General features: G+C 34.7%; 1 protein-coding gene and 1 non-coding gene across 2 annotated transcripts; both read right to left on the bottom strand.

Annotated features, from left to right (window-relative positions):
- Window positions 1-26,791: 26,791 nt before the first annotated feature.
- Window positions 26,792-126,966, bottom strand: SYCP1 (synaptonemal complex protein 1). Its single transcript, XM_045546887.1, has 32 exons — window positions 126,880-126,966; window positions 126,280-126,414; window positions 125,215-125,299; window positions 124,997-125,040; window positions 124,763-124,819; window positions 122,875-123,039; window positions 121,919-121,986; window positions 120,928-121,001; window positions 109,787-109,845; window positions 108,474-108,543; window positions 107,787-107,860; window positions 105,661-105,769; window positions 102,537-102,631; window positions 101,859-102,043; window positions 99,810-99,877; window positions 89,393-89,454; window positions 79,877-79,981; window positions 78,804-78,907; window positions 77,264-77,381; window positions 76,372-76,442; window positions 73,695-73,776; window positions 69,582-69,644; window positions 69,357-69,419; window positions 64,144-64,260; window positions 63,273-63,383; window positions 62,027-62,119; window positions 61,448-61,522; window positions 44,175-44,234; window positions 40,751-40,924; window positions 34,657-34,800; window positions 27,223-27,312; window positions 26,792-27,125 (listed from the first exon to the last, which is right to left on the bottom strand). Exons 2-32 carry the CDS (start codon window positions 126,385-126,387, stop codon window positions 26,988-26,990), a joined length of 2,931 nt encoding a protein of 976 aa, XP_045402843.1. The 5' UTR covers window positions 126,388-126,414; window positions 126,880-126,966; the 3' UTR covers window positions 26,792-26,987.
- Window positions 81,087-81,190, bottom strand: LOC123636315. The gene has a single exon (XR_006734501.1). It is a non-coding gene; the product is annotated as a small nucleolar RNA U13 (small nucleolar RNA).
- Window positions 126,967-128,496: the final 1,530 nt, after the last annotated feature.

Genomic DNA, 128,496 nt, shown 5'->3' with positions numbered 1-128,496 from the left:
ATATAATCAAAGATGTCAGCTCCATTATGGGTTAGCCAGGAACATTAAATAATTTTTGGCTACATAGAAGACAACAGAGAGTCCACAGTGTCTCAGACAGAAGTAGAACATCCATCTCAACAGAGCCTGTGTGATGAAGAACTTGTTCAATATCAATTGGACATCATAATGATCTGGGTAATGTTATGACATAATTATTTTAGTTCTACTACTGAGGGGGGGTAATCAAATTTCAGACTTTTTGCATGTAAGCTGATCATATCAAAGATTAAGAAGATTTTTTTGTCTTACAAATATTGTACAGCTAGTTAGGTATGTTTGGGTTTTTTTTCCTTCTCAAGTATCATTGTCAGTAAAGAAAATATATGCCTTAATGAAGTGGTATTGTTATCTATGAACGTAAACTTATTTGCTTATTTTATTAAATAAATTATAATTCACTAAACATTTTTATTCAATCACCAAAAAAGTATCAAGATTTTTTCAAATTATGTCCCGACAGCATCTTTAAGCTGCATACTCTAAAACCTCTGTTAACTGAAACCTCATAGACTTAGCCTCAGTTAACCAAAGTTTGTTTTCAATCAACTTATAAGAAACCATGAAAACCACATTACACAGGTTGCCAGTGATTTATTTTAAATGTAAAATTCCAGGGATTAGTGGTCATTTCACCAATCTCCTATTCCTGGAATGAGAATTGCAGGTAAATTAGACGAACATATATTGAGCACCCAAGCCAGGCACGGAGAGACACAAATGGTTAAGATATGATCCTTTATCCAGAGGGCTGACAGTCTAGTGGAGGAACTAAGTATAAATATAAATAATAAAAATATAGATTGTTCTATGTGCTCTGAAATAATCCAAATTATGATTCTGAGACCCACAATTATCAAAGATTTCCATATGTTTAACTTCACTTACTTCTGGATAGATGAGGAAATGAACTAACCCATTTTAGGAAGACTTTTTGGTATTAAAGGTTAAAATAAGAAGGGTTTTCTGGTGAACTCTTTTAAATAAAATGTTGTGTATTCATTCATTCTTTGGAGTTTTTTTGTATTTGACTTAAGAAGCAAAAACATAAGAATTTCTTACTCATAGAGTAAGTGCTCTGATACTCTCAAGTGCTTCTCAAATGTGAGCTCCTTCTATGGTATAGAGTTGGTTCCATTATTTTAGAGCCACAGACCTAGAAGATCCTCTACAGGATCTTAAAAATACCTACCAGGTAAATGATGGAAAATACTCATTCATCATGATCATTGTGCCTCTTACCCACCTAGACAGCCAGCTACTGAGTTTTCATCATAGGAAAAAATTATCTTCACATATTTTAACGTCTAGCTCTATGATTCTATATAAACTAGATTTGTGTTGACCAGGTAATGAGAATATTGGTCTAGAAACTGAGGAACAAAATTCTTACATGGATCTATGAGAAATTGACTAAAATATATAATCTGTCTGGGCCTTATTTTCCCATCTGCAAAACAGAAAAGAGACAAGCACAACTGACCTATTTTAAAATGTAGGATGAAAAATTGTTTTGGAACTGTTTTCCATTGTTACCATATCCACTATGGACACTTTGTATATTTTTTGAAGTTTCCTTTATAAATGTAGAACTCTAAACTAACAAAAGCAAAAAATAAAAGTGAATTATCAGCCACAGTAGCTGTACAACTTTGTGGGCTGTAAAGAAAGAACTATTCTTTCTCCTCTACTTCTTTGTTATAAATAGTAAAACTTCACCCACAAAATCTTTCTGGACCTCAATTTCCTCATCTATACAGAGGAAGACTTAGAACCAGAAGATAATCATGAAGGTCTGTGCAGTACAAATAGTCTGTGATTCTATATGATAAATTAGTGTCAGATCCCTGCCATTAAGATTGCTATGAATTAGTGATCTAGAATTCTGCTTCCAGATTTAATTGCAGTTGTACGTAACTGAACAGTATCTTTGTGCTTTCATTTTTCCAGATGCCCCTTCCTAAAATCATATAAAGAATAAGTCAATGCATGTGAAGCACTTGGCATTCTATGTAAGAAAGATTATATAACTATATAACACTATCTAAATCAGTGTTAATCAATTCCTTCCTATATGATCTGTCACAATTTCTTCTTTATTGTCACCTGGGTTCTCATCTCCGCAACTTAAGTGCTTGTTCTGAAATCACCATAAATAATTTGTTGAGCACTTAAACACAGAAGGCATGATTTTAAGCAGTCCCTAAATAATGAGATGCCTTCTTTAGATGCACGACCACATATATCCCCATTTTCAACATACCTTCTTGTTCCAAGATATGTTCTTTCCTTTGTCCCTTCCTCCACCCTTTCTCTCTTCTTTTTGCTTTACTTTCATTCTTAATAAACACATTCCTCTCTGCTAATTTACTTCATCAATCTTTTCTCTCCAAATTTCTTACTGTACCATAAAAAGAGTCAATTGCCCATCCTATGAACAATCCTGGACTGTCACTAAAGCAGCATATTTCTCTAGAGAGTAAAAGGCACTATACAGCAGGTGTGTGTATTGGATACTATCCAAGGGGGGTTAGCTGTTAAATACCTAAAAAGACTTTGTAATACAGAGTATATTACCCCTGCAGGTACTCAAAACTGAATTTACTAAGATTTCCCAGAAGTATATTTTCATCAAAGATGACCATTTAGTATAGTAATTGAGAGGATTTAATACACAGATTATTCAATTGATAAAATATTTCAATCAAAATGTAAATGGGAGAAAGCCATGCACATCAGTTGTTCTTCATTACGGAACTGACCAGTTGTTTTTCTTCCTTTAAGTCAATGGATTTTTTTTTTTCATATCCTTGTGTATGTAGTTCACTCGCCTTCACCCATTACTAAACAATTTGGAGCAATAATTAAAATTTTTAGAGCCTATTGAAGTAAATTATCTCTCAGCATTTGCCATTTTAAAATAAATGATAAAATGGTGAAAATTAAAGAAAATTAGCATAAGAACATTTTATTTCACAGAGCCTTCTCAGTATAGACACCTACCTTATCTTGCATTGGTGAGCGGATGCTGTGATGACCCAGACTGAAAGCTCTTGGTTCATTTTATACCCTTCAGGATAATTCCCCTCTGATCTTCTTGTTTATATAATTGCATTTGAATTACTGCTTTCTTATCTGAAAAACATCTTTTGAAAATTCATACTGAACCCCAAATAAAATGTGTTTAGGCGAACAAGCTCACAATATTTTCCCCTGGAAACTCTGACATTATTGAAGCATGCATTTTCCTCTCCCCTATTTCAAAATAAAATTACTCTTTTAAATATATCCCTTATTAGTATTAACAAAGGATAGACACAAAATGGGAAAAATCGAATTCAAAAAACCCTCTAGTATCTAAGTCAGTCTTGGGAATGAAAATTTATTTGGGGCTTGAGTGCTCATGTAGAGATATATAAAATTATTCCTCATATATAAAGCAAAGGTAACTTCTTTTTTTGGAAATCCAGAGCAATTAGCACATATGTTGCTGATAAAAACAAAATTTTTAATTAGTTCAAAATATTTTATTGTTTTCTTTGGATTTTACAAGATGTTAAGTAAAATTTACATGTGTAAAACAGTCACTGTTTAAATAACATGGCCAAATCTGGCAGGATGTCAAACTGGCTTGAGACCAAATTCTGGCTCTGCCATTTACTAGCTATATGACACCCACATTCTTGACCTCTCTTTATCAGTTTCTTCACCTATTAAAAGATATTAGCAATGTTTCTAAAAAGCACTTAACACAGTGCCTGGCACATAATAAGCACTTAATAAATGATAGCTAATTTATGATAATTCAGTATATTTATTTAACAAACGTAGAATGCCTACTATGTAGTAGACAGTCAATATTATTTGTTGAATGCATAAATGGCTAAGGGAATATATGAATAACTATTGAATTTTTGGAACCAGTGAATACTTTTCTTCATCACCATGGCTATAATTCAGTTTTACTCCTTTCAACCCATTTCCCTCACTGTAACTAAAGTAATACACCAAAAATGCAATAGGAATTTCTCATGCCCACAAAAAATGTCCAAAATCCCTAGTATCCTTTATAAAACACTTCACAATCTGTTTTAGCAAACCAGTTTCATGTTTCCCTCCTCTCCAATCCCTCCTCCTATTTTCTCACACCATTTCTCTACTTTCTGTTTTTCAGGCAAACTGAAATAAGTTCCTCAAATCAGTCACATTTTTTCTTGCCTCCAAGCCCTTTCATATGCCACTCTTTCTGTATGGAACACATGCCTGATCCCCCACTCCATGCCTCATGTCACCTAACTCCTACTCATCTTTCATGGCTTACCTGAGAAAGCAACTCTTTTGCATAGCCTTCTCTGATTCCCCAAGGCCCTCATGGTTAGTGGTTTTAAGAGAACTAGAGAAAATATTTAGAACACTTGGCATATGATGGATGCTCAATAAATTACAAATATTGTTATAGGTTTTTGACAACTTTATTTGTCTTCACTTATCCTAGCCTTTATTGCTAATGAAAATAAAATAAAAAAATGAGGCCTGATTTAGGTGAATCTCCCTGGAGGATGATGAAAAGATCAAGGACGAGTTTAGGATATGTTAAAAGAATAACTTTAGAAAAATTAAATGTAATGGGGTTTAATTGAGCAAAGAATGATTGCTGAATGCTGAACTGGGCAGTCCTCAGAACCAGAGAGCTGTGCTCCACAAGGTGGGCAGGAAGCATTTATAGACAGAAATGGAAGTGAGGTACAGAAACAGTTTGATTCATTACAGCTTAGTGGGCCTGATCAGTTGTCTGCCGGTGATTGACTGAAGTTCAGCTGCTGTGATGAGCTGGAACTCAGCCATTTGATATAAAAGTACACAGTAAGTTAGGCTTTCAGTTAGTTTACATACTAAGTCAGGTTGCAATTCATTACGTAGGAACTCGCAGCACAGAGGCATCCTCAGGCCATTTAGTTTAATTTAACAGATATATACCAGAAATGGCCATTCCAGGAACCTCCAAGTCTTGGGAATATGATCTATTATGCAGTAAGAGAACTTTGAAAGTGGAGAAAGTGAAAATGAAGGTGCCAAGCTTAACCTGCTTCAAGTGATTCCAGGCAAGCTACTAAAACAAGAGTATGGTAACCGGGGAATGTTAGATGTGTGTTTCTAGTGGAACTAGTGCCTATTTTGTATAAAGCATTGATTCAATAACTCAGTTTTTAGTGGATTTATATACATATTTCTGAGATATATATATTAGATAATATATATATAATGGGTAACTGATATACACTTGGCCTGTTACTATAATAGAAGAATTATAATAAATATCATACATCTGGGTAGTGATTTTCTTTCTAAATAGGCCCTCATGTACATGATCTAATACTATTAAAAGAATCTGGGCAGATTGAACTTGCACTTCTGACCCAGATTTGCTCTTTCACCTAAAATAACTATAAAACAGGGAAAAATATATGAAATAATGCTTCTATACACCTGAGACATCAGATAACAACAACAAAAAAAAAAGTGATCCCAGAGAGATGGGAAACAAACAAGGAGAAACTGTCTGGAGAAAGTTCCTGGGCCATGGTACAGGGAGGGGTACCAAGGCAGAAGCCAGAAGTATTGCCAAACTGAGGAACAGGACCTGGGGATCCATGGAGCCCAAGGCACCTAGAGTTCATAGAGAAGACATTACAAGAAAAGAAAGCTACAGACCAATAACCCTCATGAAATGAACATAGATGTAAAAATTCTCAAAAAATTTATCAAACTGAATAAAACAATGTATGAAAAGGATAATACAAAAGATACTAGATCACCTTTTTTATGGCTGAATAGCACTCCCTTGTATACAAAGACCACATTTTATTAATCCAATCATGTATTGTCGGGTGCTTGGGTTATTTCCACATCTTTGTGATTATGAATTGTGCTGCTGTAAACATTTGAATACAAGTGTCTTTTTTATGAAATGTCTTTTTTCCTTTGGATAAACAAAGCAAATTATGTAACCAAAATGTGCGTACCCCCATAATATTCTGAAATTTAAAAAAAAAGGATAATACATCATGATCAACTGGACTTTATTCCAGGAATGCAAGGTTTATTTGCATTCAATCAATGGAATCCATCATACTACCAGAACAAAAAAAGAAAGATCATCTCAGTGAAAACACACACACTCCCACACATAAAAGCATTTAACAAAATCCAACATACATTCCTGACAAAATTCTCAGCAAACAAAAGATAGATGAAAACTTCCAAATTTAATAAAAGATGTCAACAAAAAATCCCTATGGTTCACATCATACTTAATATTAAAAGGGCCAGGCATGGTGGCTCACATCTGTAATCCTAGAACTTTGGGAGGTTAAGGCAGGAGGATCACATGAACCCCAGAACTGGAGGCTGCAGTGAGCTATAATGATGCCACTTGATTCTAGCCCAGGCAACAGAGAAAGACCCAGTCTCAATATATATATATACATATAGATAGATAGATAGATATAGATATAGATATGTAGATATGTAGAAAGACAGAAGAATGCTTTTCCCCTAAGATCAGGAAAAAGGCAAAAACATCTGCTTTCACACCTTCTATTCAACTTTGTACTGGAGATGCAATGTTAGTGCAACAAGGCAAGGGGAAAATGGCATTCAGACTGGAAAGGAAGGAGTAAAATTTTATTCACAAATAACATGATCATCTATGTAGAAAATTTCATTGACTCTACAAAAATCTACTAGAACTAATAAATGAGTTAGCAAGGTTGCAAGACACAAAATTACTATACAAAAGTCAATTGTATTTCTTCCTATAGATATCAGAGTTTAAAATAATCAGATATTGAAATAAAAACAATACTATTTACAATAGCGTTAATAAATATGAAATACATAGGGATATATTTGGCAAAACATGTATAAGACCTATTCACTGAAAACTGCAAAACTGAGAGAAATTAAAGAACATTTAAATCAATGCAGATATATACCATGTTCATGAATCCAAACACTCAATACTGTTAAGATTTCAACTCTTCCCAAGTTTATCTATGGATGCAACACAGTCCCAATCAAAGTTCCAGCAGACTTTTTTAGAGTGGTTGACAAGCTGACTCCAAATTCATATTTGTATGCAAAGTATATAGAATAGTCAAAAAAAGCTTGAGAAAAGAAGTATAAGTTAGATGACTTTGTACTTGCTGATTTCAAGGCATTGCTAAACTATGGTAATTAAGACAGTGTCAAGACAGTGGTGTTAAGACAGACAGATCAATGGAACAGAATAGAGTCCAGAAATAAACTCATACACATATGTTGAAATGACTTTCAACAAAGGCACAAATGCAATTAAGTAGAGAATGAATAGTATTTTCAACAAATGGTGCTGGAAAAATTAGTTATCCATATATAAAAATAAACAAATAAAAAGAACTTCAATCCATACCTTGCATCATATACAAATGTTAACATGAAATGTAAAAACTAAAATTCTCAAACTTACAGAAGAAAGAATAGGATAAAAATTTTGTTAAGCAAAACTTGGATTAAGCAAAAATTGCTTAGATATGACCCATTTTTTAAAAATGATAAATTGGACTTTATCAGAATTAAGAACTTCTCTCTTCAAAAGACATTCTAGGAGAGGAAAAAGACATACCACAGACTGGAAGAAAAAACTTGCAAATCACATATTAGATAAAGAACTTGTATACAGACTATATAAAGAATTTGGAAAACAATAATAAGAAAAAATTACCCCATTTTAAAAATAAGAAAAATATTTGAATAGACATTTCACCAAAGTATACAGATGGGAAGTAAACAGATAAAATGTTCATCATTAGTCTCAGGGATATGCAAATTAAGACTTCAATGATATAACACTGCACACTTCTTAGACTGCCTAAAATTCAAAGATTTACAATACCAAGTGTCAAGTCGTGGAACAACTGGAATTCTCATATACAGCTGATGGAAATATAAAATGGTACAACCATTTTGTCAGTTAGGCAGTCTCTTAAATAGTTGAACATATCCCTACCATAAGACCCAGCCATTCCCTCCTAAGTATTTATTCAAGAGAAATAAAAGGATATATCAATACATGGACTTATACATAAACATTGATAGCATCTTTTTTTAAGAGATGGGGTCTTGCTCTATTGCCCAGGCTGGAGTGCTGTGGCACGGTCATAGCTCACTGTAGCCTCAAACTCCTAAATTCAAGGGATCCTCCCGCCTCAGCCTCCTGAGTAACTGGCACTACAGGAGCATACCACCACATAGCATCTTTATTTCTAACAGCCCCAAACTGGAAACAACCCAAATTGCCATCCATAAGTGATTTTAAAAAATTATGGCATATACATACAATAGAATACTTGTCAGCAATAAATAGGAATAAACTATTGATACAGCAATGACATGGATGAGTCTAAAAAAATAATTATGCTATTATTTTAATATTAAGCCAGACCAAAAATAAGAGTACATGCCATACAAATGTTTATATAAAATTCTAGAAAATACAAATTAATCATAAGACAGAAAGCAGATTAGTGATTACTGGGGATGGATAAAGGCAAGGAGAAAAGGATTACCAAGGGGCAGAGGAAACTTTTGGAAGTGAAGAGTACATTCATTACCTTGATTGTGATGGTAGTTTCACAGGATATACATATATTAAAACCTATCAAATAGTATATTTTAAATACATGCAGAGTTAGGGGTTGAATGTACCCTCAAAATTCATATGTTGAAGTCCTAACCCTTAGTATCTCAGAATGTGAACTTATTTGGAAATAGGGTCATTGAAGATGAAATTAATTAAGATGAAATCACACTAGAGTAGAGTAGGCCCCTATCCAACACAATTGGATACATCCTCTTACAAAAAGGGGAACTTTGGACACAAATACATGAACAAGGAGAATGCCATGTGAAAACTGGAGTTATGCTACCACAAACCAAGGACTACTAGAAGCTAGGAGAGAGGCCTGGAACAGATCCTTCCCTGGCACCTTCAGAGGGAGCATGACCCTGAAGACACCTTCATCTTGGAATTCTGGCCTCTAGAGCTGTGAGATAATAAATATCTTTTGTTTTAAGCCACTTAGTTTGTGGTACTTTGTTATGGCAGCCCTAGGAAACTAATACATGCACTTTATTGTGTGTCAATTATACCTCAACAAAGCTGTAGGTGAAAATGATCTTCGCCTACTTCTCTGACTTTGTGTCAGACCTCTCTCTCTCTCTTTTTCTCACTATATTCCTTTGAACACTAAACGATCTTAGAACAGGGCTTTCACATTTGCTATTTGTTCATTATGAAAAGCTCTTTCACCAAATCTTTGAATGGCTTCCTCCTTATCATCTCAGCTTAAGCCTTCCTTGGCCAACAAGTCTAATGTAGCATATTGCCTCTGTCACTTTTTGTCCCCGTTATCTCATATTTTCATCATAGCACTTATCATTTTTTGATATGACATTATTTGTTTATGGGTTTATTCTCTGTCTTTCCGAACTAGAATGTAAGCACTTTAAAGGGAGGGCCTTATCTGCCTTGCTCATCACGGTACCCTCAGAGTCAAACCAGCCTATGCCATATATTAGGTATTCAACAGATATTTATTGATTGCATAAATAAATATAAATATATATATCATTCTGAGAGTTTATAATTAGATACATTAGTTTTATTAAACTCTCTGGTATTCTATAGATAGTTACAGGCAAAGCTAGGTAAAATCCAAGTTTCATGACATCCTTTTCATTGCATTAAAATTTTAACTCATTTTCAAAGAAAAAGAAAGCTACCCATACTCTTTAATGACATTCATTAACTAAATGTCACTGGAATATGAATCAGACTTATTGACTTTCTCCCCTCCACAAGGAATACTTTTCGAGCTCCTAATATGCTTTAATTTCCATAAAATTCTAAAATCCTGGGCAACATATTTTTTTAAATCAATTTATCTATCTGAAGTGTGAATTATCTGTGAGTGTCACATTAGAGTGGTCTGTCATTGGGAAAAAAGAACTTTGTTTACTTAACTGGTTCAATGCTTTTTTCATAAATATAGATAATTGATAGCAAATAGAGTAGGCCATAATGTGTATATTGATCATTTTCTTTTTTTAAAGCTGCCAAGTGAGGAAACAATTGGTTTAATATGTATAAAAATTATGTCAATTTGCTTCTCTCTTCCAGTAACAGATTAAAGCCCCTTACATACCAGATTTATGTGAATGTATGCAAGCTCTTTTCTATTTCAAAACATTTTTTGAAAATAAGGTCACATATAAATGTTAATAGAAATTGCTAACATCTTCTGTAATAAAATTTGTAGTGTTATATAGTCTAATCAGTATCAAATTTTCCTTTCCTGTATATCAAAACTAGTTCCTCTATCCCTTAGCGTAATATCTTTTATGCTACTTATGTTAATTTATATAACCTATTGGTAATTAGGTATTATTTCTCTGACTGAATAATATGAGCAATATGAATTGTACTCACAATAACAGGTGTAACCACTTCTTAGCAACTAGCCAACAATATGCTATTACTCTCACCAAAAATTATTTTAACTTTTTTCATTTTTGTTTAGCACATCTTTTATTTTAAATAAAAGTTCACAGTATTGTTAAATGTAAAAATCAATACAAGATTCAGTAAGCAAATTAATCAGTGATAGTCGAGGAATTATAAACTCATAATGCAGTTAACTTCCCTTACTACACGTGCATTAGTTTGTCCTAGTGTTTAGAATTTTCTTCCATTCAGAATGATGGAGATTCACAAATCCATTAATTCATTTGTTCAGTAAATCTTTATGGGATCTCTACCTCATGCAAGACACTGCCCTCAAGGAACTCATTCTTACCAGTCACCCTCCCTTACATAGCTATAAAATAGCAGTCCAAACCTCTCCTTGAGCTTCAAATTCATATATCCAACTGTCTACAAGACATCTCTAATCTCTAACTGGATGTTCCACAGGCACTTCAAATTCAGTAAGCACTCTGACTCCCTAGGACTGGGTTATGTGCTTTCTTATAATACCAGCCTATTATCCTCTGGGCTTGCTCCCAAAAGAAGGCAAGAGAACTGAAGTAAGCCAGGTATTCCTGCCCAAAATATCAATCAGTTTTGATGAACCTCCTCACAGGTAAAGTAAGTAAAAGAAGAGAGAGAGGTCCAAAATGTGTTTAGGAAAAAAATCTTCTTTGAGGAAATCAAGAGCAGAGAAAAGGTCTTCCCTGCCTGGCACAAGAGGAGGCCTCCCAGTCTCTGCTCCAGCACTGCTAACAACTGTTTTCATTGGTTAGTGCTCAGAGTATTCGGCCTCTCCTCTAAGCCCCATATCATTTCTACTTGCACCCATTGTAGGATTAATTGCTATAGGAATTTCCCTTATGCTACAATTAGAAAATAGAACAAAATATATATGAAACAACTGTTCATAAACATTGAACAACAGGAAGCACAAGATTGATATTAAAAGGAAAACTACAGACCTCCATTCCTCAAGAACATAGATGCAAAAATTCCTCATGAAATTTTTAGCAAATCAAATCCAATAATATATAAAAAGGATATTATGTCATGACCAAGTGCAGTTTATCCCAGAAATGCAAGGTTGATTTAATGTTCAAAACCAATCAATGTAATTCACCGTATTAAGACTAAAAAAGAAATACCATATGATCATCTCAAAATATGAAAAAACAGCATGACAAAACTCAACATTCATTCATGATAAAATTTTCAGCAAACTAGTAATAAAAAGAAACTTCCTCAACCTGATAAAGGATATCTAACATCATACTTAAAAGTAAAATAATTGAGATAAAGATAAGGATGTCCACTCTCACCATTTGTATATGACATTGTACTGGTGTTACTAGCCTATACAGAAAGGCAAGATAGATAGATAGAAGAGAAAGAAGTAAAAATGTCTTTATCCACAGATGACATGATCATCACAGATGACATTAATTTCCTGGCAAATCCTAAAAAAATCTATAAAAATGCTACTAAACTAATAAATGAATATATCAAGGTTGTAGAATACAAATTCACTGGACAAAAATCTCATTGCTGACTTCCCCTTGCCACAGGATATCTGAAGGGCCCAACCATGCTACACTCACACCCCTTTTTGGATCCTGAGAGCCATACATAGGTATTGCCCAGGCCCATCTACTTTCTGGCCTGCCGGCTAACCTGCCTTGGCTCCCATGCACAGACACTGTCCCCTGAGTCCTTCAAAGCAGATGCAGACCTTAGTAAGGCAGAGACAACCCCATCAGTGGAGCTCGCACCAGTAGACCCAGTGCTCCATGCTCATGTGACCCTTCATACACTGTGGCTACCTATCCCTGGCCAGAGCTGCCCTGTGGTAGTCCTTATGTGTCAATTTGTAGGAACTACAGCCTCCAAGATACAGTTGATCCTTGAACAACATGGTCTTAAACTTCACAGGTCCACTTATATATGGATTTTTTTTTCAGCCAAACACAAATGAAAATACAGTATCTGAGGGATGCAAATCCCACATAAACAGAGGGCCAACTTTCCTATAAACAGGTTCCACAGGGTTGACTGCAGGTGTTGATTTTGGTATACAAGGATGGAGAGGAAGTCCTGGAAGCAATTCTCTGCATATACCAAGCACAACTGTACTTCAATTTTTGTTTTGTTTTGCTTTGTTTTAGAGACAGTGGTCTTGCTTCATTTATATTGCCCAGGCTGGTCTCAAACTCCTGGTCTCAAGCAGTCCTCCTGCCTCAGCCTCCCAAGTAGCTGGTACTACAGATACACACCACTGTGCTTGTCTCTGTACTTCAATCTTTTTTGTTGTTGTTGGGACATGAATTTATTTATTTTTCTTTTTTAATTTCAGCACATTATGGGGGTACAAATATTTAGGTTATGTATATTTCCCTTGCCCCCCACCCAAATCAGAGCTTCAAGCATGTCCATCCCCCAGATGGTGCACATTGCCCTCATTATGTATGTATATACCCATTCCCTCCTACCCCCCTCCCATCTGCCCAACACCCAATGAATGCTATTTCTATATGTGCACTTAGGTGTTGATCAGTTAAAACCAATTTGATGGTAAGTACATGTGGTGCTTATTTTTCTGTTCTTGGGATACTTCACTTAGTAGAATGGGTTCCAGCTCTATCCAGGATAATACAAGAGGTGCTAGATCACCATTGTTTCTTGTAGCTGAATAGTACTCCATGGTATACATATACCATATTTTATTAATCCACTCATGTATTGATGGGCATTTGGGTTGTTTCCACATCTTTGCAATTGTTAATTGTGCTGCTATAAACATTTAAGTGCAGATGTCTTTTTTATAGAATGTCTTTTGTTCTTTTGGGTAGATGCCCAATAATGGGATTGCTGGATCAAATGGTAGATCTACTTGTACCTCTTTGAGGTATCTCCATATTGCTTTCCACAGAGGTTGCACTAGTTTGTGGTCCCACCAGCAGTATATGAGTGTTCCTGTCTCTCCGCATCCACACCAACATTTATTGTTTTGGGACTTTTTGATAAAGGACATTCTCACTGGGGATAAGTGGTGTCTCACTGTGGTTTTGATTTGCATTTCCCTGATGGTTAGAGATGCTGAGAATTTTTTCATATGTGTGTTGGCCATTACTCTGTCTTCTTTGAAAAATTTCTGGTCATGTCCTTTGCCCATTTTTTGATAGGTTTGTTTGATTTTTTCTTTCTGATTTTCCTGAGTTCTAAATAGATTCTAGTTATTAGCCCTTTATCGGATGTGTAGCATGCAAATATTTTCTCCCATTCTGTAGGTTGTGTGTTTGCTCTCGTGACAGTTTCTTCGTCTGTGCAGAAGCTTTTTAATTTGATCAGGTCCCATTTATTTATTTTGTTTTTTCTGTGATTGCCTTTGGGGTTTTCTTCATAAATTCTTTGCCTAGGCCAATGTCTAGAAGAGTATTTTCAACGTTTTCTCCTAGAATTCTTATAGTTTCATGCCTTAGGTTTAAGTCTGTTATACACTGTGAGTTGATTTTTGTGAGAGGTGAAAGGTGGGAAGGACTCAGCAAAAGAACTCTGAAAGTATGAAGACTGTACTTCAATTTTTAAAGAACCTGGGAGAAACAGGTGGGTGATAATAATGGCTACTTGCAGGAACTAGCCTGGTAATATGTGTTCTACTAACATTTCAGTTATTTCCAGAATAGGAAGGAGGTTTCTGAGAATAGAGGAGAGCCAATAGGACCAATTTGTAGCTAGGGAACTTCTGGAGCCCTGGTCCTCCTATTTCACTGTCTCTGGTAAATTTTCACTTTTATAATGTGAATAAAATTCATTAATACCCACTTAAGGCCCACCTTTCATGGGCATTCACAACATTGATTTTATTAATAAAAATGAAAGATAACACTTATGAGTACTTACTTGCTTTCTGCTAGGCTCCTTTCACTATGTGTATTAACTCATTTCCTCTAGTTGTTATAATCATACCATTTTACAGAAAAGAAATCTGAGCTACAGCAAAGTTCTTCAGAACTTAAATGGCAGAGCTAGGATTACAAACTAAGGCAGCCAAATAAACTCCTTACGGTTAATTGACACATCATATCATATGCAGCCTGGCCTGAAGAATTAGTTTTGGCTTAAATATGATAATCCAATAAACTATATTTGTGATTTAGCTGACAAAAAGATTATATAAAAATATCAGATACTATGATAAGAGCTAAAACAATTTAATATAATATTTGTTAATTTAGTAAAAGCTGAGAGAAGATTCCACACTATGAACAATACTATTAGTGAAAGATATTCTCTACTTATTGAGATTATAGGTCATTCAAATACTGGATTTACAAAAAGTCATTGGAAAAAATTTATCCATTTTTGTTTGACAAATCATAAGTCTCTGAAGACAGAGACTTCTTTTAATTACAGACAGCCATATCAAAAAATAACAGCAACAATTTTTAAAAATTAAAAAATAAATTGGAAATTATTGGATTAGACAATTTGCACTATAGTTCCTATTACTTTGTTAGTAGTTTTATAAGAACATAATGTTTGTAGAATATATTTTGTTACAGAACACATTTTCAACTTTTGTTTACATAGTGAAATCATACATTTAACATCTATTTCCATACCAGTGGTTTCATATTTACCATCACTCCTAGGCAACATCTATTAGAATTTTAAAAATATATATCCATAGACCTATGAATTCCAAAATTAGCTATTTATCCTCTAGAAATAAAAGTACTAACATTAGCATTGTTCATAGTGCAAAAAACTGGAAACAAAAAGAGTTCCCATTATATTAGATAGGATAGAGTAGGTTATGCCAACAATAACAACCCAAACTCTCATGAACTTAACACATCAAAGTCTTATTACTTACTCATACTATATGACCTTGATGGGTTAATAAGGGAGCTTTGTACCATGTAATTTTCATTCAGGGACTGAGAATAACAGAGCTTTGTCATTTGTAATGTCATAAATTTCTGCAGCAAAAAAAAGAGTGTTATGGAAGGTCCCACACCACAGAGTTAATTAATGTGCCTTACTTCCAGCTAAAATTCCTTGGCCAAAACTTACCATACAGCATCACCAAGGGGTGAGGGCGGTATAATCTTCTCACATGTCTTGGAGAAGACTAGATATAAGTGATCATAAAAGTCTCCATCACACCCTTTAATAGAGAAATACCTGAATCATGGTACATCCTTGAAATATTATACTATATAGCCATTAAAAAGAATAAATTGGAACTATGCCATGTTTTAGAGAGATTTCCATGAGATATTAAGTAAAGCAAGACTCTGAAAAGTATACATATTATTCCATTTTTATAGTTTAACCATGACCAGAAAACCCTGTGTATATGCATGTATATGTAAAAATATAACAAACTAACTAAATATATTATATCTATGTCTATCTGTCATGGAGAAAAATAGGAAAAGATATATCCTAGGTTCTTGTTAAAGGTTACCTAAGACAGGGGGATTTAGTAGAGGGGGATTCTAATGTGCATGGAGAGGGAAAGAGACAGGGTGAGAGAGAAAGCAAAAGGAAAAAAAGAGGGCACTAAGATTTTATAAGATCATATTGATGCATTAGTGTAAACTGTGTATATGCATACGGAAGTTAAAAGTTGTTTTTAAAAACTATCTTTTCCTTTTATTTTTGATTGCTTTCATAGGCCTCAAATGATTGATCTGTTGAAATTAAATGATCTTTTTGGCTCCTTTGAGCTGTAGACTATGATTTCATGACTTAAATAATATTAAGTATTATATGTCTCTTGTTTGTCATTTTCTATTGCTGACCCATGATTGACCTGTCACTGATTAAAGTTCTGGATGTACTACTACAGCCTGTGGACTATTAATTATACTGAATTCAGGTTGCCTGAATTATGAATAATTTATTTCTAACCTTTATATCAACCAAAGCAACTTGCTCTTTGACATCATTAATTTACATTTACATGAAGGAGGAGATATTTTGTTACTGCTAGAGTGATAAAGTTATGAATATTTTTCTTAGGACACGCATTAGATTGAATCCAAAAGTTTGGAACTTAAACTTTCAATCTAAGAAATTTTCTCATCTCTTACCTGGACTATTTCAATAACCACAATAGCCTTACCCTGTTCCAACAGCCCTTAGTGATCTTCCTAAAACAAAAGTCTTTTTCTCAAGCTGGGGGGGGATGGATGACAGAGTTAGGAGACTTTATACTGTATAACCTTTTGTAAAATTTAAATTATAAAATACTATATTTTCAATAATAAAGTCTGATTTTCTTTGCTTAAACTTGATTCCATTTTCCACACCAAAAAAATCCAAATTTTGCAACATAACATACAAAGTCCTATATGAAGAGACCATGGCTTGGTTCTCCTAACTATTCTTCACTTCATCCTTCATATTGCTATTTCTTCAGGCTTCGTTTTCTCTTGTCCTTCTTGTATACCTGTAGCACTCCTATTTATGTCCAAAATCCATCTCTCCCAGGCCTTCTCTGATGCCTGAATAAATGACATGAAATTATCATTTACTTCTCTGTAGCTCTTACATGTGTATACTGTCAAATTAATTATAAGTGATTCATTTACACATAAAATATTTGCTTCTTGACTATGGTCACTGAGAGCAGTGATTGTGGGTATCATACAGATAACCCCAAATCCAATATCATTTCCAGTTGTCAGGTATTGTCACTCAGCAGGATTTGACACAAGGGAATACTCCCTTCTTCTTGAATCACTTTGTTCTCTAGGCTTCCATGATCCCTTATGCTCTTAGGGTTTTCCCTCCTCCAACAGTTCCTCCCTCTTAGTCTCTTTATGGCTCTTCCTCTATTGCTTCACTTTATTTTTTTTTTTAATTTCAGCTTATTATGGGGGTATAAAAGTTCAGGTTATATATATTGCCCATCCTTATTGCTTCACTTAAAAATGTTCTATTGTCCCAAGGCTCAGTACTAACTCCTTTCTCTTCTATAATTAACATTTATTCCTGTAAAGAAAGTACATTCAGTCCCATATTTTAAATGGCACTTATATACCAATGATTACTAAATACCGACCCTTCTGGTGAACTCTAGATTCATTTGTCCAATGGGCTACTCAACATCTCCACTTGCATATCTAAATTCTCTCGAATACTACATATGCCCAAAACAATACTTCAAAACCAAATCTTGCACCTTTTCTTTCCCTCACTGCATCTTTATCTCCAGAAAATCTTTTTGGTTCCATTACCAAAATATATACAAAATACAATCTCTGACTGAGTCTCACATTTTTTGCCCAGTCTAACATGGTTAATATTTGCTTTTGTAACACCCAGTAATTTGGCTAAGGCCCTCTCAGCACATACTTCTTCTGAAGTCTATGGCCTGCGTTTTTTGCTTCAGACAAAGCTTATGCACTATTCACTTAGGACCTAGAACCTATAACCTGTTTCTATAAAAACAAGAATTCAGGTAAAGATAAGGCTACGATAGGCTACAATGACCCACCAAGTGAAAACTCCTATGAAGCTATTGTCCAGATAGTGCCACCAAAGCCATATAAGAGGTTCAATATTGGTATGTTATTTAGTTTCCCTGAATGCCACTTTATTTTCTTCTCAAAGTATCTAGCCTATCTATCAAAATACTGGGATTTGCAAATATTCTCTGAATTAAACTTTATACCCTCACAACAAGACCACCCTTCTACCTTCCCTGTAAACTTACAGCATGGAGCAGATCATGTGACCACTGCAGGAAGCTCCACACCCAAGAGAAGGACAGAGAAGAGTCTGCATACATATTCTCAGTTTATCCTAAACTCATCAATCAGATTAAGACAATCCTACAAACAGTGACTAAAAGGCAAGAAGAGTATCCTACCAACCTAAAAATAGGCTACTGCAAAGAGCTTGTTCCTATAATAACCTCTAAAATACACTCAATTTTTAAAGGCATTAATTAATAATTGTGTAATTAGCTTACAAAATTTTCATAATTAAATAATCAAATTATCAATTTACCAATTGTTCATTAATAGTAGTGCTTTTTTTAAGGAGTTGTTTAAACATATGCAAATCTATAAATGTAATTCACCACGTAAATAGAAGTAAAAACAAGGAACATATGATCCTCTCAATAGATGTAGAAAAAGCATTCAACAAAATTCAGCACCATTTTATGATAAGAAAGCTTAACAAAATAGGCATAGATGGGAATTACCTAAAAATGATAAAAGCCATATATGAAAAGCCCACAGACAACATCATACTGAACAGGGAAAAATTGAAAGCATTACTGCTTAGAACTGGAACCAGACAAGATTGCCTTCTATCACTGCTTCTATTCAACATAGTGCTAGAAGTCCTAGCCAGAGCAATCAGAGAAGGAAATCAAGGGCATCCAAACGGAGGCAGAAGAGGTCAAACTATCACTCTTTGCTGATGGTATGATCTTATCTCTAGAAAACCCCAAAGATTCTGCCAAAAGACTACTGGAATTGATAAAAAAATTCAGCAGAGTCTCAGGTTACAAAATCAACATACATAATCAGTAGCATTCCTATACGCCAACAACAGTCAAACTGAGAACCAAATCAAAGACTTAATACCCTTCACAATAGCAACAAAGAAAATAAAATAACTAGGACTATATTTAACTAAGGAGGTAAAAGACCTCTACAGGGAGAACTACGAAACACTGAGGAAGGAAATCGCAGAGCACGTAAACAGGTGGAAAACTATACCATGCTCATGGATCAGAAGAATCAACATTGTTAAAATGTCTATACTACCCAAAGTGATCTACAGATTCAATGCAATCCCTATTAAATTAACAACATCATTTTTCACAGATATAGAAAAAATAATTTTACGCTTTGTATGGAACCAGAGAAGACCCCATTTAGCAAAAGCAAAGTTAGGCAATAAGAACAAAATGGGAGGTATTGATTTACCAGACTTCAAATTATACTACAAGGCTGTGGTTATTAAAACAGCTTGGTATTGGCACAAGAACAGGGACACAGAACAATGGAACAGAACTGAGAACCCAGATGTAAAACCATCCTCATATAGCCATCTAATCTTTGACAAAACAGACAAAAACATACACTGGGGAAAAGAGTCCTTATTCAATAAGTGGTGCTGGGAAAATTGGATAGCCACATGTAGAAGACTGAAGCAGGATCTGCATCTCTCACCTCTCATAAAAATCAACTCATGATGGATAACAGATTTAAACCTAAGGCATGAAACTATAAGAATCCTAGAAGAAAATGTTGGAAATACTCCTATAGACATCGGCCTAGGGACAGAATTTATGAAGAAGACCCCAAAGGCAATCATAGCAATAACAAAAATAAATAAATGGGACCTGATCAAATTAAAAAGCTTCTTCACAGCCAAGGAGACTATCACAATAGCAAACAGACAACCTACAGAATGGAAGAAAATATTCATATGCTACACATCCAATAAAGGGATGGTAACTAGAATCTATATAGAACTCATGAAAATAAGCAAGAAAAAAATCAAACAACCCCATTAAAAAGTGGGCAAATGACATGAACAGAAACTTCTCAAAAGAAGATAGACTAATGGCCAAAAAACATGAAAAAATTCTCAACGTCTCTAATCATCAGGGAAATGCAAATCAAAACCACTTATCCCCAGTGAGAATGGCCTTTATCAAAAAGTCTCAAAACAATAAATGTTGCCATGAATGCAGAGAGATAGGAACACTCATACACTGCTGGTAGGACTGCAAACTAGTACATCCTCTATGGAAAGTAATATGGAGATACCTCAAAGAGCTAAAAGTAGAACTACCATTTGATCCAGCAATCACATTACTGGGTATCTACCCAAAGGAAAAAAAGACATTCTATAAAAAAGACATCTGCATTCAAATGTTTATAGCAGCACAATTCACAATTGCAAAGATATGGAAACAACCCAAGCGCCCATCAATACATGAGTGGATTAATAAAAATACCATGGAGTTCTACTCAGCCATAAAAATCAATGGTGATCTAGCACCTCTTGTATTATCCTGGATAGAACTGGAGCCCATTCTACTAAGCAAAGCATCACAAAAATGGAAAAATAAGCACCACATGTACCCACCATCAAATTGGTATTAACTGATCAATACTTACGTGCACATATAGTAGTAACATTCATCGGGTGTCAGGCAGATCAGAGGGAGTAGGAGGGGTTGGGTAGATTCACACCTAATGGGTGTGGTGCATACCATCTGGGGGATGGACATGCTTGAAGCTGACTTGGGTGAGGCAAAGGCAATATACGTAACCTAAACATTTGTACCCCCAAAATATGCTGAAGTTAAAAAAAAGGAGTTGTTTAAAAGTAAAAATAGTTTTTATCTTCTTTCAAGATGGTGGATTGGAGGCTTTGCTAGCATGCCTCACGCACCTAGAAAGAGTAAAATAAGTGTGTAGAGATTTACAATGTAAAATTTTATTCAAGAAGGAACATGGGTGCTCAACAGAAAGAGTAAGAGAAACATGGGATACTTTGAAAGCAGCAGTGAGCAGCAGCCTGCACCATGAGCCATGTGGAAAACTGTGAGTCTTCAGAGAAAGAGGGAGAGACTTTCTCCATGGTATACATTCCCACTGAGGAGCTGGAAAATCCAGGCTACCAGGAGTTCCTTAACCTTATCCAGTGCTGGATCTGATTTGTTGAGTGGAGGGGAGTATATGAGAAGCAGCAGCATTGGAATGTGCTTTGCATGCACTCCCAGACTCCAGAGGAGACAGAAGTCATTCCTGATCCTAACTCATAGGGGACCTCACAGAAATCTGCCCACTAACTCAGGCAGTGGTCACAGGTTGGGAGAAGCTCCCAACTGAGATTTGAAATCTTATCTCAAGCAGGGATGAACCCCCAAGGCTAGAACTGAGAAGTGAGTGAGAAGTGGGCTCTTGCCACAGGCATGGGAGCTGGGTGCCTTCCCTTCACTGTCTGAACCTGGAGGGGTTTGTCCTTAGTAGGAAGTCTTGTGGCCTGGGGCATTTTTCCCATATGAACATAGTCTATCTGGGACCCAGCTGGCTGTTTTGGCTTTCTGCCGACAGCAGGCCACAGGTGTGAGACCTGCCTTGTCAAGGGCATGGTAGCTGGACAGGTTTCACTGCTGTCTGCTGGGATGTGGAGCCCAGACTGTCCCTCTCTCCTCACGCAGACTCCTGTGTGCAGCAGAGGTGTTTCCACTCCTCCTCCCAAGCACATTATCCCAGCAGCCAAGGAGCTTCCCTCATACCCCATCTGGGGCCACTAGTTGTGCCCACACTTGGGGAACCAGAGCACCGACTTACATGACCCAGCCTCCACCTGGCTTTGCCCTTCCATCCACCTTGGTAGCAGACCACAGGCAGGGACTCCTGGGAGTTCCAAGGCCCCACCCATCACCTGGGGCATCTGAGTACTTCCTCTGGTTAACATAGGCCAAGTATAAACCCCATGGCCACCACCATAGCTGGCTCCTTCCTGCAAGCACTACCTCCCGGCCAGAGGTCAACCAGCACAGTCCAACATCTGTTGGCACAATAATACAGTGCTTGGGAAGGAGAAAACTTTTGCATGACCTCAGCTATTACCATTGCCCCCACCACCCCCGCTCCTCAGGAGGCCCTGAGCCTGTTCACTTGCCTGGTATATTACTACTACAGCTAATAATTGACAAAGCCACCACACTAAGGCTATTTATAACCAAGGAAATCTCATAGAATCTATGCCACTCCCCAACCACCCCCATAAGGGTAGGGGCTTGCATTTACCACTGGGAGACCTGAGGGCAAGTCAGTTCAGTCCAGCTTCACCCAACATTGCCCCAATCTGGGGCTGAGAATGAAGCCCAAGCCACTGCATGTCCCACAGACCAGTCTATCAGAGAGGCATCAGAGAGCTACTTCAAATGGCTCACTAGACACCAGTGACAAATTCTCTTCAGAAGGAAGAACCAAAACTACAGGCAAATAATGATAGCCCAAAACAGTGTTAAGGAGAGGCTGCTGGAACGTATCAAAGAGTTCACTGAAAGAATCTATGATACAGAAAAAGAAAGAAAGAAGACAATAGGAGAGATCAAACCCCAGGAGATTTAGTATTCCATGGCAGGGGTAGATGGGAATGCTTTTGGCTCCTCTAGCCCCTGTGGCAGACTGTCAGTATCTGAACTTAAGGAGAGCTTCTTTTCCCTCATCATCCAAGCACTAGAGTGGGCTGCAACTTGGCGATTTCTCAAGGTCATTATCACCTCACATAGGGTCCCTTCCTTCTCCCCTATACCCAAGTTATGGTAGTGGGCACCATATTCAATGTATACCCATTGTGGGACTTTGTTCTGCTTAGGGACCTCCAACCCACATGTCTTCACATCACTGGATTCCTTGTAGGCATTTCCCAGTACCCACCTGGATTGTGGCAACTCCACAAGACAGCTAGAGTCAGAGGAGCAGTAGGATCCCTCAGGGATTGTCATTGCCACTCATGGGAGAAAGGGGAGCATACCACACCAAAGGAGCACCTTGTTGGACAAAAGAAACCAGAATGTGGGCCCTTCTGTGTTCCAGAACTTCCTACCTGTGGGCAGCGAGTGGCTGCACCTCTTTCAGCAGAGGCACAGGTGCTATGCTGGACTCAGCTGGGGAAAACTGTGGTTCTGCCCCAGCAGTCAAGCAGCCCTGGTACTCATGAGGGGCCTTGAAGGAGGGACTTCTCCTCGCCCTTGTTGAGCACTGCAGACACAGCTGGGGTTTCTCCTAGAGGAGCCTGGTGCAGGCAAACCTGTGGACAGCCTATCTGAGAAATTTTGAGGTGACTTCATCCTCATGGGAGGTGCACCCTCCATGCTCAGCTCTGCATGAGGGGCAGAGTCCCTCCTTCTCGACATGGAACACCAACATTCTGCAGATGGACAGAGGTGCCTGTCTGAATATCCAGAACATCGGGACAGGGGCATGACAGGGAGGCAGTTCGCTTTCCTGCTGGCCTGGTAGTGAAGCTGAGGTAGCTCCCTCCCTCCACCCTCACTAAGACATCAGTGCATTTCACTGGGAGCTCCCCCAGCCACCTCTGTCAGGGCTGAGGCTTTTGCCCACCATTATGGAATTACATATACCCATCTACTTCAGCTACAACCAGTTTTTACCCGTGGGTGCCACCTACTGTCCTGAAGGCTGAACTGTCCAACCCAGTGCAAAAAGTACTGGGGGAAAAGGTGCACAGGACTGGGGAATGAGATAAGCTTCAGGAGACCTCTGCCATTCTGGTTCTGCAGGAGACAGCAAGCCTGCTCACATATCCAGTACACATTGCTACTACAAGTATGTGAGAAAGCCACACAAAGATTTTCAATAACCAAGGAACTCATACAGATTCTTTGCCAATGAAAAGACCCAGAGCCAAAGCTAGTATCAACTTGATACCAAAGCCAGGAAAGGACATAACAAAAAAAAAAAAAAAAAAAAGGAAGAAGAAGAAGAAGAAGAAGAAAACTATAGACCATATCCCTTTTGAACATAGATGCAAAAATTCTCAACAAAATACTAGCAAACTGAATTCAACAGTACATCAAGAAGATGATTCAGCATGATCAAGTGGGTTTTAACCCAGGGATGAAAGGATGGTTCAACATATGCAAGTCAATAAATGTAACTCACCACATAAACAGAAACAAAAACAAAGACCAACTGAGAGAGAGGCCGAAAAAGTATTTGACAAAATCTAACACCCTTTCATGATAAAAACACTCAACAAACTAGGCATAAAAAGAACATATCTCAAAATTGTAAAAGCCATATATGACAAACCCACAGTCAACATCATACTGAATTCCAACATCATACTAAATGGGGAAAAGTTGAAAGCATCCCCCCTAAGAACTGGAACAAGACAAGGATGCCCACTGTCACCACGTCTATTCAATATACTACTAGAAGTCCTAGCCAGAGCAATCAGGCAAGAGAGAGAAATAAAGGTCATCCAAATCAGGAAAGAGGAGGTCAAACTATCCCCATTTTCTGACAAAATGATCTTGTATCTAGAAAACCCTAAAGACTCCACCAACAAACTCCTAGAATTAATAAATTCAGCAAAGTTTCAGGTTACAAAATCATACACAAATCTGTAGCATTTCTGTACACTAATAGCAGTCAAGCTGAGAGTCAAATCAAGGACTCAATACCATTTACAATAGCTATTGAAAAAAACACCTAGGAATATACTTAACCAAGAAGAGCTATAAAACACTGATGAAAGAAATCATAGATAAAACACAAACAAATTGGAAAACATGCCATGCCATGGATTGGTAGAATAAACATCATTAAAATTTGCATACTTCCCAAAGTGATTTACAGATTCAATGCAATTCCCATCAAAATACCAATGTCATATTTCATAGATCTAGGGGGAAAAAAACCCTCTAAGCTTCATTTGGAACCAAAGAAGAGCCTGAATAGCCAAGATAATCTTAAGCAAAAAGAACAACCCAGGAGGCATCACATTACCTGACTTCAAATTACACTATTAATACAAGGCTACATTAACTAAAATAGCATGGTATTGGTGTAAGAGTAGACGTATAGACCAATGAAATAGAATGGAGAAACCAGAAATAAAACCATTTATCTACAACCAACCAATTTTGGATAAAGCAGACAACAGCACACACTGGGAAAAAGAAGCCCTTTTCAATAAATGGTTTGGGGAAAACTGGATAGCCACAAGCAGAAGAATGAAACAGGACCCCTGTCTCTTGCCATATACAAAAATTAATGCAAGATGGATAAAGGACTTAAATGTAAGGCATGAAACCATAAAAATTATAGAAGAAAATAGAGGAAAAACCCGTCTAGACATTGGTCTGGGCAAAGAATTTATGACTAAGATCCCAAAGTCAAATATAGCAACAACAAAAATAAATAAATGACACTTAATTAAAGTCTTCTGCACAGCAAAGGAAACAACCAATGGAGTTAACAGACAACCTACAGAATGGAAGAAAATATTTGCAAGCTATACATCCAATAAAGGGCTAATATCCAGAATTTACAAAGAGCTCAAACAAATCCACAAGAAAAAAATAAATAATCCCATTAAAAAGTGGGAAAATGATAAGAACAGAAGTTTTTCAAAAGAAAATAGACATTTAAATGGCCAAAAAGATATGAAAAATGCTCAACATGTACTAATAATTGGGAGCTAAATGATAAGCAAACATGGGCACAAGGAGAGATAAAGGATATTGGAAACCAAAAAGTGGGGAGAGTGGGAGAGCAGTGAGGGGTGAAAACTTACCTGTTGGGTAGCCAGAACTCTATTCCGGTAATGAGCACACTAAAAGCCCCAACTGAAGCAATATACAAGGTATCCATGTAACAAAAACATTTGTATCCCTTGATAATTTTGAAATAAGAAAAATAAATGTTGTATAAATGAAGTATTTCAGTAAGTCATACTTATATATCCTTTTTTTCCTGCTATTAAAGGCCACTTGTCAATTTTGTAAATAGAGATCAAAGCTGCTTCAAAAGTGTAAAACTCTATTACAATGCTCTCAAGATTTTATTTATTTATTTTTTTGGAGATAGAGTCTCCCTTTGTTGCCCAGGCTAGAGTGAGTGCTGTGGTGTCAGCCTAGCTCACAGCAACCTCAAACTCCTGGGCTTAAGCGATCCTCCTGCCTCAGCCTCCCGGGTAGCTGGGACTACAGGCATGAGCCACCATGCCTGGCTAATTTTTTTTTCTATATATATTTTAGTTGGCCAGATAATTTCTTTCTATTTTTTAGTAGAGACGGGGTCTCGCTCTTGCTCAGGCTGGTCTCGAACTCCTGACCTTGAGCAATCCACCCGCCTCGGCTTCCCAGAGTGCTAGGATTACAAGCATGAACCACCGAGCCCAGCCAAGATTTTAAAAATGAATAATATTCTCAAAGTTATAACAATTAGCTGTTCAGATGACCTCACAGAATCAATGAGAAGCATTTATTTACATCCAAAATATTTTAATAGCAAAGAATAAAGAATACATCTCTACAGTGCATTCCTAGCAACCAAAGGCTAACTTTACAAATTTGAAAACTTAGTAAAAACAGTTTTCACAAATACAAGAAAAGGTAACAACAAAATATAATCATCTGATTATCTGAATATAATGACAAGTTTTCAAATAATATGTAGTTATTTTAAATTTAGGCCAAAAATATAAAAATATAAAGAAATAAATTATTTTTGCTAATATTTTTCCAAAATCTCAATTTCCACATAAAGTTTGGCTCTTTGGAAAATAAGAATAAAAAATTAACGATACATTTGATGTTATTAGGCTCCTTAATCACACCGATTTTCTGAAACTAAACAAACAGCTTTTCTGCTTCCTTTACTTTTTTTTTCCTATCCATTTTAGAAATTATAGACCAATAGTCCTCCCGTATTGTTCTCACAGATCCAGTCTTCACTGAAGATCCAGCGGCTATTAGAGATGAAGGAGTCTAAATACAAAATAAAATACAATCATAACATTTAATTATTTTTTTAAAGATATCTAGCTTTTAAAATTTCCTTTCTGAAATAAAATTTAAGTGCTACCTTTTTTGGTGTTCTGACACAAAGATGAGAAGTTGGTGGATTATTATTCTTGCCTAGTTTTTTCACTGTCTCTTCCTCTGAAACCAGGCTCTTGAAGAAAAATACAAAAATATATAATGTTGGGCTATTATCATTATTATATTATTAAAATTATGCTAATATACACATATGAGAAGAATTAAGAGTAGAAAGAGGGAAAAGGGAGAAAAGAGAAGGGAGGAGGTAGGAGAGAGTAAAAAAAGAATGACCAATGAAAGAAGACAACAACAAAATAAATTCTCAATTGGCCAGACAAGGACCTAGATTTTTATTCTATTAAGTATAATCCTGAAATACTATGTGAGATACAAGATGTGTATAATGAGTAGCATTTTACTACTGATTTCTATTTCAGTTCCAGAGTTTTTATGCTATCATTTTTTTCTCCTCCTCCTACCCCTGCTAAGGTCCAAAAATAAGTTTCTAGAAATGTTTATAACAAACATTTATAATCCTATAAAAATTACAATATTATCCATGATCCAGCAACTCCATTTCTGGGTATATACCACAAAAAACTGAAAGCAGAATCCGAAAAGATCATGTACCCCGTGTTAATAGCAGCATTACTCAAACAGCTAAAACATGGAAGCAACCGAAGTATCCACCAACAGATTAATGAATAATCAAAATTTAGTATATACATACAATAAAATATTATTCAATCTTAAAAAGGAAGAAAATTCTGACACATGCTACAATATGGATGAAGCTCAAGACATTATGCTAAGTGAAAAAAGCTAGTCACAAAAGGACAAATAGTGTATGTATGATTCCACTTATATAAGATACATAGAGTAGTCAAAAGCATAGAGACAGAAAGTAGAATGATGGTTGCCAGAGGCTGGAGGGAGGGTGGAATGAGGAGTTACTGTTTAATGGGTATAAGGTTTTAATTTTACAAAATGAAGAGTTATGGAGATAGATGATGGTGATGGTTATACAACATTATGAATATATTTAATAACACTGAACTGTACAGTTAAAAATAGTTAAGATGTAAATTTTACATTATGTGTATTTTACCAAAATAAAAATTATAATTATAAATTTAAGAATATTGTAATTCTCTAAAATAACAATAGGTAACACATATATACTATTTTCTATATATCAGACACTGTTTTAAGTACTTTTCATATTTTAATTAGTTTTAATCTTCAAATAGTTTTATGAATTAAGTATACTATTATCCTGATTTTACAGGTGAGGAAACTCAGGCACACAAATATTAAGTAACATGTCCTAGATTACAGAGCTAGTAAGAGGTGGAAGGAAATTCAAATCCAGTTAGTTTGGCTCTAAAATCCATTCTCTTAAAGAATATGCTACACAAATTTAGTCAGGTAAGCAGTCACTTCACATGATCTTTTCATGCTCTTCCCTAAAGCCATATTTAACAAAAACTTAAGAGCCTTCATGGATAAGAAATTTCAAACAGATATTCGTAAATCTAAGATTTCAACAGAATTCAATAAATAACTCATATAGCTATCTTTATGGATACACTCAGAGTATGCACTAATTGACCAGCTTAAAAAAAGAGAAATGAAATTATTTTAAAAATCATGTTGTAAACTATCAACAAAATTTTACTTAATGCACAGTAACTGAATATTCATGAATGACTGCCCATATAAAAATAATGACTAATAAGTGAATCCAATTTAAAACAACAAAACCTCATCTGTCCTTATGACTCTTTGTAACATTCTTTTCATGTGCTTATTGGCCATTTATATATCATAGTTGGAGAAATGTCTATTCAAGTCCTTTGCCCATTTTCTAATTGGGTTGATTTGTTGTTGAGTTGTGGGAGTTGGTCATGTATTCTAGACATTAATCTTTTCTCAGATATATGATCTGCAAATATTTCCTCCCACTCTGTAACTTGTCTTTTTCACTTTCTTGATAATGTCCTTTGATACATAACAGTTCATAACTTTGATGAAGTCCAATTTATTTTTTCTTTTATTATCCATGTTTTTGGTGTCATATCCACAAAGGAGCTGCCAAAGTTAATGTTATGAAGATTTCTCCAATGTTTTCTTCTAGAGTTTTATAGTTTTAGCTCTTAAGTTTAGGTCTTTAACCCATTTTGAGTCAATTTTTTATAGGGCATAAGGTAAGTGATATATTTTGGATATTTATCCCCTCCAAACATCATGTTGAAATTTGATCCCCAGTGTTGGATGTGGGACATGATAGGAGGTATTTGGGTCATTGGAGCAGGTCCCCCATGAATGGCTTGATTCTGTCCTCACAGTAATGAGTGAGTTTTCACTCTATTAGTTTCTGAGAAACCTTATTGTTTAAAAAAAAAAAAAAAAAAAGCCTGACAACTCCCTCCACTTTCTCTTCCTCCCTTTCTCACATGTAATATGCTGGCTTCCCTTCACCTTCTGCCATGAGTAGAAGTAATCTGAGGCCCTCACCAGAAGCAGCTGCTGGCACCATGCTTCTTGTACATCTGCGGAACTGTGAGTCAAATAAAACTCTTTTCTTTATAAATTACCCAGTCTCTGCTATTCCTTTATAGCAACACAAACAGACTAAGAAAGTAAGGGTCTAACTTCATTCTTTTACAGTTTTCCTAGTACTATGTGTTGAAAAAATTGTCCTATTGACCCATTGACTGGTCTTGGCACTCTTGTCAAAAATCAATTGACTATATATGTGAGAGTTTATTTCTGGGCTCTATTGTATTCCATTGGTCTATATATCTGTCCTTATACCAATAGTATAGTGTTTTAATTACTACCTTTGCAGTGAGTTTCAAAGTTGGAAACTGAGTCCTCCAAATTTATCCTTATTTTCCAAGACTGTTTTAGCCTTTCGGACTCTGCCATTCCATATGAGTATTGGCTTTTTCATTTCTATAATAAATGCTACTGGAATTTTCATAGAGATTGCATTGAACCTGGGTATTGCCTTGGGTAGTACTGACATCTTAACAATGTTAAGTCTTCCTGTCCATGAATATATGATGACTTTTTTTAGGTCTTCTTTAATTTTTTTCACCAATGTTTTATAATTTTAGATGTACAAGTCTTTCAGTTCCTTAGTTAGATTTGTTACAAAGTATTTAATTATTTGTAAATAGAATGGCTTTCTTAATTTCGTTTTGGGACTGTTCATTGTCGGTGTACAGAGACATAATCAAATTTTGTTTGTTGATCTTGTACCCTGCAATTTTACTGAATTCATTTATTAGCTCTAGTAGCTTTCTTATAGAGTCTTAGAAATTTTCTATGCATAAGATTGTGTCATCTGTGAAGAAAATTAGTTTTCTCTTTTCCTTTCCTTCTGCATGCCTTTTAAATATTTCTTTTTCTCGTCTAATATCTTTAGATGTTAAAGATATATAACTTTAGCTAGATATCTTCACTATCTATACACAATTTAGTCAGGTAAGCAGTCAGTTCCGGTATAATGTATAATGTTGAATATCAGCAGTGAAAGTGGGCATATTGGCTCATACTTAATCTTAAAGGGTAAGCTTTCAGTCTTTCACCATTGAGTATGATGGTAGCTAGGGGTTTCCATAAATACGCTTTATCAGGTTGAGGAATTTTCCCTCTATTCCTAGTTTTCTCAGAGTTTCTATCATGAAAGGGTGTTGGATTTTGTCAAATGCCTTTTCTGCACTAAGATGATCATATAGCTTTTGTCCTTTCATTCTATTAATGTGATTTATTACACTGATTCATTTCCTTATGTTGAATCACCCTGGCATTCCTGGGCTAAATCCCACCTGGTCATGGTGAATAATTTTTAATATGCTATATGATTTGATTTGCTAATATTTTGTTGAGTATTTTTATATCTAATTCATAAGGGATACTGGTCTGTAATTTTTTTGTGTGTGATGTCTTTATCTGCCTTTGGTATCAAGGTATTTCTGGAGGCCTCATGAAATGAGGTAGAGAGTGTTCCATCTTCAATTTTTTGGAAGAATTTAAGAAGGGTTGGTGTCATTTCTTTAAATGTTTGGTAGAATTCACTGATGAAGCCACCTAGTCCAGGACTGCTCTTTCTTGGGAAGTTTTTGTTTACTAATTTAAACTCTTTACTTGTTATAGGTCAGTTGAGGTTTTCTTTCATTTTGAGTTAGTTTAGGGAATTTGGTTTATGGTGTTGTTCAAGTCCTCCATTTCTTTACTTACATTCTCTCTGGTTGTTTCTATCCATTTTTGAAAGTCGGTTATTGAAGTGTCCACTAGTTCTTCCTTTGATTCTAGGAGGTTTTGCTTCATGTATTTTGAGGGTCTGTTATTAGCGGAATTTTTTTGTTCCTCATATCCTCAATTACCAATTGTTTAGGTACCAATTTTTTTGTAATTAAACATTCTAATTCCCTTCTCATTTCCTTTCATGTATATCATGTAAATAATTTCATTGTAATTACCATGGGGGTTACATTTAACATCCTAATAACAATCTAATTCAAATTTGTATCAACTTAACTTCAATAGCCTACAAAACTCTGCTCCCACACAACTCATCCTCCCTTTCCATTAATTGATGTCACAAACTACAACTTCATAGTGTGCCTACTAACATAGTTTAAAAACTTTCATGCATTTGTCTTTAAAATTATGTAGAAAAAGAGTGAAGTTATAAACCAAAATTAAAATACTAGCTTTTATAAATTGCTCATGGATTTATCTTTATCAGAGGTCATTACTTATTCATACAGCTTTGAGTTACTAACATCCTTTCAATCTGAAGGACTCCCTTAGCACTTTTTGAAAAACATAGTGGTAACAGACTCTATCAGCTTTTGTTTATCTGGGAATTCCTTAATTTCTATCTTATTTTTGAAGGACAGTTTTTCCAGATATAGAATTCTCAACTGGTAAGTTTTATTCTTTCAGAACTTTGAATATATAAATGCACTGCCTTCTGACCTCTAAGGTTTCTGATGAGAAATAAGCCAATAATCTTGATGAAGATAATTTGTATGTAATGAGTTACCTCTCTTTTGCTGCTTTCAGGATTTTCTTTAAACAGTTTGATTATAATGTCTCCATGTGGGTCTGCCTGAGTTTATCCTACTTAGGAGTTTTCTGAGCTTTGGGGAGCTGTTGACTCATGTCTTTCATCAAAATTTGGGAAGTTCTCAGTCATGTATTTCTTCAAATACTCTTTTTACCTATTTCCTCTCTTTTCCTTCTGCAACTCCTACAATGCATATATTGATCCACTTGATGGTGTCCTACAAGTCTATGAGGCTCTGTTTACTTTTCTTTGTTCCTTTTTCTCTCCCTTTCTTAGACTCAGTAACTTCAATTGTCATCTTCAAGTTCACCAATTCTTCTACTTACTCAAATCTTCCTTTGAACCCTTCTAGTGGGCTTTTCATTTCAATTATACTTTTCAACTCCAGAATTTTTTTGTGGTCATTTTTACAATTACTATCTCTTTATCAGCATTCTCATTTTATTCTTACATAGTTTTTTGTCTTTATCTATGTCTTTCTTTATCTCTTTGAGCTACTTTAAGTTGTTTTAAAGTCTTTGTTTACTTGGGCCAATGTCTGGGCTTCCTCAATAGTTCTGTCAATTTGTTTTGTTCCCCTGAATGGGCTATACTTTCCTGTTTCTTTGTATGTCTTATGTTTGTTTGTTGTTATTGTTGTTGCTGAAACTGAACATTTGAATCTTATAATTTGGTAACTTTGGAAATCAGATTTTCCCTCTTCCCTAGGGTTTGCTGCTTTTTTTGTTTGTTTGTTTGTTTTACTGTTGAAAGTGTCTCCGTGCCAAGCAGCAGCCTAAGGTAAAAGCTTAAGGTCTCCTCAGGTCTTCTCTGAGCCTGTGTCTTTCCCCAGGCATGTGCGGTGGCTTTCTAAATTCCTTTTAGCTTTTGTTTTTGAATGCCCTACTGCTTAAATGCCTGTCTCCCCAAAGAATTAAAATGGAAAAAGAGAAAAGGGGTGGGGGGAGCCAAACAGGTGTAGTACATGTAAATTTCTAGAAGTCAGTTCAGCCAGTGGGAGTTGGAACACTGAACCCTGATATTTGGAACATAAGGTCTTTATTGCTCACCCTGGCTCCAGCAAGCCACACAAGGAACATGAACACAGCTGCCTATCATGGGGCTGTGCATAAGGAGACCGGTAGCCGCTACCACACTTAAGCCTGAAATTGACCAAAATTAACTGCAATTTACCAGCCAAGCTTGCCTCTGGAAGCTATAAGCATTCAAATGAAACTCCAGAGTTTCAAAATAGTTACTTCAGACAGTTTATGCCAGTACACTTGTTGTCTAGATGGAGAGATGGATTACTGGCACTTCCTATTCCATCTTCCTGGGGTCATGTTCAACAATCCATTTTTAAATCTTAATTTTTATAATAATTTGAATGTTTACCAAAATTGAACTATATAAGCTAGGAAAACTACAAAAATGACTAATAGATTCATGCAATAATTATAATCAAGGAAACTCACTGTGAAATGTCTTTTTAGACTAGTTTAAAGATTGTGTGCAATTCCATGACTGTAATATTTTTATTGTATTGCAAAATCGATTGATGCTCCTTTAAAAAACAAAATGAAGTAATTTTGAATAATTCTAAATTTTTTATCAGCTAAGAAAGTGGCCTAAATTCACACTGCTGTAAAAATAGTAGGGGTTACAACCCTAGAATGTTTAATTCCAAAGCCCATGCTCTTTCTACTAATTCTCATACATTTTTATATATCTGAACTGCAGTTTAAATTGGCAGTTACTATATACAATGAGTTACATAGGATACAGAACCAGACTTTTTGTGTTCAAATTTTGGCTCCATGCCTTACAGCTATGTGATTTTGAAAAAGGTATTCATTTGACTCCATTTCCTCATCTGTAAACTAGAAATAACAACACTTCTATACAGTTGTCTTTCAGTGTCCATGGGACATTCGTTCTAGGACCTCCCTGTGGATACCAAAATGTGTGTATGCTCAAGTCCCTTATATAAAATGGCATAGTATTTGCATATAACCTACGTATATCCTCTTGTATACTTTAAATCTGCAGTTCCCATCCCTGGGCCACAGCTCAGTACCAGTCCATGGCCTGTTAGGAACCCGGACACACAACTTCAGCCTCCAAACCCCCAACCACCTCCCCTCATCCCCCCATCCATGGAAAAATTGTCTTCCATGAAACTTAAGAACTGGGCCACATAGCAAGAGGTGAGCTGCAAGTGAGCAAGCGAAGCTTCATCTGTATTTACAGCCGCTCCCCATCTCTTGAGTTACTGCCTAAGCGCCACTGCTCCCTTCCCCCAATATTGCAATGGTAGGTACTATGTACATATATTATACATATACATCAATAAATAATACATGCAAATAATAATATAAACAAATAATAAATACTGATTATTTGTAATATTTTTACCAAAAGATCATTAGGTTCTGAGCTATCTGAATGAATATCGAATTCAAAGACCGTTTTTCTCTTTTTGTTATTCTCTTCAGTGGGTATATTCTTGTTTTCTCTTTGATGTATTTTCATTTTTGTTGGTGTCCTCACTGTAAATGCCTATCCAAAAATAAAAAGTAATAAATTATCACATCAAATAAAGCACATACTATTAAAAATGATTTAACAAATAATTTCAAGATAATTTGTCTTTATCAATTATAAATCTCATTATTATTGGCAAGTATATGAAGCAAAAATTTTAAATAAAAATTTAATTCAAATTTTGGATACCAGAAATTTTCTAATGTTTTTCAAAAAATTTACAATGGTGGACTTTCTTTGTCCTTCCCTTCGACTTGCTAAAGAAATGAGAGAGAGAAAGAAAGAGCTACTCCAGCTTCAGTAATCAACAATCTTAAGAGGGACTTTAACTTTTCTAATCATGATTAAAAACAAAGAACTGAGTGAGCTTTGCTCTCTTCACAAAATTCCTTATTGCTTTGTAAGAAAATATATTGGCTTATTTTTTTGTTGGTAAATTTATTTACATTAGTCAATGTTTAGGATTCCATAATACCCTGTAATTTTTATAATTTAAAAAAGTATCTTTAAAAGTTAAGTCAATGACAACAGCAAAAATGGTAGAGTAAGGAGCTCTAAAAATTCACTCTTCTATAAAAGCTATCAAAATATTGGTACAATTTGGCACAGTCAGGTTTTTTTCAAAATTCTGGAAATTAACCAAAGGCTTGCAGCAACTTGAAGAGTTATTTATTCTGCCCTCCCAAAAAAATGGTTGAACCTGTGTAAGAACAGCAAGCTTTGTGACATCTTAACATTTCCAGATCCCATCCCCTGCTCTCCAGCTCTATGTTATCCTTAAAAAATAACAGCCCACATTCCTGATGCAACCTGGCAATCACCAGATAGAACAGAACAGAACTGAAGCTCTTTCAAAGCTTTACTCCTGAAGATTTGTCATGTTTTGATCTGTTTGATGGGTCTCTGAAAGATCCCACTTACAAGGCTGATTATATTCAACCTGAGAACTCAGTGAAAAAGGCCTTCTCTTTAGTGTGTGTGTGAGATAGAGGGAAGCATTTGTGAAAAACAATTACAAGAATGTGTTTTAACTTTGCAGCAACCTGAAGCAGGGAATACAAAGGATTAACCAAAAACCTTAAAAGGAAAGCTACGAAATGAGATATCCATAGGGGCTAAGAAAATCTCTGAAATATTACTGGAAATACAGAAGCCCACACATATGTGTAGGGCTGTATACAGGTTCAGGAAAGACCCGAAAAGGCCATAAGCTCTCACCACTGGCTTATACTGAGGTTCTGGTACAAGCAGGAATTTGAAAGCTAAGGTAGATTTGCCAACTGTGTGGCTAAATATTGAAGGTATGCCCTCATACACACAAAAAGACCCTTAGCAAGGATTGGGAAATTTATTGATTTAAGGAAATTTCTGTCCAAACATTAACTGAACACTAAGCTAATCAAGTAGAGACCAGTTTCAATCACAAGAGTATAAACTTTTCAGAATTAGTTTAGAAAAATTACTAAACAAACAATAACTAAAGAAGAAAAAACAATAAACCATGGAGTTAGGGGAGAATCTAATTTCCAGAATTGTCACTATATTTTTTTAAATGTCAGTTTTCAACAAAAAAATTATGAGACATGAAATAAAACAAGAAAGTATAGCCTATAGAGACAAGGAAAAGCAAACAATAGAAACTTTTCCTAAGGAAGCCCAGACATTGGACTTACTAGAAAAAGATTTAAAGTCAGTCATTTTTAATATATCCAGAGAACTAAAGAAAATCATGTCTAAAGAACTAAAGGAAAACATGAAAGTAATGTCTCCCCATATGGAATATCAATAAAGAGATACAAATTATCAAAAGAACCAAATACAAATTCTGAAATTAAAAAGTATAATAACTGAAATGAAAAATTCAGTAGAGGGGCTCAACAGTAGATGTGGGCAAGCAAAAGAAAGGATCCATGAAGCTAAAGATAGTTCTTTGATATTATTCAGTCTTAGGAATAGGAAAAGAGTGAAGAAAAACAAACAGCCTCAGAGACTTGTGTATACCGCCAAACACATGAACATTCACACAATGAAAGTTATTGAACAAGAGCAGAGAGAGAAAGGACAAAAGGAATATTTGAAAAAAATAATAGCTGAAACCTCCCAAATTTGATGAAAACATCAATCTATACATTTAAGAAGCTCAACAAACTTCAAGTAGGATAAACTCTAAAAGAACCATTCCTAGACATATTATAATCAAACTGTCCAAAGCCAAAGGTAATCTTGAAAGCAGCAAGATAGAAGCAAATCCTCATGTACAAGGGATCCTTAATAATATTAACAGCTAACTTCTCATCAGATACCATACAGTCCAGAAGGTCATGGGCTGACATATTCAAAGTGCTTAAAGAAAAGGAATTGTCAAGAAAGAATTCTATATTCAGTGAAACTATCTTTCAAAAAATGAAGGAGAAATTAAGACATGCCTAGATACACAAAAACTGAGAAAATTTGTCACTAGTAGACCTTCCCTACAAGAAATACTAAAGGGAGTCCTTCAGTACTAGAATACTAGTCTTGAGAATACTAGTCTTGAGTCCACATGAAGAAATAAAGAGCACTGGTAAAGATAACTGCATAGGTATCTATAAAAGATAATATAAACATATTTTTGTTCATAACTCTTTTCCTATGTGGTTTAAAACATAAACACATAAAGCAATAATTATAATACTTTGTCAGGCTTACAATATATGAATGTGTTATTTTTATGACAATGACAGCATGAAAGAGGGGGCTGGAATTAAGCTATATTAGAGCTAAGTTTTTGTATACTATTGAAATTACATTAATATGAATTCACACTAGGTCATTTTAAGTTAAGGTATTAATTAAAATCCTCAAGGCCATCACTAAGAAAATAAGTCCAAAATACAGCAAAAAACAAAAGAATTAAAATATCACAGTAGATAGTATCTACATAAAAAAAGATATTAATGGAGAAACAAAGGAACAAAAAGACATGAGACACATAGAAAACAAATAACAAATGGTAGAAGTAAATCCTACCTTATCAGTAATTATATTAAATACAAATTAGACACTCCAATCAAAAGGCAGAGATTGACAGAACAAATGCTGAAAAAAAGTCTGATCCAACTATATGATGTCAATAAAAGATACATTTTAAATTAAATGACACATGCTGCTGTTTATCAGTTTGTTTAGATCCAGGCACACCTGTGTTAGATGCATAGATATTTAGGACTGTTATGTCTTCTTGTTGAATTGTTCACCATTATATAATGACTGTCTTTGTCTTTACTTTTGTTGCTTTGAAGTCTATGTTATCTTATGCAAGAATGGCAACACCAGCTGTCTTGTGTTTTCCATTTCCATGGAATATTGTTTTCCATTTCCATGGAATATTGTTTTCCATCCCTTTACCTTGAGTCTGAATGAGGCCATGTGGGTTAGATGTGTTTACTGAAGACAGTAAATACTTGATTTGTATCTTTTTAGCCATTCAGCCAGTCTATGTCTCTTCAGTGCCCCCCCTTTTTTAATCACCAGAGAATTCACAAAAGAGAGAGTACAAGGGCAACAAATGTGGGAAAGCCTCTACCCACAGCTCCTAGAATCCTAGGCAGCATTATATCACTGCTGTTTGCTGTTGCAGAATCCATTTTTATTAGTTACCTACTGCAGTGTAACAAATTACCCAAAACTTAGTAGCTTAAAACAACAGTATTCATTATCTCACCATCTCTATAGGTCAGAAATCTGGGTGCAGCCTAGCTGTGTCCTTTATTTCAGGTTTTCTCAGAAGGCTGACATCAAGGTGTCAGCTGAGGGTGTAATCACCTAAAGGTTCAACTGGGGAAGGATCTGCTTCCAAGCTCATTCACATAGTTGTTGGCAGTATTCAGTTCTTTAGGCTGTTGGACTCAGGGCCTCTCTGTTCTGTTGGTCAGAGGCCATCTGTACTTCCCTGCCACATGGGCCTTTCTAAAATGGTAGCTTGCTTCATCAAAGCTTTAGAGAATACCAACAAGACAAATCAGTCATTTGTAACCTGATCACAGAAGTGAGATCCCAACACCTTTGCTATATTCTATTTGTTAGAAGCAAGTCACTGGGTCCAGCCTACAGTCAAGGGGAAAGGATTACACAAGGGCATGAGTACCAAAGGGCGTGGGTCACTGGAGCCATATCAGATGCTGGGTACCACAACATCTATTCTCTTTTTTTCTTTTTCTGTGAGACAGAGTCGCTCGCGCGCTCTCTCTCTCTCTCTCTCTCTCTCTCTCTCTCTCTCTCTCACACACACACACACACACACACACACACACACACACACGACAGTGTGTACTAAAATGAAACATATGTATAACCCAAAAACTCAGCAACTTCACTCCTAGGCACATACTCAACCAAAATGTGTATGTGTCAGGTACTAGAATTTTTGTAACAACACTATTCATAAAAGTCGAATCTAGAAACTGCCCAAATTTCCATTAATAATACAATAGATCAATAAAATGTGGTATAGTCACACAATGGAATACTATACAAAAATAAAAATAGCCCACAACTTCAAGCAACAATATGGACAAGTCCCACAAACATAAAATTAAATGAAAGAAGGCCAGGCAAAAATACATACTGTATGATTCCATTTGTAGAAAATGCAAAAACAGGTACATCTAGTATTAGAAGTTGAGATGGCAATTGGCCTTGGTAGAGGGACTAGTGATTGGAAGGTGGAACAAGAGGTGATAGATAGCAATGTTCTGTATTTGAATCTGGGTGCTGGTTATAAGGTTACGTTTTGTTTGTGAAAATTCAAGTTGAATATTTAAGATCCGTGCATTTTTCTTAGAAACATTCCAATTAAAAGTTGTTTAAGGTTATTCTTTAATAGAGAATCATAGAAATCATTTCATATTTTAAATATAAAATAAAACTGTAATAAATAACATGGAATAATTTTATATAAAAGCTTCTCTAAGCTCTATAATATACTAATTTTCATAATTTTCACAAGATACAGAATACTGTGTGTATACTTACCAGGATATGAGTGGGACTCCTCCTTTTGCTCTGGAATTTGCAACTGGGACACAAAGCTGCGGGGAAAGTGCTAATAATCCATATTTTAAAGAAAGTGACCTATGATTGAGGCCAGATCCTTCTCCAGGACTTATTAAAAAGTGATAGAACAACCCCTATAATCAACAAACACTTCTCTCCTTCCCAGTTATTTTTAAAAAATTGTGAGGGAAAAGGCATAAAATATTAGTTTAGAGGGATGGAGACAGGTTGAGATACTTTTTCCTGCAACTCCCAAAACAAGTGAGGCAGGAACTCCAAGAGTATACTTATAAAAACGACTAGGGGTGCCTATAAGAAGGGAAGACTGACATTGCATTCCCTAGTTAGATATTGAACCTGGACAGCCAATTTGTTTATCTGTCTTTATATTTAGCCGACCAGATGAAAAGGAAATTTAAGAGAGACAAATAGCAGAGAGGAGAAAGGGGTCAACATAGACCATTCTGCACTGCCATTTAGCATGGCAAAGTTGTATGACTTCCCCATGGATTAAGTGGATATGTGTAAGATAGAATTGAGCCACCTTGCTAGTGGCAACTGCTCCAAGATGACTGTTAAGTAAAGGACTCTAGCAGCAAGATGATGTGGGGGTAAACAGCAAAGGGAGAAAACTGGGGTGATACTGTAAAATGTCAAGTCAGAACCAGATTTCCCATACCAGGGACTTATGCATTGGCAAATGACCAGCAAGTTATAGCATCTGCCCAAGATGCCATTAATTTGTGGACAGTGATAGAAAAAAGTAAAACCATTTCATGCTGATACCACAAAAAGTTGAAATTTTCAACAAACTAGTTTTGGGGGTGTGTGTGTATGCATGTGTGTATGTGTGAGATACCAGATATATGCTGACACCAGAACCTTCTTTTTTTATTAAAAAACTACTATATTGGAAATTTTAGACACCAACCTTTGGTGCAGATAAAGTACTTTTGGCAGATGTCCACAGATAGTCTCTTCTATCTTTGGATTTGTTGTGATCAACTGATGTGAAATTTCGAGATATATTTTGTGAAGTAGCTGCTTTAGAATCAATTTTCCGATAACTAGTTTCAGGTGTTTCCAACAAAGATGTCTGTGTTTTCTGCATTGAATAACAAAAGTGAATAAAACCATCATTAAATGTCATTTTAATTATTTATTTCTTTAAAACACAGCAACTAGTAGAATTAACACTGAAATAAACTAGAATTTACTCCCAAATTCATTACTGATTAGATAAGTCTGAATAAATTGTATTAATTCTCTTTATCACTTTACTTGCCCATTTAAGATGAAAATGGTATCTGCCCCTCTCTGTCTTCACAGAGCTGCTATGAAAAGAAATAAGATATCTTAACTCTCTATTTGACCAACAGTTAAAGATTCTCTAAAACACAAATCTCTATTCCTAGTGGCAAAAAGCCTTAATCTGTGGTTCGCTCCAATAGCCTAAAAAAGCCAGAGGGCAATTTATTTTCATTTTCATTCATTCTCTTTCATGCATTGATACTTCCTCTCTCTTACGTATAAAAATATTAGCCTTTCTCTATCTACCAGCCTTACTTGCCTCCAAAAACAGGGAGAAAAAATTATGAACATAAAGAATGAGAGAAATTTTCAGGAAAAAACTCATAAAATAGCTATTTGCTTCAATTCTAAAAGTAAACAAATTGCAAATTTACTCTAAATATTTAGACATTATTTCCACTCAATTTCCTCAGCTCTCTTTCACTCTACCATTGTATTCAGCTTCTTTAAGCAACCAGTCTACCTTTCTAATAGAAGCTAATAATAGTAGCTTTAGTGGGATCCTATATGAAACCCATGTTCATCATTTTCTATTTTACCACCTCCTTTGGTGACCACTATTCTCTCCATGAATACAATCAAGGCAATCACTCACATGAAAGAACAGAGCATCAAATAAAGGGGGCTTCAAGGACAATACTTCAAAAGCATGGAGGTTGAACTTGCAGTAAGTTTAAATTAGGAAGGTATAAGGTATAAGAGGCAATTGTGTGTACTCTAAAAAAAAAACAAAACATTAAACTAGAAGCCAAGTACAGAATATGTTCTTTTCTCCTGAATCTTTTACTATCTTTCCAGGTGATTTTGAGTAAATCTCTAAGTATGTCCAGGCTTAAATTTATCCATCTATAAAGTCAAGGAGCTAATGAGATGATCTGCAGCTAATGAGATGATCTGAAGCTAATGAGATGATCTGGAGCTAATGACATGATCAGTCATTTCATAATCCTTTTTTCAACAGGTATTTTTGGTAGCATTTTTTCAGAGTTGAATTTCTGTCTCCTTTTTCCTACATATTTCTCCATCATAGCTGATGACACAATTTTGATTAAAGCGAACTTTTTTCTGCTCCCTGGATTCATCAGGGGTCACCCCTTGAAACCTCCAAAATGTAACTGCTTTCATGGACAAATTTTTCCTCCCAATAGTCCTGAGAATGGCAATTTAAATTCACTGCACCACCTTGTGGCCATATCTGAGAATGGACATTTCCAAGGTAGCCTAAAAGAAAATGTTCAATACTGAACTATCCCTCTTCAGAATACACGATGGAAACATATGTACTTCCTTACAAGGTATATTTTTTTCTGAATGTTACTTTTCCAGTGATGCATATATACAGAAAATTCACAATTTTCTCGGTTGTATTTTTAAACAAACACTTACATGGTATTTACTATGTGCCACACACTATTTTAAATATTTTACAAATATCATCTCATTTAATCCTCAAAACAACTTTAGGAGGTAGCTACTATTATTTATCCCTTTATAGATAAGGTAACTAAGGTATGAAGAAGTTAAGTAACTTGCTCAAACTCAGAAATATATGGTAAATTTAATGATTATTACTTATAAGGCTTGCATTTCAGTAGTTAGAATAAGGTATAGCAAGACAAAAGAAAAGCCTAGTTAAATTTCTTTATTTCATTTTTTTACTTTGTAACATATATATCCAGACCCCCAGATAAAATATATGAAATTTACTAATCTACTTGATAACAGTCATAAATAATGAGAATTGTATATGAATCAAAATATCTCTATAAGAATATATAATACATACTTTCATAATATGAACACATTCCATATTTAGAAAAGAATATTAGAGATTAACCAGCCTGCTTATTCATCAGGTACTTCCTTAAGACTATATCTAACCCTGCTGGCTAATTTTATTATGACGATGATAATTTCTCCAAATATAATGTTTTCAAGTGTGTAGCACAGTATCTAGAACATACGAAACACTCAATATTCACTCACAGGTTCAATATTTCTTTCCTTATTCTCTTTCTTCGAACTTAAATTTAACAAAATTGTAGTACTGTCTATATCTAACAAGTAAACTTTTTCCAGACTATTCTGATTATCATTTTCAGTTTAACTATAATCAGAGCAAACTCTGTGGGGGCTTAGGAGACTATAATACTGTGTATAAAGAAAATGCTTAATCATTTTAACCAAAAATTGGTTAAATCAAATTCTTCCTGCAATAATCCTGTATTATCAAATAGGTTAGAGGCTGAGGAGTACTCTTCCCTGTAACTAGTGTTTCCTTCCACATGTAGGGAGCAACCTAAGGTAACATTCCTAACCTCTCTCTGCTTCCTTAGGGGAGGAACAATGACTTAATGTGATTGGTGAATTTGGAAGGAAAGGAGAAATGACACATATAGTTTAGCCCCTTCCTTACTCCTCTTCTTGAGAACCAGCACACATTCATTCTGCTCTACTCCTTTATGCCATAAGTTTTACAAGAGCAGGCCATCAAATGGGTAAACCTGTCCCAGTCAAGCTCTACCTGTGAAAGAGTAAGTAAGTCTGTCTAATTGGGAATTTCAGGAATAAGAGATCCTCTTGCTTTTAAATATAAGCCAATATTAGTTATCAACAATAAAGATATTATTTTGGTTCTCCTTTGTCTTTCTCAATTGGTTCAGAACTTAGGTGACGAAAACAGTATGTCATTTATTAAGCCCCTTCAAAACCCCAAATTAGTCATAAACAAAATTTAAGCTTTAGAATTTTTATGAAAATATTTTGTCTCCAATATTGTAAATTTTTCAAGAGAGAAACACAGAAGTGCCTAATTTAATACTGCAGTAAAAATTATAAAGAAAGACTGAAATCATCTCCAATTCTCTAAATGACAAGTGTTTTAAATTTTTAGTTAATTCTTTTAAATTAATAGCAAGAAACAATTTAGGAAATGAAATTATATGATATATTTAAAATGTTACTTTCCTACTTATAAAAAATTATCTCTAAGATGTTAAAAAATAAATCGGTTGTAAAGAAAACTGTAAGAATTATATTCTTACCTTGTCTTTTTTTTCTTTGAGAGTAACTATGTTTTCTTTTGCCTCTGTTTTGAGTTTTTCCTATTAAAAATAAATATCAAGTACATACAACATAATCATTACTATTATTCTAAATGAATGTTCTTATTATCAAAATCTTTCCTAATAAGTATTAACAAAGAAAGATGACTAACCTCTCAATCTTATAAAATAATGAAAAAAGAAAAATAAATTAATTCCTTTCTACAGAGGTGCTATTTGGTTTCAATTATCTTTTCTTTTCATTCTAATATATCTCTAGTGGGTACTTGTGGAATCTTGAATAAGTCTCTTAAAACTGAATCTCAACTTTCTTATTTATAAAATGAAGTGGACGGACCAGATTTTAGAGAGAGAGACACATAAGTAACTAAAGTGGGAAGTGTTATAAAGAGATCTAAAACACTATGAGCCTGGAAAGGTAGAATCAACTTTTTCTCTGTATGTTAAGAAAAGGTACATTTCAGTTGGATTTCTGAATAATGAATAAGCCTTCAACATGAGATAGAGATAAGGAATAAAAAGAAAGAAAAAGCTGAGAAGCCAAAATAATCACATAAATATAGAAAAGCATACAATACTTAAGAAGTAATACATAATTTTGCTGAAGAATAGGGTTTATGTATAGAAGTAGTCAAGATAAAAATAGAAAAGAGAGTTGTGGCCAGAGTAGAAAGTGTAATATGCTAATCTATAAAATTTTTCAGTAGGAAAAAAGAAAACTTAAGCCTGGCCTACAGAAACGAATATGTAGCAGGCCTATAATATGACAGTCATCTGAAGAACAGAACTGTTTACAGCCCCAGGAAGCTTTAAAGGTCTCAGAGAAGGGAAAGTTTCCCAGTGTGCAGAACTTTCGGCAATAAAACTTGCTTTGTCTGCCCATGATACCTTTGCTAATATCTATTGTCACTGAATGCCTTGTGCACACCCTGTTATCTCTCCCACACTATTGCTCCTAACCAGAGTACTCACTTCACCATGAAAGAAGTTGGTGGTAAGCTGATGTAATAGTATTAATATCATTATTATGCATCTTATCACCCCCGCCAATGCTCGCTCTTCAGTTATAGTGACAGTTGGGATCTACTTTAAGGGGCTATAATGCTGTCTTCTAGGAAAAAGTATATTCTATAAACTAGCAATACGGCACTGACTCTCATATTCAATATTCAGTTAGAATACATATCTTGGCTTCTAGAGGACAGAAGAAAGAAAGCACCTCCCACAAATGCAGTCTCTATAATCCTGACTTTGCTGGTCTGGGGATCTTAGTACAATCTGTTCTGTACTAGGTATACAGTACGAATTTTCAAGGTATGAATTAGCTTATACACAAACATGTACCTTTGATAGTGGCTAAATGACCATGGATTCTCTAAGACCAAAGAGATGGGCAGACTACTAAGGTCGCTATTTAATCTGAATAAGTAAAATGTGCATATCATATGGCCTGGCAAATAGAGGATTGACTTGAGCCACCAGAGTAGAGAATGACAGCCTTGTGAATAAATTTCAGACCTAGACAAATTTACCAGCCTAGAGCCCTCTGAATAAAAAGGAAACCTGGTACTCTTGTGGAAAGTTTCTGCAATAATATCACAAATACATGCTGTGTCCTTCCTACTATTTTATCCACTAAGGATGAAAATACTAAGACTTATGGGTAACTGGGCATTGACTAATACCAACTTTTGAGGATCCATAATGTCACTATCTTCTCATTAGTCAGAGTGCAAGCATATCAGGGTTGGGTGATCAATGGAATTTAATCTGAGTCCACTTCATGGTAAGCCCATGGAACCATAAAACTATCTTGTGGTCATTTGTTTAGTTCCTGAGTATATAGTTTGAATAGATAAATTCAGTAAGCAGCATAATCTCCATATTGGTTCTGACGGGAGTGAGAGATTTTAATGTTGGAAGGACCAACTGGAAGACTTTGAAACTCTCCCTCCGCACCAAGATAGTAAAGAAACAAACTTAAAATCACCAGGCAGAGATTAAGGCCCCCCAAAACTAAAAAAGATGTAAAGAAGGTGATTTATCATAATCCTACAAAGTGAATCTATTTTAATTGGAAGTTAGGACTGACATCTAGTAACAGTTTCCTCATGCCAGTGGACTTATAGGTAAAAATGGGGATTGTCATAATTGGATCTGATTGACATCTATAGAACACTCTACCCAATAATAACATAATATACTTTTGTTTCAAGTACCCATGGATCATTCAAAAAGACAGCACATCTTGGGCCATAAAACAAACCTCAACTAATTTGAAACAATAAAATCATACAGAATGTACTCTCTGACCATAATGGAATCAAATTAGAAATCAGTAACAAAATACTAGAAAAAAAAAATCTCTGAATATAAGAAAATTTTAAAAACACTTCTAAATAATCCATTAGTCAAAGAAAAAGTCTCAAAAGAAAATTAAAATTACATAGAAATAAATGAAAACAACACAACATATCAAAACACGTGTAATGCAACTAAAGTAGTGCTCAGGGAGAAATTTCTAGTTCCTTCACTCTAGAGAATGCAGCAAGTAGGCCTTCACCAGATGCCAAAGCCTTTATATTGGATTTCCCAGCCTCCAGAACTATTAGAAAAATAAATTTTTGTTCTTTATAAATTACTCCATCTCAGGTATCTGTTATGGCAACACAAATGGACTAAGACCTCTGACAAAGGACTAGTAACTAGAATATATAAAGAATTCTCAAAATTCAATGGTAAAAAAAATCTAATTAGAAAATGGGTAAAAGATATGAACAGACATTTTATAGAATAGGATATGCAGATGACAAATAAGCACTTGAAAATATGTTAACATCACAGAAATGCAAATTAAAGCCACAATGAAATATCACTACAAACTTATCAGAATAACTAAAATAAAAAATAGCAAGTTGTGGCTGGCAAGAATGTAGAGAAATTGGATCACTTAGATTAATACATTGCCATTGGGAATATATTAATAAAATGGTACCACCACTTTAGAAAAGTTATAAAATTAAAACACAACAATCATATAATTTAGCAATTATACTATTAGGCAGGTATTCGGAGAAATGAAAACTTATGTTCACACCAAAACCTGTACACAGATGTTCACAGCACCTTTATTCAAAATAACTCAAAACTGGAAACAGAGACTCGAGCAAGATGGCAGACCAGAGATACCACTAGCCAGAGTGTCTCAGTAAGGAGAAGTTTTAGATAAAAGAGAAAAAACAGACAGACAAACATAGATCAAATGAGGGTCGGAAGGAAGGATGCCAGAACCTATAAGAGACTCTACAGGAATAGGTTACAAAGCAGAACTGGGAGGAGAAAGGCATTGGTGGAGATTATCCCCAAGAGGCTAGGGATCAGTGAGAAGGGTAGGTAGAGTGGTTAGTTTCTTCCTCTCTCACATCTTGGACTGTTTGTGGGCTCCCAAGCTGCTGGACAGACCTTCTTCCCACATGAACCCAGAGACTGCTGCCACCTGTGAGCTGGTACCTCCACGTGGATAGGGCACCAGGATCTCAGCCCCTCAGGGAGCCTGCAATCACACAGATCCAAGCCAGACAACAGGCACCATATTGCTTCTCTACATGGCTTGCTTATTCCCCCACAGACATTTCCCAACTCCAGCCCAGACTGCAGGAGCCATGGGGGTCCAGTGGGTCCTGGGTGATCTGTGTGACTCCAGACCCCAGTCATTCTGGGATGACTGCCTACCAAAGAGAGGGTCAGGAATGACCAGAGTGTGGACTTTCTTCCACCTAGTCTATTTCTCTCCCCTACCTTTCCTCCACCCACAGCTGCCAAGAAAGATAATTGAGCCACCACATGGAGGCTTCCACAGGGAGTGGGGCTCAGACCTTTCCTTCTGGGGTCCTGCAGCAGACTGAGGGGTGCTCAAGACTGTGAGCTCCCTTCCTGACAGTTCTCCCTGGTGCTGCTTGCCTGATGGGCCCCATCAGAGTAGGGCACAGCCAGAGGTGGAGGGACATTGAACCAGCTTCGGCACCCCATGAGTAGCTCAGGACAAGCATGCTTCTCCCTGACATGATCAGGGATTGATCTCTTGGGCCCTGGGAATGGGCTGGCAGGTCAGATCTCATACTCCCAGGTCTCAATCACATTGCCCAGGGGCACAGAGGAGGTATCTGTGAATTAGTCTCAGGATGTATGGGTGTCCACAGGATCAGATTGGGGGTAGAGTGCACTGTGGGTCATAGCTGCCATGTACTCATGGGGTGTGCCTCCTCCCAGAGGAGGGCCACCTTCCCACCTCAGGCCATGATCCGTACCAGGGAACCTCCTGGCCTGTATAACAGTTGTAGGGGAACTCAGCTAGCTTGAGGTCCTGCCTTCCAGCCAAGGCCCAGGGAAAACTACAGAATAGGGGAGGGTGGAAAGGAGTGAGGCCTGCTCCAGACTGCCAGAATGTGGGTCTCAGATAGCCCCGACTCCATATGCAGACTTTCTGGTTGAGTAGGTCTACCTCAGCCCCTCCCTGGCAGCTCTGCCCAGAGGCAGGGAATGGGCCTTTGACCCCGGCTGAAACAGATCCCTTGCTAGCATTTGTGGAACTTGAGGGCAGGCTCACCCAACCCAGCCCCACGCAGTCTCACTCTCCAACTGGCCTCTGCTGTAGTGGAGAATAAGGACTCACCTGGAAGTTCCAGGGCCCCACCCACCTGGGGCATTCGAGTGCTTTTGCTGAGGGACTAGAGCATAGTCACAGGACCCAAAAACAACATTGCAGCTTGTTCGTTCCAGTAAGCACCACCTACTGACAGAGAGGTCAATTTGCATGCCTTTTACAGCATTTACTGACTCAATCATTGAGGGTGTGGTTGATTCTCATGCACAAGCGCCATCTACTGGCTAAGAGATTAAACTGGTCATGTCATTACCCAAACAAAAGAAAATTCCAAAGTAAGAAGCAATAGCTGCTCCAGATGAGAAAGAAACAGCAAAAGAATTCTGGAAGTATAAAGAATCAGAGCAAAAGGACACCCATAAAAGGGAACACCAGCTCTCTAGCAATATATTACCAACCAAAATCAGAATATTGAAATGTCAGATAAAGAATTTCAAACATAGATTATAAGAAAGCTCGATGAAATACAAAAGAAAATAAAAACCCAGGCCGGGCGCAGTGATTCATGCCTGTAATCCTAGCACTCTGGGAGGCCGAGCCGGGTGGATTGCTCGAGGTCAGGAGTTCGAGACCAGCCTCAGCAAGAGCGAGACCTAGTCTCTACCAAAAATAGAAAGAAATTATCTGGCCAACTAAAATATATATAGAAAAAATTAGCCAGGCATGGTGGCGCATGCCTGTAGTCCCAGCTACTCGGGAGGCTGAGGCAGGAGGATCACTTAAGCCCAGGAGTTTGAGGTTGCTGTGAGCTAGGCTGACGCCATGGCACTCACTCTAGCCAGGGCAACAAAGCGACACTCTGTCTCAAAATAAATAAATAAATAAATAAAAATAAAATAAAATAAAAACCCAACATGAAACCACAAAAACAATATAGGAAGTAAATGAAAAATTCACTAAAGAAATTGAATTATTAAAGAAAAATCAAACAGAACTTCTGGAAATGAAAAATTCATTCAAGGAATTACAAAACACAGTGGAAAGCCTTGAGAATAGGTTAGATGAGGCAGAAGAAAGAATCTTAGAGCTTGAAGACAATACCTCTGAATTAAACATGACTGTAGGGACCGTCCCTGGGCAAGAACTGGCTTGAGCCCAGAGTCAGCGAAGCTGGACGTGCTTCTTGGGTCCAAAGGTCAATAGGTCCAGAACGCTCCTTGAAGCCAGAAGTCAATAGGTCCGGACACGGCCTATTGACTGCTGAATGCTTCCTGGAGCTAGAGGTCAATGGCCTATTGAACAGACAAACTGTTCCCTATGGAAAATAGCCAAGGGCCTTAGGTCCTGCACACAAGCCAAGGCATGTCTCATTGTCCTGCACTTGGTAATGAGGTCCAAAGGTTAAGATGCAAACATCTACCTTCCTTGAGCAATTTCCATAAGAAATGGAACATGTCACCTCAGGGCTCTAAAGATAGTTACGTACCAGCAAGTAGCTGCTGGACAAAAGAAGTATAAAAATAAAGCGACTGGTGCTTTTCGGCACTGCAGTCTTGTACTGTCTTTCTGTGTCTGTGTGTTTCTTTCTGTGTTCATCCCCCGTTCTGCAATCGGGCCGCTACAATGACAGTAAAAGAGAGAAAGGAGAGAAATAAGAGGAATGAGCAAAGCCTACAAAAAACATGGGATTATGTAAACAGGCCTAACATAAGAATCACAGGCATGCCTGAGGGTCAAGAAGAAAATACATGAGTGTTAGAAAATCTATTTGAGAGAATAATTGAGGAAAATTTCCCTGGCGTTGCCAGAAATCTAGATATCCAGGTGCAAGAAGCTCAAAAGACTCCTGGGAGATTCATTGCAAAGAGGCAAACACCATGACACATAGTCATCAGACTGGCCAAAATAAACATGAAAGAGGCACTCCTAGGAGCCCTAAGGTGAAAGCATCAGGTAACTTACAAAGTAAAATCCATCAGACTAACTGCAGACTTCTCAACTGAGACTTTACAAGCCAGAAAGGACTGGGGCACCATTCTCAGTCTTCTTGAACAGAATAATGGCCAGCCTAGAATTTTGTATCCTGCAAAACTAAGTTTCTTATATGAGGGAGAAATAAAGACTTTCTCTGACAAAGCAAACACTGAGGGAATTTGCCAAGACCAGACCTGTCCTGCAGAAAGTACTCAGATCAGCATTATACACTGATCAGCACAACAGACACCCACCAGTGTAAAACCATCCAATGCTAAAGTTCAGAGCCCAGTTATCACAATGGCTCAAGAGGTAAAACAAAGCAATAAAGTTCTATGCAACAGAATGAACAGAAATCCACCCCACTTACCAATTAATTCAATAAATGTGAATGGCTTGAACTCTCCACTAAAGAGACACAGGCTGGCTGAATGGATAAAAAATATATAAGCCAAATATCTCCTGTCTCCAGGAAATACATCTAACCAGCAAAGACTCATTCATACTCAAGGTGAAGGGATGGAAAACAATATTCCATGCAAAAGAAACCAAAAAAGATGGTGTAGCCATTCTCATATCAGATAACTTAGACGACAAAGACAGTAATTATATATCGGTGAATGGAACAATTCAACAAGAAGACATAACAGTCCTAAATATCTGTGCACCTAACACAGGTGCACCCAGATTCATAGAACAAATCCTACTTGATGTAAACAAAATGCTAAATAGCAGCACTGTAATAGCCAGGACTGCAACACCCCTCTGACATAACATGACAGACCTTCCAAGCAGAAAATAAACAGACAATGGATTTAAACAGAACCCTATAACAAATGGCCCTAACAGACATTTACAAAACATTCTACTCCAAAACCACTGAATATACATTCTTCTCATCAGCTCATGGGACATTCTCTAAGATTGACCACATCCTAGGCCACAAAATGTGTCTCAACAAATTTTTAAAAAAATAAAAATTATACCATGCATCTTCTCAGACCACAGTGACATAAAATTAGAGATCAACCCCAACAGAAAGACTCATCTCTACAAAAAGCGATGAAAACTAAACAACCTACTACTGAATGATAGTCAGGTCAAGGAGGATATTAAGATGGAAATCAAAAGATTCTTTTAGCTAAATGATAAAGGGAACAGAAGTTATCAAAATCTGTGAGATATAGCCAAAGAAGTCCTGAGAGGAAAATTCATGGCCATGAATGTCTATATCCAAAAGACAGAAAGATCACAAATCAACAATCTAATGAATTGTCTCAAGGAATTGGAAAGGGATGAACAAGTTAATCCCACCCAGAAAAAGAAAAGTAATAACCAAGATCAGAGAACTAAATGAAATCAATAACAAAATAACTATATAGAAGAGTAATGAAACAAAAAGTCGGTTCTTTGAAAAGATAAACAAAATTGACAGGCTTCTCTCTAGATTAATCAGAAGCAGAAACGAAAGGACTCTAATAAGCTCAATCAGGAATGAAAAAGGAAAAATTACAACTGATACTATGGAAAAACAAAATATCATCTCTGAATACTATAAAACTTTCTATGCCCATAAACATAAAAACATGGAGGACATGGAAAAATTCTTAGGAACACACAGCCTCCCTAGGCTCAATCAGGAGGAAATAGAATTCCTGAACAGACCAATACCAAGTACCAAAATTGAAGCAGTAATAAAAAATCTTCCAAAAAAAAAAAAAAAGCCCCAGACCAAATGGCTTCACATCTGAATTTTACCAGACATACAAAGAAGAACTAATTCCTAGCCTGCAGAAATTATTCCATAACATCAAGAAGGAAGGATTGCTCCTCAACACATTTTGTGAAGCCAACTCACCTTGATACCAAAGCCAGGAAAAGATACAACAAAAAAAGAAAACTACAGACAAATATCCCTTATGAACATAGATGCAAAAATTCTTAATAAAATCCTAGAAAACTGAATTCAGCTGCTGATCAGAAAAATGATCCATCATGACCAAGTAGGCTTCATCCCAGAGATGCAGGGATGGTTCAACATATGCAAATCTATAAATGTAACTCACCACATAAATATAAGTAAAAACAAAGATGATATGATCCTCTCAATAGATGCAGAAAAAGCATTTGACAAAATTCAGCACACTTTTATGATAATAACTCTTAATAAGATAGGCATAGATGGGACTTAAATAAAAATGATAAAAGCCATATAAGACAAACCCATAGCCAACACCATAGTGAACAGGGAAAAACTGAAAGCGTTCTTGCTTAGAACTGGAACCATACAAAGTTGCCCTCTATCACCACTTCGATTCAACAAAGTGCCATAAGTCCTAGCCAGAGCAATTAGACAAGAGAAGGAAATCAAGGGTATCCAAATCAGGGCAGAAGAGGCCAAACTATCTCTCTTTGCTGACGACATATTCTTATATCTAGAAAGCCCCAAAGAATCTGCCAAGAGACTACTGGAACCAATAAATTCAGCAAAGTCTAAGGTTACAAAATCAATGTACACAAATCAGTAGCATTCGTATATGCCAACAACAGTCAACCTGGGAACCAAATCAAAGACTTAATACCCTTCAAAATAGCAACAAAGAAAATAAAATAACTAGGACTATATTTAACTAAGGAGGTAAAAGACCTCTACAGGGAGAACTATGAAACACTGAGGAAGGAAATCGCAGAGCACATAAACAGGTGGAAAACCATATCATGCTCATGGATCAGAAGAGTCAACACTGTTAAAATGTCTATACTGCCCAAAGTGATCTACAGATTCAATGCAATCCCTATTAAATTTCCAACATCATTTTTCCCAGATCTAGAAAAAATAATTCTATACTTTATATTGAACCAGAGAAGACCCTGTATAGCCAAAGCAACCCTAAGCAAAAAGAACAAATTGGGAGGCATCAATTTACCAGAATTCCACAATTGCAAACATGTGGAAACAACCCAAATGCCCATCAATACATGAGTGGATTAGTAAAATGTGGTATAGGTATACCATGGAGTATTACTCAGCTATAAGAAATAACGGTGATATAGAATCTCTTATGTTCTCCTGGATAGAGGTGGAACCCATTCTACTAAGTGAAGTATCCCAAGAATAGAAAAATAAGCACCACATGTACTCACCATCAAATTGGTTTCCTTGATCATCACCTAAGTGCACATTTGGGAATAACACTAATTGGGTGTCGGGCAGAGGTGGGGGGGAAGGGGATGGGTATATACCCACATAATGAGTGCGATATGCACTGTCTGGGGAATGGACACGCTTGAAGCTCTGACTTGGGGGGGTGGCAGGGCATGGGCAATACACATAATCTAAAATTTTGTACCCCCATAATATGCTGAAATTAAAAAAAAAATTACCACAATTCAAGCTATACTACAAGGCCACAGTGACCAAAACAGCATAGTACTGGCATAAGAACAGAGACATAGACCAATGGAACAGAACAGAGAATCCACATATAAACCATCCTCATATTGCCATCTGATCTTTGACAAAGCAGACAAAAACATACACTGAGGAAAAGAACCCCTATTCAATATATGGTGCAGGGAAAACTGGATAGCAACATACAAAAGATTAAAACTGGATCCCCACCTGTCACCTCTGACAAAATCAACTCACGATGGATAACAGACTGACACGTAAGGTGTGAAACCTTAAGAATTCTGGAAGAAAATGTTGGGAAGACTCTTTTAGACATCGGCCTAGGTAAAGAATTTATGAAGAAGACTCCCAAAGCAATCACAGCAGCAACAAAAATAAACAAATGAGATCTGATCAAATTAAAAAGTTTCTGCACAGTCAAGGAAACTGTCCTTAGAGCGAATAGACAATACACAGAATGGGAGAAAAATATTTGTTTTCTACACATACGATAAAGGGCTGATAACAAGAATTTATATAGAACTTAAGAAAATCAACAAGCAAAAATCAAACAACCCCATCAATAAATGGGCAAAGGACATGAACAGAAACTTTTCAAAAGAAGACAGAATAATGGCCAGCAAACATAAAAAAGTGCTCAACATCTCTAATCATTAGGGAAATGCAAATCAAAACTACAACGAGATATCACCTAACTCTAGGGAGAATGGCCTTTATCAAAAAGTCCCAAAACAATACATGCTGGCATGGATGCGGAGAGACAAGAACACTCATACACTGCTGGTGGGACTGCAAACTAGTGCAACCTCTTTGGAAAGCAATATGGAGATACCTTAAACAGATACAAGTAGACCTACCATTTGATCCAGCAATCCCATTATTGGGCATCTACCCAAAAGAACAAAAGATATTCTATAACAAACACATCTGCACCCGAATGTTTATAACAGCACAATTCACAATCACAAATATGTGGAAACAACCCAAGTGCCCATCAATACATGAGTGGTTAGTAAAATGTGGTATATGTACACCATGGAGTATTACGCAGCTATAAGAAATAACAGTGATATAGAATCTCTTATGTTCTCCTGGAAAGAGTTGGAACCCATTCTACTAAATGAAGTACACCAAGAATGGAAAAATAAGCACCACATGTACTCATGAGCAAATTGGTTTCCCTGATCATCACCTAAGTGCACATTTGGGAATAACACCAATTGGGTGTCGGGCAGATGTCGGGGGTGGGGAGGGGATAGGTGTATACCTACATAATAAGTGCAATGTGCACTGTCTGGGGAATGGACACGCTTGAAGCTCTGATTTGGGGGGGTGGGGATATGGGCAATATACAGAACCTAAACTTTTGTACCCCCATAATAAGCTGAAATTAAGAAAAAAACCACAATGAGATATCACTTAATTTCAGTGAGAATGACTTTTATCAAAAAGTCCCAAAACAACAAATGTTGATGTGGATGTGGAGAGACAGGAACACTCATACACTGCTGGTAGGACTGCAGACCAATACAACCTCTATGGATAGTATGGAGATACCTCAAAGAACTAAAAGTAGAACTACCATTTGATCCAGAAATCCCACTACTAGGTATCTACCCAAAATAAAAAAGACATTCTATAAAAAAGACATCTGCACTCGAACGTTTATAGCAGCACAATTCACAATTGTAAAGATACGGAAACAATCCAAGTGCCCATGATTACATGAGTGGATTAATAAAATGTGGTATATGTAAACCATGGAATACTACTCAGCCATAAAAAAATGATGAACTAATACCTCTTGTATTAACCTAGATGGAACTGGAGCCCATTGTTCTAAGTGAAGTATCACAAGAATGGAAAAACAAATACCACACATACTGATCATTAAATTGGGACTAATCGATCAATACTTACGTGCATATATGGAAGTAACATTTATCTGGGACTGGGCATGTGGGAGGGCAGTGGAGAGGATGGGTAAATTCACACCTAATGGGTGTGGTGCATGCTGTCTGGGAGATGGGCATGCTTGTAGCTTTGACATGGGCAGTGCAAAGGCAATTTATGTGACCAAAACATTTGGACCCCTGTAATATTCTGAAATTTAAAAAAAAGAAGAAAAAAAAACTGGAAACAACCAGATGTCCTTCAGTGGGAGAATGTTTAAACTGTGGTACACCCATACCATAGAATACTACTTGGCAATACAAAGTAGCAAATATAGATAGACACAACAACTTGGATAAATCTCCAAGGAATTATGTTGAGCGAAAAAAGCCAATCACGAAAGATTACATAATGTTTGACTCCATCTACGTCACATTCTTGAGATGGCAAAATTTTAGAAATGGATAACACATTAGTGGTTTCCAGAAGTCCAGGATCAGGAGAGGGAGGGAGGTTTGGCTAGAAAAGGGTAATACTATGTGGAGGTGGAACTCTTCTGTATCTTGACTGTATCAATCTCAATATCCAGGTTGTGATACTGTCCTACATTTTGTAAGATGTTACCATGGGGGGAAACTTGATAAAGGGTACATGGGATTTCTCTGTATTATTTCTTACAACTATATATGAATCTATAATTATTTCAAAATATAATAAAAAGCTTAATTAAAACAAACTATGCTGGCACCTATAACTTTCCTCCTTCCTCATAATGTTTTTCATAATCTATTTTCTGTTTTCTTCACCTTAGAATTTAAGCTCCTTCAGGAGCAAATACTTTGGCAAAAAAAAAATCTATCTTAAGTTTAATAATTTCTGCAATTCCAATTTCAAATTATTTTTCTGATAAATTCAAATATAAATATATATGTTTAAGCTTAAAATAACTAATATAATATGGCCTTTTTTCAAAGGTACTTTTTCTTTATCTCTCTTGATACGTGTGAATGTGTCTGTTTAGGTTTTTTTTTTTGTTTTTATTTTTTCATAGAGGAGCCATCTGAAGTGATATATATCCAAAATTGACAAAAGTTGTTCTGGAATGTGGGCTCTGGAATTTTATTAACATTTACCTTTACATTTATATGTATTACTTACATTCTTATAATGTGTATAAAAGTATAATTTAACATTATAATTCATATAATTGGCATTCATCATTGGCTAGATAAATCAGTCTATAGATTATATCTTCATTTTATATCCTCATAGACATTTGCAAACACTGACTATATTTTATAGCACAAAGAAAATGCCAAAAAAATTCCAAAAAGTAACAATAGTATAGATGATACAACAAGAGTGGAAATTTAAAACAAAAAATAGAAACTACAACCCCAAGTGGCTATAATATGTTAAAATTCTTCCTTAGACTTTGTTGGGCCAAGAGAAAACCAACCTAAAAAATATTTGGAAAATAAAAATAATATAAACCAAGGAAAACGCCTAGCATGATACACATAGTATTAAAAAAGAAAAACTAAATATAAATTGAGCATTTATGGAAATTTCAATATATGCTAAAAAAGGCATTTAATATAATTTTTCATCCATTCAGAACAGAAAGTCTTAATACACTAGACAAGTACTGGCTCCTTATGATGAAAAATACCTTTCATGTAATCCTAGCACTCCGGGAGGCTGAGGCAGGTGGATTGTTTGAGCTCAGTAGTTTGAGACCAGCCTGAGCAACAGTGAGACCCTGTCTCTACCAAAAATAGACAGAAATGATTTGGACAGCTAAAAAATCTATATAGAAAAAATTAGCCTGGCATGGTGGCGCATGCCTGTAGTCCCAGCTACTCGGGAGGCTGAGGCAGTAGGATCGCTTAAGCCCAGGAGTTTGAGGTTGCTGTGAGCTAGGCTGATGCCACGGCACTACTCTAGCTCAGGCAACAAAGCGAGATTCTGTCTCAAAAAAAAATACCTTTCAAACCAAAAAAAAAAGCATCACATGTAATAGTGAGGACCAGAAACATTTCCAATGAAGTTAGAAATAAGACTAGCGTGTCTTCTATAACCAATATTATTTAACATTGTTCTGGAAATAAAAGCCAGTGCAAGGTAAAAACAGAAGGAAATAGATAGTAGAAAGAAATGAGAACATTATCATTATTAGGAAATTACTAGGAAAACCTAAGACATGACCTCTATAACTATTACCAGTCTGAAGATTTGGAAAATTGGATGGAAAAATGGCAAATTCAGAGGGATGGGTTTGTGGACTGTACTTACTCTTTTTGTACTTTTCTGTATTAATTTTTATAACATATAAATATAATGTATTTTTATAAAACAATATAAATTTGCATATACAATATGATCCCTATATCAATGAGTTTAGACTAAATTATGTTGTGGTAACAAACACGAAGTCTTAGTGGATTACAACAAAAGTGTATTTCTCACTCACATTACGTATCAATTATAGGTTGGTTTCTGCTCTCCTCCTTACTATCTTCAGGAATCTAGGCTGAAGGAGCAACTTCTATGTCAGCCTTTAGGCCAAAGAAAAAGAGAGGCCTGGAGCACCATGTGGTGGCTCTTAAAGCTGCCTCTCAAAAATGCCACTTTTGCTAACAATCCATTGGTTAAAACAAATCATTTGGCCAAATCTGAAGTCAATGAGGTGGAAATACATAACCCTCCCTTTGGGAGGGACCCCACAGAAACGGAGCATATATTTTTTGAATGATATAACCTGCAGCAAGCCAAAGTTTTTGACTATATCTACATACAGGCATATTTGTATGTGTGCATGTGTGCATGTGCATGTGTATATATAATATATATATTCATAGATAAATGATAACAAAGGAACACATATAATGTAAACAGTGACCCTGAATTATTCTTGATAAACAAATAAAAAAGAAGCCATTAAATTTGTCAATAAGAGTTCAATCTAATACAAGTTAAAAAGTAGTTAGGGCAATAGTTAAATTCTAATAGGTGAGGAGATGAGAGTTGAAAAAGTAGATAGTATTATAGGTTGTGCTTTCTAAAAATTTGATGCTTAAGAAAAGAACAGAGATAGTATAGTTTAGGGAGCAGGTAAATGTTTTAAGACATTTTAAAGATGATACAAGTCTTATTCGTGTTTATTGGCTAAAGAGTACAAATTAAAGATTGCTGAGGGTTTACTAATATGACATGTTAAGCCATAGAAGAATTCCTCTTCTACTGAAACAGTAGGATAAGCATGAATGCTACCACTGCAGGTGAAGGGAAAACAATTTAGTCATTCCTTTAACAAATATTTATTGAAAATATAAAAATTTCAAAGCCCTGTACTCCAATAGAGAAAACAAAGAAAAATAAGATATAATCCTAGCCCATGAAGAGCTTGCACTATAATAGGGGACATGGTGTGAAATAACTACTTTAATGTAAGAACACAGTGCTATGAGAATACACATACACGGTAAGCTCACATCTGCAAGATGAAAGATGTGTGAGATTTTCCACAGATGGAGAAGAATTAAATGCAGGAAACAAATTAAACAAATGATCAGAGACTTGAAATTAAAAATGTATGTTATGTAGGCTATTATAGAGTGATTAAGAGAACAGGTTTTGAAGCCATGCAAAATAGACCTAGATTTGAATTCCAGCCATTCTACTTTCTGTGTGATCTTTTTTTTTTTTTTTAACTTTATTTTTTTTTTTAAACAGAGTCTCACTCTGTTGCCCAGGCTAGAGTGCCGTGGCATCAGCCTAGCTCACAGCAACCTCAAACTCCTGGGCTCAAGCAGTCCTTCTGGCTCAGCCTCCCTAGTAACTGGGACTACAGGCATGTGCCACCATGCCCGGCTAATTTTTTCTATATGTTTTTAGCTGTCCAGATCATTTCTTTCTATTTTTAGTAGAAACAGGGTCTCGCTCTTGCTCAGGCTGGTCTCGAACTCCTGACCTAGAGTGATCCTCCCCTCTCGGCCTCCCAGAGTGCTAGGATACCAGGCGTGAGCCACCGGGCCTGATCGTTTTTTTTTGTTTTTTGTTTTTTGTTTTGAGACAGAGTCTCACTTTGTTGCCCAGGCTAGAGTCCCGTGGCATCAGCTTAGCTCACAGCAACCTCAAACTCCTGGGCTCAAGCAATCCTCCTGCCTCAGCCTCCCGAGTAGCTGGGACTACAGGCGTGCACCACCATGCCTGGCTAATTTCTTCTATATTTTTAGTTGTGCAGGTATTTTCTTTCTATTTTTTTAGTAGAGATGGGGTCTTGCTCTGGCTCAGGCTGGTCTTGAACTCCTGAGCTCAAACGATCCGCCCGCCTCATCCTCCCAGAGTGCTAGGATTACAGGCGTGAGCCATTGCTCCCAGCCTTTCTGTGTGATCTTGAATAAATAACCTAACCTCTGTAAAAATAAAGATAATAATAAATAACATTGTCTTGTAACTGCAGAACCAGCCCAATCTGGTTCAACTTTGTGTAATAAAATGGTGAGTTGTTTTTCAGATGCCAAGTTACATAACCTGAATATGTCCAGATGAACCAAGCATGCAATCATGGGTAGAACCTAAGTGCTCACACCAAGGAACGGGGATGAATTAAGAAGTAGACACCATATGGCATGATCCATGATCCAATTAAATTAAGTCTTGGCATTACCCCATGGCATTATCCAGTCAGGTTATACCTCTTAGCATTACCTCATTGCAAGATCCAACGAGATCACACCTCATTACATTCTCCCTATAAAACCTGCCCCAGTCCCCAGCTCGGAAAGACAGATTTGAGCATTGTCTCCTGTCTCCTTGCCAGTAGACTCACAATAACCTCTTTCTTTTTTCAAAAGCTGGTGCCATGGGGTTGACTTCTACACACATCAGGCAGTGAGCCCATTGATTGCTTGGTAACATAAGAATTAAATTAGATGTAGGTAGGGTATTTAACACAATGCCTATCATATAGAAAGCCAAAAAATTGTATTTGTCATTTTAAATTGTGAATCAATTCACTTTGTAAACTGCAAAACACTACACAGATAGCCATTTTTCCTGAAACATGATGAAAAGCTTTAAAAAAGCTAAATATATAACAATTTTTAACATGAGATAATATTCCTCAAATATAGTATATTTAAAAGCATTCATATTCTTAAAAGTATGCTTATATTTACATATGTTTAACACTTAAATGAGAGAATATTCTAAATACTTCTGGAAAAAAGCTAACAGGGAAAAACTATATTTTCTCACTCCTAGATACTAAAATTTGTCAAATTATTTTCTAATATAATATTCATAAAAATGCAAAGTTGCACCTAAACATTACAATCATTTTATCTGTAATGCCACAAAACATACTTTTTCTTCTCTTTCTATTTCAAGTTGCTTCTTAACAGACAAAAGTTCATTTTCAAGATTAGATAGTTCAATTTCCTAAAGAAAAAGAAACATGAAGTTTATAAATGCTATCAAGACAATGAAAATGTAAATTATTGCTTCAAGTAAATTCAGTGTTGTAGAGAAATAAATTCACTGTACTTTAAAAGTCTACTGAGATAAAGGCTGCCAGTTGAACATAACTAAAGACTTCATTTAAACAAGTATTTATTGTTTCCTCTAAAGAAAGACTTAACACTATGTGTATCTTTCCTACTCTCCCAATTTATGCCACCCTCCTCTCCCAATCTCCATCAGAGCGCCAAACTTGTTAACTAGAGGTTATAACATTTCATGTGAAAAAAGAGTTTGTTCCACTATTTCAAAAAATAACTTGGAAAAACACTTAACTATTAATAGAAGATCTATAAGATCCCTTTCAGATTTAAGACTCTGATTCTATAGCTCTAAAATTACAGTTTTCCTTAATGTTATTTTTTACCACCAGCCATGCAGACAATATGAAAATTGGCTTTTACTGCTGTTTGTTCTGTATCTTACCAGAGATGCTTTCATTGATAACTGTTCTTGTTCTTTGCTCTTATAAATTCCTAATTCTGAGTCTCTCTCTTCAACAATCTTATCATATTGGTGCTATATTAAACAAAGAAAACATTTTATGTACATTAAAACTGAACAGATGTTTTAATAAGATTGGTATTCTAACATATTAACATAGTTACAGAAAATGATGTTTATAAATTCAGTAATATATATCTTTGAGTATATATATTTTAAAATTTTTCCAATTATATTCTTTTCATTCAAACAACCTAAACAGCAAAACACTTGTTCCAAGACAACAGTCTTAGAAATAAGAATATATAACACTAGAGCAAGAAATTACTCTTTTTAATTGGAAACACTGAATTTTATCATTTAAAAAAAAGTGCTAGTAACACCAGGACTTATAGAAAAGTGGCTAATTCCAAATCTGCCACACAAAATACAAGATAAGCCTGGAATATTCTGTCTAACAAAAAGAAAGTTATTCTCTTAGTCTATTTAATTGGAGACTATTAGTGTCAAGTCAAAATCCCACTAGCCAAAGGTGGGAAAATTTGAGTTATCAATAATGATAAAAGCTACACTGGATTGAAACATACCTAATTTATTTAAATCTATGAGTTCACAATGTTATTTAAATTATTTTTTAAAATCCTCACTGGTTACCTCATAATGATGTTATATTCTAGCAGCAATTTTTAAAAATGAATAGGTAGATATATCCTACCTCCTCTCCAAATCTTAAGGGGAATGAGGCTTAATTCCCTAACAGAAGGATTACTTTAGAATAACAATTAAAAAATAAAAGACACTCACACATACAACAAACATTAAGCTTTTCATCAATTTATTCCTTTGATAAAAAATGGTTTAGCATATGTTAGATACATGTAGACAATAACACATATTAATGAGATACATATCCTACATATGTACTTAAATAAAGGTAAGGTGGAAAATGTTATAAGAGACTACTAGGAGAATCCAGAAAAAGTGATTACTTCCATCCAACACAGATGATTAGGAGTGATTTCCTCAGGGAAATGACACTCAGGCTCAGCTTTGTATGGTTAAGATCTGAACTTGGAGAAATGGTGGATCAAGAGTATTCCAGCTATAGTCATTGTTACACAGACAATAATTTTCTCTTACAATTCACAACATTATCATGATTTGACCAATTCTTAACAAAAATATGGCTCCAATTAATAATTTTTATTATATAAAAAGAAAAAATTACCTTATGTTTTTCCATAAGTGCTACCATTTCAGCTATTTTATGTTGACATCGTATATCGATTTCTTTCTGTAATTTTACTGCTTCATCAGCTATTATTTTTGCTTTCTCAGCCTATCAAAATGTTTAAAATTAATGCACAAAAAACAAATTTAACTTCAATTCAAAGAGCGTATGCTCTGCTCATATAAAATGCAAAGCTCGAACACCAAGAAATTATAAAAACCAAGTACAAAAATGTAATATTATTCTGATTTCCTTTAGCGTGTTCTATCAAGTGAGATGACAGTATAATACTGTGACAATCACTTAATCCTTTCAAAATAATTGTATATTACTCATAACTCAAATACTTAAAATACAAGGATATTTTTTACTTCTATAGAAATTGATGACTATCCCTAATATAAATTTACTAAACCTTCTTAAAAATCATAAATGAAAAATTAAGATTACTTTTGGGCTGGGCGCAGTGGCTCATGCCTGTAATCCTAGCACGTTGGGAGGCCGAGGTGGGTGGATCGCTCGAGGTCGGAAGTTCGAGACCAGCCTGAGCAAGAGCGAGACCCCATCTCTACTAAAAATAGAAAGAAATTATCTGGCCAACTAAAATATATATAGAAAAAATTAGCCGGGCATGGTGGCGCATGCCTGTAGTCCCAGCTACTTGGGAAGCTGAGCCAGTAGGATCGCTTAAGCCCAGGAGTTTGAGGTTGCTGTGAGCTAGGCTGACGCCATGGCACTCACTCTAGCCAGGGCAACAAAGTGACACTCTGTCTCAAAAAAAAAAAAAAAAAAAATTAAGATTACTTTTTTCTTAAAATGCTAATAAATACATTTTAGTATAATTCTAAAAACATTTAGCTTTTCCCACCTCTCTCAAAAGATTTTCTTCTGATATCTTTCTGTTCTCAATTTCTTTTTGATAGCTCTCAGTCATTTCCTCAAAGTGTTGTTTGGCATTTTCTAGTTCTAATTCTAATTTACTGACCTTTAAGTAAAGAAAATAGCATGAATATTAGTAAAGGCCATAGATTACTTGAAAATATTCCATATTCATTTTGTGGTTTTGTGAATCTTAAAGGATTACTTATTCATGGAAATTATGGTTGGATCATTTTCCTTACCTTTTTCATATACTGAGATGTGCTTTATTTTTCAAAAAATCTACCTTATCCCCTAAAATACATATTTTGACTTGACAAGTAATATAAAATAAGTAGCTATATACTTATTTTTAAAGAATTTCTCAATATTTACATTGGTTAGTTTCAGCTCAGTATATTTTATTACAATAACTATTCCAGTTGGAGAGAAAACCCATGTAATTCAAATATAAAAAAGCATATTCTTAATGAGATTTTCTATAAAGAAGTAACATCTTCAATTTCTATCATATATGTTGTATAAATATTTACTGTAATATAGATATGCCTCAAATATAGCAATTATCAAGAGAGAAGGAGTGCCCTGAATTAACATCCACCCTCCAGATTCACTTTTACCTTAGAGCTAAAATAGAATTGAGGAGGGGTATATATGGCAGGGATAGGAATTGGGAAGGAAGGGGTGGGTAATTTAACAATGAATCAGGCTGTACTCTGTATCCATGAGTTAACTAACAACTTTAAAATATAATATAGACTATTACCAATATTGATAAAGGGCTTTTGAGTATCCCTCTTCGTTTTCCCCTATTGCCACTTCAAATGTAACAAATATTCTTAATTTAATATTATTCTCTTGCTCTTCTTGACAGCTTTATTACATAATTATGTATCCCTAAACAATATTTCAGAGATTCTTTTTGAACTTCTTATAAATGTTTTCACAGTACATGTATTGTTCTGTTTTTCTTTTTTCATTCCACAGTGTTCTAGATATTTATGCATGTAAATATAGCTCATTCATTTTCTCTGTTGAGTACTATTCTATTATACAAATATATCATGGTTTATTTATGTATTCAGTTTTTCACAGACAATTATTTCTGGTTTGGGGTTAATAAACACAATATTTCTGTGAATGTTCTTGTAAACATCTCCTGGTGCAAATGTATAGAATTTCTTTATAGTATATACCTAGGATTGGAAATGCTGGGTCACAGTACATGTACCAATTTAAATTCCCAGCAACAGTGTTATGACTTTAGCCTGCTTCACAAGCTCACCAAGAGCTAGCTGATAATGTCAGACAAAACTATTTGAAGTTTTGTCATTTAATTTGCATTTTTCATAAAACTTTATATTTGGTGTTGGCACTTTAACTAAGATACCCTGCCTGGCTATGGTTTTCTGTCTATTTATGTTGCTTTGGATTTGCTGAGAGCCATAGGCATGCAAGTTTGTGTTTTTTATTAAATTTGAGATATTTTTGAGAAATTCCTCAGATAATTTTCTTTTCCCCTAGTCTCTCTGTCTCTTGTTCTTCAGGGACTCCAATTACACATTAAAACCACTTGGTATGGGCGTGAAACCTTAAGAATTCTGGAAGAAAATGTAAGGAAGACTCTTTTAGACATCGGCCTAGGTAAAGAATTTATGAAGAAGACTCCCAAAGCAATCACAGCAGCAACAAAAATAAACAAATGGGATCTGATCAAATTAAAAAGCTTCTGCATAGCCAAGGAAACTGTACTTAGAGTGAATAGACAACCTACAGAATGGGAGAAAAATATTTGTTTTCTACACATACGATAAAGGGCTGATAACAAGAATTTATATAGAACTTAAGAAAATCAACAAGAAAAAATCAAACAACCCCATCAATAAATGGGCAAAGGACATGAACAGAAACTTTTCAAAAGAAGACAGAATAATGACCAGCAAACACATAAAGAAGTGCTCAATATCTCTAATCATTAGGGAAATGCAAATCAAAACTACAATGAGATATCACCTAACTCCAGTGAGAATGGCCTTTATCAAAAAGTCCCAAAATAACAAATGCTGGCATGGATGTGGAGAGATTAGAACACTCTTACACTGCTGGTGGGACTGCAAATTAGTACAACCCCCATGAAAAGTAATTTGGAGATTCCTGAAAGAGCTAAAAATAGAAATGCCATTTGATCCAGCAATCCCACTACTAGGCATCTATCCAAAGGAAAAAAAGACGTTCTACAATAAAGACATCTGCACATGAATGTTTACAGCAGCACAATTCACAATTGCAAAGATGTGGAAATAACTCAAGTGCCCATCAATACATGAGTGGATTAATAAAATGTGGTATATGTATACCATGGAATACTACTCAACTACAAAAAACAATGGTGATCTAGCACCTCTTGTATTATCCTGGATAAAGATTGAGCCCATCCTTGGAAGTGAGGTATCACAAGGATGGAAAAACATGTACCACATGTGCTCACCATCAAATTGGTACTAACTGATCAACACTAAGGTGTCCACATGGTAGTAATGTTCACTGGATGCCAGTCAGGTAGAGGGGGTGGGGGATGAGGGCTACAGTGGTGCGGTGAGTAAACCCACACCTAATGGAGAGGGGGTCCACTGTATGGGGTAAGGACATGCTTGTGGCCCTGGCTTGAACGAGGCAAATGTATTTCATGTAATCAAAATGTTTATACCCCCATAATATCCTGAATTAGAAAATAAATAAAACCATAATGAGATATCATCTTAAAATAAATAAATAAAACCACTTCATATTATCCTACAGGCCACAGAGGTACTATTCCTTTTTTTTTCTTTTAATCTTCTGTGTTTCTCTAACTAGATCATTTCTATCAATCTAGCCTCAAGTTCACTGACACTTAATTCATTTGTCTTCAATCTACTATTAAGACCATGTGAAGTTTTTTTGTTTGTTTTTATAAATATTTTACTTTTCAGTTTTAGAACTTCCATTTGTTTCTTTTCATGGTTTATATTTCTTTATCAGATCCTCCATCTGGTCTTTCATTATGACCATATTTCCCTTTCTGTCTTTGAACATGCTTATAATGACTGCATAAGTGACTTAATCTGCTAATTCTAACATTTAAGTTATCTTGGTGTCAACTTTTTTCTTTCCCCCATCTTTTTTTCTAGAAAAGGTATCTCACCTTGTTGCCCAGGCTGGTCTTGAACTCCTGAGCTCAAGTAATCCTCCCACCTCAGACTCCCATGCAGTTGTGGGGAACCTGTGGCCTTAAGTCCACATGTGGCCCTCCAGATCCCCAAGTGCAGTCCCTTAACCGAATCCAAATTTCAAAGAACCAACCCCTTCTAATAAACATTTAGTTTATTACAATATAGGGATTGGTTCTGTGAAATCTGGATTAAGTCAAGAGGCAGCACTCAAGGATCCAGAAGGCCACACACGGCCCCAAGGCCACAGGTTCCCCATCCCTCTGTGATCAACTTGGTGTTATTTTTTATTGACTGATTTTTATACTATTGATGGAAATCTGAGTTGTCTTCAATTTGGGACTACTACAAATAATGCTGGTAAGAATAATTTTTTACATTTCTCCTGACTCTACCCAGGATTGCCGAATTATAGGATGTATGTATCAGCTACTCTTTTTTTATTATTGTCTTTATTTATTTTATTTCAGAGTATTACAGGGGTACAAGTGCTTTGGTTACATAAATTGCCTTTGTACCGCCCAAGTCAGAGCTACAAGCATGCCCATCCCCCAGAGAACATACACCACATCCATTAGGTGTGAATTTATCCATCCTCTCCTCCCCCACTCCGACCTGCCTAATACCCTATGAATATTACTTCTAATATGTGCACATTAGTGTTGATGGACTAGTACCAATTTAATGGTGAGTACATGTGGTGTTTGTTTTTCCATTCTTGTGATACTTCACTTAGAAGAATGAGCTCCAGCTCCATTCAGGATAATACAATAGGTAGCTCACCATTTTTAATGGCAGAGTAGTACTCTATGGTATACATAGACCATGTTTTATTAATCCACTCATATAATTGATGGGCACTTTGGTTGTTTCCACATCTTTGCAATTGTCAATTGTGCTGCTATAAACATTCAAGTGCAGATGTCTTTTTTATAGAAAAGGAAAGGAAAGACTTTTTTCCTTTGAGTAGACACCCAATAGTGGGATTTCTGGATCAAATGGTGGTTCTATTTTTAGTTCTTTGTGGTATCTTCATACTATTTTCCATACAGGTTGCACTGGTTTGCAGTCCCACCAGCAGTGTATGAGCACTCCTATCTCTCTGCATCCACACCAACATTTGTTGTTTTGGGACTTTTGATGTTAATAAAAGCCATTCTCACTGGAAATAAGTGATATCTCATTGTAGTTTTGATTTGTATTTCCCTGATTAGAGATATTGAGCATTTTTTTCATATATTTGTTGGCCATTAGTCTATTTTCTTTTGAAAAATTTCTGTTCATGTCCTTTGCCCACTTTTTAATGAGGTTGCTTTTTTTTTCTTGCTGATCTTCTATGTAATGTCAGCAGTTCATAAGAATTCTTACCTGTCTTAACTTTTAATCACAACATTTGCATATTTTTAATTTCAAATAGCATTAAGTAAGGGAAGGTATAAGATTTTTATGTTTCCCCCCAGGAAAGCACATACTTAATACACTGAGAACCACTCCTTTCCATTCAGGATTCAAAAACTATCTATTGAGTACCTACAAAGTATCAGTCATTGTTCAAAGACTTAGTAATGAGATGACCAAATGTAGCTCTGACATCATGAGCTTACATTCTAAGGCTTTAATTTGTTTTCTACAAATGGATAGTTCTCAATACCTGTGTGCAGCAGGATAATCATATATAGAGCTTTTAAAAAATGTAGATTCCAAGGCCCCACCTCAAACTTACTTAATCTCACTTTTCAATATGGGGGGTAAGGAATATGAGCACACACAAAGCATATGCATACACATATATTTTTAAGCTACTCAGGTGATCTAATCCAGCTAACCCACACGTTAGCATTCTATTACAATTAACAGGATTGATCTTCTCAATCTAAAAAGATAATAATCTTTGAAATTTGTTTAAACAAATGGTATAAAATTTCTAAATTCTCCTCTATTTGCTAGTATTTAAAAAACAAACAAAAAAAAACAAACCAAAGATGCCAAATACCTTTATCTCATAAACATTCAGCTGCTTGCTTTCTGCTGTACCTTTTTTTTTCAAGGCCTTATTCTGTTAAAAGTTAAAATAAAGAATTACATTTAGTAACAAAGTGAATCAAACTTACACTGCCACTGACTTAGACCTAAATTACTAATGGAATGGAAAGAATTATTCTCTAAAACTATCATGAAAACATGATTGATTTTGAGAATATTTACAAACAGTACATACCTCCTGCTGAAGTTCTTCAATACACTTGCTTTTATTTTCAACTTGTTTCTTTAAATTGTTACACTAAAAAATTGTTAGAAATTATAATTATTTTATTCAGTATTACAGTCAAAATAAGCAATTTCAGATTAATAAAAAAGTATTGATAATGATCACTTTGAAAATCATGTTATTAAGTTATTCTATTAATATAAAATTAGGTAAATATTACAAATTTTAATAAAGTGAAGTTCTTAACATTTCTTAATCTACTTACAGGACATATGAATTTAACTACTTTAAGTAAAATGTGCCTCTTGGTCAACCCTATACAGAAAGCTGAATCATATTACTAATTAGATTGTGAAAGGCAGAAACCAGTCATAAGAAAAACTATTTGTCTTCTTCCTTATTCATTATTACCCATTTCTCATTTCTGAGATTTCTTTTACTTATTATACTTTGGAAAAGGAATAATATGATACTTCATTCCAATCTCTCTTATTGAAATAGCAGCTAAACCACTTTTTTTTTTATTTCAACATATTATGGGGGCACAAAAGTTTAGGTTATGTATATTGTCCTTGCCCCCACCCCCGAATCAGAGCTGCAAGAGTGTCCATCCCTTAGACTAAACCACTTTTTGACATCTCATTTTACAGCACTATTTCATCTGGGTACACATGCAGAACTGGATTAAGAGATACTAGCCCAAGAAATATTTGGAATACCATAAAAGTACAGATTTCCAAAGGGCCTTAAAACATCACAGATATGTATATTGTTTTAATTTCCATCAATGTAGAAAGAAACCTCAATGGAAAAATGTTTAAATCTCCCTCATTAGCACAAAATATTCTTAAATATGTTTCTTGAAACAATCACATGCAGTTATAGTCAGTTAACATTCTGAAACTGAATAATATATTACACTGCTGTTTAGAAGTAATTTATTTTATCTAAAGTTTTATATGCCCCATGCCCACAAATCGTCTTCCTTTAAAAAATTCAAAAGAAAACTAAGGAAAAAAAGCTGTAGAAAAGTGAGAAACATTGCACTAATTTTCACACCAATTCGATTGGTATAAACATATTAGCAGTTGAAATTTTTTATATATAATTTTTATGTATTTAAAAAACATTTGCCAGAAAAGCCACCTAGATCCTCAGAATGACCTTCCTGATAAAAATTTTAAAATAAATGTCTAGAAGTTAAGAAATCTGATTATTTTAAATTATTACTTTAAAGTGATCATAGGTTTCAGGCTAGCACCAAAGCCAGCATTTGCCTTAAGGGTAATATGTTATACCCACCAGATAAGAAAGACATGAGACAAAACTTAGGGCACACTGAAAGTAGGAAATCCAGTAAGACAACCCTGCATTAAGCCAAGAATTTACAGAACTACTTACTTAGTGAAAGAATAAACAAGAAATAAATCTGCCACATGGAAAGGTACAGTAAGAAAACTTGTCTCTCTTTACCTCGGCACTGAGTAAAAAGGAAAAAAATCTTCCCTAAAAATTTGTAACCACGAGGTGGTCTTATATGGGTTCATACTGAATTCATGCTATGTGAATGGTCCACAAAAACTTCAAATGGAAAATATAATTTAAAATGGTCTCTGGTTAGTAGTGCTCCCAAGAAAATCTTTTTGGGAGGATACCATCTTCAACACAAGTCTCAAAGAATTCCCACAGACAAAGTTCCAATGAATCATAAATCCCCAAAAATAAGGCTCAATGAGTAAAAGCCAGAAGAAAAAAGAGAGCAGAATCAGATCTGAAAAGATTTTAGATACTGGAACTATCAGATACAGAATATAAAATAAATATATTTACTATATTTAAAATAATTAAAGACTTGAAACTATGAACAAGAAATAGGAGACCATAAAAGACATTGGGCAGATTTTTAAAAGAAAAAATTAGAACTTCTAGCAATAAAAAATGTAATTGAATTTTAAAACTCAATAGACAGGAGAATTAGTTACTTCTTGGTCTCACCAAATAAATCGTGGAAAAATTTAAAGAATATCAGTTTAAAGCATCATCACATTATTACTTTTCTGGATGAAGCACATGTTGCATGTATTTCTTAGTCCTCCATTCTTCAGGCCATCAAAACCTATTCCCGTCAGAGTTAATGTTGATGCCCATACTTCTCACCTGCTCAGATTTTCCTAAAAATTCATCTTTATAACTGGCATTACCATACATTCCAAAAGAAGTGAATATTTATACTAAAATCATAATGATATGAGAGCTACCAACTGTGGATGTTGTTTTGACTGCCCAACTCAACCCAATGATTCCACTCTCCCTTCTTTCTGTATAAGCTAATGAAAATTAAAGTTCAGTTTTCACCCCTTTTAAATTTAAATAATCTTCACACCTGCAGCTACTTAAGATTATACAGTCTTTATAAAAACAGTTCTTTCCTTTTAAATATTTAAAGACATTTAAAATATATTTTAGAATGTGTACAAATTCTTGAAAATATTTTCAACTATTACAATTAATATTTAAGCCAAATTCATGTGTACAGAAATGAAGATTTTTATTTACCAGAATTCTCAGGTAGAAGAAAATGATGCGGATTATTAGATGTCAGAATTTCAGAAAGCGAACTACTCTTTCCAGAAGACTGTTTAGTATAGGGAAGGTCAAGTTTAGGATAAGTGTGTAGTGAGGTGAAAAGAAGGCACACAGAAGAAAGCAGTGAATTGGGATGGGTAGCCAGGCAATAAAAACACTTCCCTCAAAGAGCAGAAATTTTTCTGTAGTTCTGTTGATCATAGCAATGGGAGAGATGTCAAGGATGATTTCTAAAAGTATCTTACCACTGTAAGTATCTCCACAATAAATATAAGAAGAGTTTAATGAAACTTTACTCTTTGAGGCACTACGTATTAATAGAACCCATGAATCGAGAGCCTCTTCAAGGAAATCTGCAATACAAATCCTACTGCAGGTTATCCCTGAAAACTTCCAAAAAAGAATTGAGATTTCTTTGTACAGGACAAAATAAAGGCTGGCCCTAAAGAATGCTGTCACGCACATATTGTTACAAAGTCTCTATTTGCAAATATTTTTTGCAATTTGATAGTACCTTGTTTTCTAATATCTTCATTTGCTTATCTTTTTTTAGAACTTCACATTCAATGCTTCGAGCCTAAAAAATATTATTTAATACAGATTGAAAATGTTAAAAGAATTTCTATTTTCTTGTGTATCTTTTAGAAATGGAATTATAAAACTTAGTCTTGTATTTATACAAAAAAAGTTATCAGTTTTTCCAGTTCATTTCAGTATCCTTTTTAAAAAAGAAATCACTTTTGTATGCAAGGTGATGAATCTGTTAACTAGTTTGATTAATCATTTCATAATTTATATTAATACATGTATCAAACATCACTTTGTACACCAAAAATATATATAATTTTTGTCAATTAATAAGTCATTTTTGTGATAATGCTTATATGCTAATGTTCATCATTCTTATCTTTGTAATATTTTATCAGCTTTCCAGCTTATCTTGAATTTTTTTTAATTGTCTTATATATAAATGTTTATAATCTTTCAACTATAACTTCAATAAACATGTGTTAATCTGAACTATGCAACAACCCAATGAGATACAAAGGACAGGTATTATTATCTCCATTTCAGAAAGGAGAAAACTAAGGCTTAGATAGGTAAAGTATGTATAAAATAATAAATGTCTGAACGAAGGCAGTGGATTGGGAAAAAAGAGTGTAATGAAATTCAGTGTCAGACAACACATCTGAGAGATATTTGCCACTTGGATTCTTTGTGGGAGACTGTTTCAATAGGTAAGCAGAAATCTAACCACGGAAAGTTGATATATGCTAACAATTTGTCATGCATTTCATTTTTTTTCTTAACTTATCACTAATATTTTTTTCATTAGCAAAATAAATTATACTTTAAATTCTTAATGGAGGGTTTTGATTTTATATTAAACATCAAATTTATGTTTTTTCCCCATCACGAACAACAGGGTTAGTGCTTTGAAGTAGCCTGTGACACAAATTTTAAAGTAGCGAATTATATACCACATATTTAGTAGACTAAATTCATAATATGAATGGTAAAATAAATATAACATACATTTTCTTCACTCTTGTCCAATTTACATTTAACTTCATCTCCTTTCTGTTTTAGCTCTTCTCTCACAGATTCTAGCTCCTTCCTAAAAGGAAATAGAAAAGCTGACATTACATTTTCATTTTATTTCCTTTCTGGAATTTATAAAAGGGTTGATTTTTTTAGTTGATTTATTTTTTCATTTTGTTTGGAAATCTTTTATGCATTTGATAATACTTCCACTTCTACATTTAAATTAATTTATACATTTATTTTGAAATTAATTATCTGGATCCTTATAGTCATTTTTCTATTTCAAAAAACCCTAGAAAGAAACACTTATTTCTTAAGATTTCATTTTAATGTTTTCTTAGTCATAAACTAGTCATTATTCTAAAACACATTCATAATTTTATATAAATAAATTAGGATATAAATACAAGTGATTCTAATGAAGAACTACATGACTGAGATATTTGCATACACACATATCATTGTATATGCATAGACTATCTATGGAAACATACACAAGAAACAGTGATACCTCTGGAGAGGGAAAGTGGATATAGCAGGAAGATAAAATGTAAGAAAGATACTTTTCTTTCCCTATGTGCTCCTTTGTCCCTTTCAATCTTGTGCCATGTGCATGTATTACCCTTTCAAAACTATTTAATTCAAAACCTGTCTGTTGCACGTGAAAATAATGGTGGCTTTTCTCTTATGGATACTTGAAACTATTTTTCTAATTGTAGTCTCCCTTGTTACCACTAATATGTTGCTTGCTGGATATAGCCTATGACCATGGAATAGTGCTCAACTGTGTAGAATAACTGGCCTTGCAAAAACCGAATCCAGGATATTTACTCCCATAAAGGTATTATCCAAATAATTTGAATTCTCTTAAATAAAAAGCAGCTTCTCTCTTAAATGTATTTTCACATTTTATGCCCAAACTATACAGTTGCTTAATTACAGAGATTCAATCTGTAAATAACAGCTACTTCTGAAGAAGAAAATTGAGGAAAAAAGACAAAAACAATCATTAGAAGTACAAAAATGATGGTTTTCAAAAATCTGGAAAATAGTAACAGCTAACAATTATTAAACACTGTGTGCAAGGCATAATGCTCAACATTTTATTCACATTACTTCCTATAATCCTCAAACAATCCTGTGAAGAAGATACATTAGCTCTAAAGAAGATCTCATATAATTTAAAATAAAAAGAAGTTTTAAAGACAATATTCTTTAACCAACTGTAGAAAACCAAAACTGAATACTTCAGACTATATCTACAAATAAGAATGCCCAAATATTTGGAAATCATCTAAGTTATGAATGGATTTAAAAGAAACTTAAAATATAAAAACAGGTTATTTAGAAAATAAGGAACATGGAAACACTGCATATCAGATACCATGTCATAAATTCATAGCTGTGTTCAGAAAACTGATGGCTTGAAATTTTGTGTAATTTAAAAAAGAAAGATAAACTAAATATCAATATATAAATTTTTAAAAGAACTAAAGAAAATATTAATATTTCATTTCAGGCAGGCAAGAAATTTCTAAGCATAAAAGCAATAGTGTAATCACAAAAGAAAAAATAATCAAATGTGATACAAAATTTAAAACTTCCATATAATAAAAAATTCTCTAAAGCTAAAGGAAAACAACAGATTAGGGAAAATATACATATAAATTAAACAGATAAAAGATTCACACATCTTTTTAAAGCTTAAACAAATCAATAAGGAAACAATAAAAACCTCAAAAGATTAGAGAGCAACAGCTATAAGCAGATAATTTTAAAAAGAAATTCTAATAAGCAAATATAAAAAATTCCAAAGCTTATCCAAAAAATAAAAATTACAAATCATGAGTTATTTATCTTTTAAATTATCAATAATTTCATAATACCTAATATCAATTAAAACATTTCAGAACTAGCATTTTCATATAATGTTGGTTGTATTGCATGGTTTACCACAGACACAACCTACTGGAAACTATTTGACTGTCAAGTCATTGAAATCATTATCCTATGACTTAATAATTCTATTGCTTGAAATTTATCCTACCAAATTCAAAATTTAAAAAGTTTATATATGACAAGATATTTACTACAGCATTATCTATGATAGTGAAAAACTGGAAAATATAAACATTTAAAAATAAAAATGGTTAAAATAAATAATGTTATATCACTTGATTGGTTGATACATAGGCATTAAAATAGATGATTATCAAAACACCTAGAAATATGAATAATGCTAAAAATAATATTAAGTAGTAGAGACACATATAAAATTATATATCTATAATTACAAGCAAGGCTCAAATATATCCTTTAAAATATAGTGGCTATAAACACTCAATATTATAATAGCCAATGTGATTAGAAGTAATTTTTTAAAATTTCTCTTCTAAATTTTCTGAAATATGATTAGTGTACTAAATTAAATAAATGTTAAAGAATTAGAAGTTTTATGATGCTTTAAAATTACTTTGTCTAATCTCAGTGTTTCAACACTAAGTATAAAGTAAACATTATTACAATTTTATTTCTAAGCAGGATTCCAAAACAGTAATTTAAGTCTAATTTTTCACTTTATACAATATTCCACTTGTTTAATCTAAATTAACAGAAAACAAATATAAAAATTTTTTCCAGACAAAAAAGGCCAACTGATTAGTCTTGCCTTAATTGTGTTTCTGCTTCTTCCAGATTTTCTATTTGTTTCAACATCCTTTCTTCTTGCTTTTTTCTATTCTAAAGAAATAATCAATGTTGTTTATATTAATTATTTTGTTTCAACAAAAATAAAATTGAAACTAATATTTAAGACCTTTATCTTTCAGCATGAATTTAGTTACATGTAAAGCAAAAGAATGAGCTATTTAACTTGGATAGTTCCACACTACTTTTCCAGTGTTACTTTAAATATTTTCCTAACAATCTCTATAAAACAGCTAATACCACAAGTCTTATTTGCTGTTCCCTGGTGCTACTTTGAGTCTTGTAGCTTTTGTTCACATTGTTGTGGCTTCAAGGAATGTTTTCCACTCACTGTTACCTACTGAACTCATAATTCATCTCTTAAGGCCAAAATCAATGCTATGTTCTCTCTGAATATAGCATTGATTTCTTTTCAACCAAGGCAAAAGTGACCCTGTGAACTCTGATAACACTGTCCCGCTAATAACACAACATACTATTTTATGTATTGGTTATTTTTTTCTATGAAGTCATAAGTTCTTAAAAAGAAAGGCTATCTTATTCATCATTGCATACTCCACAGTCTTATATGTTTTAATAAATACTTCTTGGCTAAGTATTTTTTTAAATCTTAATGCTTAAAATTAGATTAAATTTATTAATATCTCTGAGTAGCCTCTATCATCAAAGGGTAGCCTTTCTTGCCCATTATCACCATCTAAGACCAGCATACATAGTTTTCTTCTAAAACAAAGTTTCAGCTCTAAAACAATCAGAATTTTAAAGCTTAAAGGATATTTAGAAGTTATCAATTCTAATACCCTAAGTCTACAGGTTAGAAAACTAAGTCACCAGTTCTTTCTTTGTCAACTCACATTAATATCTTCTTGCTGTTTCTTGATTTCTAGGACCATATCACTTGTTTCTTGTGCTAGTTCTTTGTTTTCAAGTGAAAGCTTGTTGCAGCTTGCAGTTAATTCAGTATTCTTAAGCCTATTTAAAAAAATACATCATGCCAAAATATTTACATATGAAATTATATGATATGGAATTTAATTCGAAATAATCTTAGGGGAAAGGGAAGAAGGGCTGGGGGGATAAACGAAACAGGATTGGCCATTGGTTAATAATTCCTAAAGCTGGGTGATAGGTTCATGATGGTAGTTCATTACATTATTCCCTCTACTTTGTAATGTTTAATGTTTTTCTATAGTAAGTTTTCAAAATGTTATAAAATAAATTTTCTTGCATATTCCCCATACTTTCATCCCTCCTATACTTTCCTACAAATTTTAAAGGCTACATTATTTCCTTCACATATATTTTTCTCTCTAGTAGACTGTCTCTTGAAAATTGTTTCAAACTTCTGGTAATTTGATGAACGTAGTACATGAGCATGAGCTATTTTTAATTTTAAAAATTTTCATTAAAATAAATAAAACTGGGTTTAACTTTTCATGCACAATACCAAACCTGCTCTTAGAAGGTCCCAAATGTTCTGCATCAGAAGAGAGATTATTGCTGCTTTTGGATGCAGGTAGGATCAATTTTAAATGAATGCAGAGGAGTATGTGGCTTCTATGGAGTGATTTCAGGAGCACCTATTATCTCCTCCTACTTAATAATATCAAAAATTCATAAAAGAGGACATAAAGCTTTTCCCTAAGCAACAAAAGGCTGAAAAGCAAATATACCCAGGATAACATAAATTTACACTAAAGTACAAATAACTAACCAATCCACTCATTAAAAGAGATTTTGGTTAATAGATGAATTTTAGCCAGGGGTCCTAAAAAATACTGTTAATAGGGTACCAGAAACAGACAATGGGAGCTAAAAGGGAAGGAAGAGGAGGCTGCATAAACTGTGTACTTTTCATTTTTATCTAGTGCTGAGAAGCAACCAAAAGGGAAAAACCATGCTCACCGCTAGACTGGCTACTTGAATTTACTTCTGAATAATAATGCAATAATTATTTCTCTTGCTTTCTCTCCAAATTAAACTTACTGAGTAGGTGAAATCATTCGATTAAATATTTTATTTGGATAATGTAAGAAATGAATTAGTATTTTGACATTTTATAAATATAAACCTATATAATAAGATAGCAAAACAGCCAAAATAACTACTTAGAATTGCAAATTATCATTTTTATAGGGAATTAAATACCTCCAAGAAAAGTAATACATTGATCTTCTAAAGTGGTTCTCAACTTTGTGGTATATTCTTTTTACATCAGTGATATGTACTTCCCTTAGCAATGAAATTGTTAAATTATTTCATATTTAAGAAGGAATAAAATACAATTTCAAATTCAAATAAATTTTGAACATAATTTACTAATATATTCATATTATTACCAGAAAGTGTAGGAATTGAATACATAAGCTATTTATAGATAGATGGAAAACATACTTCTCATTTTCAAGCTCAGTTTTCAGATCTTTAACCTGTTTTGAATAATGCTGTTCACTTGTTGCAGTGGCAGTTAATTTTATTTCCAAATCATGTACTTCTTTCTGCAAAATAAACATGTATAACTATGGCAAGTGTTTTCCCAATTTTCTCACTTAAAAGGTATAGTTATGGTGTAATCAAGTAATATTTTTGGCAAAAATTTGGCAGGTTATATCAAACATTTTAAATTTAAGTAGATTTAAGGTGATAATCATTATAATTTTAAAACAATGAGCAATGACAAATTCAGTATAAGTAAATTCTATCCTGATATTCCTAAGCTCAACCGGTAGAATTATATTTACATATGATAAAATATTTTTATCAATTTTACTCTACCAAGTAATTAATTTCAATTAAAATGTTATACTGTTAAGGAGAAATATATTAATTAATGAATTCAGGTAGTATCTCTAAAACTAACATGTTCTTATAAAAAGATAAGTTATAATAACCGTACTATACTTTAAAATAAAAGACAAATTCTAAAATTATAACATGAGTACTATAAAAAGTATCACACTAAGAATCTAACTTAATGAAAACTAAACTTTAAATGTACCAATTAAGAAATACTTGGCCAGGCACAGTGGCATGCACCTGTAGTCACAGCCACTTAGGAGGCTGAGGCAGGAGGATCGCTTGAGCCCAGGAGTTCAAGGCTGTAGTACAACATGATCATGCCTGTGAATAGCCACTACACTCCAGCCTGGGCAACATAGCGAGACTCCATCTCAAAAAATAAAAATAAATACTTTAGACAGCAAGAAATGTATTTGTTATAAACCACAGCATTATGCATTGTATTGATATCTTAAATATTGACCTTTCTCTCCCACATTATAATAACGAAGTTTCTATAGATGTGCTTTAATTCAATTAGCATATAAAGTGTAACATGAACACATGCTTTTCAAAGGAATTTTGTGAAGAAATCTTTCACAAAGCAAACAGCTATACCACAATTCTATTTTGTAAATCTATATTCTATTCAAGAAATATTTTAAATAAAAATTTATCCTTAAACAAACCTCTCTGGTTTGGAGAAGACCAGTCAGTTCTTGTTCTGTTCCTTTTAATTCTGCGGCAATCTTCTCAAATTGTTTCTTTTCATCTAAAAGCTTTTGGTTTTCTGCCTAATTAAAAACATTAACAAATCAGGAGAGCCAAAACATACACATATTAAAAATAATCAAACTGCCCAAATAGAGTTATGAAGAGAACTATGACCTTTTCCTTGGCTAACATTCTTTTAAAGGAGAAAATAAGTCAATATTAAGGAAACCCAAAAACTAAATATGATCACAGAGAATTTAATAGGCAGAGCCCTGAGACAAAAGCCATAAAATTTTAATTTACAAAGTCATACAGTTCATTGAATTCAAACCTTATCTTATGCATAAATCACTCCAAATTATTAGCAAGCAGGTAGTCACTCACTATTCTATCAATCTTCTTTGTCCCTGTATTGCACTAAAATGTGCTTTCCTATAATTTTTATGCAATGGTCATTATTCTTCCTTCCATAATCATGTAGGAGAAGTCTAATTCTTCTTTTACATGATAGCTGACAAATTTTTGAGGACAGTATGATCACTCCCTAAGTTTTCTCTTAACTATTCTAAAATCTCTAGTACTTCTTAGTATCATTCTTCTAAAGAAATGATTTTGAATTACCTCATTCCCTCAGGATGGGCTCACTTTGTCAATACACTGTTTTAAACAAGGAGTCAAGAATTTAACTCAATGTTCTAGACCAAGGATCAGCAAACTAAGCCTACAGGCCATATCTAGCTCACTGTCTGTTTTTATAAATAAAGTTTTACTGTAATAAAGCCACACCTATTTGTTTACATATTGTCTGTGCCTGTTTTGTACTGTAACAGCAAAGTTGAATAGCTGTAACAGAGACCATGTGGCCCACAAAGGCTATAAGATTTAATACGGACCTTTTACAGAAAAATTCTGTCAATGTCTGCTCTAGATAAGTCCTGTATAAATACAACTCTCTGCAACAATAGAATCATCTTCTATGTTGTCCAATATGATAGCTATTGAGCACTTCAAATATGGCTACAGCAACTGAGAAACTGATAAATTTCATTTATTTTTGATTAATTTAAATTTTAATAGCCACATTTGGCTAATGACTATCCACTGGACAGCACAGCTCCAGAAACTGAGCAAGTATAACACAACCATTAATTCTTCTGTTATGCGTGCTTAATTTCTTTTTATCCGTGTCAGACAGGTAATGTGCCAATGTTGTAGCAAAGCTTGAGGGAGGTATATCTCACATATGAGTGTGAAAACCCCACCATCAAACTTATGAACTACAAAAGGATCTGGTGCTTAATTTCTAATCATTCCCCCTACTATCCAACACAATATATATTTATATTTATGAACTCACTTTTTACTTTGTTTATTCAAGCATAAGGTCACAACAATTTTATGAAAAGCCTAACAATAAAAGGTCCTATATTATTAACTATAAAAACTACTAATTGTAGTTAAAGATTTTGAGTTTTATCTGTAGACAATGTGGAGCCATTAAAAGTTTTAATACAGCAATATAACATTATCATATTTGTGACTGAAAAAGATAATACTAGCAATAGGGCAGAAGAAAGCTTAAGTAGTGTGGACTTAATGAGAAAATCAGTTATGAGACTACTATGCCAAAACAAATAGGAGATGACAAGAGTTTAAATTATGTCAAAGACTGTGGAGATAGAATGATGACAATAATCACACTTTTGAGTAATTTCTACATACCTAGCCCTAACTAGATGCTTTAAATATATTTTTATTTCTTATACTACTCTGTGCAAGTTAGATGTTAGCATCTCCATTTGACAGATTAAAAAATAGAAGCGGTTTTCCAGCTTCTAGTATGTAATTATAACCTCATACTTACAGACTAACGCTCCTACTGAAAACCACTATAAACTGTGGACAAAATACATACACACAAAAAAAGTATATGTATATGTACGTTTGTATGTGTGATATATGTTTGTATATTGTGTGTATACATATATATAATAACTAAGAATTCTAAAGAATAAAAAAATATTAGCACAAGTGACTCAGAGAGGAGTGAGTTTCTCAAGTTTTTGGCAGCTTTGTCCCAATGGTGGAATGTCACTGCTCAGCAGCTTGGTATAATCAACTAAAACTACAACAGAATCTCCACCATCTTTCCTGCTGAAGGAACCAGGGAAAGAAGCACTGGGAACCATGACTATCTGTCAGAATATGAAGGGGAAATCATACAGAGCAGAGAACCAGAGAAAGTAATCTCCTAATTCTACATATGAACACTAAATAAATCTAAAACCAACCCGGGAAGCATGTGTTCATACACAGACTCAAAGGCAGCTCACTCAGAGAAGTAAACTGAGATCTGAAATGTCATTCACAGAAGGTGAGATAGAACTTATTTTTGAAACTAGCTAACTAATTTTTTAATAAAAACATTTACATTATTCAGAAGAATATAATAGAACCCATAGTCTACATACCATAACCTTCACAAAGTCCTCAATATAATCCAAAATTATTCAACATACAAAGAACTGGTAAAATATCAACATTCTTAAGGATGTTATATGCTAACCCCAGTACAACCAAAATGTGAGAGCTTTACAAGATGAGAACTTTAATGCAGCTATTATAACTATGCTCAATCAGGTACAGGAAATCCTCTTGAAATGAATAAAAAGAAAGGAACTCTAAGGAAAAAATAGAAAATAATACCAAACAAAAATTTAAAAACTGGTAAAAAAAAAACATTTATGGATGGACTTAAGAGCACAATGGAGATTACAAGGCAAGTGCCAGTGAATTTGAATATCAGAACAATAGAAGTGATCCAATATGAATAACGGAGAGGAAAAAAATTTGAAATAAAAATAAATAGCACCTCAGGAACCTAAAGAATAATATAAAAAGACAAATATATATATAATCATAATCTCAAATGTTGGCCAAAACTTCCCATATTTGAAGAGAGTTAAAGATTTATGAAGTGCAGTGAATCCCAAAAAGAATAATACAACTTCACTTACATACTGCTGAAAAACCAAAGTTAAGTAGAAAATCCTGACAGTATATTTGCGGCCTTCTCATTATAAAATACGGACAATAGAATATCATCTTTAAAGCACTGAAAGAAAAATTGTCGACTCACAATTCTATTTCCAGCAAAAATATCCTTTAGGAATTAAGATTAAATAAATGACATATTCAGAAAAAAAAAATTAAGAGAATTTGTTGCCAGCAGAACTGCACTACAAGAAATGCTAAAGGAAATGCTTCAGTCAGGCTGAAGGAGATATTAGAGGTAAACTAGGATCTTCAGGAAAAAATTAAGAACATCAAAACTAGTATTAATAAATGTCATGGTAAATGTAAAAGACTATTTTTTCTTATTACGTCCTTTAAAAAAACATATGACTGCTTAAGGCAAAAATTAGAACACTGTCTTGTGAGGATGCAAATGCATGTAGGTGTAATATATACAACAACTCTAATATAAAGGACAAGGTGGGTAAAGGTACATATATACTTAAAAGGTTTCAACATTTTACATGAAGTGGTACAATAGTAACTCAATGTAGAGAAGTAATGTATACATGTTGTAATCCCTAGAGCAACCACAGAAATAAATGCAGAGAGGTATAGATAAAATGCCAATAGATATATTAAAATGGAATACTAAAAAATATTCAAATAATCCAAAAGAAGGCATACAGTGTTAAATAGAGGAACAAAACAAAATGAACAAACAAGTTTTTAAATGGTGAAACTAATTTAACCACATCAGCATTTAAACAAAAATTTTAAAAGATATTAATGATCTAAACTCTCCAATTAGCAGAAACTGTCAGAGTGGATAAAGAAAGAGGATTCAATTATATGCAGGCTACATCTATAGACATACTTACAAATATAAAGACTAAGAAATATTGAAAGATATACTATGCAAACAATAACCACGAGAAACATGGAGTGGCTATAACAGTATCAGTTAAAATAGACTTCAAGACTAAAGATTATCAGAGATAAAGAGGGCATTTAATAATAAAGGGTCAATTCTTCAGGAAGATACGATAGTTATATATAGAAGTGAGACTTACAGAAAAAAATTCAAAATACATGAAACAATCATTGACAAGATTAAAAAGAGAAACAGAAATTCCAAAATCATAAGAGTTTTAATACCCTTTTCTCAATAAATAATAGAATTAGATTTAAAAATCAATAAAAAACAGATTTATACATACATCAACTGATTAGATCTAACCGACATTTATAGAACAATCTAACAATAGGAGAATACAAATTCTTTTCAAGTACACATGGAACATTCACTAAGATATATCATATACTGATTTATGAAATAAACCTTAACAAATAAAAAAGAAGTATATTCTCTCACCATAATTAAGTTAAATGAGAAATGAACAACAAAAATAAAACAGGAAAATCTCCAAATACATGGAAATTAAACAACAGATTTCTAAATAATCCCAGGATCAAAGAACTACCCTCAAGAGAAATTAGAAAATATTTTAACCTAAATAAAAATATAATATATCAAAATTTGTGGAATATAGCTAAAGAAATGACTAGAGGATATTTACCCCATTAAAATGCTTTTAATAAAGGTTTCAAAACAATAATCTAAGCTTCTACCTTAAGAATCTAGAAAAAGAGCAAAATAAACTAAAAGCCAGCAGAAGGAATGAAATAATAAAAATAAGAGCAGAAACCAATGAAACTGAAACCAGAAAAACCACAGAGAAAATCAATGAAACAAAAAGCTTGTTATTTGAAAAGATCAATAAAATTAATAAGCTTCTATCAAGACTGACAAAGAGAAAAGACACAACAACTAATATCAGTAGTGAAATAAGAAGTAACACTAATAGACTCCATAGACATTAAAAAGAGAACAGGGAATGCTCCGAACAATTTTGTGCACAGAAATTTGAAAATGTAAATGAAATGAACTAACTCCTTGAAAACCAAACACTATCAAAATCACTCAGGATGAAACAAGTAACCAAAATAGTTCTATAACAATGAAAGAAATTAAATCCATAGCTAAAAACCTTGCCAAAAAGGAATCTCTAGGCCAGATTTTTTCACTATAGAATTCTACCAAATATTTAAAAAAGAAATAACAATTCTACACAATCTCTTCCAGATAACACAAAAGGAACAAGTGCTTTCCAGTTTATTTTACAAGGCCAGCATTACCGTCTTCCAAAACCAAAGACAGTACAAAAAAAACTACATAGCAATGTCTCTTATGAACACAAATATAAAAATCTTCAACAAAAAAAATAAATAAATACAATTTAATAATATAGAAATATAATAATACACAACACCAAGTAGGGTTAATCCTGGAAATGCAAGGACGGTCCAATATTTGAAAATCAATCAATGTAATATTAATGGTCTAAAGAAGAAAAACCACATTATCATATCAACTGACACAGAAAAACATTTGGCAAAAGTCAACACTGATTCATAATAAAAACACAAAGTAAACCAGGAGTAGAAGGGAACTTCCTACAAAAAAACTTGCAAGTAACATTCTCCTTAATGGTGAAATACTGTTTTTCTCTCAAGATTGGGATATCAAAGATGTACACGCTCACCACTCTTATTCATCACACTGGAAGACTGAGCCAATGGAATAGTGCAAGAAAAAGAAATCAAACGCATGTAGATTGGATAGGAAGAAATAAAAACTGTCCCTATAGCAAACAACCTGATTCTCTATATAGAAAATTCCAAGCAATTTATAAAAAAATCTCAGAACTAACAAGTAAATGTTGCAAGATCACAGGATACAAGTGGATAAAGCAATCATATTCTCATCTACTAGCAATGTACAATTGAAAAAAATATTTTTAAATACTATTTAAAATACCTGCAAAAAAAGAAATACTTAAGTATAAATCTAACATAACATGTACAGGATCTGTATGCTGAAAACTATAAAATGCTAATGAAAGAAATCATTATAAAGATCCATATAAATGGAAACAGTTACCATGTTCATGTATTAAAAGACTCAACATAGTAATGATATCATTTCAACTCAAATTAATCTATATATTTCACACAGTTCCAATAAAAATTCCAGCAAGGGTTTTTTAGATGTAGACAAGCTAATTCTAAAATTAATATGGAAAGGTAAAGGCACTAGAATAGCTAAAACAATATTGAAAATGACAAAACATGTTGAGGGAATCATATTACCCAATTCTAAGACTTACTATTAAAGCTATGGTAATCAAAATATTGCAATAATGGCAAACAGATATAGACGAATTCATCAAGGGAACAGAAAAGCATCCAGAAATATACCGATACAAACGTGGCCAACTGATTTTTTGTATAAATGTGCAAAAGCAAAATCAATGGAAATAAAAGAGTATTTTCAACAAATGGTAATAAATATCACTCTACATCAATCCAAAGGATTTAAATAAACCATCCACTTCTTCTCACTACTATGATCACCTCCCAGACTAAGCTACCACCATCTTTCCTTTGGCTACTGTGATTATCTATCTACTCTTAACTGTTCTATTTTAATATACTATTTTCCACACTGCAAGTCAAATGTGCTTTTCAAAATGCAAATCTGATCAAGTCACTCCCTGCTAAAATTCTTCAGAGCTTCTCCCATTCCTCTTAGGATAAATACAAAATTCCTTTCATATGATTTACAAGGCCATGAATTGTTAGGCTCTTACTACCTAACTCTCTAGCCTCATCTTGCACTAGACTCTTCCTTTCACTCCATCTTATACTCACCATACTCCCTATCATGAAAGAACCATTGCATATAATGTTTCCTCTACATCAGCAGTCCCCAATCTTTTTGGCACCAGGGACTGTTTCATAGAAGACAATTTTTCCACGGACCACGGGGTGGGAGAGATGGTTTTGGGATGATTCAAGTGCATTACATTTATTGTGTTACTTTATTTCTATTATTATTACATAGTAATATATAATGAAATATTATACAATTCACCATAATGCAGAATCAGTGGGAGCCCTGAGCTTGTTTTCCTGCAACAAGACAGTCCCATCCGGGGGGTGATGAGAGACAGTGACTGATATGACAGGAGGCAGAGCTCACGTGGTGATGTGAGCAATGGGGAGTGGCTGTAAATACAGATGAAGCTTTGCTCACTCACCAGCTGCTTATCTCCTGCTATGTGGTCTGGTTCCTAACAGCCCGCTGATCAGGTACTGGTCCACAGCCTGGGTGTGGCACTGGTCCACAACCTGGGGATTGGGAACCTCAGCTCTACCTGATACGCTGCATTTCCTTCTTTCTCTGGATTTCAATTCAACTTTCCTTCTCTGAAAAAGGCTCTCTTGATCTCCATAACTAGTTCAAATCCCTTTATTATAGGCCTCATAATACTGTAAACTAACCTTTTATTGCCCTTGTCATCACTGTAATATTACATTTCAATGAGTGATTAAATTTAAGTGTGACTATTTGATGACTGTAGTCCCATGAAGGCAGAATATGTATCCATTTGCTTCCCACTGTATCCTTAGAGTATAGCAAAATTGGAACTCAACAAATCTTTATTAAATGAGTAAATTAATTATTTATTCCTCACAACCACCCTATAAAATATGTACGATTATTTCCCCCATTTCACAGACAGAAAAACTGAGGTATCAAGAGTTTAGGTAAATTGCTGTTGGTCATACAGTTAGCAAGTAAAGAGCTGGATACCAATCAAGGTATTCTGATCCTGAGAAACATGATATTATGCTCTACTGCTGTTCACATATAACAAAACCCCAAGCCAGTCCATGTTCATGTAGGAATAAATTTTTTATTAAAAATAATGCTATAGTATTCATTCAACAAGTATTTATAAAGTGCTTGCAAAGTGTCAGACTCTGTGCTAAGTATCAGAGTTACAGAGTAAACAGGACATAGGCTCTTAGCTCTTATTGGAGCACTTATTCATTCCACTATTTATTTACTGAGCACCTACTATGTGCCATCTAGTATGCTAGGTAAGGAGGAGTCTAAAAAGGTGAATAAAGCCTTCAATAATACCAAAAATAATTTCATTTGTGACAAGTGTTTTAAAGGAAAAATTAAAGATGCTATGGAAATAAGCCACACAGAGACCTAAGCCTATCCTGGAATGTCAAGAGAGGTTTTGTAAAGCAGTGATGTTTAAGCTGAGACTTGAAGTATACATAGGCATTAGCAAATCTGAAAGCAAGGAAAAAACATTAATTAATAGTTAAAAGAGTTTATGCATAAACAATTCAATGGAGAAAGAACAAACATTTTAAAATAATGCTTTCCAAGGGAAAGAACTAGGAGCTGCAAAATCAGGTAGAGATATGACAGACAAATACAAACTCAAATATCTGTAAGTCATAAACAATATTGTACTCTATGTCAGGGGCCAGCAAACTACAGCCTGCAAGACAAATTCAGCCTGCAGTCTCTTTTTGTAGATCCTCGAGCTAAGAATAGTTTTTATGTTTTTACAAGGTTGTTAAAAACAAAAGAGAGAAGGAAGGAAGGTAAAGCGAGACAAGAAGAGAATTAAGAGAGACCATATATGGCCCACAAAGTCTAAAATATTTACTATCTAGTCTTCTCCAGAAAGAGTTTGCCAAGTCATGCTCTATATCCTGTAATCAATTAAAATATAGAGAAGACTTACCTTATAAATTCATTAAACATGATTCTACCTGAACACTAAACATAGGTACTGAATATATATCATACATATCTTTTTCAAAATTGCATCTTTGTGGCTCAAAGGTATCAAAGACACAACATCCCAAAGTACCAAATTTATAGTTATCTACATAATATGAATATTTTATCTTATTTAAAGGTACCATCAACACATATTAAAATAATATAAACACCTTGACAAACATAGTTAACAAGATGTATAAAAATTGGTACAGTTAATAACATAGGGACCAGGTGTGGTGGCTCGCACATATCATCCTAGCACTCTGGGAGGCCAAGACTGGTGGATTGCTTGAGCTCCGGAGTTCAATACCAGCCTGAGCAAGAAAGAGACCCCACCTCTACTAAAAATAGAAAAAAAATTAGCTGGTCAACTAAAAATAGAAAAAATTAGCCAGGCATGGTGGCTCACACCTGTAGTCCCAGCTACTCAGGAGGCTGAAGCAGGAGGATTGCTTGAGCTCAGGAGTTTGAGGTTGCTGTGAGCTAGGCTGATGCCACGGCACTCTAACCTGGGCAACAGAGTGAGACTCTGTCTCAAAAAAAAAAAAAAAAAGAACATAGCTTTACTTAAAACCAATTTTTTAAATATTTTCACTGAAAAAAATCAGCATAAAGCATCTATAGCATAAGAGTCTAAGTCAAGGGATTCAATATTATTTTTCTTTTTTTTAAATTCTTTCTCTGCTTTGTCCATGTTGAGAATCAATATTATTTTGAAAAGTAATTGCTATATATTAGTAGGAAAGACTATACTTACCAGGACTTTTTTCAATTCTTCAAGTTCTACTTCTTTGCTGTTTTTAAACTTAGTCATCTCTTCTAAAATAAGCAAAAAAAATAAATATTTTAAAGGCTGAGATTAAAAGAATAGAAAAGGCAAGAGAAGAAATAATAATAAAACTACCTGAAAAAGAAAAATCAAAAGAGATAGATTAATGCAACTAGAGCATGGTAAAGCACAGAGTAAGTCCAAATCTAACTACGCAAAAATAATAAGGAATATTAATAGTAATGTTTCTATAAAGTTAATTCAACAGCCAAAGAAACCGTTTATAAAGCAAAATAAGCAAATAAATCTATCCAAAATATATGTGAAAAGAGGTCAGAATGTGCCTTTACCTTAAACTCATCAATTATAAAAACATTTGGCTTTTTAATCTTCACTGCAAACTTAAAAGAATTTACTTTTTCTTAAGCTAACTCTGACCATTGTACTTTGCATCTTAACATTTCCCAATTCCTCTGAGACTTTATCTCCTATATTACCAATATGCACTGACTCTATGTAGACAAATATTTAATTCCCCTTATCTCACCTAAACATCCTATTTGAATATAAAACAATAATATATAAGTGACCTTTCTGCCCTCCTTTCAAGCTACTGTCAAATTTCTCATTTGTTTTGCAGACAAATTCCTATTTGTTATATGCTTTTTTAATTCCATCCAAAACTAATGCCTAGCTCCATGACAATAAAATTATGATCTTAAAGATCACTGATAACCATTTTGTGATGCAATTATCAGTCTTCATCATTGTGGAGCTTTGTAGTATTTGATACCATTAAATACTCCTGACTTTTTACCTTTGAGTTTTCAAGACCTTGAATTAATCATATTTTCTGTTTCCTCTCTAACTTCTGTTCCTGTTTTCTTTGCTAACACCCTTCTTTTTTGCCACCGTAAATAATAATGCTTTACAATGCTTTTCTTTCTATGTTTTCATGAATTCAACATTATGCTAATGAATTGAAAAATCTTTCGGGGGGTGGGGGGAGAGGATGAAAATGGTGGAGTAGAGGTGACCTCCTGGCTCTATGCTCCCAGAGAAAGAGGTGAAGAACTCCGATGGCTACCCAAGAGTGGATCACTCCCCTGCAAGAACAGCATTGTAAAACTGCAGGGAAACAGCGTGGGACACACAACACAGAAAAAAAAAAAAAAAAAAAAAGGTGAATGGAGAGTGGGAGATAAACAATAGAGAATAGAGTGTGGGACTGCCACACCTGCCCAGCCAGCGAGTGGAATGGGATCTGACCCACAGGAGACCGTCCTGCTCCCCCATTGACCTCCACACCCAGTCAGACAGGGAGGTAGCTGAAGTCGGTGCAAAATCACGGCACGAAGATAGCGGACTCTGTGGAGAGGGGAAAATAGCGGGAAACATTTTGAATTCTCCAGTGCTCTGTGCTAGGACTGCACTGGACGGGGAAAGACCGGTCTCAGCAACCGCTCAAGGGAGTTAGGAGACAGGAACCTCACCTCTGGTGGTCAGCCGGTGCAGAACAAAGGAGGCAAACACTGAAAAAGGAGCTCTACCCTGGAAACCGGTGACGATTATGCCAGCCCAGGGCGGGTCAGAAAGAGTAAAACCTCCTGCCAGACAGGTGCCAGACTGTGAGACAGTGAGACACAAGAGACAGCGGACGTCCTGTTGACTCAGCTCCCCGATCCGGCATCTGCCAAATCCTAAATAGTCGCCTCCAGTGTTAGCGCTTGGCGGGTGGGCAGCCGCCATTTGGGGGGTCCACAATCGGGACGCTGTGGCCGCACCAGTTTCGGGCAGCACCCCTCCTCCAGCCCGGGGACTCTTGCACAGGGCACAACAGACTGCGCCCTTCCGAGACCTATTGATTCGGCTAGCCGGGCCTGTGTCCATGGGTGAATTTTGAGTGCTTCCCCACAACGCTAGTTCTCCAGCAGTGGAAGGCCACCACCTGTGGGATTCCCAGGCACCTGGGCGCTGGGCAGTCTCAGCCATGACCCCTCCCCTAGTGTAGTGACTTTCACCCCAGGAGTGGTGGGCTCCACCCCTGGAGGTATGGAGAAGCAAAAAAAGCCACTTTCCCTGTGTGACTGGCATGAATCTGCGGCGCCTTGGCGCAGATCCCCCCAGAGATTCGGCCCACCAGTCCAGCTTAGGTCATCCATCTAGTACGATCATAATTCTAAGGCCTGCTCTCCGCATCTGAGCAGCTCCAACAGTGGGGTTTGTGGTAAGGGAAGGAAAATCCTGGCCAGAGACCCCCCCAGCAGGTGCACCAAGTAAACCCTCCCATCAGGAGCAGCCTCCCAAGTGTGGTGGAAGAACCCTGAATAACATTAGCGGCACTCCCTAGCGGCAGATCAAGCAACCATAGAAGTACACAAATCCAGGCTGGTAGGCAGCAGCTGCGATCTGCCTTGCCCCTACCACCACTTTAAGTAGGAATAGGGTCCAAGTAACCCTCGGGAGTAGCAAGACCCTTCCTAAAGATCGGGGCATTAGTATTCCTCACCCAGAGACCAGAGACCAATACAGAGGCATCAGATAACCACGATAACTGACTCCTCCACACAATCTACAACCAACAACACAGAGGGTAACCCCTTAGCTTAATATAGTAGCCTCCATCTCAAGCTATTAGAGGGCAGTGGTGTTATACACACAGGTGTGATTCACCACGTGGGAGCTTAAGCTGGGGGAACAAACTCACTACTCTCCACTGGCAATAGGTGAAGACAACAGGTCAGAGGTAACCCAACTTGCCAAAATACTTCTAAGGCAATACAAGACCAGTGTGCCTCCTCCCACCACTGTCAAGGAGCATCCCTTGGGGGCTTGAAGTTAAGGGCACAAACGAGTCCTAGCATTCCCAGTTCTCAATTACCCTGATGAGAAAGAACCAGAGAAAGAATGCAGGGAATGCGAAAGAGTAGAGAGAAAGGTCACCCCCAAAAGAAATCATGAGACCCTCAAAATTGGATACTAATTTCAATGAAATGATTAAAGTGACAGAGGAAGAATTCCAAATATGGATTGTAAGGAAACTCAGTGGAATTGAAGAGAAAATAGAAACCCAACACAAAGAAGCAACAAGAACAATACAGGAAATGAATGAAAAATTCTCTAAAGAAACTGAAATATTACGAAAAAACCAAACAGAATCCTGGAAATTAAAGAGGCATTCAAGGAATTTCACAGTGAAAAGCCTTTTTTTTTTTTTTTTTTTTTGAGACAGAGTCTCACTCTGTTGCTGGGGCTAGAGTGCCATAGTGTCAGCCTCGCTCACAGCAACCTCAAACTCCTTGCCTCAAGCAATCCTTCTGCCTCAGCCGCCTGAGTAGCTGGTACTACGGGCATGCACCACCATGCCCAGCTAATTTTTTCTATATGTTTTTAGTTGTCCAGCTAATTTTCTATTTTTTAGTAGAGATGGGGTCTCGCTCTGGCTCAGGCTGGTCTCGAACTCCTGAGCTCAAATGATCCTCCTGCCTTGGCTTCCTAGAGTGCTAGGATTACAGGTGTGAGCCACTGCTCCTGGCCTGGAAAACCTTAAAAATAGAATAGATCACACAGAGGAAAGAATCTCAGAGGTTGAGGATAGTTCTTATGTGCTAAACAAACCAGGTGAAGAAAAAGAACACAGAAGCAAGAGATAAGAACAGAACATACAAGAAATATGAGATGATGTAAAGAAACCAAATATAAGAATTATAGGCACCCCAGAGAGAGAAGAAAATATGCAAGGGCTGGAAAATCTATTTCATGGAATACTGGAGGAAAGTATGCCTGGCCTGGCCAGAAACCTAGATATCCAGAAACAAGAATCACAGAGAACTCCTGAGAGACTCAACATGAAGAGGTAATCACCACGTCACACAATTACCAGACTGGCCAAAGTAAACATGAAAGAGGCAATCCTTCAAGCAGTAAGACAAAAACAACAGATAACCCACCAAGGAAAACCTATCAGACTAACTGCAGACTTCTCAAATGAAACCCTACAAGCCAGAAGGGACTGGGGACCCACCCTTAATCCTCTAAAACAGAATAATGGCCAACCTAGAATTCTTTACCTGGCAAAACTAAGCTTCATCTATGAGAGAGAAATAAAGACTGTCCCAGACAAGCAATCACTGATGGATTTTGCGAAGACCAGACCAGCTCTGCAGGAAGTACTCAGACCTGCATTATACACTGAACAGTGCAATAGACACCCATCAAATTAAAATTACTCAAGAGTTAAAGTCCAGAACCCAGATTCCACAATGGCTTGAGAGGTTAAACCAAAAAAAAGAATATTACCGAACAATATGAACATAAATCTACTCCAAATATCAATCCTCTCAATAAATGTGAATGGCTTGAACTGTCTGTTGAAGAGACACAGACTGGCTGAATGGATAAAAAAATTATAAGCCAAGTATCTGCTGCCTCCAGGAAATGTATCTAACCCACAAAGATGCTTTCAGACTCAAGGTCAAGGGTTAGAAAACAAACTTCCAGGCAAATAGAAACCAAAAGAGTGGGGATAGCAATTCTGATTTCAGACAGCATAAATTTTAAAATAGGAAAAGTAAAGAAAGGCAAAGATGGTCACTATATAATGGTGAAAGGAAAAATCCAGCAAGAAGACTTAACAATTCTTAATATCTATGCACCCAACACAGGAGCACCCAGATATATAAAGCAAACCCTCTTGATCTAAATAGCATGTTAAACAGTAATGCCATAGTAGTGGGGGATTTCAACACCACACTGTCTAAATTGGACAGATCCTACAAACAAAAAATAAGCAAAGAAATAATGGACTTAAACAGAGTTCTAGAATAAATAGGTCTAACAGACATCTACAAAACATTCCACCCAAATAAAGCTGAATATACATTTTTCTCATCACCTCATGGAACTTTCTCCAAAATCAACCACATACTAGGCCACAAATTAGACCTCAACAAATCAAAAAAAATCAAAAAATTCTTTAAATTAAATGATAACAGGGACACAAGTTATCAAAATCTGTGGGATACAGCAGAAGCATTCCTGAGAGGAAAAATAATAGCATTAAATGCTCACACTGAAAAGACAGAAAGCTCACAAATCAATAAACTAATAAATTGTCTCAAGGAACTGGAAAAAGAAGAGCAAATTATTCTAGACCTAGCAGAAGAAAGGAAATAACTAAGATCAGATCAGAAGTAAATGAAATTGAGAACAAAAGAACTATACAGAAGATCAATAAAACCAAAAGCTGGTTTTTTGAAAAGATAAACAAAATTGATAGCCCTCTTGCTAGACTGACAAGAACTAGAAAGGAAAGGACATTAACAAACTCAATCAGAAATGAAAAAGGAGGCCAGGCACGGTGGCTCATGCCTGTAATCCTAGCACTCTGGGAGGCTGAGGCAGGAGGATCGCTCGAGGTCAGGAGTTACAGACCAGCCTGAGAAAGAGCGAGACCTCGTCTCTACTAAAAAAATAGAAAGAAATGATCTGGACAGCTAAAAATATATAGAAAAAATTAGCCGGGCATGGTGGCACATGCCTGTAGTCCCAGCTACTTGAGAGGCTGAGGCAGAAGGATTGCTTGAGCCCAGGAATTTGAGGTTGCAGTGAGCTAGGCTGATGCCACGGCACTCTAGCCCAGGCAACAGAAGCGAGACTCTGTCTCAAAAAAAAAGAAATGAAAAAGGAGAGGTCACTACAGACATCATGGAAATACAAAACATTATCTTTGAATACTATAAAAATCTGTATGCCAAAAACTACAAAATGTAGAGGAAATGGACAAATTCTTGGAAATACACAACCTCCCTAAGCTCAATCAGCAGGAAATAGAATTCCTGAACAGACCAATATCAAGTGCAGAAATTGGAGAATCTTCCACAAAAATCTTCCAAAAAAAAAAAAGTCCAGGACCAGATGGGCTCACACCTGAATTTTACCAAACCTACAAAGAAGAACTCATACCTATACTGCAGAAGTTATTTCAAAACATTAAGAAGGATGGTATCCTCCCCAGCTCATTCTACAAACCAATATCACCTTGATACCAAAGCCAGGAAAGGACTCAACAAAAAAAGAAAACTACAGACCAATATCCCTCATGAATATAGATGCAAAAATCTTCAATTAAATCTTAGCAAACTGAATCCAGCAGCACATCAAAAAAAAAAAAAAAATTCATCATGACCAGATGGGCTTTATCCCAGAGATGCAAGGCTGTTTCAACATATGCAAATCTATAAATGCAATTCACCACATAAATAAAAGCAAGAACAAAGACCATATGATTCTCTCAATAGATGCAGAAAAAGCATTTGATAAAATCCAGCATACTTTTATGATAAAAACCCTCAACAAAATAGGCATAGATGGGACATTCCTTAAAATTATTAAGGCCACATACGATAAACCCACAGCCAATATCATACTGAACGGGGAAAAACTGAAAGCATTCCTGCTTAGAACTGGAACCAGACAAGGTTGCCCACTATCTCCACTTCTATTCAACATAGTGCTGGAAGTCCTTGCAAGAGCAATCAGACAAGAGAAGGTTGCCCAAATGAGGGCAGAAGAGGTCAAACTCTCACTCTTTGCTGATGATATGCTATTAATTATATCTAAAAAATCCCAAGTATTCAACCAAGAGACTCCTGGAATTGATAAACAAATTCAGTAAAGTCTCAGGATACAAAATTAATGCATGCAAATCAGTGGCATTCATATATGCCAATAACAGTCAAGCCAAAAATCAAATCAAAGATGCAACACCTTTCACAATAGCATCAAAGAAAATTAAATATTTAGGAATATATTTAATGAAGGAGGTGAGAGATATTTATAGGAAGAACTATGAAATCCTGAGAAAAGAATTTATAGAAGATGTACACAGACGGAAATCCCTGCCATGCTCATGGATTGGTAGAATAAATATTGTTAAAATGTCCATTCTACCTAAAGTGATCTACGGAATTAATGCAACCCCTATCAAAATTCTATGATCATTCTTTACAGATTGAGAAAAAATAATTCTACACTTCATCTGGAACCAGAGAAGACCTCGTATAGCCAAAGCAATCTTAAGCAAAAAGAACAAATTGGGAGGCATCGGTCTGCCAGACTTCAAACTTTGCTATAAGGCTATAGTAAACAAAACAGCATGGTACTGACACAAAAACGGAGATATAGACCTTTGGAATAGGACAGAAATCCCAGATATAAAACCATCCTCATACTGTCATCTAATCTTCAACAAAGCAGACAAAAGTATACATTGGGGAAAAAAATCTCTATTCAATAAGTGGTGCTGGGAAAATTGGATATCCACATGCAGAAGACTGAAACTGGATCCCCACCCCTCACCTCTCACAAAAATCAACTCATGATGAATAACAGACTTAAACCTAAGGCACAAAACCTTAAGAATTCTAGAAAAAAAAGTTGGGAAGACTCTTTTAGACATCGGCCTAGGTAAAGAATTTATGACAAAGACTCCCAAAGCAATCACAGCAGCAAAAAAAATAAACAAATGGGACCTGATCGAATTAAAAAGCTTCTGCACAGCCAAGGGGAAACTATCATTAGAGCGAATAGACAACCTACAGAATGGGAGAAAATATTTGCTTTCTACACATCTGATAAAGGGCTGATAACAAAAATCTATATAGAACTTAAGAAAATCAACAAGAAAAAAATCAAACATCCCCATCAATAAACGTGCAAAGGACATGAACAGAAACTTTTCAGAAGAAGACAGAATAATGGCCAGCAAACATAAAAAAGTGCTCAACACCTCTAATCATTAGGGAAATGCAAATCAAAACTACAATGAGAGTAGTGACTCCAGTGAGAATGGCCTTTATCAAAAAGTCTCAAAATAACAAATGTTGGCATGGATATGGAGAGATTAGAACACTCTTACACTGCTGGTGGGACTGCAAAGTAGTACAACCCCTGTGAAAAGTAATTTGGAGATACCTCAAAGAGCTAAAAATAGAAATACCATTTGATCCAGCAATCCCACTACCAGGCATCTATCCAAAGGAAAAAAAGACGTTCTATAATATAAACATCTGCACTTGAATGTTTATAGCAGCACAATTCGCAATTGCAAAGATGTGGAAACAACCCAAGTGCCCATCAATACATGAGTGGATTAATAAAATGTGGCATACATATATATATATATATATATATATATATATATATATATATATATACGCACACACCATGGAATACTACTCAACTACAAAAAAAAAGGGTGAACTAGCACCCCTTATATTATCCTGGATAGAGACTGCGCCCATCCTTGGAAGTGAGGTATCACAAGGATGGAAAAACATGCACCACATGTATTCGCCATCAAATTGGTACTAACCGATCAACATTAAGGTGTTCACATGGTAGTAATACTCACTGGGTGCCAGTCAGGTGGTGGGGTGGGGGGAGTAAACCCACAACTAATAGAAGTGGAAGGCACTGTGTGGGGGAAGGACACACTGGTAGCCCTGGCTTGGGCGAGGCAAATTCATTACATGTAACCAAAATGTTTGTACCTCCATAATATCCTACATTTAAAAAAATAAATAAATAAAAATAAAAATTGCTCTAAAAAAAAGAAGTGAAGCATAAGGGAGAAAGAAGAGTATAGAACACCCTCCAAGATTTCTGGTTTGGAGAACTATACTGTTAACCAAGGAAGGAAATAAACTATCATTGAGTACCTATGTCATTGTTAATGCTACTCTCCTACACACAATGTTTTCTACACTCTATCATCCTCTACAACTATCCAAAGCCTCTATATACTTTAAGTCTACTTTTAAAATCTACCTCTTCCATAAAGCCTTCCCCAACTATCCAGTCTACATTGATATCTTAGGCTTCCTCTTGGCATCAGCATTAACACACCCCCATCAATAAGAAATCTATGAGCATTCACCCTGAATAAATATGTATATATACAAATGCATATTTATATAAATTTCTATGTATTATATTACTCATTACAAAATATATGTAAAACATAAAAAATAAATACAAATAGTAGTTATAATATTTTCTTCCTTTATCCTAATGGAATTTTTGCTCACCCCTCATTTTGGACACCATTGCTCTAATGGCTTTACGTGTTCAATCTTTTTCCCACAATAATTAGAGATTTCTCAAGAACATAATATTTTACTTCTTGCATATGTTCCTATAACATATAATACAATGCTAAAAACCACACATAGTACTGTTTCATAAAATTCTAGAATTCCTTACTCAAACTTCTCATAATGTATTGCTCTATTATGAGAAAATTACATTGTGTAATTGAATTTTAATATGACAAATAGCCACCTAATTTTAATATTATACTTAACTGCTACAAATAAACATCCATTAAAAATATTTTAAGGATCAAAATTATTCCTTAGTCTACAACATTTAATTAAGCAATTCTAAACAAAGTAGATCTATACAACGATTTAAAACAGTACGGCCTGAAAGAAGAATAAAAAATTGAATGGTTCATATTATAACCATTCTAATATAAAATAATACTAAGAAAATAAAATTATTTGCATTGGATAGTATAATTTTGAATGATTAATGGTTATTTCATCGTTGAAAATTACACATTGCAAAGGGAAAAGCATAAATATGGTTGAAAAGTTCAAATAGCCTAACCACTTGTGAAATATTAAGCACACATTTTAGATATTAGATAATATTGCAATTATTTTAATTATACTAGTTTTTAAAGCTAATTAAGCTTACAGAAAGTTATGAGATATTTTAGAAAAATACCTGCCAAATCATGAATGTTTTCAATTTAAAGAAATACCTTTTTTCACTTAAACTGGATAAAAATATATTGTATTATTGTAATTCTCCACATTTGTAGATGTGAAGATTGACGAATATGAAGCATAGGTTATTAGCACTAGCTAACTACATGGTCATAAATTCACAAAATAACTACTATACAGAACTACTCTCTCTTCTGGCCATGAATGTTGGTTGAATATTACCACCACCATATGACAAAATAAGATCACATTTTCCTATACATAGTTCATAATCCAACATGACAAAGCAATGAAATTTCAAAATTCAATTAAAATATCATAGACATTTCTCACTAAGAATTATTAAGGCCTCTGGATCCTAAAATGAGGAAAACAGAATACCAACTTTCTTTTAGGCTTCTTATACTCCTAGATATCTATTAACTGCATAATAAAACTGTATAGTCTCTCCTAAGGTTTAAATGTGCTATCTTCAAAATTCAAATATAAAAATTATCAAATAATCACTACTGGCAAATGACAGAGGAGAAATTATATTTTATTCTAAAATAGTGTTTATGTTTTCATACTTAGCTAATATCATCAAAGTACACATATTCTCTCAGTCTTACCCAGTTCACTTGATTTTTTTTGAAGCTCCATGGTAAGTATTTTCAATTGATCTTCATCTTTCTCCAATCTTGTAAAATAATATATAAAATAATCTTTTATTCAGAATTCATCTAGTAACTAAAATTGGTGACATTTAGCAACTGATATATTAAAATCTTAGCATAGATTTGCCCACTCAATTATTAGACATTTATTGAGTACCTACTCCGTGCTGTATAGTGTAACACTTTTAAATAAGATATTATAAATACATAATTGTATATTTATTACATCTACATAAAACCTTAAAGTTTATGGTTATAATCTGTCTCTTAGCTTTTGATGATAATCAAATTAATGCATCCTAGCACTGAGTATGTAACTACTATTACACTGAATTCTGCATTAGAAAAAATTTAAATATGAGAACAGGTGTATTTTGCTTAATTTCCCTGGCTTTGTTTTCCTCAAACTGTAAAACTGAAGTAACTGAGACAGAGGAATCTAACTTACAATTCTAAAAGTTAAAAATTGCATGGATAGGTCAATCAAGAATATATAAGATAAGGCCAGATGCAGTGGCTCATGCCTGTAATCCCAGCACTTTGGGAGGCCAAGGCAGGAGGATCACTTGAGCCCAGGAGTTGTAGGTTGCAGTGAGCTATGATCATGCCACTGCATTCCAGCAGTGACAGACTGAGACCCTATCTCTCAAAAAAAAGAATATATGCAATTAGAGGAGCTAGAAAAGCTAGCTTTCCCTCACCACACACAAGCAGTACAGAAGAAATGCTGCTAGGCCCAGGCCATGACTTCAGTGAGAAACCAGTCCTCTCCTTTATCCTATCACATTTAATTAACCCTAATGCTAATGAGACAAAAAATAATTACCTAGGCCTCCTAACACAGCTTTATATAAATATCTCCTTAATATAAAGTAGTGAAAAATAGAACAAGTCTTTAACACTCAAGTTTTAGACAAGCTATTTAGATGAAATGCAAATGAATAGTTTAATTTATATATAGCTAATCATATTCATTCGAACATTTAATAAATTATTATCAATAAATTAAATTAATTGTATATTGAATTTGTGGTGATTAATTTATTTAATAAATATAAAATAGTACCTACTGTATACCAGGCTAGTTGCTAAATTTATAAATCTGAAAGAAGGTTTCAGATCCCAGTAAAACAAACCACATAGCCTAAAGTTATTTCTATGAAGGTAGTAACAATCCAAAATTTCATTAAATGTTATATCACTGCATCAGCCCTTATGACCTTGTCTATATAGCTTGACTTTATGGCAAAGCATGCATGGGAACTATCCTAGAAAATACCTGCTTCTAAATTTTTTCATAGGATACCTGCCTACCCAACACAAACTTTTAAAATGTACTCCCACTTCATACATTAAAAAAGAGACTTGGGGATGGGTGTATACCTACATAATGAGAGCAATGCGCACTGTCTGGGGAATGGACACGCTTGAAGCTCTGACTCGGCGTGGAGGGAGGGGAGGGCCATATACGTAACCTAAACTTTTGTACCCCTATAATATGCTGAAGTAAAAAAAAAAAAGAGAGAGACTTGGCCGGGTGCAGTGGCTCACGCCTATAATCCTAGCACTCTGGGAGGCCAAGACGGGTGGATCGTTTGAGCTCAGGAGTTCGAGACCAGCCTGAGCAAGAGCGAGACCCCGTCTCTACTAAAAATAGAAAAAAATTATATGGACATCTAAAAATATATATAGAAAAAATTAGCTGGGCATGGTGGCACATGCCTGTAGTCCCAGCTACTTGGGAGGCTGAGGCAGAAGGAGCACTTGAGCTCAGGAGTTTGAGGTTGCTGTGATCTAGGCTGATGCCACAGCACTCTAGCCTGGGCAACAGAGCCAGACTCTGTCTAAAAAAATAAATAAATAAAATAAAAAAGAGAAAGACTTGATTAAAGTTGTTATAGGAATTACACATCAGTTGACAATGAATAGAAAGAAAATGGCACTGAATACCATAAGTAAACTGGTTTTATTGATTTATTATATTAAAAATAAGAAATATTTTACCTTTGCTGTTCTGTTCTCAATAATTCTTTCAAGTTGCAGATAGTAGTTTTAAGTTCAGTAACCACAAATGAATGAGCAGCTTTAGCTTTATTAAACTCTTCCATTTGAGCTTCTTTTTCTCCAGTGAGCTGATAAATTGTTTTTGTTGCTATCTGTAAATCTTCCTCTAAAGCCTTTTGAGTACTCTAAATGAAACAAAGTACAAAACAAAAGCAATGACCAAAGGCTTTTAAGAAAAAAAAAAAAAAGCTGAACTCATCTGCTTATACAAATTTGCTGCCCCTTGTCTCCTCCACATCCTCCTACCCATCATCTCCCCTCCTTAACCTGGAATGCTCACCCACTACTCTTATTTCAATTTACCATTCTCTAAATCCCACCTATAGTTCCAACTCCCCCATGGAGTTTTCCTAGTCAATCCAGTCATAATGGTTTTTCAATTCTTAGAACTATTACAGCAATGTATGTTGGTACCTAGCATGGTCTTATATTTTAGCTATATTTTTGATGTATTTTTATCCAATGTCTATAATTAAACTTAGCATTTTATAGACTGGGGTTGTATCTTCTCTATTTGAAGCTCTAGGTCCTTGTACATAGTATTAATATTTGATCAATATTTGTTGACTGATTGACAGTGTGAGACTTATTACACACTAATTAGTTTTTAAATCATACCATGCTTCTTTGCAAAGACACTTTAGTATCTTCTAGTTCTGAAGTCAAATGATCCTGTTTCTCATTCGATTTTTTTAAGTCTTCATTCTGTAATTCTAAAAAAGAAGGTTACAGATAGGTAATACTAAATAGAAGGTGTATATCCAAAAAATTGTTATTTGTAACAATTACTCTTTTTCCTCCATTAGATAATAGTCTAAAATGATAATATGCAAATATAGACACACTAATATTGGTCATCATCAATCTTTATTGACTTTTCAAGACTGCTATCTCCCAAGAACTCAAAGATGAATATTTAAGGATTTTCAGTGCTACATTTTTTATAATAGCAAAACTATCTGTAATTAAATTAGATTAAATTATGGTGGTACATACATAGGATGGTATACCATGTAACCACTGAAAATGATCCAAATTTTATCCCCTGATTACTAATTTGTATAGATATTCATAAAATATTACAGATTAAAAAGAACAGGTTACTTTATATAAACAATGTATGTAAATGGAAAGGACACATACTAAAATATGAAAAATAAATTATCTTCTAATGGTGAAATTATTCATGATTTTATGTTCATTTTTGCCCATCTTGATATTTAAATTTTTAAAAAATATTACATATCTTTATTTATTAAATCATGAAAAAACTTTTGAACCCATTTAAGAGCTAATGTTCACTAAATACTAAGTCCCAGATACTAGTTTATGTGCTTTATATGTGTACATTTAAACTTCATGAAAACACTAGGGGAAAAAGAAGTTCATGATATTTTCTGGATTCAAAATAATATACTATTTCCTCTTACTAGATATCTGGCCTTGGTTATGATACTTAATCAGTATGACTCTACTTTTCCCACTTGGAAAATTAGATAATGATAATTATAATTATTCATATCATGAAGAGTTACCTGTTAAGATTAAGTAAGATAATGCAACTTAAAATGCTTAACCACACTGTCTAGTATATAATCAATAAATGTTAACTACTATTATGATGATGATAATTGTGATGTATGCTAGAAATTGGACCTTAATATTCATGAAATTTACAATACATTGGCCAGGCAAACAAACAATGACAAGTGCTGATGGTTACTCACTAGAAGTTCTGAGAGCATACATAGAGGGGTCACTTAAGCCAAATAGGATCACCAAGGGTTAGAGGTAAGGGGAGGCAGAGACAGAGACAGAAATTTCAAGGAAAGCCAGAAAATGGCAGCTGAGTTGAAACATATGAAAGACAGTTAGAATTAGCACAAGTAATGTGAGTTAGAAGAGGAAGAGATCACAGATGAAAGAGCATGTACAAAGGCAAAAATAGAAGACACAGGATGACACATTCTGGCACCTAAAGGAAATGTATTTCAGTAGCATGAGGCTTAAAGTATAAGGGAAGAGTCATAGAAGATATGATTGGAAAAATTATAAAGACAAGATCATAATAGGATTTATATGAGTTGTTCAGAGTATTATGCTTCCTAAGTCATGATGAACAGGCAAAACAATGAAGGATATTAAGCAACAGATGATGTTACAGGTTTATTTTTTTTGAAAACTCCATTTGAAAAAACTGTATAGAATGAACGGGTCAGTGGCCCAATTCTGGAAAAAAAATAGGAAAAGTAGATCTGGAGAGAGGGAAATGATGACTAATAATTGTGGTGTCCAGTATGATATTATTTCTTATAGTCTGGTAAAACATGTCTCCTCTGAAAAATCATAATCCCAAACTAGTCCTTAGGTATGTATGGGAACTGAATCATACTGCCGAATGTTCAAAAGAGATTCAAGCCAAAACTTAATTTGAAGTGCTCCTAAATTTCCCCAGGATCCCAGATGATACAAATGCAAATTTTCTCCATAAAAATATACTTCTAATCCAGGCCTTAAAGAAGTTACATGGCCTCACAATCAACACAATAGGAAACAAAGCACCATGAGCAGTCAGCAAAATGAACAAAGGCCAACTTGAATCTGCAAAGATTTCAGATGTTAGAATTGTTGGCTATGAAGTTAAAAAATATTATAACATTCTTTAAAAACTAGAATAAGTAGAGAAGATATCAATAAACCAAATAAGACTTCAAAGAATGATATATAAAATTAAAGCTGAAAACTCTAGATGTGTAATGATGAGCTATGTCATTCAAATAAACTCCTCTAAAACGGACTAAAAATTCAGAATCAAATAATAGGAATTGAACAATTTCAATATATCTCAAGCATAGCATATAGTAATGACAGTAAGGTAAAATTAGTGCACATAGGTTAGCAGGAATCAGATAACTACTTGCCATGTGAAGAAGAGAAAATGTTTTAAAGAATAGAAAAACAACAAATGCTACAACATCCCTATAATGTTCTGGAAAGTGCATGGGGCTTCACATAGTGTACTTCTTTGTATATCACCCATCTAATTGTCCTGCCACTTGAAAAAGTTTGAAAAATATTCAATAATAAGATAGTATAAATATCACATGACATTCAAGGTCCTTCATAAATGGATCTAAATTTTTATAGTCTCATCTGCCTAAGTTTGCTAAAATATTGCCACTCCAGTCAGTTTAACAAATATACCCGAACACTCACAATCCCATGACTTGCACAAGCCATTTCTTCTGCCTACATTGTCTCCTACAATATGCTATCTAGTGAACTTCTAATCATAAGGTACGGTTCAACAAATAGTTTTTCCCTAATGCCCTTCTAAATGTCTTGCTCTAGGAAGAATCAGTAACTCCCTCCATTGTGTTCCTATAGGATTCATTCATTCATAAAATATTTATTGAGTGCCTCATATGTGCCAGGCACTGTTCTAGGCATTCTAGGCACTTGAAAGACATCAGTGAACAAAGACAAAGATCCCTGTCTTTGTGGAGCATGTTGTTGAAACTTTGAAGAAGGTAAGAGTATGTAAAAGGGAAAGGGGAGTATATGTACTTCACAAGAGCTCCCCAAGTGATTCTCTTATGCCCTCCTACAACTGATGCAACCCAGGCTGAAAAAAACAGCATTAGAAAGCATTATTAAAAACTTGTAATGAAAGCCATGATTTAGAACATAACAAGAGCAATACATTAGACACATTGTTCTATTTTCTTATATAAAGTCTTACTTGTCTTTTCCTCTAATTGATTAACTTTATCTCTGCATTCCTCTAGCAAAAATGTTAACTCTTTCATTTTATTATCTTTCTCAGTGCTTTGATTCAATAGTAGTGATACCTAAAATGAAATATTTAAATATTACATTATAGATATAAAAAGTTAAATATGATACCTTACCATTTATCATCACCTACAATTATTTTATGTACTTGTCTATATGCTTTTCAGCTTGTCCACCCAACCCTCCCATCCTGGACTCTACTTCCCTGGCAGCCAACTAACCCTACTCCATCTTTGTAAGAAACAGAAGCATATCAAATAGAAAAAAGGTAATCTCTAAATATGGGTGTTCCAGGCACAGGGAGGGGTGGTGATAAAAGATATAATGGTAAAGTCAGCATATATGATATAATTGTGAGACTCAGCCTATCCTTCCTATCCTGCCCAATCCAGATTTATAATGCCATCAACCAAGTTCATATACCCAAGCATGAATTCAGAGAGCCCCAGAAAACAAAAAAAAAGTCATAAATAATGACATTTAGGAGTACCCAGGAAAAAAAAAAAAAACATCATTTCACAATGAACAATCTGTAGGCTCTGTCCATACACCCAGAAATCCAACAAGGTTTTTTAGTACTTCACTCTATTTTTCTGTTCTTTATAATAAGCACAATTTTAACTTTTACAAAGACTTCCTTCTTTTAGAAATCTGGCTCAAAATAAAGTTAAAATACAAAAACTTGTTAACTCTTTCAAAAAATCTAAGCGTAACATATAAATTGAATTTCTATCATTTAACCACAACTTAAAACTCTAAGTATCCTCTCTCTACTTTCAATTAACTTTTTTTATTATTGTTTAAATAAATATTCTTGTTAAATATGATTATAAGACATCTTATGACAAATAAGAAGAAAAAAACTACAAAAATAGTGGGAAATAAAAAGAAGATGATTAATTTCTACCTATAGCTTTCCTTTGGGAAGCAGAAGGATTGAAACTGATAGAAAAGGCATAGTCTAAAATCAACATTCTTGTAAATACTAAACATAGACTCACAATTTTCAAGTCTTCCACTAGGTGACATTAACAGAAAGAAGTAAAAGAATGTTTTGGTTTCCCTTCACTGGTGTTATGGACAGTATATTTCAAAGTAAACTGCAAAATCTGAGTTGAGTAGTCAATGATCATCTTCACATTTTATGAGGTTTTTATATGAACAAAATTTTTCACAAAATATATTGTGAAGCAATGACCTATTACACACTGATACAAATACTGTAGATGATTTCTTGATTAAAAACCAAAAAAGGTGAGGCACAATGGCTTACACCTGTAATCCCAGCACCTTGGGAGGCTAAAAGGGAGGATTGTTAGAGGCCAAGAGTTTGAGACCAGCCTAGGCAACATAGAACCCATATCTACAAAAAAATTTTAAAAACTAGCCAGGTATGGTGGCACATGCCTCTTGTCCCAGCTTCTTGGGGGAATCACCTCAGCCTAGGAGTTTGAGGCTTCCATGAGCTATGATCACATCACTGCATTCCAGCCTGGAAGATAGAGTGACACCATGTCTCTAAAAAAATAAAAAGGCTGGATAAAAGTGGCTCATGCCTCTAATCCCAGCACTTTGGGAGGCCAAGGAGGGAGGATCGCTTGAGGCCGGGAGTTCAAGACCAGCCTAGGCAACATAGCAAGACCTGTTTCTACCAAAAAATTTTTAAAATATTAGCTGGGTGTGGTGGCATGCACCTGTAGTCCTAGCTACTTGGAAGGCTGAGGTGGGAGGATCACTTGAGCCCAAGAATTCAAGGTTATAGTGAGCTATGATCATGCCACTGCACTCTAGCCTGGGTGACAGAGACCCTGTTTCTAAAAAACTAATAATAAAATAATAATAATAATAAATAAATAAATAAAAGTTAAAAAGAAGAAAGGCTAGCATTCAGAGAGTGGATATTTTAGTCGAAATTAATTTGGCTAGGCAAAAGGCTAAATATTGGGATATGTATAATATTTAAATTCTCTCATAGAAATTTATCATGCAGTCAGAAAATACAAATTTCATTTGAAATTTTAAGTATTCTATGAATTAGCAAATACAAAGAATACAGAGTATTTTTTTTTAAACCTGCTTTTCCTTGTCATTTACTTCCTTCTTGTATTCTTCTTCAAGGTGTTGGATTTTTTCATAATCTTCCTTTACTTTAAAAATAAAACAAATATACTGTAATGTTTTAAAATAATTGTATAAGCTTTCTATTACAAACAAAATTTAAAGTTTATTTCACCTCCTTATTTATCTCAAGATTATATTAAACTTCAAAAGTTTCTAACATGCTAAAACTGCTGTTTCCTTGCCGCTAACTTTCTGTTTAATAAATAGTGAATTTAAATAGTATCAAAGTTATAATAACTTAAAATCTACAATTCTTATAACACTACATATATAAAAGTTTATTCTTTAAAACACTCTAATCTGAAATAACAGATTTTAAATATCTATATAGGCATTTTAATATGCACATTTTACCAAGAAAAGTAAAAATAAGACCCAAATCCCACTTCTAACAAATTAAATGCAAACATTAAGTTTGATTTCATGGAAAATGTAGTTTTGAAGCCAAAAAGTATTTTTAACATATATTAATTCCCTGCCACATTCCACAAGATTTTGAGAGGCTTACAAAAACAAAGAAAATACAAAATATAAAATAGTTGAGGGCATCAGGCTGAAGGAAGGAAAACATTAACTGAATTAACAGAATAAAAATATAAATAGCACAACAGTAATATAAAAATGAAATAGGATCCCTACACTTAAAATGCATTTCCAATCTGGAATTCTCAGCTTGCACACGAAGTTCCTCAAAAGCTGTTATCATTTTCTGGAATATAAAGTTTAACTTTTAGGAATCAGACTTTTTAAATAGTTTTCTTCAAACCACTAAAATATTAGTAAATTTGTATCATATGATCATTAAGATTTATAGCCATATAACTCTGAATAACAGAAACCCCATAATTTGAATAATTTACTATACATGTATTAAGAGTACCTAGTATGTTAATTTCCCAGATGTTAAAGGCACTGGCAATATGTTATATAATACCAAACAGCAGCAAAAAGATTGTTGGTACTCTAGCCACTTACTTAATAGTATATATCAAAATCCATAATTTTATATTTATTTGTGCTTATTTATTTAATTTCTGTCTTCTCCACTAAAGTGAGGCCTCTCCCCATAAGAGTCCAAAATTACACTTCCATCATCTGGCAGCATGCATTCATTCAACATTCAACAAATCCTGCTTTACAAAATCAGATGAATTCATTCATTCACTCATTAAATATTTATTGAGTGCCAATTATGTGCCAGTAACTGTTTTAGGCAATTGGGATAGAAGAAAAAGTCTCTACCCTACTGGAACTAACTTATATTCCAGAGTAACAAAGAATACACACATACACACACATACACACACACACACACACACACACACACACACACACGTATATCAAACATATATCATGTAGTTTTAAGCACTCTTCAGAAAAGTTAAATGAAATGGAGAGATATAGAATAATTGAATGTAAAGACATTTTAGTAAAGTAGTAAGGGAGATGACAGAAAAGCAGGATGAAGTTCAGAAGTGTGCACAGGATCTTGAACATAAAACTTCTAGACAAAAGGAACAAATTCAAAGAACTACAATAAGAAAAAGCTTAGCAAACCTGAAAAACATAAAGAGTGACTATAGCAGAAAAGAATGATAGAAGATGAGAAAACAAAGGTAGGCAGGAGCCACACAGAGATTAATAATATTTGATATGTTTTCAAATTAACAGTTATGTGCCACAGTGTGCTGGTCTCTGACACACAGTCAATAAATATTTGATAAATTAAGTTAAATGGTGTCACTAACATGTAAATCAAAAAGCTACTATTTAACAAAACATTAATATTCAGGGTATAGAACCTTGGGGATTTTATTAGTGACACAATAATCTATCAAGAAATAAATAATAATGCTTTTAGCAAGAACAGTTGTCTATGTCTTTGTAGCTATCATTCTACTTTGCTTAGAAATTCCTCAGTTTAAGATATTCAAATTTTCACTAACACTTACTTCAATGTTATTATTTAGGTCCATATAAACTTGCCTGGTTTCTTCCCGTTCATATTCATCTATTATTAACATAAAAAATTCAAAATTAAATTTTAGAACACTTATGATAACAACAAGAAAATACTCAAAATGCCTCAGGGAAACAGTACAATATTTAAAATTCTGTGTTAATGAAAGGCATTGGGATATCTGTTAATTCAGTACTGGGTCTTTTTTAATCGCATCAAAAGCAATTTTGGTCCAGTCTGGTGTGTAAGAAGCTTAGATGTCGCCACTCTAACCTAATAACAAGTAAAAAGTTGAACAAACTGAAAAATTAACAACTCTCAGAACCCTAAGCGCAGTGAGGTCATAGGGCAAATCACTACCCCAAAATTGGAGTGTCAGGCAAACACAGAAAGAATCATAACTTACCAAGGCAGAAACCTACAAGCAGAAAACACTATGGAAACCAGAGTCAGAGAAAGAATACCTGAATTATAATTGGTGGATCGCTGGAAATTTAGTGTGAACAAATCTGAGAGATTAAAAACTCTAGGGGGACTCTAGGGACCCCACACTCTTTTGAGTTTTACCTCCTGAAGCTCTACCAGGTTCTCACAGTGAATAAAGGAAAAACATCCCCTCATGCTTACAGTACCCTGTTCTTCTTAACAAGTTCTGTCCTCAGGAGAAACTATTTAACCAGAGCACACCAACTGGGCTTTTATCAGAGCCTAACTGACCTGGGGGGAAGAAAATAACCAATTCCAGACAGCTCTAGCTTTCCATGTGGAGGAAAGAAAATATCCAACTCCATCCCCATTCTAGTCTTACACATGGAAAAAAGGAAATACCCAACTCCAGCCCACTCTAGCCACCCTCTCCCACCTAAGGAGGAGAGGGGTAGGGGAACTTAAGGAAGTTCATAGTCTGGAGGCAAAGATTTGCTAAAAAACTGAGACCTGATCATAGATCTATAGAACACTTCCCCTCCCCCTACACCTCACCACCACATTACTAAAGGTCTATTTACAGCAATTCCTTTACCCAGTGTATCATGTCCAGCTACCAAGAAAAAATTACAAGAATACTAAAAGGCAAAAATATAGTTCCACAACATAGAGCAAACATCAGAACCAGATTCAGATAGGGTAGGGATGTTGGAATTACCAGATCAGGAATTTAAAACAACTGTGATTACTATAATAAGGGCTGTAGTGGATAAAGTAGACATCACACAAGAATAGATAAGCAATTGAAGTAGGGAGATGGAAATTCTAAGAATGAACCAAAACAAAATGTTGCAGATCCAAAACACTGTAACAGAAATGAAGAGCTCATTAGTAGACTAGACAGGACTGAAGAAAGAATCTCTGAGCTTGAAGACACCTCAATAGAAACCTCCAAACTGAAAAGCAAAGAGAAAGACTGGAACAAAACAGAACAGAATATCCAAGAATTGTACAACAGCTACAAAAAGTGTAATGAATGTGCAACAGAGAAGAAAGAGAGAAAGGAACAGAAGAAATATTTGTAACAATAATGACTGAGAATTTCCCCCAATTTAATGCCAGACACCAAATCACAGATCCAGGAAGCTCACAAAACAAAAAGCAGGATAGATTAAAAAAAAAAAAAAAAGAATAAACCCCCTACACCTAGGCATATCATTATTCAAACTATAGAAAATCAACGATAAAGAAGCTAGAGGGAAAAAACACCTTACCTATAGAGGAGCAAAATAAAAATTACATCCCAATTCTCCTCAGAAACCATGCAAGCAAGAAGAAAATGAAGTAAAATATACGAAGTATTGAAAGAAAAAAACAAACAACATAGAATTCTGTACCCTGAGAAACTATCCTTCAAAAGTGAAGGAGAAATAAAGACTTTCTCTGACAAAAATTGAAAGAATTTGTTGCCAGTAGATCTGCCTTCCAAAAAATGTTAAAAGTTCTTTAGAGAGGAGGAAAATGATATAGATAAGAAGTTTGTATGTACATAGAGGAAAGAAGACATCAAAGCAGGAATAAGTGAAGGTAAAATAAAAACTTTTATTTTTCTTACTCTTAATTGATCTAACATATAACAGTTTGTTAATATCAACAATGTATTAGATTATGTATGCCTATGTACAAGACAAATGACAGCAATGACACACAAGACAGGAGGGAAGAATTAGGATTATTTTGTTATTATAAGGTACTCATAATAACCATCAAGCAGTATAGTGTTATTTGAAAGTGGACATGGATTAGTTGTAAATGTAAATTGCAAGCTCTAGGAAACCACTGGGAAAAAAAAGCAAAAAAGGAAGCATGACTGATATGCTAAGAGAGAAAATGGAATCATATAAAACACTCAGTTAAAACCACAAATGGCAGAAAAAGAATAAGACAAAAAGAGGAACAAAGAACAAAATGAATAGAAAATGGTAATAAATATGGTAGATAATCCAACTATAGTAATAATCACTTTGAATGACAATGGTCTAAATGACCAATTAAAAACCAGACTGAGTGGATTAAAAAACAAGACTCAACTATACATTGTCTATGAGACACCCACTTTAAATATAAAAACACATCTATATTAAGAGTAAATGGATAGAGAAAGATACTGAATATTCATACTAATCAAAAAAAGCAGGAGTAGCTATGTTAATTTCAGGCAGAGCAGACTTCAGAGGAAGAAAATTTATCAGATATAAAGAGGGCCATTACAAAATGATAAATGGGTCAATTCTCTAAGAAGGCATAACAATTTTTAATGTTTATGTCCCTAACAATACAGTGTCAAAATACATGAGAGGAAAACTGATAGAACTGTAAGAAATAAATGAATCCACTAGTATAGTTGGAGACTTCAACATCCCTCTGTCAGAAATGGACAGATTCAGCAGGCAGAAACTCAGTAAGACATACAGGTTGAGTATCCCTTGTCCAAAATGCTTGGAACCAGAGTGTTTCAGATTTCATATTTTTTCAGATGTTGGAACATTTGCATTATACTTACAAGTTGAGCATCCCTAATATAAAACTCCAAAACCTGAATGCTTCAATGAGCATTTATTAGCATAATTTCAGTGTTCAAAAAGTTTTGAATTTTGGATCTGGGGATTAGGGATGTTCAACATGTAGCTAATTCAACAACACCATGAATCATCTGGACATCTATAGACTGCTTAACACAACAATAGCAGAATATACACTTTTCTCAAGCTCACATGGAACATTCACCAAGATAGATCACATTCTGGGCCATAAAACACACCTTTACAAATGTAAAAGATTAGAAATCATACATTGCTCTCAGATCACAATGGAATTAAATCAATAACATATTTAATTCTAGAAATTAAATTGATTAAATTAATTGATTCTAGAAATCAACAATAGAAAGATAGCTGGAAAATCCAGAAATACATACAGATTAAACACCACACTTCTAAATAACACATGGGTCAGAGAAGAAATCTCAGGAGAAACTGAAAAATATTTTGAACTAATGAAAATGAAAACACAGCTTATAAAATGTGTGGAATACAGTAGAAGCTTAGTGGGAAATTCATAGCACTGAATGCATATATTAGAAAACAAGATCTAAAATCAATCATCTAAGTTTCTACCTTAGGCAACTAGAAAAAGAAGAGCAAATTAAGTCCAAAGTAAGCAGATGAAAAGAAATAATAAAAATTAGAGCAAAAATCAATGAAATTGAAAACATAAAATCAATACCAAAAAATCAGTGAAACCAAAAGCTGGTACTTTGAAAAGATCAATAAAATCAATAAGCCTCTAGCCAGGCTAAGCAAAAAGAGAGAGGACTCAAATTACTAACACAAAAATGAAAGAAAAGGCATCACTACAGATCCCATGCATATCAAGGATAGTAAACGAATATTATGAAAACTCTATGCCCACAAATTTGATAACCAAGAAGAAATGGACCAACTGCCAAAAGATATGACTACCAAAACTCACAGAATTAAAAACAGACAATCTGAATAAGCCCATATCTATTAAAGAAATTGAATCATTAATTAATAACCTTCCAACACAGAAAGCACCAGACACAATGGGTTCCCCATGTGAATTCCACCAGCATTTAAGGAAGAAGTTATGCCAATTCTTTATAGTCTCTTTCAGAAGATAAAAGCAGATGGAATATTTCCTAACTCATTCTATGAGGCAACAGTACTCTAATTTCAAAAACAGACACAGACATTAAAAGAAAACTGCAGACCAATATCCTTCATGAAATAGGATGCAAAAATCCTCAACAAAATATTACCAAATCAAATCCAACAATGTAAAAAAGAATTACATACCACAACCAAGTGGGATTTATCCCAGGTATGCAAGGCTAGTTCAACATTTTAAATCAATTATTGAAATCCATCACATCAACAGGCTAAAAAAATTATATAATCATATCAATAACTACAGAAAAAACATTTGACAGAATCAAACACCCATTCATAATAAAAACTCTCAGTAAACTATAAATATAGGGAATTACCTCAATCTGGCAAAAAAAAAAAAAATCTACAAAACACCTATAGCTAACCATCATACTTAATGGTGAGAAATTAGAAGCTTTTACATTGAGATCAGGAACAAGACAAGGATGTCCCCTCTTACCACTCCTTTTCAATATTGTACTGAAAGTTTTACTTACTGCAATAAAAAAGGAAAATAAAATGAAAGGGATACATATAGGGAAGGAAAAAATAAAACTGTCTTTATTCAAAGATGACATGATTGTCTATATAGAAAACCTGAAAGAATCAACAAAAAACTTTCTGGAACTAATAAGCAATTATAGCATTGTTGCAAGATACAAGGTTAATACACAAAAGTCAATCACTTTTCTATATACCAGCAATGAACAAGTGGAATTTGAAATTAAAAAAACGATACCATTTGTATTGGTCTACAAAATATGAAATATTTAGGTACAAATCTAACAAAATATGTACAAAATTTGTGTGAAGAAAACTCCAAAACTCTGAAAGAAATCAAAGAATAATTAAATCAAGAGAGATAGTCCATGTTCCTGGATAGGAAGACTTCATATTGTCAAGATGTTAGTTCTTCTCAACTTGATCTAGAAATTCAATACAATTCCAATCAAAATCTCAGCAAGTTATCTTATGGATATCTACAAACTAATTCTAAAGTTTATATGGAGAGGAAAAATATCCAGAATAGCCAACGCAATATAAAAGGAAAAGAACAAAGTTGGAAGACTGACACTAATCAATTTCAAGACTTACTACAAATCTACAATAATGAACATAGTGTGGTACTGGTGAAAAAATAGACAAAAGATCAATAGAACAGAATATAGAGCCCAGAAATAGCCCCACACATATATAATCAACTGGTCTTTGACAAAAGAGAAATGACAATACAATGAAGGAATGATAATATTTACAACAAATGATGCTGAAACAAGTGAAAATCCACATGCAAAAAAAAAAAAGAATCTAGACACAGACCTACACCCTTCAGAAAAATTAACTCAAAATGGATCATAGACCTAAATGTAAAACACAAACTCTAAAATTCCTAGAGGGTAACAAAGGAGAAAACCTAGACGACCTTGGGTATTGAAGATGACTTTTTAGATACAATGCCAAAGATGTGACCCATAAAAAGAAATAATTGGCTGGGCGCAGTGGCTCACTCCTGTAATCCTAGCCCTCTGAGAGACCGAGGTGGGTGGATCGCTCAAGGTCAGGAGTTCGAGACCAGCCTGAGCAAGACCCCATCTCTACTAAAAATAGAAATAAATTATCTGGCCAACTAAAAATATATATAGAAAAAACTAGCCGGTCATGGTGGCACATGCCTGTAGTCCCAGCTACTCGGGAGGCTGAGGTAGTAGGATCGCTTAAGCCCAGGAGTTTGAGGTTGCTGTGAGCTAGTCTGATGCCACGGCACTCACTCTAGCCCGGGCAACAAAGTGAGACTCTGTCTCAAAAAAAAAAAAAAAAAAAAAAAGAAAGAATGGATAAGCTGGACTTCATTAAAAGTAAAAACTGCTCTGCAAAAGACAACATCAAGAGAATGAGAATACAAGCCACAGACTGGGAGAAAATATTTGCAAAAGATACCTGATAAAGAACTGTTGTCTATAATATACAAGGAACTCTTAAAAACTCAACAATAATAAAACAACCTCATTAAAAAATGGGCCAAAGACCTTAACAGATGCCTTACCAAAGAAGACATACAGATGGCAAGTAATAATATGAAAAGACATTCCCCATCATATGTCATCAGGAAAATGTAATTTAAAACAACAGTGAAATAAAAAAATAAATAAATAAATAAATAAATAAATAAATAAATAAATAAATAAATAAATAAAACAATGAGATACCACATCTATTAGAGTAGCCAAAATCTAGAACATTGACAACACCAAATGCTGGTGAGGGTATGGAATAACAGGAACTCTCATTCATTGCTTGTGGAAATGCAAAATGGTACAGCCACTTTGGAAGACAGTTTGGCAGTTTCTTACAAAACTGAAAATATTTTACCACACAATCCAGCAATCATGCTTCTTTATATATCCAAGGGAGTTTAAAAGTTATGTCCACACATGGACAAAACCTGCACATGGGTGTTTATAGCATCTTTATTCATAATTGCCAAAACTTGTAATAAACCAAGATGTCCTTCAGTAGTAGGTGAATGAATAAATAATCTATGGTACACGCCAACAATGGACTATTATTTAGTGCTAAAAATAAAGATGAGCTATCAAGTCATAAGACATGGTGAAACCTCAAATGCATATTGCTTAAGTGAAAGAAGCAAATATGTAAAGGCTACATTCTGTATAATTTCAACTACATGACATTCTGGAAAAGGCAAAATCACAGAGACAGTAAAAAGATCAGTGGTTGCCAGGGGTGGGGTAAAGAGGGATGAATAGTTACAGCACAGAGGAATTTTAAAGTAATGAAACTACTCTGTATTATACTATTAAGATAATGGTGGATATATTTTTCCACACCCATGGAACGTACAACACCAAGAGTGAACCCTAATATAAACTATGGACTTTGGGTGATTACGATGTGTCAATGTAGGCTCATCAGTTGTAACCAATGTACCACTCTGGTGAGGGATGTTGATAATGGGGGAAGTTATGCATGTGTCGAGCAGAGAGTATTAGGGAAACCTCTATACTTTCTTCTGGATATTGCTGTGAACCCAAAACTACTCTTAAAAGATAAATTCTTTTTAAAAACATGCCTTAGACTTTTTTTGTATGTCATAAAAAGAATAATTATGATAAAAAAAGAGAAATTACCCAGGGGTGGGGAACCTGCAGCCCGAAGGCCCCATGTGACCCTCCAGATCCCCAAGAGTGGCCCCTCAACCAAATCCAAACTTCACAGAACAAATGCCTTTATTAAATATTATATTCAAGCATAGGAAAGATTACCATTTAGGAGAAATGCTATAAAAGAAATTAAAGCAATAGAAATGTAAGTGGATTACAAAAGTTTTAAGGTCCTTTCCAGTCCTAAAGTAGGTTAGAGAGTAAAGCTAGAAAAAAGTCTATGCAGCACTCTGAATAGCAGGCTAAAGAATCTCAATATAATTATCTGTGCAACAGGCAGCCATAAAGGTTTTTTGTTAAGGGACATCTAAGATCAGATTTGTTTTTGTTTATTCATCAATATATTTATTATTGCCTACCATCTTCACAGACACTGTGCTAAGTGTTGAATGTACTGAATCCAATAAGACATGATCTTTTGCCCTTAAGCTTACAGTGAGATTTCTAACACATAGGTAGGTATTCAACAAATATTTCTGGACGAATTAATAAATACATGATAGAGATATACTCAAAATACTAAGTGAAACAAGAGGAGCATCTAAATTAGATTGCAAGATTAGGAATACTTCCCAAGGACGGTAATATTTTTGCTGAATTTTGAATTTGGAAGATAAAGAAAGGAGAATCAGCCAATAAAAGGAACAATATATGCAAAGGCACAGAAACATAATGTGTTTAGGGGACTGAAAGTAGTCTTCCATAAGCTTGTGCATGTGAGACATGTGGAGGACATTTTGCAAGGTAGAGGGAAGTGGCAAATAGCAAGCTATCTTGAAAATTATGGAAAGCCATTGAAGAAAATAGACAGTGACACGATTTAATCTATATTTGGGAAAAGCATCAAGGACTCTGTTTTCTGTTAATGGATAAGTAATTCAAACCAACCTTTCTGATGAAGACAACCTGGAGGAAATCTTTTTTAATCTTTAAAAGAATTAAATATATATAATTATAATAATGGGTCACCAGGCCTAGAATAGGTTGAGGATAAAACTCAAAAACCAAAACCATTTTCCAGTGCTACCCAAGACAGAGTGAGTCCACTACAGCCTATCTATTCCATTGGTTATAACTAAAACTTCTGAACAAAATACAAAAAGCAACTCCTTGAAGACTCAAGAAAGTAAGCAAAAGCAGGTAAACTCAAGAAGAGGAGTAAAAAATTGAAGAAGTAATTCAGGTGAAGGTGAGTTTTCTGTTTGTTTAATTTTTTTCCTACTTTGTCTCCTGGCATTAAGTCTTCAGCAGAACTATAACTGGAATATGAGCAGCAAAAAGGAAACCCTGACACAAACTATACTACAACTACATTTACCATGTTCACAGAGATAAAAAAAAATTGAGCTTTAAAATTTCAGCAAGGAACTTAAAACTCTAAAAAATGATGCTACAGATTTTTAAAGAACAGGCTAATGCTCAATCAGAAAATACAATTATGGAAATTAAGGCATCAATTGAAAATTTTTAAAACAAACAAGAATTAGCTAAATAGAAAATACAAATGAATTGGAAGAGAGGCTAGGAGAAATCATCCTAAAGAGCACAATGAGAAAAAAGATGAAAAATATATAGAGAATAAGAAATATAGAAGATACAGAAGAGTATCATCCCAGGGGCTTTGCAGTTGCTTCCTCTGTTGGAAATATTTTTTCTCAAAATAGCTACCTGGGGTTCACTCCCTTACTTTATTCAGGTCTCTACTCAAATGTCACTTAATCAGAAAAAACTTCCCCAACCACCCTATCCCAAAATATTCTCTCCTTAAGCAGTTATCACCTAATACAGAGTTATTTACTCATTCATGATTTGTATCCCCCTCACTAGAGTGTATACTCCATAAAAGCAGAGACTTTGTTCACTGCTGTTTTTCCTCAGCCTCTACAACATTTCATAACACATACTAAGCATTTTAAAAAGTGTTATATGAATGAATAAATAAAAGAGAAAAATCACAATAACAAAAAGATTGGTCAACAACTTAAGGCAAGAATCTGGATAGTTTATACTAATAATAAAGCAAATATTAAGATTTTTTAAAAAAACTATCTACATGTCACATCAAGACATACCCCCCAACTTTAGTTCATTTAAGAGATCACCTAGGCCGGGCGCGGTGGCTCACGCCTGTAATCCTAGCACTCTGGAAGGCCGAGGCGGGTGGATTGCTCGAGGTCAGGAGTTCGAGACCAGCCTCAGCAAGAGCGAGACCCCCGTCTCTACTAAAAATAGAAAGAAATTATCTGGCCAACTAAAATATATACATAGAAAAAATTAGCCAGGCATGGTGGTGCATGCCTGTAGTCCCAGCTACTGGGGAGGCTGAGGCAGTAGGATCGCTTAAGCCCAGGAGTTTGAGGTTGCTGTGAGCTAGGCTGACGCCACGGCACTCACTCTAGCCCGGGCAACACAGCGAGACTCTGTCTCAAAAAAAAAAAATAAAAAGAGAGATCACCTAAAAAATTTTTAGAAGATTCTTCAAGCCTCCCCCACCGTCTGATCTCTAACTTAGCTAAAAAATAAATGGAAGAAAGAAGCACCGGGCCTATCTCTCTAGCCCGGGTTACTTTCTGCAAGACAGGTAATGTACTATCCCTCCACTCGCATCCCTATACTTTTCACCACCTTCTATAGCTAGGCAGAAAACTTAATCTTGAAAGTTGAATAGACAGGATGTAGTGAAGGAGCTGGTAGTGGTATAGTACATTCTGGAACACATATATAGTTTCAAAAAGCAAAGTACTACAAGCAGGGACCAGGAATTTAAAAAATGAGCAATAGTGCATGTTAGAAATAACAATGATAACAATATTAATAATAATAAAATAGCTAACATTTATTGAGTACTTGTACTGTTCTAAACATTTTATATTTATCAACTAATCTAATTCTCAGAACAGTACTAAGAGGCCTTTTATTTAATAAACAGAATAAGTCAGAGAGACTACATAATTTATTCAAATTATTTAAGCTCAAGCAAGTAGAAACCAAAAGTCTGAATTTGAGCACAGGCTGTCTAATTTTTAAGCCCAAGCTGTTAAGCAGTAAGCTGTGTGATATAAATTAAAATTTTTAGCTAAGAAAAATAGAGAATATCCTGAAAAAGAAGGTAAACAGTATTTCACAATGCATTCTTGGCAAAAACAAAGTAGAGCCAGTGTCAGATAAATGACAAAGATAAAGACTATTACTTTTGATAATCAGATATTTTTGGTTTTCATCAAAATGAAAAAAATCCTACTTTACAATTAAAATATCAAAACATGCATAAAATTTTAATAACTGTTCCTTCATATACACACCACAACCTTATTAGAATATTTTAAAAGAATGTTTATTTAGGAGAAATTTGACAATTCTATCTAGATTGGAAATAAATAATAATAATGCATCACTGTTCCTAAGTACTATGGCTTCAGCAAAGCCCTCCACCAGTATTTTCTATTACGTACATGGCTATATATTATTCTTGATTCAATTTCCTGGTAGTTCCAAACATAAATAGGTTAGTCTCAAAATCATACTTAAAATGAAATGAGAATTAACTATAAATATCAAGTATATACCTTTTGAAATATATTACCTTTCAAAAAGTTTTGAGCTTTCAAAAATCTCAAAACTCAACTGACACTCTAGTTACTACTTACATTAAAAAATAAAAAAAGTCTGAGGCACATATAACTTGTTCAAAAGTGGTTCCATAAAGTGAAAAGACAATTTCTTCCCTTCTCCACCTCTACCATTAAAATAATAATATGTTGACAAAAATCACATAAAACAAGAAAGATACTTACATTTCTTTGTCTTTTCTGCAGATCTACCACAGGTTTCTTTGAGGAGGTTACACAAATGCCTTGTAGCATTATTCCTGAAACAAAGGAAGAAGTTTGCCTAAGTGTAAAATCTGATCTCAAAGCAAAATCATACATAAAAGTTTTAAAACATATCATTGCAATGTTTAAAGAAGTTTTTAAAATATAATATTTGATACATATCACATATCACTCATAAATTACTATATGAAGAATAAATGGGTTCACTGTAGTACTAGCAAAGATGATTTAGTAGCTGCCTCCCTTTAAAAGTAAAAGTGACAGCCCTTTAAGAAGTCTCTACCCAAGTTGCTATCAATAACCTTTCAGTAAAAACGTCCAGAACTGCCTAAGAAAAAACAATGATAAGAATGGATTGGGCCTTTCATTTACTAATTACCCCAGAAATGTTCTACATGTCTAACCTTCAAAACATAAAATAAGGTAACCTTCTGACTAGGCATTCATTATGTGAGTAATAAGACCTCTAGCTGTCTGGCTGAAGTTACTAATCCATACAGCAGTTAGATTTAATTTTCTAACTTACAATTTTTCTGAAATGAATTGTTATGCTGACAAAAACAGGAATTTGAGAGTGAGAATTAGCTTGGAACTAAGTTGAGCCCTATTTTATAAATGCTGCACCTAAGGTAACAGTGAAACAGAAAGACAATATGCACAGGCAGTTGTAGATACAGCATTATCAAGCATCTTTTTTGACACCAAGAAATGGCTCTTTCTGATGCCTGACATTTTAGAAAGTGAAAAGTTACTAGTGCCTGACCACAGTTTGCCAAATACAAGAATGTAGAATGGTAATATCTTTCTTTTTCTACAGCAATTAGGTAAAATTCTACTTTTAAATCAATATTATATAACACATAGAAAGTGCTCAATAAATTTTTGAAAATTATTTATTAAATTTGGAATAAAAACAAATTTGGAAGAAGAAATTCATTAAATTACTACTTACTCTTTTATTAAATCTTTATTTTCTTGAATTCCTTCTTCTAATTTCAAACTTACTTTTTCATTTCCAAACTAATTTACAAAACAGAAGAACAGTTCACCACATTTTGCTTAGCAAAATAAACATGAGTATAATCATTAAGCAGTACTTCTTTGCAACATACTTCAGTAATCTATAAGAATTCTTTTCTTTCCACACAAAAGGAACTTTTGTCACAGCTTATGGATTTCTCATAAAAATATGGATCTCAGCTCATCAATCAAAAATAAAGTTTGCTGAATCATCTCCAAAAAACACTCAACAATATTTTAACACAATATAAACATTTTGAAGTAATGTTTTCTCTGTCCTAACTCAATGTTGCATTTTCTCAACATTATTTTCACTTTATGCTATAAAATCAAAGCTACAGTTTCAAATTTAAAGTTTTATCTACAAATATATTCTAATATAATAAAAGACATTTAGCTGGGCATGGTGGCACATGCCCAGCTACTCAGGAAGCTGAGGCAAAAGGATCACTTAAGCCCAGGAGTTCAAGGTTACAGTGAGCTATGACTGTGCCACTGTACTCCAGCTTGGGTGACAGAGCAAGACCCTGTCTCTAAAAAAAATTAATAATAAATAAATATTTTTAAAAATGAAAAAGACATTTGCATGAAACAAATCATCAATAATAGGAAATAAAACTAATAAATTAGAATTTTTGAATTATTAAATCAATATTTATCTAAAGTAATTTATTATTTCTCTAATCATTTGGCTTAAATTTTGTACAACTTGTCCTCTACGCTCATTTCTAAAGCTAAAATTCAATTAGTATCAATGAAACTTCAAAAAAGCACTATCCTTAAAATCTGTATCACAATAACCCAGTTTATCCCAAAATAATACTCTATTTTCAACAGTATCATGACAAGATTTACTATACTATATAACAAGTCAAAATTCCATTATACCTGTAGTTCTTGAATGGCTTTTCGCTGTGCTTCAATTATCTTTCTATTTTCTTGCAACTTATTTTCTTTCTGCTTCAGTTCAGATTCTACACTCACTTTCCATTTTTTGATCTTTTCAGCCTCCTTATATAGTTTTGAATATACTCTGCTTATTGGCTCTGAATTCTATTAAAATAGGTTTTCAAAAATTAATTGTTCAAAATTTTTTTTATTTCAGCATATTATGGGGATACAAAAGTTTAGGTTACATATATTGCCCTTGCCCTCCCCTCCTCCCCCAAATCAGAGCTTCAAGCATGTCCATCCCCTAGATGGGCTCATTATGTATGTATACACCCATCCCCCAACCCTCCCCCATCTGCCCGACACCCAGTTGATGTTATTCCTAAATGTGCTCTTAGGTGATGATCTGTGAAACCAATTTGATGGTGAGTACATGTGGTGCTTATTTTTCCATTCTTGGGATACTTCACTTAGTAGAATGGGTTCCAGCTCTATCCAGGAAAATACAAGAGGTGCTATATCACCATTGTTTCTTATAGCTGAGTAGAACTCCATGGTATACATATACCACATTTTATTAATCCACTCAAAATTTTAATATAACCAAACTATACCTGTGTATTGAAAATATACATATGCTAACAATTGAGACATATCACTCCTCAATTTATGCCCTAGTAGCATACTAAAAGCTACAATAACTCTTTTAATCTACTAAGGCAATATATAGCTTGCTATATCAAATGGCCCCAAAATGTACTTAAGAAGTTACAAATATTTTAGTCAATGAAAGAATCTGTCTCACTAAAATCTAAAATAAATCACTTTACAAGAAATCTATAAATCTTAACAATAGTCTCGAAACATTTTGATTATATAAACAATGTGAGGATTAACTAAAGGACATGAAGTTTAAAATATAATGAGAAGAAAAATAATAGTGAACACTAGACATAACTTGCATCAAGCCTGAGGTTTTATTTGGATTTCCTGCCCTTTCGGTCCACATTATATTGTAAACACCAGAGTTTACTTTTTTAAATCACACTGATTTCTGCTTACTGATAGCTTTTTGTTACCAAAATATTTGAATAGGTACTATGTTTTTAATTCTGTGATACTATAATCACAGCGACAAACATACAGTACTTTATTGGGCATGGAATTTCTTTTTTTAATTTCTCTTCATTTTAAAGACATCTATATGCTGTAGGAACAATTTTTATAACTAAAATCAAAAGTATAGTATGTCCTATAATTCCTTACACAATAAACAAGCCAACCAATCGATTTCATCTATTAAAGGATCATGTTATAAAATACTGGCTTGATTCTCAGCCTTTTCACATACTGTATCCACCTCTCTTCTACTCTTGATTTCTGTTGTTTAAAATTAAGTTACATCTAAAAGAACTGGATGATTTTACAGTCCAGGAAAATATAGAAGCCTAGTGTTTCAGCAACTTTAAAAGAAAAAAAGGTTTTAACACATTGACTGCCATGTGAGTTGTACTTAACTCAGGCTAGTTTTGAGCCAGAGCCTCATAAAGCAAAAGGCTGCCGTTGGTTTGAAAATCTTACTTGTTGATGTTCTTATTGTTACAATTAATATTAACAATTTAATTCTAAAAACGTGGATTGTGTTGCATATAACTCATGCACAGAAAACAATAAAAAGTAACAAATTAGAAAGCATCATTTCCTTTTAAAGAAACACCATGACCCCATGGAAAAATTTTTTTTCTAGTGTGGCAGTCAATGCGTTAAACGGTATATTTTAAAACATTAACCAAATATTAAGCCTTTTGAAGCTTCAAAAAAAAGATATGTAAACAACAAATTATACTCCAATTATAAGAAATTTAATATGAATGGGAAATCTTACCTCAAAACCAGAGTCTTTTAGTCCTTCTTGATAGTGACAACAGTCAGAATTACCAATCTAAAAAAAAGAATAAATGTTTCCAATAAGAAAATATTTCTGATAAGAGCTTCCAAATATTAGCAACTAAATATAGAAACAAGACCAGTAATCCAACAACTAAAGAGTTTTTTCTTCTTCAAGTAACCAATTCAGTACCTAAACACATTATATCTACATACTCTATGCTTAACTGACCTGCTCAAGCATGGGTAAAAAGCTAACTTTTTGTAAGGCAGGATCTGCAAGATAAAAGACAACTGGTATTAAATATGACATCTTATTTTTTATGTTAAGCATTGCATCTAGCTTTCATGTCAAGCATATCAATAATAATATTTATGTTATTTTTTAATAACTAGCAACTTATAAAATGGTTCTGTGCAAGATGATATATTGCTTTTCCAGGCTCCTACCTGAATCAATGTTTGCCCCATTTTTGGAGAGAGTAGTTATTGCAAATGGAAAGTCATAATCATCTTCAATACATTTGTTGAAACTCTAGAAACACAAAGAAGTTCTTAAATATGCTATTTCATACCACTCTGATACCTAGCAGTGTAATATATACATATGTAATACACATCTGCTTAAAGTGACTATAATTGTAAATCCTTTAATGGGCACATAGTGTTTAAAATATCAAATGCATTGGTTATGTAAACAAAGCAAAAATTTTTAGTTATTTTTACTTGTAAGATGAAGCTAAACTAAATTACTCAATACATGGCTTTGTAGGTATTCAAGAATAATATCAGTAATTTTAACTAGTAGTACAGAATATCAGTTTTCTTCAATTCCATTATGATCTTTCTCTCAATAGAATCTAGAATTGACTTCACGGAATAGCATATTCTTGCTTACAGCAGCCATAAGAAATTTTCTATAGCATATAAAATTATTCATTGCATCATTCCTCCTCCAACACAAAGTACCAATGACAAATTTTTTAAATAATTCGGTAGTTTTTTTAAAAAGCTCTGTTTCACCTGAGAAACTTAGTATAAGTCCTCCTTTCTGATGAGAACTCTACTATATAAATGATTTTTCCTCTTGATTCTGAGCACTGGGAAGCTCAGAGCCACATCTGAAGCTCAGTCACAACACTAATCAATGCCCATATGTAGGCATTTGTCCAAATATTCCTAATTTTCCTTGGAAAATTTCCTAATTTTCTTCTAACCTATATCGTAGTATTTCATTGTATAAGTCTTAGAAGCTGCCACCAATCATTTAAGGAACGAAGGAGGATTAAAATAAGTAGGTCCTACTATGTATGTATGCAGAGTTCTACAGCAGCAGTTATTTCTTTAAATGAATGATGCCTACACACAATAATGCTCATTATTCACTCAACACAATGCTATTCAAAATTCTTGGATAAACCAGACCATATTTACTGAGAAGAAATAATTATAAGCTATCACCAGTAAGAAAGTACACTTTGGCTCATTTACCTAAAGTCACGAATAGAAATTTACCTTGAAGACATTAGAATCTCCCCCTAAAGTCTGAGGTTTCACTGCAGATACTTGACTGCTGCTCAATCTTGGTGGTACAAACAGTTTAAAAGGCTTTTGCTTTTCCATTTTCTCTCTTCCAGCTGTAAATACCTACTGCCCGGGACGGAAAGTGGGGCAAGAGGAGGTGAGTTTTACATAGTGTTTCATTAGTACACTATTTATTCCAAAAAGGTCATGTTTGTATACGACACGGCTAGATAAGGGGATCAGTGTGACCCCTTGCCACAATGTCACCTACCGCGCGGCTTATTGCGGGGTGGTCAAAGGCAAAACACCCCGTTTTTCCCCACACGCCCCCCACCGCCCGTCGTCCTGCCGCAGAGGGAGATGAGCGAGAAACCTGAAGAAAACATGGCAGCGACAGCCTGAAAAGAAAGCCCCTTCCCGTCCCCAGCCCTGTGAAATTCCGCCACATCGCCAGGAGGAATTGTCTTAAATTCCTGGACTCCCAGCGAAAAGAAGGCCATGGCGGGCTGCCTCGGCTCTGAGAAGGAGCAGCAGCCCAACACCGCCGCAGCTCTGGTCCTCAGGAAAGGAACTCAGTACACCAGGCCCTACCTTTGAAGAACTAAAAGGAAACCTGGGCTGGGTGCCCACGCGAGCTGCTGCCTACTGCCTTGGAGGGCAGCAGAAAGAACTAAGAGCTTCTGCCTCCGAACCTCAGAGAAGCCGGGAAACGCTCCACCAGGGCGGCGGGAAGGGTGTGGCCGGGCGACCGGCCGTTTAACGGCTAAATAACGGTCGCCGAGTGGGCGGGCCTGGCTCCCAAGACCTGCATCTCGCGAGATTTCCCTTGTCGCTAGGAACCATTCTTTCTCGAGTTCTAGTTCTCCCTGGAGTTGACGTTCTTTAAGCTTCTGCTATTGTCAAAGAATGCTTCGAAAACTGTCAGGCCTGTGACAGACCGAGGCTGAGAGTGAAAGATCCATTTCTACCCTCCAAGGGCTCCCAATCTTTGAAAGAAAACAGATGTGTAAACAATTATAGTGCCGGGTAATCATTTAAGGGTTGTTTCTACAAAAGGTTGTGAGGACGTAGGGAAGGTGGCGTTTGAAGTGCCTTGGAAAGTCAGGAGAGGCTTCACAGACCATATGTGGTGTGTTTGTTACAGCTTCAGACAAGGATAAAATACATTGGGTAGTCAATGGGGAAAGAGCATTCCTGGCTGAGGAAAGGCAGTCAAAGGCCCTGGATTTGTGAGAGAGATTAGTGCAACTGAGTGCAAGACGTGTGGTGTACGTGTGTGAGGATCAAGCGGGCAAAATGGCAAGAGATGACACAGAGATTTCAAGAGCAGATATGAAGGCCTTCCAAAGGCGTTTGGCTTTGGGACTTTATGGATGGGGATCTTGAAGAATTTTGAGCATGGTCAGGTTCAGGAGAAAACTTGTAGTGTGAAGAACGGTTGGGCTTATGAGACTGGAGTAGGGAGACACTTTTAATAGCCTGGGTAAGAAGCGAGGACCTGAGCAACGACAGTGGCAGTGCAGTTGAAGAGGAGGTGTCAAAGGCAAAAGATATTTAGGAATTAAAATTAATAGGATCTGATAACTTCTTAACAGTGAGAAGTGAAAGAAAGAAGTCTAAGATGACTACCCAGTTTCAGGCTTGAATAACTAGCTATATCATTATCGTGGTGCCAATTATCCAGGTTTGAGAAATAAGATTAGTTCTGTTCTGAATAAACATATTGACTTTGTTTTCTTTCTCCAGGTATCATAATATAATTGATGCTTTTTCAAAAGACTTTAGCAATATTTTTAAATAACTCATTTTGTTTTGCATAAATCTAATTTCTCAGACACAACAATTTCTGCCAAAATTATAAAATTTTTGAACTGGAAAGGATAATCAGTTTAACTTCTTCATTTTACATGTTACGGAAATTGAGTCTAGATACCCTAAAAAGAATAAGATACTCCCTCTAAGAGATGATACCAAGAATATACACAAAGTACCCCCTAGGGACTAATTGGCTTAAGATTTTTAAATTGAGGATATAAATGAAATATCCCAATTTTAAAAATTCTACAATAGTGAAAAATTCAACTTTGGTCTTTTTTTCTTTATTGAAAACAAAAACACTACTCCCAGTACTATATTAATTTGAACTCATGGAATTTTATTTCCTTATATCCAATCTTTCAAAACAATAGTACCACCATAGATTTTCTC

Source organism: Lemur catta, chromosome 3 (genome assembly GCF_020740605.2).
Source record: "Lemur catta isolate mLemCat1 chromosome 3, mLemCat1.pri, whole genome shotgun sequence".
Lineage (NCBI taxonomy): Eukaryota > Metazoa > Chordata > Mammalia > Primates > Lemuridae > Lemur > Lemur catta.
Note: the sequence above shows the minus strand (reverse complement) of the source record. Positions and strands in the feature narration are given on the sequence as shown.

Bases quoted from the DNA above. Each gene is read 5' to 3' on its own strand.
- SYCP1 (XM_045546887.1), bottom strand. From the start codon at position 126,387: ATGGAAAAGCAAAAGCCTTTTAAACTGTTTGTACCACCAAGATTGAGC. The intron at 124,820-124,996 runs GTCAGTTAAGCA...TCTTTTTTTTAG, and splicing joins TTTTACCCATGCTTGAGCAG to ATTGGTAATTCTGACTGTTG. The intron at 108,544-109,786 runs GTAAGTGTTAGT...TTTATATTCCAG, and splicing joins ACCTAAATAATAACATTGAA to AAAATGATAACAGCTTTTGA.